Raw genomic sequence first — 142803 nt, forward strand, 5'->3', positions numbered from 1 at the left:
TACATCTGATTAGGTGTGAATGTCAAAAATATATAAGGAATTCAACCAACTTAACAGCAAGAAAACAATTCAATTAAAAATGAGCAAAGGATCTGAACATTTCTCAAATGAAGAGATATGACATAGCCAACAGATACATGAAAAATGCTCAGCATCTGTAAGAATCAGGAAAATGCAAATTAAAGCCACAATGAGCTATAACCTCACACCTGTTGGGATCACTGTTATCAAAAAGACAAAAGACAAGTGTTGATGAAGATGTAGATAAAAAGGGAACCCTTGTACACTATTAATGGGAATGTAAATTAGTACAGCCATTAAAAAATAGTATGGGGATTCCTCAAAAACTAAAAATAGAATTACCATATTATCTGGCAATTCTACTTCTGGGTATATATCCAAAGGAACTGACATTGATTTGCTGAAGAGATGTATTCACTCCCACATTTATTTCAGCATTATTCACAATAGCAAAGATATGGAAGCAACCTAAGTGTCTGTCAATGGATGAGTGGATAAAGAAAATGTGGTGTATATACACAATGGAATACTATACAGCCTTTAAAAGGAAGGAATTTTTGTCATTCATGACAATGTGGATATAACTAGTGGGGCATTATGCTAAGTGAAAGAAGACAGGCACAGAAAGACAAATATTGTATGACCTCACTTATATGTGGAATCTTAAAAAGCTGGTCTCATAGAAAAAGTATAAAGGTGGTTACCAGGGGCTGTGGGTAGGTGGGGAGGAGCAGGGATGGGGCAAGCGGGAGATGTTGACAGAAGGGCATGAAGTTTCAGTTAGACCAGAGGAATCCGTTTGAGTGACCTATTGCACTGAATGGTGACCATGGTTTGGTCTCCTTAGGAAGAGTGGGGACGGGTCCCTGAAGCACCAAGGTCACTGAAACTTCAATTTATTGTAAGGACAAATTCAAAAGTTGGAAATCAGAGAGGAACCAATGTGGATCTTCCAGTGTTGACTCAATATGGGGCAAACATTTTCCCAAGAAAGAGATAGAGGGGAGAAAGCCAGAGTGGAAGGATTACCCCGAGGGTTCTAGGCACAGTGGTGTCCTGGGGAGTGTGAGAATTAAAATGTAAACTCCTCACCCAGACCACAGCGGCACGTGGGTGCAAAATCTCAGGCATGATTTTTTTTCCCATCCAGCTCCCAGACTGAGAGAGACTCATTTTAATGCCCTCTGCTGTTACCAACATACGGAACCTCTTGAGGCAACTGTTTCACTGAGTGAGAAGCCATTCGATGCCTCAGTTTTATGCTGAGATTTAATTGATTTAGTCCTCACCATGAAGTCCTTAAATCCAAGGCCCCAAAGTTCCTGGAACTACCAGATCCCTCAGAGCATTCACCCTGGCTTCATGCTTCCTAATCTCATGGAATTTCTCTAATGCTACAGGAAACACAGTCATGCACTTAAACAGATGTCTGTTTTTACCAAGAGTTTTCAATCGTATTATAGCCAGAAGTGTTTTAAACATATTGGGTTCACTGTTTTTCCAGAAGTGGATGTCCACCTTAGAGTTTTCAGGAGGCTTCAAAACATGGCAGCCTGAAGTCCCTAGCCTCCAGTGGCAAATGCTTTCCTTATATGTATGACATCTTTTACCTTACATGTTGTGAGGAGCAGTCAAGTCCTGGAGACAGAAATCCGGAAGCACACACTGTCAGGGTCCCTGTTCCTTCCCCTAGGTCGTATCCATGAACCATCCCTTCACTGCTGCCTTGGGTGAGGGGAAGGTGTTAGGGCTGAGGATGAGATCAAACCAAAGTTTAACCACACCTCAGCATTCTATGACTTCACATCGCCGAGTCCATAAGAGAACCAGGACCCTCCAGACCCAGAAAATACTTGCTGAGTGCCTAGAGACAGTCTCAGGGTTAAGTCCCCGCAACCCGGCCCCCAAGATTGCATCTAAGTAAAGGGCATCTTAACCTGGCTTCCTACTGAAAGCAAATCCCGAAACAAGGATTTGGGTGGAAGTGATTTATTTAGGAGATAATCCCAGGTAGCAGAGACGAGGTCACGGAAGAGTGAAACAAGGTGGCCCCACACAAGGGAGAGACATCGAGGTGGTCACTGCTGTGGGAAATTCAGCCTGGGTCTCACAAGAACCTTCTGAGGGGTGAGATGAGAGCCTCTCAGAATTGTCTAGGAGACTGACGGCAAGAAATATTTACCCACGGGGTTCAATCGCACGTTGCTGGAGGGTTTCCTGGCAGTACTGACCCTCCCATGACACCAGGCTGCCCTCGCGTGCCTGGCGGGCTCCTGGCTTCCCTCTCCTGGTGTCAGAGAAGCCCTGCAGCAGGAAGGTAAAGATGTGGAGCTCCTGCACTGGGGGCACATAGAGGCTCAGTCTGCCTGCACCTGGAATCAGAGTGTTACAGTAGGCAGCTGGTCACAGAGGAGGAGGGCAGGAAAGGGCTCCCTGAAAGTAAAGTCAGGCGACCGCCAGGTGATGGTCAGGCGGTTAACTGTCCCTCTAAAATAATAATTGGTCGCAGCCGGCGTCAGGGAAAGGCAGTCTCCCAGTAGATAGAAACACCTGGAGCTGGTGACCAGAAGCTTCCCAATAAGATCTCAGGAGTTGGGCGAGTGGGCTTAGGTATGCGTACTGAGAGGCAAAATGGCGGAGTCTAACTGGTGTATGACTTTCCTCTAGGAATGCTAAGACAGGCGAGGGACGAACACCTCAAGTGAGCATGCGCACAACTCCAGTAAACACACTGTGCATGCTCCCTTCTCAAGCGCAGGCAGCCACTGTGCATGCGGACAGCCTTACCCCAGGGAGGAATCCAGGTAACAGTAATGCAAGACCCTGGAAGCATGCCAACCCCACGTTAAAAGGTCAAACCACACACCTGACTCTCTCCAGTAGCCTGCTTGGCCCTCTTCCAAATTTACTTTCCTTCCTTACATTCCTGTTTCAAAGCTTTTTAATAAACTTCCACTCCTGCTCTAAAACTTGCCTCAGTCCCGTGCCCCTCAGTCGAATTCTGTCTTCTGAGGAGATGAGAATTGAGGCTGCTGCAGACCTGTATGGATTTGCCACCGGTAACAAGAGGTGAAACCGAGAAGAGATTGGCAGGCACGGTGTTTTATTCTTTACTCTCCCACCACAGCAATCATCGACACAAGATTTCTGTGACCAAACGTGTGGGTTTTATTTTTCCTTCACACTAAGCAACGGACACCAGCTGGGTATCCTCTAATTCAGTTCTGACACCATCTACCCAGAGATAGCACCAGGTCCCACACATTGAGAGCTCAGTTCCCAAGACTGCACCGTCCCCCCTCCCCCCACCCCGCCCCCGCCGCGACACACACACACACATACACACACACACACACCCCAGTTGCAAGTCCGGGCCTCCAGAAGCTCTGACCTTCCAGCTTCAAGTTGGGGTTCCCATGACCCCCTCGTTAAGCTCACAGAACTCAGGGAGATGCTTACTTATGTTTAGCCGTTTATTATAAAGGACATTGCAAAGAATACAGATGAAGAGCCACGTAGGGTGAGGCACAGGGGAAGGGGTGCGGAGCTTCCATGCCCTCCCCAGGCGCCACCCTCCAGGACCCTCCCTGTGTTCAGCTACCCAGAAGCTCTCCGAACTCAGTCTTCTTGGGTTTTCTCTTTTTCTTTTTCTTTTTCTTTTTTTTTTTTGAGCCGGAATCTCACTCTGTTGCCCAAGCTGGAGTGCAGTGATGCAATCTCGGCTCACTGCAACCTCTGCCTCCTGGGTTCAAGCAATTCTCCTGCTCCAGCCTCCCAAGCAGCTGGGACTACAGGCACATGCCACCACACCCAGCTGATTTTTTGTATTTTTAGTAGAGATGGGGTTTCACCATGTTAGCCAGGATGGTCTCGATCTCCTGACCTTGTGATCCGCCCGCCTCAGCCTCCCAAAGTGCTGAGATTACAGGTGTGAGCCACTGCGCCCGGCCCCTCTTGGGTTTTCATGGAAGCTTCGTGCCATCACCATTCCTTTTCCTAGGGTATGGGGGGGACTGTCTCATGGGAGGGTCTCAAGACCCACAGTCAGCAAAGGTGGGGGAGCATCAGATTGGAAGGAGGGCAGGAGGAGGCCAGAGGCTGCCCCTGAGGCTTAACCCACTCAATAGTCTATTAGGTTGTTGCAAAAGTAATTGCAATAACTTTTGCACCAAACTAATAACAAAAGACTCACCAGGGCTGTGGGAGTTATCAGCTAGGAACCATGGACAAAAAACACTATCTAACACAACACCAAAACAGTATAAAGTGCTATGTATACACGAGTTATTCAGTGGAGTCCCATCTCACAGTGGCCGGGCTTCCAGAGTTGGCACAGAGTGAAAACAGCATGTGGTTAAAACTCCCAGGGACTCTCCCTAAAATCAGGAAGAAATAGACAGGGCATTGATCACAACCCAAGAAGTCTATAACTTTACAACAAAATCAAACTTCAAAAAGGTTCTTCCATGTAGAAATTTTAAAACTCTTAAACTGTTAAGTGAAATGAGAAATGCACATCAAAATTTCATACTTCCTGAAAAACAAGAAAAATGAAAACAGCACATCAGAACCTGTGGGATACATTTAAAGAAGTTGAGAAGAAGAAGATTCATGGCCTTGCAAATGTATATCAGTAGATAGTATTGTTGCGGTAAACTGAGGAACAGAGAGACCAATATGAGACCACGGGAGGATTGTCGTTTATTTTCGGTACACACCGGCTCAGTGGGTTCGTATCCAAAAAGCTGAGCATTAAACAAAGACAGAGCAGGGTGTTTATAAGCGGCCTTACAGAAGCAAAACAAAAGCAGTTAATCATACAGCGACAGGTCACATAATCTATAGCATAACATAAATTGTGACCTTGCATAGCTGGTGGCCTTGTAGCTGCCTTGAAAGAAAAACAAGAACAGGCTAAATACAGACATTTGTAAAACATAATAATGCTTAAGAAGCCTGGGAAAAGAGTAAAAGAATCTTTGTCTTCTTTTTTGCTTCAACCTTGCTCTGGAAGAGGGGGGCTGTCTGGAGCCCATTCCTTTGGCCTTGGCTATTAGGACAACATTATCTTCTGACTGTCCTTGAAGTGAGCTGCTAGGCAAGAGGAAAACTTGTTCTTTTCTTTTTCTTTTTAACCCCTGCCTTGCCACATTCTGGGCCTTAGCTTTTACTTTCCTTGGAGTGAATCAATGCGATACTTATTATTATTTTTAAATTTCTGCCTCAGTATCAGTAAAATAAAAGAATAAAATCAAATGAGTTAAGTTACGAACTCGAAATGCTTCAGAAAAAATAACAAAGTCAGTCAAAAAAAATCACAGAACTAATGAACAGAGCACTGGCTCTTTAAAAACATAAAGCAAGACAAAAAAATTGGCTTACCTAATCAAGGATAACAGGAAGAAATCACAATATGCAAAATAATAGAATAGCAAGGGAAATACCACTGGATCAGGGGAAACACGAATGAAAGAACACTTTGCACAACTTCATGCAAAGAAATTTGAAAACCAAGATGAAATGGGTATTTTTCTAGAAAAAAAATCAAAATCGGCACCAATGGAGAAAGAAAAAGTAAATAAACCAATTAAGCAATTTCCATAGGGGAAATAGAGAAAGTTTCCAAGGAAATATCCCCATAGAAAGAACTGGGTGCAGACGTCTCAGAAGAGAACTCCACCAAACCTCTCAGGAGGGTCCAAAGCTGTTAAAGAGTAGAGAAGAGGGAGGAAAACTTCCAAGGTAGTTTTATGTGGCAGGCATAGATAGACAAAAGCAAAACTATAGGCCAGTCTCACTTACTCATGTCCAGGCAGAACTCTTAAATAACATATTAACAACTCAAATCCAGCTCTACCTTAAGAAAAGAACTTGGCTGAGCATGATGGCTCACGTCTGTAATCTCAGCACTTTGGGAGGTGGAGGCGGGTGGAGGCTGGAGGCCAGGAGTTCAAGACCAGCTGGGCAACATAGTAAGATCCCCCTCTCTAAAAATAATTTAAAAACTACCCCGTCTCTACTAAAAATACAAAAAGAAAAAATTAGCCGGGTGTGGTGGCGGGCGCCTGTAGTCCCAGCTACTCAGGAGGCTGAGGCAGGAGAATGGCGTGAACCCGGGAGGCAGAGCTTGCAGTGAGCAGAGATCGAGCCACTGCACTCCAGCCTGGGTGACAGAGTGAGACTCCGTCTCAAAAAAAAAAAAAAAAAAAATCACAACAACGACAAAAAACTAGATGGGCATGGTGGTATGCACCTGTAGCCCCAACTACTCAGGAGGCAGAAGTGGATGGATCTGGAGCCCAGAAGGTCGAGGCTGCAGTGAGCTGAGACTGCACCTGGACTCCAGCTGGTGTGACACAGCAAGTCTCAAAAAACAAAAACAAAAAGAGAAGAATTTGCTGTGACCGTGGAGGATCCCTTTAGGAATGTACCAGCTACTCAATATTGGGAAATCCACTCATATGCTCCGTTACGTCAGTTGACCAAGGTGCACTCCGCCGCTCTGTTCACAGCTAATCAGGCCCCTCCCCCAGGGCCTTCCAGCCTTGCCCCCCACCATTTCCCACCCAGAGAGTTGATGGTGGAGTCCCTCCCAGCTCCTGCTGAAGCAAGACCACCCTCTGCTTCCTGGGGACACCAGAGCCTACAGGGACCTCTGATCCCCCTGGAAAATGCCCCAGGGCCAGGCTGGCCTCCAGGCTGTGCTCCAAGCCAATCCAAGATGGGCAGATCCCGTGTCTCTCTGGGAGGGGTGGACACTGCTCCTCCCAGCTTTGCTCGGCCCACCCTCACTCCCTGCCTCCCCTCCTCCTTTGCCGTCTCAAACCTCCCAGCCCTCCCAAGTTCAAGTCTCACCCTATTTCCTTCCCTGGGGTGCTGGCCGTTGGGTCTAGGCAGAGGCTGGCACTGGCCTTTAATGCCAGAGGACCTGGGGCCAGGGCCAGCTGTCCTCCAAGCCCGAGCCTCAGGCTGGCGGGGGACTGAGATTCCGTCCAGGCTCCTACCTGCCCCTGCGCCTTCTCTGACTTCACCCACTGCACCTCCTCTTCTGCCCCCAGAGCCAAAAGGCCCCACCATAGACGGGGACTTTAAGACCCTTTCTGCTTTGGGTAAATCAACGATCTGCACAAGACACATTTTACAGAACAAAGGACAATAGAGTCCTCATTCACATCCTGGTTATGTCACTCCTGGTGACTCCGCATTGCAAACATCCCAGCAGGATGCAGCCCTTTTCTCTCCCATCTGATGGGCTTCTGGGGCTCCATCCTCTGATTGGACACGGACTCCCTGGAGGCAGCTCCCAAAAGCAGAAGACACAGATGACTCAGAAGTTCCTAGAAAGTCATCAAACCAGATGACACAGAACTCAAATGACATTTCACTTCGTTTTGAGACAAGGTCTCTGTCACTGAGGCTGGAGTGCAGTGGGGCGATCTCAGCTCACTGCAACCTCTACCTCCTGAGCCCAAGCGATCGTCCCACCTCAGCCTCTCCAGTAGCTGGGACTACAGGCGCCCGCCCCAGGTCCGACTAATTTCTTTTTGTTTAAATTTTTTGTAGAGGTGGGATTTCGCTATGATGCCCAGGCTGGTCTCGAACTCCTGGACTCAAGTGATCTGCCCACCTCGGTCCCCCTAAAGGGCTGGGATTACAGGCATGAGCTGTGTCATTTCATGCCCCATGACAGCCCAACGAAAGGAAGGAACCCCGCGGGTCCACTCTCTACTCACGTGGCTGGACTGATGGCTGGGAAACCCCAGCACGAGGAGCTAAAAGGGCAGCCACCGCAGCCGCGTGTCCTGGTCCTCTCAGGGCGCCCTGAGGCGGCCAGGACAGAGGTGGGGGTGGCTTTGGGCTGGGGGAGGGAAGGGGAAGGGGGTGGGGATAGGGGCAGGATCGCAGTTGGGGAGGGGAAGGTAGGGGAAGGGAGGAAAGGGAGGTAATTTACAGAAACCAGGCAGAGAAAGAAATATACCATATGTTCTCTCTCATATGTGACATCTAAACAAGTTCACCTGTTTAAGTAGAGAGTAGAATTATGGTTACCAGAGGTGGGGGTTTTTAGGATGGCAGAAGGTTTGGGGAGATGACTGTCAAATAAGGCATAATTACAGTGAGATAGGAGGACTAAATTTGAGAGATTTATTGTACAGCATGTTGACTATACTTAACTAGAATATATTGTGTTTTTTAAAATGTGAAGACAGTCAAATGTTTATTGTTACCAAATAAATAATTATATGGGATAAAGTGTATGATAATTAACCAGAATAAAGCATTTGACACGTATGTACCTCAAAACATCATGTTTTACATGATACATACACTTGTATGTCAATTAAAAGAATAAATAAACATTATAGAACGCTAGCAATCTTCCAAATAATGAATCACTTTCTTAGTCATAAGCTTAGCTAAACAGTATCAAAAATATATAGTTTTTGTGAAGGTTTGGGTTTTTTGTTTGTTTTTTTGTTTTTGTTTTGTTTTGTTTTGTTTTGTTTTGTTTTTAGTCGCCCGGGCTGGAGTGCAGTGGCATGATCTCATCTCACTGCAACCTCTGCCTCCCAGGTTCAAGTGATTCTCGTGGCTCAGCCTCCTGAGTAGCTGGGCATACAAGCGTGCACCACCACGCCCAGCTAATTTTTGTATTTTTAGTAGAGACGGGGTTTTGCCATGTTGGCCAGGCTGGTCTCGAACTCCCAACCTCAAGTCATCCACCCTCCTCGGCCCCCCGAAGTGCTGAGATTACAGGCATGAGCCACTGCGCCCGGCCTTGTGAAGTGTTTCTTCTGCCATTTGTCAGCCATAAGCATAGGGACTCTATATTTTTACAGCACATGCAGGACCCAGCAGGAAAGGGCAGGAGCCTTTAACCTAAGGACTGCTAGAGTTTCTGGTACTCATGTTGATGGAATGGAAAATACTAAAGACGCAGGTGGCATTAACAGTCCCACCACTAGCTACGCTGTGAACACAGAAAACAGGTTTACATTCCAACTCACGAGAAATATTTAAATTCAGAAGCTGCCATGACCCCAGAAATTTATCTAGAAAGAATGACCAACGAGTTAGCTACAGTTAGGTAACCAAGAATGAGGACTATAAACTGTGAACTACAGGAATTATAGGAAAATATTATGATGTGAAACTGAAAAATTCTCTGTGATTCCAATATCTGGAAAGGAAAGGTCATTCAAAATTTCATTTTTATTTTTTTATTTTTGAGACAGAGTCTTGCTCTGTCGCCCAGGATGGAGTGCAATAGTGTGATCTCAGCTCACTACAACCTTCACCTCCCAGGTTTAAGCAATTCTTGTGACTCAGCCCACTAGAAGCTGGGTATACAGGCACCCTCTGACGATGCCCAGCTAATTTTTGTATTTTTAGTAGAGACGGGGTTTCACCATGTTGGCCAGGCTTGTCTCAAACTCCTGACCTCAGGTGATCTGCTCACCTTGGCCTCCCAAAGTGCTAGGATTACAGGCGTGAGCCATCACACCCCACCCATTCAAAATCTTAAATCCACAGAGGTCATTCTCTTATTGCTCCACTTACACACACTCAGAAATACATTTTGCGTGACAACATACATTATGCTGTAAGTATTTCACAGAAAATGTAAAAGTTTTTAGTTACCATAAACTCTCCTAAAAATTATTTCAAAATATAAGACATGTCTTAAGACATTTCAAAATTTGATGTTTCTTAATACAGTGCTTACCAATACAACCCACTGGTATTAATGCTTTTACTATTCAAACTAATGTTATAGTAATCACACTGTGTTAGGACTTAATAACATCTACCTTTTACAAATAAATCCAGACAATGCTAACTGACCGATTGAATTTTCTGGCCTGCAGACGGTGCACACCTCTTGTCCCAATTAAGTGATCCAAATGCTGTATTCATGGCTATAAATGGCCTCAAACACTCCAGTGAAAAGCAATTTCTCACCACATTAGAAAATTCCAAACCTCTCATCAGAACCTGCAAAGTGCTATGTGGAGTGATGTGGGGTGGGGAAAACAGTGAGAAAGTTGTCACCGTAAGACAGGAAAAGAAGGGCTGTGATCAGTGCATAGTTAGGGATGAACAAAAAGACACAGCAGAAAGCTGAAGATTATTGGAAAATAAAACAAGCGAATTCCTCTTCATACGTTTGGAGAAAGCCAGTTGTGTAGCCTGGGAACAGATGTCCTCTCTCCACATGCAAAATTAATACCATTTCTTCACCATGGATGTTTTCAGTCTCTAGCTTGAAGACACAAACTCACTTCAACAGAATTATTTACTTCTCATTATAAAAAATATTATTCACGTAGCACTATATTTGTTTACTTCTTTTATATATCAAAACAACCCAATAACTTATGAAGCATCCCCAGTGTTTACCTGAACAAACTGGCCCAATAATGTAAATAAAACCAACGATATCAATTATAAAAAGTAAAAGAACAATAACTAAAGAAAAATTGGCTTAAATTGGGTGCTTTAATTGAAATAACTAAATAAAATGTACTAGTTATATAAAATACGCTTAATACACTCATTGTCAAGTTACTGACATCTGGAAATTATTTGGGGAGCATCACTAAGTTTTATGGAAATTCTTCTTCTTATCCCTGGGCAGGTTATGGAAATAGTGCCTCATGAACCATGGGATAGGAACATTCAATGTGAGGTCCAGCATGAATAAGAGGCAAATAAAAACACAGGGTTTGCATAAGGAGATTCTGAACCAGGAGCCAGAATATTTTACAGAAATGGATTCAATAAAAAGGAGAGAACAGAGATTTCCTTCAAAATCTTTGAGGTTTATAGTTTTCTATAGTAAATAATCATGTCTATTAAAATTAACTATTTTAATCCAATCTTGCTGTTTTCTTTGTTGTCTGTACCTTCAAACTATGTAGACACCGACACTCATACAAACACAATTACTTGCTCCATAATTCTCTTAAACCTAAAGTTCATCTTTATTGTGTTTGCTTTGTTCTATTTTTTTGAGACAAGCGCACGCTTTGCTGGCCTGGCTGGAGTGCAGTGGCATATCATAGCTCACTGCAGCCTTGATCTCCCAGGCTCACATGGTCCTTCCACCTCAGCCTCCTGAGTAGCTGGGACTGAAAGTGTGCACCACCATTCCCAGCTAATTTTTAAAAAATCTATAGCAGAGACAAGGTCTTACTATGTTGCCCAGGCTGGTCCCAAACTTTTCAGCTCAAGTGCTCCTCCCATCTTGGCCTCCCAAAGTGCTGGGATTACAGATGTGAGCCCCCATGCTCAGCCTAGTTTATCTTTACAGTAATATATTTGTATATTTAACTCCATGTAAATCAAAACTAAAACTCTCTGTGTGTTTTTCAGGGCAGAATCGTTGTACATCTGACAAAAAATTTTAAATACTCAGAAATGAATGTATTTTATTTATATTCCTGTATAATCTTTATTATAGCAATAATGAAGACTCTGTAGTTACAAAAATGTATAGAAAACTATGGGAACAATATTCTTCAAATTATTTGCAGTTAAAAAGTCACTGGAATTAGAGAGTACCAGAGATGCTATTCCACTATGCCACCCAATAGCATATTGTTACCATCTGTTATCAACAACTTCAAGTGAGATGGAATTGGTTTTTGGTAGGATAACACTTTATTTCATGAACACCAGACTTAACACATTTAACACAATTGTGTTTAATAAAAAACAAAGTTCACACAGAATCTTAGAAAACATTTTAAAACTTATGGTATATTACCTTCATGAAATACTGGTGAAACCAATGATTTATAAAATTCAAAACGGTTCCCTCTTCCTATAATGCAGAAGAATCTTCCTACCTCATGAACCACGTACAAGTATGTAAGAAAACCACAAAGAGGCTCTCGACCAAGATGTTATTCATGCGTCTTACATTTCAGAGCCTTTCGCCTTTCATGGACAAGTGTATCAGCGATGCACACCTAATGTAAAGGAATATCTCATATTTCTGATACAACAATAAGAATTGACCATGTGTTTTCACATCAGCACTAGAAATGAAGACATAGCATCAATTGAGAGTTGAATTACATCAATATGCACTTTTCAAAATACTTAACATTCTTTCAATGCAAAAAAGTACATTTAGAATGTAATTATAACTACTAAAGATCAATCTCATCCTCCTTTTTTTTTTTTTTTTTTTTTGGAGACAGAGTCTAGCTCTGTCACTCAGACTGGAGTGCAGTGACATGATCTCAGCTCACTGCAACTTCCACCTCCCAGGCTCAAGCAGTTCTCCTGCCTCAGCCTCCAGAGTAGCTGGAATTACAGGTGCGCATGCCCAGCTGATGAATGATCTGTTTTAAGTCGAGATGACTCTGTAGACTCAACACAGGGATTCAGCATCATTTCCGAGCGTGTCCGTGCCCTATTCCTTTCTCTCTTGAATCCTCCAGTGTTTCCTTAGACTTGATTTTTGCCTATTTTTCCCACTTACTGCATTTGTAAAATATCTTTTAGTATGAACTCTGGTGTTTTCTAAGCTACAGTTTTTGAACAAATGTTATTCCACATTTATGACATTTGTAGGGTTTCTCTACGATACAAATTCTCTGAATCTGAATAAAGTTTAAGCAACTGATGCAAGGCTTCCATCTAGTATAAAACATATTTCTAATGTTTTTTTCCAGAAGAAATACTCTTTGGTCCTCTGGAAACTTACATTTCATGAAAGGTCTTTCAACAGTCATTACATTTATAGTAACTTTATTAAGTCTAAACTCTGATGTAAAGTAGGATGTGAGCGGATACTAATAGCTTTGCCTATTTTTATATTTGTTAATTTTTTTCTCAAGTATGAATGCTTTCATATACAGTCAGGTGTGAGAACTGGGTGAAGGCTTTGCCACACTTTTCACACTTGTAGGATTTCTCTCCAGTATGAATTCTCTTACGTACAATAAGGTTTGAGGACTGGGTAAAGTTCTTTCCACATTCTTCACATTTGTACGGTTTCTCTCCAGTATGGGTTTTCTTATGCTTGGTAATGTCTGAGAACCACATAAAGACTCTGCCACATTCTTCACATTTGTAGGGTTTCTCTCCAGTATGAATTCTCTTGTGTACAATAAGGTTGGAGGACTGGGTAAAGTTTTTTCCACATTCCTCACATTTGTAGGGTTTCTCTCCAGTATGGGTTTTCTTATGCTTAGTGAGGTCTGATAACTGCTTAAAGATGTTGCCACATTCTTCACACGTGTAGGGTTTTTCTTCAGAATGAGTTCTCTTATGGTTAGAAAGGCTTGAGCAAGTTCTGAAGACTTTCCCACATTCTTCACATTGGTAGGGTTTCTCTCCGGTGTGAATCCTCCTGTGTTCACTGAGGTGTGAGGACTGCGTATAGGCTTTCCCACATTCGTCACATTTGTATGGTTTCTCACCAGTGTGAATTCTCTTATGCTTAGTAAGGTCTGAGAACCATTTGAAGATGCTGTCACATTCCTCACATTTGAAAGGTTTCCCTCCAATCTCACTTCTCTGGTGTTTGGAAGGATTTGGGCCGTGGTTAAAACCTTTGTACCATGTTTCACATTTGGAGAGTTTCTCTCCAGCAAGAATCATCTGTTGATTAGAAAGGCTTGAGCAAGAGATAAAGACACTGCTGCACTCTTCATATTTGCAGGGTTTTTCCTCAGCACCATGCTCATGTTCAGTAAGGTGGGAACACTGGTTAAATACTTTGCCAAATTCTTCACATCTGTAATGTTCCCCTCCGGTGTAAATTCTATTTTTAGTAAGGACTGAGCAAGTTTTAACGACGTTGTCACATTCTTAACACTTGTAAGCTTTCTCTCCAGTGTCAATGTTCTCATGTTCAGTAAAGTGTGAGCACTGGATAAAGGTTTTGCCACATTCTTTACATTTGGGGAATTTTTTTCCAGTGTGAATTTTCTGATGTTCAGTTAGGAATGAGAACATTTGAAAAGATTTGCCACATTCTTTGCATTTGAAACATTTCTCTCCAGCATGAATTATATTATGTCTATTTAAATTTGAAGAATTATTAAAGATTTGACACATTTATGACATCGAAAGATTTTGCTATGGGTAGTTGATGAACACTGTTAAGTCCATTCTTTCTGCAATTTACACTCATCTAAATTTCCCCAGTCTTTCCTCCAGTGGAAATTATCAAGGCCACAATTTCCATATCCTCTCCATATTGATTTTGGGAATGCATCTTGTATGACCTGCTCTGGCAAAAGGTCTTGGGTGATATGGGAAGACATAGCTGAAAAAAATAAATAAATAAGAATTACCCCACTTACTAGACACAGATGAATACACTTTATGAATCTAATCTATAAAATAATACCGGGTACATTAGCAAAATGGCATTAAAAAGTACCACAGGCCCTACTTTCTTTATAAACATATAAATGTAACAATACCTAGTGAGAAAATGCATCTGAACTCTAAAAACCACTTCACACTTTGCAGCACTCCAGGTGAGCACAATGCTAGGAGCTACATAAGAAGAAAAAAAGTTTGTTACATTTACCCCCCACAGCCCCTGCTCCTCCGCAGTACAGCATAATGCCTTTAAGAGTACACCCTCAACTCCTGGCTTCTCTTTCAAAAGAGAAAGAAAGTACTGGCACAAGTGTTTTTACTTTTGGCCTTTTGAAGCTTTGGCAAAGAATGGTTCCTGCCCCCCATGACACAGAGTGCTGAGAGAAATGGTGGTACTCTGAGTGACAGGTTGGGTCTGCTGAGACTGAAAGGAAATACCCGTGATAGCAGTGGTAAGGCTGCAGCAGCAGCACCAGGCAACAGGTGCATTGGATGATTACAGGGCACTACAAAGAAACCTGAGAAACCATCTTAAACTGAAAAATACACACACAATTCCACACAAGACACATCCCAGAACAGGCTTAAGAGCCTCTAGAATCTGGGCCAATTTGTTTTAGACAACCCCAGGAGAAAGCCACATTATAAAGGTTGTGGCAGGAGGCTTTTTGTTAATGCCTGAATCTCAGCATTAACAAAGTGATCGCCAGTAATATAGTTCAGATGCCTCCTCCAAATCTTATGTTGGTGGGGCCTGCTAGGAGGTGTTTGGATCATGGGTGTAGATTTTTCGTGAATGGTTTAGCACCATCTCCTTGGTGATGAGTAAGTTCAAGCAAGATCTGGTTGTTTAAAAATGTGTGACACTTACTGGGCATGGTGGCTCATGCCTTAATCTCAACACTCTGGGAGGCTGAGATGGGCAGATCACCTGAGGTTAGGAGTTCGAGACCAATCAGCCTGACCAACAGGGAGAAACCCCGTCTCTACTAAAAATACAAAATTAGCCAGGCGTGGTGGTATATGCCTGTAATCCCAGCTATTTGGGAGGCTGAGGCAGGAGAATCACTTGAACCTAGGAAGCAGAGGTTGCGGTGAGCCAAGATCATGCCATTGTACTCCAGCCTGGACAACAAGAGCAAAACTCCGTCTAAAAAAAAAAATGTGTGTGGCCCCTCTCCCTCCACCGGCTGTCTCTTTCTCAGCTGTCCCCATGTGGCATGCCTGCTCCTGCTTTGCCTTCCACCATGAGTAAAAGCTCCCGGAGGGCCTCACCAGAAGCTGAGCAGATGTTGGTGTCATGCTTGTACAGCCTGCAGAGACATGAGCCAATTAAACCTTTTTTGTTTATAAATTACCCAGCCTCAGGTATTTCTTTATAGCAACACAGAAAATAGCCTAATACAGAAAATTGTACCACGAGTGAGATATTGCTATAAAGACACCTGAAAATATGGAAGTGACTTTGGAACTGGGTAATGGCCAGAGACTGGAAGATTTTGGAGGGCTCAGAAGAAGACAGCAAGATGAGGAAAAGGTTGGAACTCCTTTGAGACTGGTTAAATGGTTGTGTCCAAAATAATTACAGTGATAAGAACAATGAAGTCCAGCCTGGTGAGGTCTCAGATGGAAATGAGGAACTTACTGAAAACTAAAACAAAGGTCACATGTGTTATGCCTTGGCAGAGAGCTTGACCGTATTGTGTTTCATGCCCTAGGGGGCTCTGAAAATTTCTACTTAGGAGTGATGACTTAGGATATCTGGTGGAAGAAATTTCTAAGCAGCAAAACATTAAAGCTGTGGCCTGACTGAATCTAACATCCTATACTCACACGCAAGAGCACATAAATGAATTAAAGTTGGAATTTATATTTAAAAGGGAATCAAAGTGTAAAAGTTTGGAAAGTTTGCAGCATGGCCATGTGGCAGAGGATGAAAGAGCATTATCAGGAGAGGAATCCAAGCAGGCTATAGAGCAACCACCTGCTAGAGATATTAGCATGACTCAAACAAACAAACCAACATGGTACATGTATACATATGTAACAAACCGGCACGTTGTGCACGTGTACCCTACAACTTAAAGTATAAAAATAAAAAACAAACAAACAAAAAAACCCAAGTGCTAATAGCCAACCCAATGGGAAAAGACTTCAAAATGCATTTCAAAGGTGTTTGAGACAGCCCTTCTCGTCACTGACCCCAGGCCCTCACTGCCCTGCACAGCCTTGGAGCACTGCTCCCCACACATAGGCTGCTCCAGCTCCAGCCTCAGCTCAAAAGGCCCCAAATGTAACTCTGCCTTCAGAGGGTGCAAGCCATAAGCCTTGGTAGCTCCCATGTAGTGTTAAGCCTGTAGGTGTGTAGAGCACAAGAGTGAAGGAGGCTTGGGATCCTCTACCTAGATTACAGAGGATTTACGAGAAAGCCTGGGCACTCAGGCAAAAGCCTGCTGCAGGAGCAGAGCCTGCACAGAGGATATATACTAGGGCAGTGTAGAGGGGAAATGTGGGGTAGGAGGCCCACATAGAGTCCCCACTGGGACACTGCTTAATTGAGCTGTGGGAAGGAAGACACCATCCTCCAGGCCCCAGAATGGTAGAGCCACTGGCAGCTTGCATCTTGAGCATGGAGAAGCTGCAGGCACTCAACTCCAACCCATGAGAGCAGTTGCCGGGATGAACCGTGCAAAGCCACAAGGGTGGAGTTCCCCAAGGCCTTAGGAGCCCACCGCTTACCCCAGTGTACCCTGGATGTGGGACTGGGAGTCCAAGGACATTATTTTGGAGCTTTAAGATTTAATGGCTGCCCTGCTGGATTTCAGACATGCATGGGATCTGTAGCCCCTTCCTTTTGGCTGACTTCTCCCTTTTGGAATGGGAGTGTTTACCCAATGTCTCTACCCTCATTGTATCTTCTAAGTAAATAATGTGTTTTGATTTTCACAGGTTCATAGGTGGAAGGAACTTGGACTTGGGACTTTGGACTTGATGTTGGAATGAGTCAAGACATTGAGAGGATTGTTGGGAAGAGATGATCCTATTTTGAGATGTAAGGACATGAGATTTGAGGGTTCAGGGGGATAATGCTATAGTTGGGATGTCTCCTCCAAATCTCTTGTCAAAATGTAATCCCCAGTGTTGAAGGAGGGGCCTGCGGGGAGGTGTTTGGGTTATGGGGGTGGATCCCTCATGATTGACTTAGCACCATCCCCTTGGTGATGAGTGTGTTCACTCAGATCTGGTTGTTCACAAGTGTGTGGCCCCTCCTCACCCCTTGCTCCCAGTCTCACCATGTGGTGTGCCTGCTCCTGCTTCACCTTCCACCATGAGGAAAAGCTCCCTGAGGACCTCCCCAGAAGACGAGCAGAGGTGGGTGCCATGCTTGTGCAGCCTGCAGAACCATGAGCCATTCTAACCTCTTTCCTTTATAAATTACCCAGCCTCAAGTATTTCTTTAGAGCAATGCAAACAATGGTCTAATACACCCGGAAAGCTGAGACTGGCATGAGTAAAATATAAAGACCATGGATAACTTTTGAAATCTAAAAATGTAAAATTAATATTATTGGGGGAGTCAACACAGGAAAGATGAGAGCACGTGGGCAGAAGCTGTTGCCCATTGGTCACATGTGGTCAGCAGAGAGCAGGTGACCAGCACCCTGGAGCTTTGCAGGAAGCACCAGACAGCCTGGAGCTGAGGTGTTATTTGCAGGAGCCAAAACAAATGGGGAAAAAGACAAATTTAGCACACACAGAAAGTAGATGCTCAACTGAGCCAGGAGGAAGTCTCTAGCAAAAAGGAAAAAAAACAGCTGTGGAAAAATAATGTGAACAGTCACAAGAAAGGGACCCTGTATTGTGCCTCAGCTCTGGACAGGTATATAAAGAGCCCAGGCTCGGGGAGCTCCACACCTGCACCTCCCTCTCACCTGCTCCTCTACCTACTCCACCCTCAATCCACCAGAACCATGGACTGCTGTGGCTGTTCCGGAGGCTGTGGCTCCGGCTGTGGGGGCTGTGGCTCCAGCTGTGGAAGCTGTGGCTCTGGCTGTGGGGGCTGTGGCTCCAGCTGCTGTGTGCCCGTTTGCTGCTGCAAACCCGTGTGCTGCTGTGTGCCAGCCTGTTCCTGCTCCAGCTGTGGCTCCTGTGGGGGCTCCAAGGGGAGCTGTGGATCCTGTGGGTGCTCCAAGGGGGGCTGTGGTTCTTGTGGGGGCTCCAAGGGGGGCTGTGGCTCCTGTGGGGGCTCCAAGGGGGGCTGTGGTTCTTGTGGCTGCTCCCAGAGCAGCTGCTGCAAGCCCTGCTGCTCATCCTCAGGCTGTGGGTCATCCTGCTGCCAGTCCAGCTGCTGTAAGCCCTGCTGCTCATCCTCAGGCTGTGGGTCATCCTGCTGCCAGTCCAGCTGCTGTAAGCCCTGCTGCTCATTCTCAGGCTGTGGGTCATCCTGCTGCCAGTCCAGCTGCTGTAAGCCCTGCTGCTCATCCTCAGGCTGTGGGTCATCCTGCTGCCAGTCTAGCTGCTGTAAGCCCTGCTGCTCATCCTCAGGCTGTGGGTCATCCTGCTGCCAGTCCAGCTGCTGTAAGCCCTGCTGCTCATCCTCAGGCTGTGGGTCATCCTGCTGCCAGTCCAGTTGCTGCAAGCCCTGCTGCTCCCAATCTAGCTGCTGTGTCCCCGTGTGCTGCCAGTGCAAGATCTGAGGCTCTGGAATCAGGTCTCATGTGAGCCCTGCTAACCCCATCTTCCAAAGCTGTGACCTGTCCTTCATCATTGAGCCCCAAACCACTGCTCAAGATCCATTCCTCACTATAAGATGAAGCCATATCTGCCTGCCTTTTCCTAAGGAGAGTCCATCCTAATTAATGTCCATTCTCTCCTAACAAATTCTCTTCCCAAGTCAACTGCAGCTGGGCTGAATCACCCCTCACCCGCTAGCCTCGCCTTTGCTTGTCTATTCAGAGGCCTGAGCTCCTGAACCCACTTGGATTCCTGTCTTTTCCAGCTGGAGCAGCTGGGCATGAGTGTCCCACCTGCAACAAGGTGGGCGTTTAGGAGGCTTCCTCAGAGTGGCTTTGCATGTCCAACGCTCTGCTTTATCTTAAATGAAAAGTTGCAAACTAATAAAAATACCATGCCAACAAACGGAAACACATGCCTTGCTGATTTCTGTGTTGTTCGGGGTCATTAGTATGGCTATGGCTGTTGTTTTCTTGTTCTTGTTGTATTTCAGACTGCGTGGGTCTGATGGTGATGTTGGTGGAAGGTGCTAAGATGGGGCTGGCTGTCTCCTCTGCCTGTCGTCTCCTTCCTGGCTGACCCCTCTTTTCTCAGAACCCCTGTCTTCCTAGGTCTTTCCAGCTATTGATCTGATGGAGACAGGACTGTTCCTCAGGCCAGGGCCACAGAAGCAGAAGAGGCTGCTGAAAACTCTGGGGATTTCAGACTTGCCTCCTTTCCCTGGTCAGGCCTCTGCCTTCTTCCTTTGGGAAGTTTTTGTAACCAACTTACTCTGACTGTCTTTGTTCTTACACAGCCTGTTACCTCTGTAAATAAACACTCCTAGCACCAAGCCAATATTGCCTTTAAGAATTTTGAAAGGGCCGGCCTGGTGGCTCATGCCTATAATCCCAGCACTTTGGGAGGCCAAGGCAGGCGGATCACTTGAGGTTAGGAGTTTGAGACCTGCCTGGCCAACATGGTGAAACCCTGTCTCTACTAAAAATATAAAAATCAGCTGAGTGTGGTGGCACGTGTCTGTAATCCCAGCTACTTGGGAGGCTGAGGGAGGAGAATGGCTTCAACCCGAGAGGTGGAGGTTGTGATGAGTTGAGATTGCGCCACTGCACTCCATCCTGGGCGACAGAGCAAGACTCTGTCAAAAAAAAGAGAGAGAGAGACTATACTAACAGAGTTGAATTATTTCAAGTTATTTGGAAACACAGCAATTTATTGGTAGGATATGTCCATAGAAAGAACACAAAAATAAAATTCCTAAGCTGTTTTTAGTAGTCATGGTGGTGGCGGTGATAGTGTGGTTGTTATTCTGCTGTGAATGCTGTATGGAAAAAGCAAATGCATAATTAGGTTGGTATCAGAACTAGAATTTTTAGCGTGGAACTGATGAGGTTAAGTAAAAACCTTGTCATCCTGAACTTGAATTAGACATATCGATATGAAATCATGATATATTTTATCCAAATAAAAATAGTTTCCTCCTCCACTGAAAGACTTAGAAACAATGAACCATCCCGGAGCAGTGAACACTCCTAGCACCAAGGCCGTTGTCTTCAAATGTTATTTATTGTATCTGCCTGAAACCTGGCTTCTCTAGTGAATGGGCTGGAAGTGAACAAGATAAATCAGAACATCTTGTTATCCCAGAAAGCACAGATGATAACTAAAACTAATGCAGTCACATCAAAAGAACTAAAGAGTCGGCCAGGCAAGGTGGCTCACGCCTGTAATCCCAACACTTTGGGAGGCTGAGGCAAGTGGATAACTTGAGGTCAAGAGTTCGAGACCAGCCTGACCAACATGGTGAAACCCTGTCTCTACTAAATACAAAAAATTAGCCGGGTGTGGTGGTGCATGCCTGTAATCCTAGCTACTTGGGAGGCTGAGGCAGGAGAACCCTTTGAACCTGGGAGGCAAAGATTGCAGTGAGCTGAGATGGCACCATTGCACTCCAGCCTGAGCAGCAAGAGCAAAACTCTGTCTCAGAAAAAAAAAAAAAGTAAGAGGCAAACCTGGAGAAACTCTCTGTAGACAGACTTGGGACAATCTGAACACCAGTTTCTTAAACGGACTGATACACATCAAGTCTGTTTAAACTAGGAGTGAGTAATCATACACAAAAAATAATAATACAGATACTATGCAAAATGTAAAACTTAGTTGCCTTTAGAGGATTCTAGGAATCAATTCATTATTTTGAAGATGACTAAGTAAAGGAAATAATCAGGCACTTATTCTATCTCTGATAGACAAACTCTATCTTATGGTAACAAAATTAGAGGAAGTATTCCAGTTTATAAATAAAGAAGAAACCATAGAATTAGAAACTCACCATTTTGTAACCCCTAATGAAATAATGGGGCTATCAAATTTACTGCATGCATCCAAATCCATGGAAAATATATAGCCTTAAATGCATATGTTAGAGTAAAAATGAAAAACTTAAGCTCATTTAGCCAAAAACCTATCTATAGGACTGGCAGCATTGCCATGCAGAGCCCAGAATGGGGTGGTAATTAGGGCTATTTATAGGCATCCTGGTTCTCCTCTCCTTCTGAGAACAGGTTGGATGGCAGGTGGTAGGGTGGCCCTTCCATGAGCCCTCTCTAAGTCAGGTGTGGCCATTAATTTGCTTGAGTCAGTGGGAAGAAGTTTGAAGCACCTGCTGCAGTTTTCTGCATTCTCTGCTTCTTCTCCCACCATGACCACTAACGTTCCAAGCAGTGGCTGCTGCTTCCAACTGAGTCCCAGAGTGACGAAGCACAGAGCAGAGTCACCAGCTGACGTGCAGTGGCCTGCGACGTGAACAAGAAGTAAGCCTGTGTCGTGTGAAGTCACTGAAACATGGGGGTGGCTTGTGTGGGCAGCGTAATTGGTCTATCCTGGTTGACCCAGAAACCTACCAGAACAAAAACATAGCATTGTGGCCCTGGTTTATTGGTCAGGGGGTGGGTGGAAGGGAAAGTTATCGGAGGCGAGAAAGGTAGTTATTATGTATTTGGTAAGACTGTCCCAGATCATGTATCCCTGAGGGAAGAGTTCAGAAAACGCAATGCCACTCCCGCGTGGGTCATTGCGGCAGCATTTATCAGAGCATTACAAGAACAGGGTGAGCTCGAAAGAACTGGCTGATTTGCCAGCCAGGAGGAAAGTTCTAGAAAGCCTGGAGAAACCTGGGGAGCTACAGAGTTCTCAGTTCTGCCTGGTAAATGATAAGATTTAGAAGGCCTTTGAGCAGCAAAGGACAATTAAAGCAGAAATGAAAGGAACCCTTTTTAAGGGTACACTTTGATGAGATTCCATGAGGGCGGACCACACCACAGGTAGGGAGTTAGTGGCTGCATCCAGCCTGGCCAGTGGGGCGGGAGAGGCTGCTGTGGGGTCAGTGGATCCAGAAGAAGACGCCAGAAACTTCTCCCCTCATGGCTCACTTGGCGTTCTCCTTGCTTGGCCTGTGGCTCCTGTGGGTAAATTCATGTCCTGCTGTGTGATGAAGAGGTTTCTCCAGGGAAGAGGGGGAGGTGTTTGGCCCAGGCAGGACCCAGTGACCTGCAGATCAAAGATGGCCTCACTACCACAGTAATGGGCACCAGAGAAAAGCCTGCTGCCGGCCATTCGTTGGAAACAGGCCCAACAGAACCAATGCTGTCTGTGCTTATGGTGTGGGGGGTAGAAGAGAAATCAAAAGAAACCCAAAACCGGCCGGGCGCAGTGGCTCATGCCTGTAATCCCAGCACTTTGGGAGGCTGGGGCAGGTGGATCACGAGGTCAAGAGATCAAGACCATCCTGGCCGACATGGTGAAACCTCATCTATACTAAAAATACAAAAACTAGCCAGGCGGGGTAGCACACACCTGTAGTCCCAGCTACTTGGGAGGCTGAGGCAAGAGAATTGCTTGAACCCGGAAGGCAGTGGTTGCAGTGAGCCGAGATCCTGCCACTGAACTCCAGCCTGGCGACACAGCAAGACTCTGTCAAACAAACAAACAAACAACAACAAAAAAAAACCTTCCCTAAAAATGAACAGATGTCACATGATTGTTAGCAAGATTTAGGACATAGTTGTAACTCTCCATGAAATCAACAAAGAGAAAATCACGAGTTGGATAATTTATGCACAATTTTTTGATAAAATCATAGGATTGCCTGCTGCAACATCCTTCGTTTCACAGTTGGCCGTTACAGAATGACGCTGAAGGGAGTCACGTTGCAAAAAACAACTGAGCTCCTTCTCATCCTTCATGAACGCCTCTCTTCAAGGTCAACTCACCCCGTTGAGAAGCCCCTATCTTGTCTCCTTGGCCAGCTTCTCTTTCAGGGTGAACTGCCTGATCTTCACTGTGGTGGCCTTGCCTGGCTCCCAGCAGATGTTCTCCAATGTCACTTTCAGTGACATCACAGAATCCTACATTTCTTTTTTTTTTTTTTTGCAAGCATTGCAATTTTACTTAAAATTTGCACTGTAAATATGACTGTGGAAAATGTATTTAAGAGAGCTAGTTCTGCAAAGACAGGGAAGAGATTTGGGAGGCAGGGGTGTGGGAATAAGTGATATTGTTAAGTAAATGAGCTGCTTGAGTGGAGAACACTTTTAGGAGTGGTCAGCTTGGGCTGGGCATGGTGGCTCACTCCTGTAATCCCAGTACTTTGGGAGGTTAAGGAAGAAGGAACACTTTAGCTCAGGAGTTCAAGACCAGCCTGGGTGACATAGCAAGACCCTGTCTCTACAGAAAAATAAAAAAATTAGCTGGACATGGTGGTGCACACCTGCAGTCCCAGCTAATGGGGAGGCTGAGGTGGAAGAATCTCTTGAGCCTGGGAAGTTGAGGCTACAGTGAGTTATGATTGCGCCACTACACTCCAGCCTGGGTGACAGAGTGAGACCCTGTCTTAAATAAATAAATAAAATACATGGTCAGCTTGTTTACTTGTTTGTGATCATTTTCTTTTTTTCCTTTTCTTCCTCTTTTTGTTTTTCAATAGAGTCTCACTGTGTTGCCCAGGCTGGTCTTCAACTCCTGGGTTCAAAGGATCTTCCTGCCTCAGTCTCTCGAGTAGCTGGTACTATAGGCATGCACCACTGCCGCTAGTGAATATTTTCAAGACCAGATGTTCCCCCCCACCCAGGGAATCTTGGAAAATGAGTGACAGGAAACCCTGTATGGAGCCTGGAGAAGCTGGCTGTGTGTGGAGTGGTCACTGAGGGAGCATCTTAGCATGAATCTTGGTCAGAGTGATGGGGGAACCAGACTCAGTCTGGAAACAAGCAGGGGACACCTTCAGCTTACAGACAGCAGATTGTGGAGCTGCTCAGCCTCCATAATTACATAGTTCAATTCTTCAGAATCATCTATGTATCTGTCTATCTATCTATCCATCTGTCATCTATGTAGGTCCGTGTCAATTTATGTTTTTGTTGTTGAGATGATCAAGTTGGTTCTAAAATTTCATTGGAAAAGCAAAGGAATTGAAAAAGAGAAAACAATCTTCGAAAAGAAGAATGAAGTTGAAGTCTCACAATACTTGACTTCAAAATCTCCCATAATGTCACAGTGACGCTGTGTTTGCATTAGGAAGCGGCATACAGACCTGCAGAGCAGGGCACAGGAACAAACTCGCCATAGTGTCAGCTGATTCTCATTAAAAACACCAGCAATTTCAGTGGGATAAGGATGGTTGGTTTATTTATTTATTTATTCACTTATTTATTTATTTTTCAGACGGAGTTTCGCTCTTGTTGCCCAGGCTGGAGTAAAATGGTATGATCTCGGCTCACCGCAACCTCCACTTCCTGGGTCCAAGTGATTCTCCTGCCTCAGTTTCCCGAGTAGCTGGGATTACAGGCATGTGCCACCACACCCACCTAATTTTGCATTTTTAGTAGAGACAGGGTTTCTCCATGTTGGTCAGGCTGGTCTCAAACTCACGACCTCAGGTGATCTGCCTGTATAGGCCTCCCAAAGTGCTGGGATTACAGGCAAACCACCTTTGTTTGTTTGTTTGTTTGTTTGCTTGCTTGGAGATGGAGTCTTGCTTTATCTCCCAGGCTGGAGTGCAGTGCCACAATCTTGGCTGGCTGCAACCTCCGCCTCCTGGGTTCAAGCGATTCTCCTGGCTCAGCCTCCTGAGTAGCTAGGATTACAGGCGCCCACCTCCATGCCCAGCTAATTTTTTTATTTTTAGTACAGATGGGGTTTCTCCATGTTGGCCAGGCTGGTCTTGAACTTCTTACCTCAGGTTATCTTCCCTCTTTGGCCTCCCAAAGTGCCTGGATTACAGGGGTGAGCCACCGCACCTGGCCACGATGGTCTTTTTATCAAATGCTGCCGAAACAATTGGATGAAAATGTGAAAAAATGGATCTCAACTCCTACCTCACATTACACACAAAAATTAGCTTGAGATCCATCATAGAACTAAACATAGAAACCAAAACTCTAATGCTTCTAGAGGAAAAGCTAGGAAAGAGAGTTTTCAAAAAGTTCACAAGAAAGCACTAGCTGTCAAAGAAAAAAATGTTAAATTGCACTTCAAAAACGTTTCCCTATAAAAAGAAGTTCAGACAATAATAAGGCATATCAAATACTGGAAAATTATATATTATACATACCTATATATTATATATACACATATGTAGGGAAAAGAAGGAGAGATCAGACTATTACTGTGTCTATATAGAAACGGAAGACATAGAAACTCCATTTTGACCTGTACCCTGAACAATTGCTTTGCCCTGGGATGCTGTTAATCTGTAACCTTGCCCCAACCTTGAGCTCACAAAAACATGTGTTATATGGAATCAAGGTTTAAGAGATCTAGGACTGTGCAGGATGTGCCTTGTTAACAAAATGTTTACAGGCAGTATGCTTGGTAAAAGTCATCGCTATTCTCCATTCTCGAGTAACCAGGGGCACAATGCACTGCTGAAAGCCACAGGGACCTCTGCCCTGGAAACCTGGGTATAGTCCAAGTTTTCCCCCCATGTGATAGCCTGAGATATGGCCTCGTGGGATGGGAAATACCTGACCATCCCCCAGCCCGACACCCGTGAAGGGTCTGTGCTGAGGAGGATTAGTAAAAGAGGAAGGCCTCTTGCAGTTGAGATAAGAGGAAGGCCTCTGTCTCCTGCCTGCCCCTGGGAACCGAATGTCTTGGTATAAAACCCGACTGTACATTTGTTCTCTTCTGAGATAGGAGAAAACCCGCCCTGTGGCAGGAGACGAGACATGTTGGCAGCCATTGCTCTGTTACTCTTTACTCCACTGAGATGTTTGGGTGGAGAGAAGCATAAATCTGGCCTACGTGCACATCCAGGCATAGTACCTCCCCTTGAACTCAATTGTGACACAGATTCCTTTGCTCACATGTTTTCTTGCTGACCTTCCCACTATCACCCTGCTTTCCTGCCGCATTCCTCTTGCTGAGATAGTGAAAATAGTAATCAATAAATACTGAGGGAACTCAGAGGCTGGTGCCGGTGCAGGTCCTCCGTATGCTGAGCGCTGGTCCCCTGGGCCCACTGTTCTTTCTCTATACTTTGTCTCTGTGTCTTCTTTCTTTTCTCAGTCTCTCGTCCCACCTGATGAGAAATACCCACAGGTGTGGAGGGGCTGGCCCCCTTCACACATGTACACATGTATATAAAATACATGTGTAAATATATATACATATGGCAAGCATTCATATATTCTTGATATCGAATTTATGAAGAGTTCCAACAACTCAATAACAAAAACACAAAAAAAAACCCTACAATAAAGTGGGCAAACAATTTTAACAAAACCTTTTAACAAGAAAGATGTGAAAATGACCAGTAAGTGCAAGAAAGGATCCTCGTGAACATTAGTCATCAGAGAAACGCAGATCAAAATCCACACGAGAGGCGATTTTACACCCATCTGATGCCTCACATTTGAAAAGCCAATGGTGGTACTGACAGGCCTGGGGCAGCGGACACTCTCAGGCATTGCTGGGGAGACGGGAAAGCAGCATGAGCGTTTGGAAAGCTGTCTGTTTCTTAGCAAGTTAAGCATACGCTACTCTATGGTCTAAAAAGGCCAGCCCTCAATATTTAACCAAAAAATTAAAACTAAAAACGTGAGTATGGAAGGACTGGAAGGCATGTTTATGTGTTATTCATCATAGTCCCAAACTGCAAACAATTCAAATATCTATGAACGTGAGAATGGAGGAACGCAGTGCAGAGTATTTTTACATGAAACCCTACGTGGTGATTAAAAAAGAAGAACAAGGCCAGGTGCGGTGGCTTATGCCCGTCATCCCGCCATGAGGTGGGTGGATCACCTGAGCCCAGGAGGTCGAGGCTGCAGTGAGCCATGAGCGCACCACTCTGCACTCCAGCCTGGGTGACAGAGCAAGACCCTGTCTCAAAAAAACAAAAAAAGAAGAAGAGCAAAACATTGACACACAGAATAATATCGTGAGGGAAAGAAACAGGAGTACATTTTTAATGATTTCGTTTCTGCGACATTCAACAGCAGGCAAAACTGGTCAGCAGAGCTGTGCCTGGAGTGATGGGCGGGAAGGGAAGGCCGTGAAAGTGAACATTCTGGCGGTGAAGCAGTTGGTCATGGTTGGGGTGATGGGCACACGAGTACATGTTTAGTGGAACTCATGGAATTGTACACTCAAAGTATGTGCAGAACCCGGTAGGCCAAGGCTGCAGTGAGCTAGGATCGCACCATTACTCCCCAGCCTGAGCGACAGAATGAGACATAGCCTTAGAAAAAAAAAAAAAAAATGGAGTCCAGGTGTGGTGGCTCAGGCCTGTAATCCCAACACTTTGGGAGGCTGAGGCAGGTGGATCACTTGAGATCAGGTGTTCCAGACCAGACTTGGCCAACACGGTGAAACCCCATCTCTACTAAAAATACAAAAATTAGCTAGGCATGGTGGCACATAGCTGTAATCGCAGCTACTCAGGGGGCTGAGGCAGGAGAATCGTTTGAACTCAGGAGGCAGAGGTTGTAGTGAGCCAAGATGACGCCACTGCACTCCAGTCTGGGCAACAGAGTGAGATTCAGTCTCAAAAAAAACCAAAACAAAACAAAACAAAAAGCATTTCACTGCATGTAAATTTTACCTCAATACAAAATTAAAATTAATCTTTTGGAAAATAAAAGTGCATTAGAGAGGGTGGCTAATCAAAATTTTTGTAGCCTTCAAGGAAAGTAAATTTGAAGTATATCTGTTGATTTATGGAATTTTTACAAAGACTTAATTGAGGAAAACTCGAAAGCATTAGACAGGGTCTTGCTCCTCTGTTCCCTCTGTGAGCCCAGGTGCCTGAAGGGAACGTGGGTCTAATCCGTGTCTGGAGGAGGCAGCCGAACCACAGGAGGAAGAGCTAAGAAAGACAAATGAGAACCAGAGCCACACTGAAATCCACGCTCTTCAAAACTTTGTTTTACAGATTTGACAAAATATTTATACTGGAAGTTTTTAAGCAGTGGAACCTATAGACAGCCTTTTCTTTCAGCTTATTTTTTTAGTTTCAATTTAATTTAATTTAATTTTTTTACAAAATGACCACCGTTGATATAAACACCAATGCCAGGGGGTGGAGGGTCTGCATCGCTGAGGAGAGCCCTGAGGGCCAAGGACAATGGTCCACCCGCCGGCCAAGCCACCACCGCCTCCCGGGCTCCTGGGACACCCACTGGAGAGGGAGCCCAGTGTCTTCTAACAAAGGAAAACACCTATGAGGAAGAGGCCAAATTTAGAAACCAAGGAAAGGAGAGCTTGGCTTGAGCTGTTGGCGGCTCATGGGATTGTGAAGAGATTAAAAATAACACTTGTGCACGTGAAATAGCAGAAACAACAACAGAAGTGTTCATGTGTTCAGTATAAACACCTGGGCAGGAATATAAAGAGCCCGGGCTCAGGGAGCTCCACACCTGCACACTTCCCTTTCACCTGCTCCTCCACCTGCTCCACCCTCAATCCACTAGAACCATGGGCTGCTGTGGCTGCTCTGGAGGCTGTGGCTCTAGCTGTGGGGGCTGCAGCTCTGGCTGTGGGGGCTGTGGCTCTGGCTGTGGGGGCTGTGGCTCCAGCTGTGGGGGCTGTGGCTCTGGCTGTGGGGGCTGTGGCTCCAGCTGCTATGTGCCCGTCTGCTGCTGCAAGCCCGTGTGCTGCTGTGTGCCAGCCTGTTCCTGCTCCAGCTGTGGTTCCTGTGGGGGCTGCAAGGGGGACTGTGGCTCCTGTGGGGGCTCCAAGGGGGGCTGTGGCTCCTGTGGGGGCTCCAAGGGGGGCTGTGGCTCCTGTGGGGGCTCCAAGGGGGGCTGTGGCTCCTGTGGGGGCTCCAAAGGGGGCTGTGGCTCCTGTGGGGGCTCTAAAGGGGGCTGTGGCTCCTGTGGGGGCTCCAAGGGGGGCTGTGGCTCCTGTGGGGGCTCTAAAGGGGGCTGTGGCTCCTGTGGGGGCTCCAAGGGGGGCTGTGGATCCTGTGGGGGCTGCAATGGGGGCTGCGGTTCTTGTGGCTGCTCCCAGTGCAGTTGCTGTAAGCCCTGCTGCTATGGGTCATCCTGCTGCCAGTCCAGCTACTGTAAGCCCTGCTGTTCCCAGTCCAACTGCTGTAAGCCTGGCTGCTGCTCTTCAGGCTGCGGGTCATCCTGCTGCCAGTCCAGCTGCTGCAAGCCCTGCTGTTCCCAGTCCAGCTGCTGTGTCCCAATTTGCTGCCAGTGCAAGATCTGAGGCTCTGCCTACAAACCTAAACTGGTCCTACAGATCTGGGCTCTCCAGGAATGACTGGAGCTGTGTCCTGAATTCCTGAAGCACATCTCTGAGTCTGTCCTCCTCTGGACCAAGGCAGCCTAGTGTCCAGGGCTCAGTACTCAGCCGCTCAGCCTCTGAGGTCATGAGGGCTTCTGGCATGCTGGGTCCTGCCCATCAACCCTCCCGGAATCCCCTCTTCCTTTCCTGACCTCACCACTTCAACCTTCTCAGGGCTTCAAGATCCCACATCCCTGGGCCCCTCCTGTGAGCCTGCTGTTAACACACTGAAACTGGAATCCTCTGACGGGCTGCCGCCTCTCCCCAGTCCCTGCAACCTCCCAGCTCCTCCACCCTTCATCTTCATCCTGCCTGAGCTGCCAGAGCTCCGATTGCTTTTGGAGTTGACCTGGAGGACTCAGAATTATTAGAGACCCCAGGATCCTCTCCTGAGGAGGAGGGGTGCCCGGTCTCCTCTTCTACCTCCTGGTTTCTTTCCCCAGGGCTTGGCCTTGTAATTGCCCAGGCTGGATCTTCTAAATAAATACAATCTGCACCTCCCACAAGTTTGCGTTGTGATTCTTTTGTTTCAGCTTCTGTGTGATTAGAGAAATGTACAATTTTCACAGAGTTGCACTCCCAGGCATTTGGAAACCCCCTGTTCCCTGCTGTGTGAGTTTCCTAGGGCTGCCCCACAAACCATGTGGCTTAAGCAACAGGAGTGGGTTGTCTCACAGTCTGGAGGCCAGAATCCGCTGTCGAGGTGCCTCAGGGCCGGGTCCTCCTGAGGCCTCCCTCCGTGGCTTACAGATGCTGCCATCCCTATATCCTCATCTGTTTGTTCTTCTGTGTGTGTCTGCGTCCTCATCTCTTTGTATAAGGACACAGATTAGATTAGAGCCCACCCCACTCCATTAGGTCCATGTTTTAACTAATCACCCCTGTAAAGATCTATCTCCAAATAAGGTGCCATTCTGAGATACTGCGGTGAGGACTCCAACATATGTACCGGGGGCATAACTCAGCCGTGGCATCCACTTGGCTTGGGGCATCACCATCTTTCCCATCTTCCAGGACACAGAATTGGGAGGCCCCTTGGGCTTCTCTCCCCTACAAGTCGCCAAATCCCACAGCATCTCCTGGAAGACATCCTACAGACACCTCCTTCCTGCCTCCTTGTGACACCTCCCTACGTAGACCTCTGCTTCAGGCCCCCAACTGTCCCTTCCCTGCTGCCTCTGTCAGCTCGAGCTGCCAGAACGAAACCCACAGAGTAAGCCTGGAGGACTGAACAACAGACACCATTTCTCCCAGTTCCGGAGGCTGGAGAGCCCAGATCAAAGTCCAACAGGTTCGACTCACGGGGAGGGAAGGCAAGAGCTGGCGGAGGAGGAGGTGGGCTGCAAGGCTGGAGCCCTAGACCCAGGCGTCTGTAACAGCAGAGCACTGGAGGCTGCTCGGGAAGCCACCATCTCACAGGATGGCAGGCAGTGAGTGCCTGACGGAACTGTGACAAGAAAGTGAAAACTCAACACCACGGAATTTTTATGAATTGCTTCTGAGTTTCTGTTTTAGTAAGTAAGGTTGACTAGACACTATTCACAACCCTGGAACTCCTAAAAGGACATGGTGAAACCCCATCTCCACTAAAAATACAAAAATGAGCCAGGCGTGGTGGTGGGCGCCTGTATCCCAGCTACTCAGGAGGCTGAGGCAGGAGAATGGCTTGAACCTGGGAGGCGGAGGCTGCAATGAGCCCGGATTGTGCCACTGCACTCCACTCATTCTCCAGAATGAGATTCCATCTCTAAATAAATAAATAAATAAATAAATAAATAAATAAATAAAGCTTTAAAGTGCTGTATTTAAAACATATATTTTTTAAGTCACCAAGCTGTTCAAAAAATAAATAAAATTCTCAGAACCAACAAGCAAGAGAGAGCTGAACCCACAGAGGAAGGTGAAAGTCAAAAACGGCCTCCACCCCATGGCTGGACCAGAAAGAGGCCCTCTCTGTTTTCTTCCACCTGTGGTATCGCTTCTGTTGTCAGCATGAATCTGAGAAAAACATAGTTTCTCTACACTCTCATTCCTGATGTGCAGGTTTTCCCTATGCCACTCAATTTTCTGCCTCTTTCCACGCTGACCAATTCTCTGATGCCAGCTGGGTGTCCTGCAATTCACTCCCATCCTGAAACAGAGTTCATTTCAGATCCCACAGGTGAAGGGCTCAGTCCCACAGGACTGTCCCCACTTGAGAGGCTGACATGGTTTTCCTGTGTCCCCACCCGAATCTCATCTTGAACTGTAGCTCCCACAATTCCCCTGTGTTGTGGGAGGGACCCAATGGGAGGTAATTGAATCATGGGGGTGGGTGTTTCCTGTGCTGTTCTCATGATAGTGAATAAATCTCACCAGATCTGATGATTTTATGAATGGGAGTTTCCCTGCACAAGTTCTCTTTTCTTGTCTGCTGCCATGTGAGATGTGCCTTTCACCTTCCACCATGATTGTGAGGCCTCCTCAGCCAGGTAGAACTGTGAGTCCATTAAACCTCTTCATTTTGTAAATTGCCCAGTCTCGGGTATGTCTTTATCAGCAGCATGAAAATGGACTAATACAGATGCCAATCATAAGTCCAGGCCTCCCAAGCTTCTAACCAACGGGCTATAAATCGGGATTCACACTGATACCTGAAATGAGTGGGTGAGGCAAAGCTCTCCATCCATCAAGGTTTACTAAGCCTGCTTTAAGGCGCATCTGGGAAAAATGCAAGATGAAGGCACATCTGTGGCTGTTTTCCCAAAGAGGTTTTTGGGAAGTTTAGTATTTATACATTTCCTTAAAGGGGGGCAGGCAGGTAGGAAGAGGCCGGTAAGCGTTAGGCAAATGAGTGCTTTCCTGTGAGACTTTAGTTACGGCCCAGTAAATCTACATTTTACATAAGGCAAGGTGAACGTTTGAGGAGAAGAAGGGACTAAAGGAAGAGTCAGTTATGCAGACCTCTCTGGGTAGGTGGAAGAGGGCCTGGTGTCATCTTGTTTTTGTTCTGCTCCTGGGAAGATAAACTCAAAATCTATATGATCAGTGTAGAATGGAAGACTTTCGTTTTAGGAGCTGGAATTGGATTGCAGGCCTGAAGTCATAATAGGCATATCCTTGTTGATGCCAGGACACACATCTTAAGAGGTTTTGCAACCAGCATGGTGTGTATTAACGAGTGATTTGTGGAGGTAGTGACCTGAGAAGCCTGAGGCCTTTGCCATTTCCTGGGCCTGGCGAGCGAAACACACCGCGACACAGGCTGTGGAGGAACAGCGCTGCTTTTGCGAGAGGGCGGTGTGACTCAGCCTCCGGGCTTAACTTTCCCTTTGGCCTAAGGAGCTTGGGGGTCCTGAGATTTTTATTTTCCTTTACTTAACACCACCCTCCTTGGGTTCGATAATCTGCTAGAACAGCACCCAGAACTCAGAGAAGCACTTCCTTACGTTTACTGGTTTACTATAGAGGATGAGATCAAGGACACGGACGAATCCCCAAGTGAAGAGGCACCGAGGGTGAGGTCCAGGACGGTCCTGAGTGTGGGAGCTTTGTCCCTTGGTGCCGGGGGCGTCTCTGTCCCAGCGGGGGGATGTGAGGTGAAGAGGTACCTAGGATGGGGTCCAGGACGGTCCTGAGTGTGGGAGCTTTGTCCCACGGAGCCGGGGACGTCGCTGTCCCAGTGGGGGGATGTGAGGTGAAGAAGCACCTAGGGTGAGGTCCAGGACAGTCCTGAGTGTGGGAGCTTTGTCCTGTGGAGCCAGGGGCATCGCTCTCCCGGTGAGGTGATGTGTGCACCAACTAGAAGCTCGTGGGATCTCACTGTTCAGTTTTGTAGAGCTCTCACCCGCAGCCCTCCCCGTCCTGGAGCTGAGTTCCCAGGCTCTTCTCACTGGGTCTTTCCGGCCACAGGTCCCATCCTGACACCATCTAGGGGCCACCCTAAGTCACCTCATTAACATAAACACAGATGTGATCTAAGGGAGCTTATTAGAAATAACAACAACAAAACCCGAAAAACAAACAAAAAAACAAGAAAACAATATCCCTCAGAGAAATTGCAAGGGTTTGAGGAGCTCTGTGCCAGGAGCCAAGGAGGAAGATCAAGACTGTCTCTTCTTACACAGTGAAAGCTCCAGGTCAGTGTGCTTTGCGCATGTCCATGAGTACTTTCCATCTTTTGATTCTGGGCAACTGCTATAGGGGGAAGCTATCATGAATCAGGGAAGAAAACAGCTGAGCTTTTAAAAAGGCTTTGAGGCCAGGCACGGTGGTTCACACCTGTAATCCTAGCACTTTGGGAGGCTGAGGTGGGCGGATCACAAGGTCAGGAGTTCGAGACCAGCCTGGCCAACATGGCGAAACCCCGTGTCTACTAAAAATACAATTAGTCGGGCATGGTGGCACTTGCCTGTAATCCCAGCTACTCAGGAGGCTGAGGCAGGAAGATCACTTGAACCGGGAGGTGGAGGTTGCAGTGAACTGAGATGGCACATTGCACTCCAGCCTGCACAACAGAGTGAGACTCCATCTCAAAAAAATAAAAAAAGGCTTTGACAGGCCCAATATGGATGGGTACGAGCATTTAAACCCCCAGGCGTCCCTGCCTCATTGAGTCAGTACCAGCCTCTTGGATTCTGGGTCCAGGGCTGGCCTATCCGGGGGCAGCGTTGTGGAGTGGAGACTGCCGTGGCATTGGCTATGCCCCTGAGATGGAATTCTCAATAATAAGATTCTGTCAGGCTACTAGTTGATGCTTTGGAGCAATTAAGTGCAAGTTTGTCTGTGCGAACATGAACTTCAAAGGCCAGGGTTGGGGAGGATGAACAGGAGGGGAGGAGGCAGATGCATTGTGGTGCCACCTACAGCTCGGCTGGGGTCTTCCTGCCCTTGCAGTGCACAAAATCAACCCCATGGAAGCATTTCTGCCTAGAGCTTGTCCACCCAGGACCCAAGCGAGTGTGAGGGGAGAGCCGGCCCTGTCACACAGGCAACGGGACCTCACTGGGTGGACCTCTGTGGACACCCCAGGAAAGCCCCCACTTCTCATGTTCTTCCGAGGAAACCTTTCTGCTTTAGTTCTACAGGTGTGTTCTCGGGTCAGGAAGAGTCTTGCAATTTGGAGAGTGCTGGGTGGCTGCGGCGGACCTGCCCCATGCCATCCCCACACACGAACACCCGCATCACCCACCTGGGCAGCTACAGCCCACGGGCCGGGTCCAGCTCCCCCTGCTTTGGTCCCTTAAGCTTCCCTGGAGCGCAGCTACGGTGGGCGGTTCTGCATCTGTGGCTGCCTTGGCCACTGGGGCAGAGTCAAGCAGTCGTCACAGTGACCACGTGGCCCAAAGTATTAGCCCCCAGCCTTGAACAGAAAGAGTTAGTCGGGGTGGGTGCAGTGCCTCACACCTGTAATGGCAGCACTGTGGGAGGCCAAAGTGGGCAGATCCCATGAGGTCAGGAGTTTGAGACCAGCCTGGGCAACATGGTGAAACCCCACCTCTACTAAAAATACAAAAATCAGCTGGGCATGGTGGCACGTGCCTATAATCCCAGCTACTCAGAAGGCTGAGGTAGGAGAATCGCTTGAACCCGGGAGGCAGAGGTTGCAGTGAGCCAAGTTCTCGCCACTGCACTCCAGCCTGGGCGACAAGCGAGACTCCGTCTCAAACAAAAACAAACAAACAAAAACCCAGAAAGAGTTAGTCAGTCCCTGCCCTGGACAGTTGGGGAAACACCGCCAATCACTGCTTTATCTCCACTCAGCTACGGCCCCTTTTCCCAGCTGGGGGCTTATGGCCTCCTGCTGGAACCTGATCTAGAAAACAAACTCCCTTTTGTTTCTGAGCTCCCAGAAGCCCGGCGTGGATCCTAATGCTGGCATCAGGACCATCAATGTGAGAGAAGCTGAGGCCTCCTTTTGGAAATAGGGGCTGTTGTGGGACCGGAGCTGAGTTGTGTGCAGGAGGAGAGGTTGTGGTGCTGAGGCTGTGCGGAGCCTGCACTGCAACTCCCCTCTCCCCGCAGAGCTTGCACAGAACATCGCCTGACTCTCACAGACCACGGGGCACCAGCAGACCCACAAAACCCCCAAAGTTTCTGCAACCTGACCAGGCTTGCCCACCACCCCCAAGGGGCAGTGGCTCCTGTGGAGAGGCCACCTGGGACCCAAAACTCTGTTCACAAGTGACCCACCTTGTCATAGAGGGACGGGCACCAAGGGTGACTCCAGGGCGTCTTGTGCTTGGCTGACCGATGCCCTCCTGGCCTCCAAATCCAGGCTCCTGGGTCCTGTGGATGTAAGGGGCCTTGGCAAACGTGATTGTGTCTAGGATCCTGAGATGGGAAAGATATCCCAGACTCCAGGATGGGCCCTGAGCGTGACCTCAGCGTCCCGGTGAGAGGGGGGCCGGAGGAACCTGACTGCAGGAAAAGAGAGGCCTGGAGCGCAGGAGACGGCCCTGTGGCTGCGGAGGCAGAGGCTGGGCCGTGCGGCCACAGTCAAGGAACAGCCAGGGAACACCCAGAGCCCAGATGCTGGAAGAGGCAGGAAGAAGCCTCCCGAGAGCCTTTGGCGGGACCTCAGCCTGCAGACACCCAGGTGTCTGTCCTCTGTAATTGTGAGAGAACTAATTCCTCTTGTCTGAGCCCCCAGTTTGTGGTCATTTGTCACGGGAGCCCCAAGACAGGGACACAGGCTTCACCCCTGCCTCTGGGTCCCTCCTTTTCTGACATCCTGCAAAGGTCTCTCTCGACAGTTTCAGAAGAGTAACCCAGCCAGCTCTGCCTTTCTGAACAAGTGTGTCGGGCCCCTCCCAGCCCCATCACCCTGCACACGAGTGACCTCAGGTTTGATGCAGCCTCAGGCATGAGGCCCTGCAAGCAGCTCCTGGCAGCTGCCCAGCTGGGGAGCCCCCCAGGAGGGAGGAGTTGATCCCAGCCTCCTGCCCTAAGAGCTTCGAAAGCTATGAGGCGGGCGGATCACAAGGTCAGGAGATCGAGACCATCCTGGCTAACACGGTGAAACCCTGTCTCTACTAAAAATACAAAAAATTAGCCAGGCATGGTGGCAGGTGCCCGTAGTCCCAGCTACTCAGGAGGCTGAGGCAGGAGAATGGCGTGAACCTGGGAGGTAGAGCTTGCAGTGAGCAGAGATCATGCCACTGCACTCCAGCCTGGGTGACAGAGCGAGACTCCATCTCAAAAAAAAAAGAAAAGAAAAAAAAAGAAAGCTACGAGGTCCTGCACGCCCCTCCTGGCCAAGCTCTCTGGGTCTCGTGGTGGCTGTTCAGAGGCATTCCCCTGATGGCCAGGAGTCGTGTGAGGACAATCATTGGGGAAGGGGATGTGTGGCAGGTCCAGCGGGCACCTGGGGGCCCCAGTCAGTCTCTTCCATGATACACGGGTGTGGCATGCACCAGTCAGAGTAGAGACGCAGAGCCAGAATTAAAACTGCAAAACACAGCAAACAGAACGTGATTGTTTCTAGTTTCAAGAAAGCAAACAAAATCTCCCTGGGAAAATTGCACAAACAGGAACAAGGAAGTGACCATGTGCCCAGCTTCACACCTCACCCTGGGCAGGGATATAAAGAGCCCAGGCTCAGGGGGCTCCACACCTGCACCGCCCTCTCACCTGCTCCTCTACCTGCTCCACCCTCAATCCACCAGAACCATGGGCTGCTGTGGCTGCTCCGGAGGCTGTGGCTCCAGCTGTGGGGGCTGTGGCTCCAGCTGTGGGGGCTGTGGCTCCGGGTGTGGGGGCTGTGGCTCCAGCTGTGGGGGCTGTGGCTCCGGCTGTGGGGGCTGTGGCTCCGGCTGTGGGGGGTGTGGCTCCAGCTGCTGCGTGCCCGTCTGCTGCTGCAAGCCTGTGTGCTGCTGTGTGCCAGCCTGTTCCTGCTCCAGCTATGGCTCTTGTGGGGGCTCCAAGGGGGGCTGTGGCTCCTGTGGGGGCTCCAAGGGAGGCTGTGGTTCTTGTGGCTGCTCCCAGTGTGGTTGCTGCAAGCCCTGCTGTTGCTCTTCAGGCTGTGGGTCCTCCTGCTGCCAGTCCAGCTGCTATAAGCCCTGCTGCTCATCCTCAGGCTCTGGGTCATCCTGCTGCCAGTCCAGCTGCTGCAAGCCCTGTTGCTCATCCTCAGGCTGTGGGTCATCCTGCTGCCAGTCCAGCTGCTGCAAGCCCCGCTGCTCCCAGTCCAGCTGCTGTGTCCCCGTGTGCTGCCAGTGCAAGATCTGAGGCTCTAGTGGGAAACCTCAGGTGCCGTTGAAGATCTGTGCTTCCCAACAAGTGACTACCCCTCAAGCACATCCTCTTCTGGATCTGAACAATGACTCCCCTGGCTCAGGGCCTCTTTTTCCAGCCCTGAGGAAATGGAATGAACCACTCCCTGCCCATTCCCTATAAGGATATCCCAAGACCCAGGCACCTTTGCCCCTCCTTCCCACATGCCTCCATATGTCTGAGCCAGACTACACTGGAGGCAGCCCTCATACCAAGGAATAGCCTGGAATTCCCCTTCTTAAAAATTCCATGCGAGATAGCAAACCCTTCTTTCCTTTGCCTTCCAGGAGCTCCACGGCATTTGCAGATGGATGTCCTGCAACCCAAGTGATCACATGTATCTTTGGAAATCCAAAATGCATCTGGGTGCAGCACTAAATAAATTCTCCACCCCTCAGCCTTGGTCTCACTGACTCTTTTCTTCCAGCCTCCATCTCATTGGCAAACTGGCCACATGTCCTTCCCCTCCCTCCCTGATAGCTTATTACTCCCACTGCTGTAACAGTGTGCCAGGCCCAGCTCCCATTCCAGAAACAGTTGTTGAACTGATTAATGAAGGAACCACTAGCAGTATGTATGAATGAATGAAGATGAGGGAAGAATGAGTGAATGAGTGAGGATCTTTCATTAGTACACAGGGAGTCCCAGCTGCGTCTCAGTGGGATTCAGTCTGTCTTGGTTGGAATTTGGACTCCTACTTCTTCCCCATGGGAGGATATGTTTGGGAGAGAAGGTAAATTTGCCCTCAGTGCCTAGGAAGGGATGTAATGGGTGCTCTCTGGGTCCAGCCAGTCCCCAGTTTGTGGGTCAAGCCAGGAGAGGGCGAAGCGAGACTAGAATGAGCTGTGTCCCTGAGATGCTCTCTAGGACAACACTGGAAACTGTGCTGCTTCGGGGATCCAAGACAGTGTGGTTGAGCACAGGCTGAAGTGCACCCTCCATCTCTGGGCCCAGAGTGAGGAAGAATCCAAGTGTCCACAGGCTTCCCAGCTTTGGTTTGGCACAGGGAGGAACAGAAGGGACTTTCCTCTGCCTGATAAAGGCCATCTACCCACAGTGAACATGGTACTTAACTGTGAAAACCTGGATGTTGTCCCCTAGGATCAGGAACAAGAAAAGAATGTCCACACCCACCACTTCTATGCAACATTTCACTGAAGCTATAGCCAGAGTAATATGACAGGAGAAGAAACTAAAGGCATCCAGGTAAGAAAAAAGGAAGCAAAACTATCTCTATTCACAGCAAACCTCATCTTGTATACAGAAGATGCTGAGGGACACACACACACACACACACACACAAACTATTAGGGCCAATAACCGAGCTCAGCAGAGTGCAGGACGCAAGGACTATACACAATAGTCAACTGTGTTTCTTTTTTTTTTTTTTTTTTTTTGAGACGGGGTCTCACTCTGTCGCCCAGGCTGGAGTGCAGTGGCGCAATCTCGGCTCACTGCAAGCTCCGCCTCCTGGGTTCACTCCATTCTCCTGCCTCAGCCTCTCCAAGTAGCTGGGACTACAGGCACCCGCCACCACGCCTGGCTAATTTTTTGTATTTTTAGTAGAGATGGGGTTTCATTGTGGTCTCGATCTCCTGACCCCGTGATCCGCCCTCCTCGGCCTCCCAAAGTGCTGGGATTACAAGCGTGAGCCACCGCGCCTGGCCGGCTGTGTTTCTTTACAAGAGCAAAAAGCAATGCAAAAAGAATGTAAGGAAACAATAAAATTCTTAGGAACAAATGCAACCAAAAAAGTACAAGACTTGGACACTTAACACTACAAAACACCATTAGAAGAAGTTAAGGGGGACAAAAGTAATGGGAGAAAAATCCCATGTTCATGTATTGGAAGACCTAATATTGTGAAGACTGAAACACTCCGAAAAAAAATTGTTCTACCAATTTAATGCAATTCCGATCAACATCTCAGATTTATTTTTTCACAAATTGACAAGTTGATCCTAAAATTTATGTGGACATTCAAGGGACCCTAAATAGCTAAAACAATCTTGAAAAAGAAAAGCAAAGTTTGGGGACTCGTGTTTTCCAATTTCTAAATGGGCTGCAAAGCTACAGTCATCAAGGCAGCGTGGCTCTTGCATAAGGATAGAAAGATGGATCAATGGAGTAGGTTTCAGGCTCTTGAAATAAAGCTTCACAATTGTGGTTGATGGATTTTCACGGGTACTATACAATTCCATGGGAAAGGAGGAAACTTTTCAACAAACAATGCTGCTAAGACAACTGGATGTCCATATGCGAAAGAATGAATTTGAATCTTGACCTCATACCGTATTCCAAACAAACAAACAAAAATAGAAAAAATAGATCAATGACCTAATTGTAAAAGCCAAAACTAGAGGATTACTAGAAGCAAAACAGGTTAAGTTTTCACGACCTTGGAGTATGAAATGGTTCTTAGATAATGATACCAAAACCACAAGAAAAAAACTAAAATTAACTCCATCAAAACGAATAGTTTTGGTGCTTCTAAGGGCACTATGAAGAAAATGAAGAGACACCAACAGAGTGGAAGAAACTACTTTGAAATCAAATATTTGATAAGAACTTGCATCTATACGTATAAAGAATTCTTACTACTCAAACACACAATCCAATTAAAGACTCAGCAGAGGATTTAAACAGGCATTTTCCAAAGAAGATATACAAATGGCTAATAAGCACATGAAAAGGAGCTCAACATTGTTAGACATCAGGGAAAATCAGAGGAAATGCAAATCAAAACCACAATAAGATAGCAGTTCACATCCTCTGGGATGGCTATTATCAAAAAGACAATAAGAAGCACTGATGAGAATGTGGAGAAATGGGAGCCCTCGTGCATTGGATGAAAATGAAAAAATCATGCCACTACTTTGAAAAATAGTTCCTCAAATGTTCTATGTAGAGTTACCATATGACTCAGCAATTCCACTCTTAGGTAACCACCGAAGGGCACTGCAAATATGTATTATATAAAAATTTGTATGATGATACTCATAGCAGCCTTATTCTCATTTGCCAACAAGTGGAACCATTTAAATGTCCATGAATTGATGAGTCGGTAAACAAAATGTGGTATATTCATACATGGACATATTCATATTCTGGATGTTATTCCCATCTCACTTTTAAATTTTAGTGTTTAAATGTTAAAAATGATAGACAATTATAGAAGACAACAAATTACCCATAACCCCAATCTCTAGAGTGCTAACATTTTGGTTGCTCCCATGTAATTTGTGTATTCGGGCATCTCATGACCTCTCATGGTGTTCTGCCTGCCAAGGCACAGGCACAGGCTCTTCACTGGCCCCATAACAATCACCCGAGACCCCATTGTAGGCAGAGGGTTGCATTTCCCATGGGAGTCTACGTGGGACTCCCCAGGGCCTTGCGTGTTCCCCATGCCTTGGTGGAGTGGCCTCTGCTTCTCCCCTAGGGTGTGTCTGCAGCCCCTTCCCCACCTCCTGCCATTCCCATGGGTTGTGCCAAGGGAAGCTTTAGGGCAGCCAAGCTCTTCCTTCTTGGCATCAGCTAGAGGTTCCTACGAATGCTAATGGTTGGGGGCACGGTGGGGAGAATTCATTATTTCTTCTAGCACAGCTCTCTTAAAATTTTGTATTATCAATAGTTTAGAAAGGTCGTTTTTAGTGTCACAGCTCACTATCTATAACTATGTTAATTTTTAGGATTATCAAATTTGGGGAGATGTCATCGAATTGCTTTCCTATATGAGCTATAATATTTGGAAGACATTTCTGAAAACTAGCTCTGCCTCGTACCTTTCTTTCTTTTTTTTTTTTTTTTAAGACCGAGTCTCACTCTGTTGCCCAGGCTGGAGTGCAGTGGTGCAATCTCGGCTCACTGCAAACTCCGCCTCCTGGGTTCAAGCAATTCTCCTGCCTCAGCCTCCTGAGTAGCTAAGACTACAGGCGCCCCCCACCACGCCCGACTAATTTTTTTTTGTACTTTTAGTAGAGACGGGGTTTCACTGTGTTAGCCAGGATGGTCTCAATCTCCTGACCTCGTGATCCACCCGCCTCGGCCTCCCAAAGTGCTGGGATTACAGGCGTAAGCCACTGCGCCCAGCCGCCTCTGTACATTTCAAACCTTGTTTCTCCTCCGCTGCCCACAGGCAGCCACTGAACGACGCATGGTATCATGACACAATCTACAATCTCTGGCCATTCATCTTTTTTTCACCTTACTGGGGCAAATTGTCACAGTGGATGGTAGGAGTATTCCTGGAAGTCATTCATCCTCTAAAGGATAAGAAATTATTGGAATATAGTTGGAAAAGACTCTGAATTCATAAATGTATCTCACTGAACCAGCCCCAAAATGACTAACGCCCCAGCATTATTACTTTACACAAAGCCTGCGTTGGGCTAAAACCCTAACCCTGGTACGTGCACTTGAATAGATACACTTAGCTTGACTTTCTCTCATTTCTTATCCTTCCCCGTTTCAACTTCCCACACTCTGGACAGTGAGACGGGAGGCATGCTGTGCCTGTACTGGCGTGTAGGCTGTCTCCTCCCGGACAAGCTCACCTGTTTCTGCTTATGCTGTTCTGGGAGCCACCTCTCTTGTGGAACTGGGGGTGATGGCGGGTCCTTGAGTGGCGACTGCTTCAGATGAAGTCCCTGAAGGGTGTCTTTCTAATGGAGATGGGACCACCTTAGCTGGGGGTGAGTGGGTGTGCGGGGGTGACTAGCGTGGGCCAGGACAGGCTGCTTAGAGCTCAGGGAAATTTGGGGATTCCAAGTTTTTGGCTCACCTATGTCCACCCAGATGATTTCATCCCAAGAGTTTCAGCAAATGCCTGCTCCTCCCCAGTTGTGTCCCTACCTTATAATTAGCACCTGATTGCAAGGCTGTGCATTTTAATTGCTGTTCAAGCTTTGCAGCCCCCACAGTCGGGCGTGGGTGTGATCCCCAGCCGGGGCTGCTCACAATAAAAGATGCCGACACCCCAGGGTGCTCTCATTGTAGTTATGTTTTTTTTTTAATTTTTCATTCTACCAGTTTTTATTTCTTGCACAATAACATCGTGACAGCCATAAACAAAATAATTTTGAAAATAAGAGAAACTTGCCCATAATCCCTTTACTCTAAAGCATCAAGTTTTTATATTCCATGTCCTCATGAAAATTCGTTTGTTTGTCTGTTTTTTTACAGAATTGTGGAAAAAAACATTTGACAAGGAAATATACACCAAACCCAGCTCTTTTGTTTAAAAGCCAATTGCAAAAACACAGAACGAATGACCTGGTTTAACAGTGGCTAAGAACAATAGAAAAATGACCTGGTTTATTTGAGTTAAATTTGAGCTCAGAATGAAGCTAGGGTGTGGTGTTGCTGCCAAAGCCCACTCTGTGGTCTGAGGGTGGATTCATAGCCACACAGTGTCCAACTGAGGGGTGAATGATCCCCTCCTCATCGCCCATGCTAGTTCCTTTAACGGACTTTTTTTTTAGAGCAGTTTTAGGTTCACAGCAAAATTGAGAGGAGTGGGCCATGACATCCCCTGTGCTCTACAATGAGAGTGCTTCCTCAGAGCCCAAGGCAGTGGGTCACTCTCTGGGGGTCCCCAGGGACTCAGGGTGTGGCTGGCCTGTCCCCAACTTAGGAGATACCAGGAGTTGTCCAGTGGCTCCTTCATTGGAAGTCTCTGTGGATGCCTCCCACAGACCTGGACATTGAGGGCCCATGATTTCCACAGTACATTGAGGAGCCAGGATGCAGAGCCCCTGTTTCCTCTATGTGTGCCCTGGACACCCCAGGCCCATGGGACAGGCCTGGCCCTGCAACCCCACCAGAGCCCTGACACTAGGCTTGACCTGGCCTTGTGATGAGCAAGAGAAGAGGCAGGTCCAGAGATACCTCCTGCACGGGATCGCCTGCATCCGACCCCCATGACAGGCCGTGGCCAGCATGGTGTGAAAGGGGCCAGGATGGCACCTGGCAGGCTGCCCTGCAGCCCCAAATGGCTCCTGGCCTCAGGAAATTAATATCCACGGGGAAACTGGTCACTTGGAGGCTGCCAGAGGGAAGGGTGAGTGTCACGTTCCCACAGCCATGGCCAGCCAGCAGCATACCATGTGGCCTCTGGCCCAACCTGTGGGACAAGGACCCCAGACAGGGCACAAGTCCCAGTTTCAGAGGGTCCTGGCCTGGTGCTCACCCAAGCCCTGTAAAGGGAGGGGCACCAGGGGTGCCGTGGGCACCCAGCAGCAGCCAGGATGATCACACAGGGGACTGAGCCTTCTGTGGCAGTGGCCAGACCCAGAACTTGGCCAAAAGCAGGGCAAGCCACCTGGGACAGAGTGGTTGCTGTGCCTGTGGGTGTCCAGCAAGGCCGAGCCAGTGATGCTACCAGGGTCCATGAGGCAAGGGTGGGACACGAGCAGGCTGACCAGCCGCCAACCTCATCCACTCCAGGAGGCAGGGATGGCCGAGCTCCCATGCCCTAGTGGCCGCCACCTGACCACTGATGGGGCAGAGGCCTGAGGTCAAGCAGTCAGTGCTGGGGCCCTGCCTCCAGGGTCTACAAACTGCTCCAGTCCAGAAGGCCAAAGATAACTGGGCACGTGAGGGCCCAGGAGGTCAGGTCCCTACGTCTGCCAACCTTGGCAGATGCATTTCATGGTCCGAAAAAGTCAAGAAAGGTGACGCCTCTCAGGTGTTATTATGAAGGACTCTCCCAAGTCACATATTTTTTACATTTATTTTTATTGTATATATTCATGGTGGACAACATAGTGTTGTGGCAAACATGTACACAACTGAAATGATGGCTACAATTAATACCTCCAAAACTTTCCATGGTTCCCTTTTGTATGTGTGTGTATGAGTGTGTGTGCATGAGTGTGTTTGTATAAGTGTGTGTATGAGTGTGTATGCATATGTATGAGTGTGTGTGTTTGTATGATTATGTGTGTATGAGTGTGTGTAAGGTGTGTTTTAATTGCGTGTGTGTGAGACTGAGTGTATTTATGTGTGTGTATGAGTGTGTGTGTGTGTGGGTATGATGTGCATGTGTATGTGTGTGTGGTAAGAGCACCAGGAGTCTTCTCTCAGCACACTTGCTGCACACAGCACCTGTCACCTGTAGTCCTTGCACTGTGCACTGGACTGCTCGGCTCCCTCTCCTACACAACTGCAAGCCCTTGACTTCCTCCTCCCCCTTTCCTTCTTCCTCCAGACCCTGGTAACCACTGTTCTATTTTATGTTTCTATGTATTTGACTTTTTCAAAATGTGGAATATATACATACATCTATATATGTATATATGGAATATTCTTCAGCTTTCAAAAGAAGGAGATCTGGTTACTTACAACAACATGGACGAATCTGGAGAACATTACACAAGGTGAAAATAGGCAGACACAGAAAGACAGATAGCACACGCTCTCCTTCACACATGGAGTCTACAGGAGTGAAACTCACGGAAGCACAGAGTGCAAGCATGGGAACAAGAGGCAGGGAAAGGGGAAATGAGGAGGTGCTGGCCCAGGGGTCCAAAGCTTCAGTTCTGCAAGATGAATAAGGCTTGGAGACTCAATGCATAGCAAAGTGACCACAGCTAACAACATGGTGTTTATTATGTACTTAAAATGTACTGAGAGGGTAGATCCTAAATGTTCTCACCACCAAGAAAAGAGAGAGAGAGAGAGAGAGCTATGTGAAGGGATGGATATTTTAATTATCTTGACTGTGGTGATTATTTCAAAATGTAGACACGAGATCATCGAATTGTATGTCTTAAATATACACAATTAAAAAATAATAAAAGCCATCCCCAGTGCCAGGCCCCACAGGCACCCCCAACCAACCCTCCTCCTTGCACATACAATGTATAAAAGAATAGATGCACATACATGATTGGGTATTGTTACCAATTAGAATTTTATTATCCACATTTCTTTGCAACTTAATTTTTTTTCACTAAAACCTGTATCATGGTTGCCTCTCCTAGGAAGTATATCTGGGTATAAGTCTATGTTTCTTTATGCACATGCATATTCATATATATGACATTTTTCCATAAGTAGGATCACACATACTGGACTCACTTTTCATTGTCATTTTCTTTTTGTTGATTCCTACATACCTTCCCCACTCCACCCAGCCACTGTCCTATGTACCCCTAGGCACACACCCAACATATGTGTAAAAGATATTTTTATTGTTTGCTACTAAAATAAGATCCTACTGTGCTCATTTTCCTGCATCTACATTTCACATTAGCCAGAGCCTTGAGGAAATTTCTCCAAGTCCACTGGTATGGCTGCAATCTAATATTTCACTGGGCATTACTCTTAGTATTCATTTTCAATTTGCTAGGATTCTTTTTCTGACACTGCAAACAATGTATCATACACATATATGTATACATGAATATGTTTACATTTAATCTTATTTTCAGTAATTTCAAGACTAATTGTATTGATATTACCTAATTTTATTAGATATTGTTTTCAAAAAATACTATAATAAATTACATCCCCGGAACAATGTAAAACAGTGCCTTTTCCCCGCAATTTCACTAGCAATAGGTGTTATTATTCTTGTTAATGTTTGCCAGTCTAGTAGATATTAAATGTTGCAGGTAACCACTAACTGGGGCCACTGGCATGAGCGGTAAACGAATTTACCAAGACAATTGTAGGTAAGGAAAGGCAGATTTATTTGAGAATGTAGGAAAACACTTTGCAAGAATGGAAAGGGCAGGTCAGTAAGGGAGGAGCTGGCTGCCAGGAGACAAAGGCTTGCTGGGGATTTTATAGGATGGTGCTTGTGCTGGAAAGGGTTACATGCAGTGCTGATAATGCCAAGGTTCCAGTGAGCTAACTTGCATTTTTCTATAAACTGAGGTCATAAGTAGAGTGCAGGAAGATTGTGAGTTATGTGAGTTATTTGTGCAGGAGGGCTAAGTCCTGCACCATAGAGAAAGGCACACTTGTAGCTTATCTGCTTTCTCTTTTTGCTTTCCCTTGGTCCAAACAACCTGGCTCCTTTTCCATAATTAGGACTCCACAGAAAATATCCCATGTATCTGACTACCAGTGAGTTTGATCTACTTTTTATATTTTTAATTGTGCATTTCCATTTGTTTATCAGAGAATCAATCATCTTTTTAAAAACTTGGTTGTTTGTTTTCTACTTGTCAATTTGTCAGAGCTACTAATGTTTTATAGATTTTTTATTTTGAGACAGGTTCTCACTCTGTTGCTGGAGTGAAGTGGCACAATGTCAGCTCACTGCAACCTCTGCCTCTTGGGTTCAAGCAATTCTCCAGTCTCAGCCTCCCAAGTAGCTGTAATTACAGGCATGCCCCACCACCATGCCCAGCTAGTTTTTGTATTTTTAGTAGAGATGAGGTTTCACCATGTTGGCCTGGCTGGTCTTGAACTCCTGGCCTCATGTGATCTGCCTGGTTCGAACTCCCAAAGTGCTGGGATTATAGGCATAAGCCATCGTGTTCAGCCAATGTTTTATAGATTATAGAACTAATAAATGAACCCAGCAAGTTTTCAGAATACAGGACCAATATGTAAAAATCAATTGTATTTCTACTTGCAACTCTGAAAGTGACAAAACACTGTTGAAAGAAACTAAAGAAGATCTAAAACATCCCAGATTTGTTGTGGACTGAATATTTATGTTCTTTCAAATTCATATGTTGAAACCATCACTCCTATTGTGGCTGTATAGGGAGACGGATTCTCTAAGAAGAAATTAAGGTTATATAAGGTCATAAGGGCTTCCATAGGATATGCATCTTCATAAGAAGAGACACCAGGGAACATGTGCTTCTCTCTCTCTCTGTCTCTCTCTTCCTCCCTCCATCTCTTTCTCTCACCACACACAAAGGAAAGGCCATGTAAGCAAAGAGTGGGAAAGCATCCATCTGCAACCCAAGGAGAGAGCCCTCACCAGAAACTAAATTTGCTGGCACCCAATCTTGGACTTCTGATCTCCAGAATTGTGAGAAAATAAATGCCTGTTGTTTGGGCCACCAAATCTGTGATATTTTGTTATGGCAGCCCAAGCAGACTGATGTTCATGTATCAGAAGACTTAACATTTTTCAGATGGCAATATCCCCAGAATTGATCCACAGAGTCTATGCAGTCTCTATCAGGAAAGCAGCTGGCTTCTTTGCAGATATTCACAGGCTGATTCTAAAGTTCATGTGGAATCTCAAGGGACCCTGAATAGCTAAAACAATGTTAAAAAGAAGAACAGCCTGGGCACGGTGGCTCACACCTGTAATCCCAGCACTTTGGGAGGCCAAGGTGGGCGGATCATGAGGTCAGGAGATGGAGACCATCCTGGCTAGCACAGTGAAACCCCGTCTCTACTAAAAACAACAAAATTAGCCAGGCATAGTGGCAGGTACCTGTAGTCCCAGCTACTCAGGAGGCTGAGGCAGGAGAATGGTGTGAACCTGGGAGGTGGAGCTTGCAATGAGCCAAGGTTGCGCCACTGCACTCCAGCCTGGGCTACAGAGTGAGACTTCGAAAAAAAAAAACCAGAAGAACAATGTTGGAGGGCTCACACTTGCCAATTTGAAAACTTACTACAAAGCTGCAATCATCAAGGCAGTTTAGTAATGGTGTTAGAATAGATATATTAAACCAGTGGAATAGAATTGAGAGCCAGAAATAAACCCTCGTGTAGATGACCAACTGATTTTTGACATGATGGCAGATCATTCAATGGAGGAAGAAAAGTACTTCAACAAATGGTGCTGGGAAACTAGACATCCACATGCACAGGAATGAGCTGGACTCCTACCTCACACTACAATAATTAATTCAAAATGGGTCCAAAGGCCTACATTTAAGAGTCAAATCTATAAAACTATTTAAAGAAAACATGACCTGGATTTGGCATGGATTCATAGATAGGACACCAAAAGGGCCGGCAACAAAAGAAAAATACAAATACATTGGATGTCATCAAAAGTTAAATATTTTTGCATCAAAGGATACGATCAACAAAGTGAAAGAACAATCTACATAAAGGAAGAAAAGATTTACAAATCAGATATCTGATAAGCGTCTAATATCTAGAGTATATAAAGAACTTTTTATTCAACTTTTATTTTAGAATCAAGCGCTACATGTGCAGGTTTGTCACATGGGTATATTGTGTGATGCTGAGGTTTGGAGTACGAATGAATCCACCACCAAAATAGTGACTGTAGTACCCAATAGTTTTTCAGCCCTTGCCCCCTCCCTCCTTTCCACCCTCCTCTTGTTCCCCAGTGTCTATGGTTTATATCTTTATGTCCATGTGTACTCAATGTTTAGCTCTCACCTGTAAGTGAGAATATGTGGGATTTGGTTTTCTGCTTCTGCATTAGTTCTCTTAGGATAATGGCCTCCAGCTGCATATTGCTGCAAAAGATATTACTTCATTCTCTTTTGTGGCTGTGTAGTATTCCATGGTGTGTATGTACCACATTTTCTTTATCCAATCCACCACTGATGGGCACCTGGGTTGATTCCACGTTTGTGCTTCTGTGAATAGCACTGCAGTCAACATATGGATTCATGTGTCTTTTTGGTACAATGATTTATTTTCCTTTGGGTATATACCCAATAATGAGATTGCTGGGTCAAATAGTAGTTCAATTCTTAGCTCTTTAAGAAATCTCCAAACTGCGCTCCATGGTGGCTGAAATCATTTACATTCCTACCAACAGTGTACAAGTGTTCCCTTTTCTCTCAAGCTTTGCCAGCATCTGTTTTTAGGTTTGTTTTGTTTTGTGTTGTTTCATTTTTTATTTTTTATCAAAAGCCATTCTGACTGCTATGAGATGGTATCTCATGGTGGTTTTGATTTACATTCCCCTAATGGTTAGTGATGTGCAGCATTTGTTCATATATTTGTTGATCATGTGCATGTCTTCTTTTGAGAAGTGTCTGTTCATATCCTTTACTCACTTCTTAATGAAGTTATTTGTTTTTTGCTTGTTGATTTGTTTAAGTCCCTTGTAGACTGCAGATATTAGACTTTTGTCAGATGCACAGTGTGTGAATATTTTCACCCATTTTGTAGGTTGAGTGTTGACTCCCCGATAGTTTCTCTTGCTGTGCAGAATCTCTTCAATTTAATTAGGTCCCGCTTGTCAATTTTTGTTTTTGTAGCAATTGCTTGTGAGGACTTAGCCGTAATTCTTTTTTACCAAGGCTGATATCAAGAAGGGGATTTCCTAGGTTTTCTTCTAGGATTTTTATAGTTTGAGGTCTTACATTTCAGTCTTTAATCCATCTTGAATTAGTGTTTGTATATGGTGATCTGGTTGGTGGCCGAGTTTTATTCTTCTGGATATGGAACTCAATAATAAAAAGACAAATAACCCAATTAAAAAGTGGGCAAAGAATCTTAATTAGACATTTTCTGAAGAAGATACCCAAATGACAACAAGCATATGAAAAGACCCTGGGCATCATGATTCAACAGGGAGATGCAAATTGAGATCACAATGAGATACCATTTCACAAACACTAGGATGAATATAATGTAAAAGTTCAGACAATAACAAGTATTAGGACAGGGTGTGCTTGTACCTGTAATCCCAGTGACTCAGGAGGCTGGAAGGGAGGATCCCTTGGGGCCAGAAGTTTGAGTCTAGTATGGGTATCATGGCGAGACTTTGTCTCTACAAAACATTAAAAATTTAGCTGGGTGTGATGAGGCACAACTGTAGTCCCAGCTACTGGGGAGTTTGAGACAAGGATTCCTTGGGTCCAGGAGGTTGAGGCTGCAGTGAGCTATGATCATGACACTGCACTTCAGCTTGGGCAACACAGTAAAACCCTGTCTCTAAAAAATAAATAAACAAATAAAAATAAAGTAAAGTAACAAATGTTGACAAGGATGCAGAAACATTGGAACCTCCATGCACTGCGGTGGGAATGTATATTGCTCAGCCACTGTGGAAAACAGTCTGCAGTTCCTCAAAAAGTTAAGCAGAGAGTTACCAAAGGGCCCAGCAATTCTGCTCCTAGGAATGTTCCCAAGGGAAATGAAAACACATTCCATGCAAAAACTGGCACACCCATGTTCACAGCAGCGTTACTCACAACAGCCAAAAGGTGGAAAGAGTCCAATGTCTGCCAACTGAGGAATGAATGGTGTATTCATGCAAAGGAAGATTAGCATAAATAATTTATCATAGAAGGTAATGAAGTACTGTTTCAGGCTGCAACATGGATGAACCACAAAACATTACACTAAGTGAAAGAAGGAAATTATAAAAGACCACATATCATACAATTTCACAGGTATGAAATTTCAAGAATAGAAAAATAGAGAGAAACAAAAAGTAAATTATTAGTAGCCTCTGGCAATTACTAATTTACCCATTTATCAGACTCAGGTGAGACACTCACATATGTCACAGGAAGTGGGTATACTAGTTACAGACAGGCAGCAAGGGAGAACAGAAGCCTCGGATTCATTGGGAGCCTTCTAGCCTCAGCAAAGATTCCCAGATGAGCTGAGTCTCATCCATGCGTGCCCCACTCACACCACAGCTGAGAGATCCCAGAAAGCCGCCTGCCCTGGGTCTTATGTCCCAGGGCTACAGGATTCATTGCACTAAAGCACCAAAGAACGTCCTGTTTCTAGGAACCAGGACAAAGCCCAGGCTCTTCTGGACAGTCCCTCCCTATCTCAGGATGTTGCATTCCCAGCATATTCTATAGTTATTCTTTTTCTTCTTTTATTACTATTTTAATTGAAGCATGATCATTGTACATGTTTATGAGATCCAGTGAAATATTTTGATACATGTATACAATGTGTAGAGATCATTCAGGGTGAATAGTATATCATCTCCTCAAACATTTATCATTTCTTTGTGTTGGGAACACTCAGTATCTTCTCCTCTAGCTATCTGCAAATGTGCAATAAATTATTGTTAACCCCAGTCATCGTGCAATGCTACAGAACACTAGAGCTTATTCCCGCTGTGTGGCTGTAGTTTTGTATCTGTGAACCAGCCTCTCCCCTTTCCCTCCTCCCCACCCCTTCCCAGCCCCTGGTAACCACGATTCTATCCTCTACTCCTGAGATCAACTTCTTTAGCTTGCACCTGTGAGTGAGATCATGCGGTTCATCTTTCTGTGCCTGGCTTATTTCATTTAGCATAATGTCCTCCAAGCTCACCTGTACTGTCATGTAGGGCAGAATTTTGTTCTGTTTTAGGGTTAAATAGAATCCCATTGTGTGTATACACCATCTTTTCTTTTTCATTACTTTTCCATGGTTTATATTCATCTGTTGACAAGCACTTAGGTGCTTTCATATCGTGGCTATTGTGAGCAGTGCTGCGATAAACATGGGGTGCAAATATCTCTTCAACACACTGATTTCTTTTCCTTTGGATACACACCCTGTAGTGGGATTGCTGGGTTAGCTCTATTTTTAAGTTTTGAGGAACCTCCAAACCGTTTTCCTTAGTGATTGTACAGTTTCCCACTCGTAAGAGCATTTGAGTTCCCTTTCTTCACTTCCTCTGCAGGATTTATTTTTGCCTTTTTGATAATGGCCATTCTGTGGCATGAGAGGACACCTCATTGTGGTTTTGCCTTGCGTGTCCCCGATGATGAATGATGCTGAGCATTTCTTCAAGCTCTCGTTGGTCATTTGTACGTCTTCTTTCAGAAATGTTTGTTCAGCTCCCTCTGCAATCACGCCTGAGAACCACAAGTGAGACAAGAGAGAATTGCGTTGATCTGAAGCCACCTGGAGAACTTTCCTGTGGGGGAGTGAGCGGGGGGTACTAAAGAGTGTGAGGTTATGAAATGTTCTGTAACTAATTATGGCAATGGGTATACAGCTCTGTGAATATACTAAACGCATTGAATTGTATACCTTAAATGGGTGAATTGTGTGGTATATGAATGGTATGTCAATAAAGCTGTTAACAGAACAAGAAGAGGCATCAGAGAGGTTGGGGATCAGTGAAGCCATGGTTGTATCAATGGACTAAGAGTTCTGGTGAAATCAAAGCACTGGAGAAAGTGAGCTAGAAAGAGGAGGGTGGCTGGAAGCGGGAGCATGGGACAGACCCCAGTGGAATGCCCTGCGAAGAACAAGGTCACAGATATCACCACAGGGGTGAGGTGTGGGGAAGGATCATTTACTTGTGTAGATGATCCCCACTGGGACACTGCTTAATTGAGCTGTGGGAAGGAAGACACCATCCTCCAGGCCCCAGAATGGTAGAGCCACTGGCAGCTTGCATCTTGAGCATGGAGAAGCTGCAGGCATCCAACTCCAACCCATGAGAGCAGCTGCGCGGATGAACCATGCAAAGCCACAAGGGTGGAGTTCCCCAAGGACTTAGGAGCCCACTGCTCACCCCAGTGTACCCTGGATGTGGGACTGGGAGTCCAAGGACATTATTTTGGAGCTTTAAGATTTAATGGCTGCCCTGCTGGATTTCAGACATGCGTGGGATCTGACTTCTCCCTTTTGGAATGGGAGTGTTTACCCAATGCCTCTACCGTCATTGTATCTTCTAAGTAAATAATGTGTTTTGATTTTCACAGGTTCATATGTAGAAGGAACTTGGACTTGGGACTTTGGACTTGATGTTGGAATAAGTCAAGACATTGAGAGGACTGGTGGGAAGAGATGATTCTATTTTGCGATGTAACGACATGAGACTTGAGGGTTCAGGGGGATAATGCTATAGTTGGGATGTCTTCTCCAAATCTCTTGTCAAAATGTAATCCCCAGTGTTGAAGGAGGGGCCTGCGGGGAGGTGTTCGGGTCATGGGGGTGGATCCCTCATGACCGGCTTAGCGCCATACCCTTGGTGATGAGTGTGTTCACTCAGATCTGGTTGTTCACAAGTGTGTGGCCCCTCCTCACTCCTTGCTCCCAGTCTCACCATGTGGCGTGCCTGCTCCTGCTTCACCTTCTACCATGAGGAAAAGCTCCCTGAGGACCTCTCAAGAAGCCGAGCAGAGGTGGATGCCATGCTTGTGCAGCCTGCAGAACCATGAGCCATTCTAACCTCTTTCCTTTATAAATTACCCAGCCTCAAGTATTTCTTTAGAGCAATGCAAAAAAATGGTCTAATACACCCGGAAAGCTGAGATTGGCAAGAGTAAAATATAAAGACCATGGATAACTTTTGAAATCTAAAAATGTAAAATTAATATTATTGGGGGAGTCAACACAGGAAAGATGAGAGCAAGTGGGCAGAGGCTGTTGCCCATTGGTCACATGTGGTCAGCAGAGAGCAGGTGACCAGCACCTTGGAGCTTTGCAGGAAGCACCAGACAGCCTGGAGCTGAGGTTTTAGTTGCAGGAGCCAAAACAAATGGGGAAAAAGACAAATTTAGCACACACAGAAAGTAGATGCTCAACTGAGCCAGGAGGAAGTCGCTAGCAAAAAGGAAAAAAACAGAGCTCTGGAAAAATAATGTGAACAGTCACAAGAAAGGGACCCTGTGTCCTGCCTGACATCTGGACAGGTATATAAAGGGCCCCGGCTCAGGGAGCTCCACACCTGCACCTCCCTCTCACCTGCTCCTCTACCTAGTCCACCCTCAATCCACCAGAACCATGGGCTGCTGTGGCTGCTCTGGAGGCTGTGGCTCCGGCTGTGGGGGCTGTAGCTCCGGCTGTGGGGGCTGTGGCTCCCGCTGTGGGGGCTGTGGCTCCGGCTGTGGGGGCTGTGGCTCCAGCTGCTGTGTGCCTGTCTGCTGCTGCAAGCCCGTGTGCTGCTGTGTGCCAGCCTGTTCCTGCTCCAGCTATGGCTCCTGTGGGGGCTCCAAGGGGGGCTGTGGCTCTTGTGGGGGCTCCAAGGGGGGCTGTGTCTCTTGTGGGGGCTCCAAGGGGAGCTGCGGCTCCTGTGGGGGCTCCAAGGGGGGCTGTGGCTCTTGTGGGGGCTCCAAGGGGGGCTGTGTCTCTTGTGGGGGCTCCAAGGGGAGCTGCGGCTCCTGTGGGGGCTCCAAGGGGAGCTGCGGCTCCTGTGGGGGCTCCAAGGGGGGCTGTGGCTCTTGTGGGGGCTCCAAGGGGGGCTGTGGCTCTTGTGGGGGCTCCAAGGGGAGCTGCGGCTCCTGTGGGGGCTCCAAGGGGGGCTGTGGTTCTTGTGGCTGCTCCCAGTGCAATTGTTGTAAGCCCTGCTGCTGCTCCTCAGGCTGTGGATCCTGCTGCCAGTCCAGCTGCTGCAAACCCTGCTGCTGCCAGTCCAGCTGCTGCAAACCCTGCTGCTGCCAGTGCAGCTGCTGCAAGCCCTGCTGCTGCCAGTCCAGCTGCTGCAAGCCCTGCTGCTGTCAGTCCAGCTGCTGTGTCCCCATGTGCTGCCAGTGTAAGATCTGAGGCTCTGAACACAGACCTTCAGTTTTCGCCTGTTTGGTGAAAGCATTTGTTCTGATTTCCCTGAATCAATTCATCCCACGCATCCTCCCTGAGGCACCTGCCCCTTCTCCAGCTCATCATCCACGCACTCACCTCCTTCCATGGCTCAGCTCTCCACTGGGCCCTGCCTTCAGCCTCCTCACTCTGGAAACGCATGTTTCCTTGATGCAGAAGTTGTCCTTGCCTGGACGCGGGCACCCAGCTGACTGCCACGACGTTCCCTGCACTTGGGTGCGGGCCATCTTCTTCCTCTCCCTGGGCTGACTGAGATGCCAGGTCTGACCCCACAAGGCCAGGCCGATGTTCCTGAGTGATCACTAAGAACCAGCTTCTCAATCACCATTGGGACCCTGGATCCTCCTGGGCAGCTGACTGTTCTCCTGTGGCCACCTGTGACCAGGAAGGTCTCCTTCCTTCCTGTTGTCTCCATCTGTTTAAAAACAATAACAAAGTAATGAATGAATTTCCTTGCAATAAAGCCTCTCATGTCTGTAAATCAGCTGCATGCTTGGTGCAATTCTTTCCAACCCCTTTCCTGTGCAGTGACTGATTCTGCGTTCTGATCTGTCAGCTAAGCTGGGAAACGCCTGCCAGCAGGCCTGGTACATTCACAAAAAAAAACCTGCCATTCCCTTCTGCCCTCCTCTCGGCCTCAAATATCTTCACAGTCTCTGCTCGCAGGAGAAGAGGGCTCAGCCTGGGGAGGATTTGGCATTCAATGCCCCCGCTAGAGGCGCTGAGGGGCAGGCAGGCCCTCAGTACTGACCACCAGCCAAGCAGGGCTTTGCACAAGACCCCTGGCTTCCAGCTTCCCACTCTCCTCTGGGGCCTTGGAAGGACCCCATGCAGGGCAAGGTCGGGGGAGGAGGAGTGAAGCACCGCTGAGCTCCAGCGCGCTCTGATTCAAACACTCAATTCGCCTTTTAGAATTATGAGGTCAACTGGCTTTCCATAACTAAAGGTAAGCAGGAAGTTATAGAGTGGCCCAAGGTGTCCTCGGAGCTCAGTCTCCCGGCAGGAAAGGGGAGTTCCTGGGAAGTGACACATTTGAGGAACCTGAGCCAAGTCCATCTGTTTCATGGTGACGCGCCACCACGCTGAGCCTGTTCTCTGATCAGTGACACAGGCAAGGCTTTAGAAATCACACATGGGGGAGGAGGGGACAAGAGTGATCTGAGGACGATCTCCAGCCAAGCGAACCCGGAGGGAAAAGGTGGAGGGAAGATAGCACACAGGGAGCGCTGGTGAGAAATGAGCTCCCACGGAACACCCACAGATCTAAGCGACTGCTGATAATGCTGGGGAAGAACAGAGTGGGAATTTCCAAGACAAATTTCTGAGATAAAAGAGATGCAATGTAAGGAAAAATGAAATAATCTGGAAAAAAAGGCTTAGATTAATTCAACCACATTTAGGAGAGGGTATAAAAGCGTGTCAAAGGTGCATCTTGCTAGGAAACATAGCTATCATTAGTTTCACAATGTTAAAAGGAAATGCTGCTTAAGACAGTTCACTCAAAAATCCAAACTGGGAAACTCCAGAAGGTGGCAGCAGACACGAACGCAGAGTTCATTACATCTGGGCCCTGTACATTCCCACAGCCCACAGGACACCGAGCAACTAAGTAACAAAACCGAAAATGCATGCTGGAGACTTACAACAAAACCAGGTAAGCTGGGCATGGTGGTTCACACCTGTAGCCTCAGCTACGTGGAAGGCTGAGGTGGGAGGATGGCTGGAGCCTGGGAGTTTGAGGCTGCAGTGAGCTGTGATTGCACCACTGGAGTCCAGCCTCAGTAACATAAAGTGAGATGGTGTCTCACGAAAAAAACAAGTGAACCTCAAAGTACAAGGAGGTGGGGATAAATTTCCAAGAGCCACAGTCCCCCAGGGTTTCAGGGTCTGTGCAAGAGAAAGCAAAGAAACATCTAACAGAGCTGAAAACAGGGGAACCTCAAAAGAGCCAACAGGTGCGTGCTGGAAAAGCACAGCATGAATTTTGAATTTGACTCCTGAGATGGGGAAGGTTTTCCTCTCTCCAGTGGAGAGTGGATGCAAGGGCCCTCAGTAAGTCCCTATAGGCGATGGAAGAAAGCTAGGAAGCCTGCCATGAAACAGATCACAGTGGTAGCCTACTGTTTCCAAAGGAGCTAATGAGCAATGAAAGGAAATGATACCAGACATAAAAGAGGCTGCATGTGGTGGCTCATGCCTGTCATCCCTGCAATTTGGGAGGCCAAGGCAGGAGGATCACTTGAGGCCAAGAGATCAAACCCAACCGGGACAATAAAGAGAAATCTTATCTCTACAAAAAAAAAAAAATTTAAGTACCTGGGCATGGTGACACCCACTTGTAGTCTTGTTTACTCAGGAGGATTACTTGAGACCAGGAGGTGGAGGCTGCAGTGACCTGTGACTGCGCCACTGCACTTCATACTGGGCAATAGTCTCAGTGCAGTTGCTGCAAACTCTGCTGCTGCTCTTCCGGCTGTGGGTCAACCTGCTCCCTGTCCAGCTGCTGTGTCCCTATTTGCTGTCAGTACAAGATCTGATCTTTAACACGCAGCCATATTGGCTCTCATCCACATGCTCCAGACAGAGACCAATGTATCAGCATAAAGCTGTGAATCACAGCCCTGGGGTGACTGTTTTCTGGAATGTTGGAGCAATGGTATTTGGAACAGGACGAGCCTTCACAGGCCCCGTGCGGGGCACAGCCCCTCACCACTCTCGTCTCACCATGGGCAGCTGTCATGGTGGATGAGACCACTCCTGCTTCCTCTCCTGCACCACCTCTCTCTACCTTGACGTTCTAAACCCTCTCCTCCCAGGCATGGTCCCAAGGAAAGCTCCTGGTGTCATTTGTCTATTGGGCTCTGCAAATTCTGAGCCTTGACCTTGTGATTCCTTTGAATAAGCGATCGCTTCCCCTCACAAGTCCTGTTTTCAGTGTGGCCCTTTTCCTGCTGTGTCTTTTGAATGAGGCTTTCAACCTCCCTCCTGGCCCTAAAGCACCCCTTTTCTTTGCGCTTCCTGATCACATCAGGCTGTTGGGTGATCCACTCCTTCATGCAGCAGTTTGCTAAGCACCACTGCATTCACCAGGAGCGCAAGAAGAACACAGCACGGCGCCTGGCCTTAGGGTTCTTGGACTGCAGCAGGGGAGCCCCTATGATAGGATGCAGAGGTAACTGAGATTGTCCACAGCCAGGTGGCGAGAAGGCCGAGTGGGGCAGATGTGAGTAGGTCTGACATGCAGCCACGACAGGGAAGAGACCAGCCAACTCTAAAAATAGCTTTGGGAGTAGAATTTCAGGTACCATGACTGTTTGGATGGATGAAGGGCTGGGAGAGGCATAGAGAGAAAGGAAGAGGGAAGGGGGACTCCCTTGTTCCTGAGCTAGTGCAGAGTCTTCCAGGACCCTCTTCTTTTTGTGTCCTGCCCACCCTGTGACCTGGCCAGCTGCACGTTTTCCCAGCAGGTTTGAAGCCAAGCTGTGCTGTGAACATTCCCCGGCCCTGAATACTGAGAAAGGTGTTCACGTTGTTGCCCAAAACAGTGAAATCTCAAACACGTGGTGTTTGGTGGCTGTAACGTGACAACACACACAGATGCTGATTCAAATTTGCTAAATATCCTAACTGCACATGATTACCACCACTAAGCCTGTAGCCCCAACATAGGCTTTGTGTAAGGTAATATTTCTGGGGCCATATTCATTTTGGGGCCATGACCATGGGGAGTGAGCATTGCGAAGTAAATTTCCAGCTACAGTTAAATAAATTCTTGTCCTCTAGAAGATTAATGACTTCCAGGAATACCACCACCACTCACTGTGACAACTTGCCCAGGTATGGCAACACAAAGATGAATGGCCAGAGATTGTGTCGTGACACCATGCATCCTCCAAGGACTGCATGTAGGTAGTGGAGGAGAAACATGGTTTGAAAGGTACAGAGGCAGAGCTAGTTTTCAGAAATGTCTTCCAAATATTACAGCTTATATAGGAAAGTGATTTGATGATGTCATCCCAAATTTGACAATTCTAAAAATTAACATAGTTATTGGTAGTGAGCTATGAGATGAAAAGCTATCTTTCTAAACTATTGATGATATAATTTCTTAAAGAGAACAGTGCTAGAAGAAATAATGAATTCTCCCTACCATGCCCCCAACCATTAGCAGTCATGGAGACCTCCAGCTAATGCCAAGAAGAAAGGAAGCGCTTGGCTGCCCTAAAGTTTTTCTTGGCACAACCTGTGGGAATGGCAGGTGGTGGGGAAGGGGCTGGAGAAATGCTCTGAGGGAGGGGCAGGGGCTGCTCCACCAGGGCATGGGGAACCCCCAAAGCCCAGAGGATTCACACATGGACTTGAGTCGGAAACGCAGCTCCTGTGCACAGGATGGCAGCTCATTACTATGTGGCCAGTGAAGAACATGTGCCTCAGCAGGCAGAGGACCATGATGGCCTTGGGCAATAGACACAGAGGTTGTGAGACGCCCGTCTATACAAATTACATGGTGACAACCAAAATGTTAACACTCTAGAGATCAGTATTATGGGTAATTTGTTGTCTTCCCTAATTGTCTACTTTCATTTAAATTAAGACCTCATTTTTAATATTAAAACACTAAGAATTTAAAAATGAGAAAGTTTTTGGCACAGAAAATACAGAGAAGCCGGGAAAGATACCTTGATCCACCAAATGCACGTGACCAAAGATGGCAGTTCCAAGAGCTGACAAGAGACACCCTGCGTCTTGGCGGTATTTGTTTATATAGGAAGTGAACAAGATGGAGAAAAAGCCAAATGTAGAAGCCTGGGACAGTCTATGTTGGGAGAAACCAACAGGAGCCCATGGACTCTAGAGACACAAATGAGCCATGGCTCCAGAGGAATGGCCCGGCGGGAACCAGGAAGTGGCCATGAGCCCAGCCTCACACCTGACCCTGGGCAGAATTATAAAAGGCCCAGGGTCAGGGAGCTCCACACCTGCTCCTCCCACTCAACCAGCTCCTCTATCTGCTCCACCCTCAATCCACCAGAAGCATGGGCTGCTGTGGCTGTTCCGGGGGCTGTGGCTCTGGCTGTGAGGGCTGTGGCTCCAGCTGTGAGGGCTGTGGCTCCTGCTGTGAGGGCTGTGGCTCTGGCTATGGAGGCTGTGGCTCCAGCTGCTGTGTGCCCGTCTGCTGCTGTAAGCCCATGTGCTGCTGTGTGCTAGCCTGTTCCTGCACCAGCTGTGGCTCCTGTGGGGGCTCCAAGCGAGGCTGTGGCTCTTGTGGGGGCTCCAAGGGAGGCTGTGGCTATGGCACCTATGGAGGTTCCAAACGGGGCTGTGGCTCTTATAGAGTCTCCAAGGGGGGCTGTGGCTCCTGTGGGGGCTCCAAGGGTGGCTATGGTTCTTGCGGCTGCTCCCCGTACTATTGCTGGAAGCCCTGCTGCTCCTCCTCAGGCTATGGGTCATCCTGCTGCCAGTCCAGCTGCTGCAAGCCCTGCTGCTCCCAGTCCACCTACTGCCAGTCCAGCTGCTGTGTCCCCAGATGCTGCCAGTCCAGCTGCTGCAAGCCCTCCTGCTGCTCCCAGTCCAGGTGCTGAGTCCCCATGTGCTGCCAGTGCAGGATCTGAGGGCTGACCACAGACCTCATGTGGCTCCAGCAGATCCAGGGTGCCTTGAAAGTGATTAGTGCCTCATATCTGAGCCACAGACTGCAGATCTGAGCCTAGGCCCAGCCTCAAGAGCTGCACGCCCCTCCCTTCCCATCACCTGGCCCAGCCCCAGGAGCTGCATAGACCCTCCCCCCATCACCTGGCTCAGTCCCAGGGCCTTCCCTGGACATTGCCTGTGCTGGTCTCACTGCCAGCCCTACACTGGGCCTGCTGCCAGCTCCAAATAGACTCGTTTCTGATCCAGACTCTGTCTCCACGATGCTTTCTGCACACACTCCAATGGGAAATCCCACATGGGGTGCAAGTAGTGGGGGTAGGAGTGGGTGAAATCTCCTTTTCTGAAGGTAAATTTGACAATATTCACTAAAATTTCACAGGTGTTGCTGTTATTTTCCTTGCTTTGGTGACATTATTCAATACAGTTAAGAAAGAGAATGAAAAAGAATGTACAACAACTAGAAAGATAAGGCCAAATTATCATTATTTCTGATGGTTCCATTGGACACCTAGAAAGAAAAACACAAAAAGTCAAATGAAAAATATGCCAAAAGTAAGTGAATTCAGTGAGGGGGCTGGGTACATAATTAATATGTAAAATCAGTAATCTCTTTCCACACACAACAAACACACAAAACCCCTTGACCACGAACTTCATAAGAAACAGTTTAAAAAATCTATATGGAGAAGCAGCACTTCTAATACTAAAAAGTAGAAACTGCACAAAAGCCCATTAATAGTAGGAAAAAAAGTCACTATGGTAAATTCACTGAGTAAAATACTACGTGGCAATGAGAATCTCACAAACATGTTATTGAATGAAAGAAGACAGACAAAAGTGCACCTGTTCAACTCCTACCTGAAGCATGAAGAAGACCACCTTCTGGATGCCGCAGGGTCGGGATGGGCTCCTTGGGAGGAGAGAATGGAAGGGGACTCAGAGACAGCTCAGGAGTCTGGCGTTGTCTTTTTCTAAATCTGGGTGCTGCTGATATGTGGCTGAGTTTGCAAAACTTCATCAATCTGTTATCTTATGTGTATTTTCTCCATGAAATTCTACTTCAGTAAAAGTTTTAACAAAAATGTCTTTGAACATCTATGTGGAGAGAACTTTAAAATGCTGACAGAAAAAAATGTGGCAAATAAGTGCATAGAAAATGTTTATTTGATAGGATTTTTAATATTACTATAATAGTCAATTATTTCTAAATCAATTTATACATTTAATGGGATCCAAACAAAAATGTTATAAGATTTTAAAACCTAGATAATACTAATTAAAACATTCATACGAGAAAATAAGCAGGATAGGTATGCACAGTGGCTCACTCCTGTAACCCCAGGGCTTTGGGAGCTGAGGTGGGAGATTTGCTTGAAGCCAGGAGTTCAAGACCAGCAAAGGAAACATGGTGAGACCTCATCTCTACAAAAGAAATTCTTAAATATTTGAGGGCCTGGTAGCGTGCACCTGTAGTCCCAGCAACTTGGGAGGATCGCTCGATCCCAGGAGTTTGAGGTTACAGTGAGCTAGGATCCTGCCACTGCGCTACAGCCTGGACAACAGAGGAAGACCCTGTCTATACAGAAAAAGAACCCAGACGAATAAGCAAAAAAGCATAAGTAAACAGCCAGGAAGATCCTAAAGTGAAAGGGGTCCAAATATAAAAACGTCTTTTACAATTATGATAATTCAACCACCTTCACACAATCACATGACGATCCAACAGATAAATGCAAAAGAATAGAAACACCAGGCAGAAAACCAAATAGGAGAATTTTCACACGCTAATGACAGGATTTAAATTTGTTAAGAAAAACAGTTATCAGCTAAATGAGGTTAAAACAATTATATAAGATCTAATAAGATTAAAATTAGATCCATACCCTACCCTTATTATAAAACTGTGTTACAAGCAGAATAAAGACTTAATCAAAAAATAAAAATATAAAATAACTGAAAACAAAAGAGAAATTTTTTTTTTTTTTTTTTTTTTGAGACGGAGTCTCGGTCTGTCACCCAGGCTGGAGTGCAGTGGCACAATCTCCGCTCACTGCAAGCTTCGCCTCCCGGGTTCACGCCATTCTCCTGCCTCAGCCTCTCCAAGTAGCTGGGACTACAGGCGTCCGCCACCACGCCTGGCTAATTTTTTGTATTTTTTTGGTAGAGACGGGGTTTCACCGTGGTCTCAATCTCCTGACCTCGTGATCCGCCTGCCTCGGCCTCCCAAGTGCTGGGATTACAAGCGTGAGCCACCGCGCCCGGCCAGAAATTTTTAAATAATATTGCAGTTAACTAGTTTTTTCTTCGCATGACACAAAACCCAGCAGCCCACAAAAGAAAAGACTAGTGAATATGTTAAAAAGAGAAAATCTCTACATGCTACATGGTAAAAAAATTATGTATATACATGAAAAGACAAATCTCATTAATACTTGAAGCATTGTTTGGAATAAATTTTTAAAACCTCACAGAAAGGTGCCAGCAAAATGGCAGACGAGGAAACTCCAGGCCCTCATTCTCCCACAGAGTCACCAAATTATCAACAATATACACAGCAGAATACCATTGTGAGATGCCAGCTGAGAAGCTACAGCATCAAGACCACCGAAAACCATACTCTACGGAAAGGGGTGAGAAAGCTTGTGGAATTTTGCATGTCCATCCTTTCCCCTCCCCCATCCCACCTGGTGCTATGCTGACAGGGATTTGGAGACCCTGCCTCAAGACAGGAACAAAACAGTCAGCTGAGCATCCAGTGTACTGGCACCCCGGGGTCTGCCTGAGGAACTGGTATGTGTCTCACCTGACTCTAAGCACTGATAGGCTGGTGGCCTTGCTTGGAAGCTACTGAAAAAAGATACAACCACCACGGCATATTAAAGCCCAGCTCCACAGGCAGGTGCCAGAGGCAGCAAGATTATGGGTGAGAAGAAGCATGGGAAAACTGCTTAGGGAATTTGAGATAACTAAAAAGCACACACACACAAGCCCAAAGAAGACACATACTCAGAAAAAGCTTCACAGGTCTTGGAGTCTCTAGCTGGGCTGACTGGTGAAGGGCTTCCTCTGCATGAAGCCAGTACAGAAAGATAGGGAGAGGTGTTTGGGTTTTTTTTTCACTCAAGTCTCAACAATAACATCAATAACAAAAATCACAAGGCATACAAAAACAAAAACAAACCAAAAGGAACAGGAAAACCAGACCCTATTAAAGGAACAAAAAAAACCTCCAGAAACCAACCTTAAAGACATGCAGATCTATGAGTTGCCTGAAAAAAATTCAAAGTAACAGTCAGAAGATGATCAATGAGCAAACACAGATGAACAACTAGACGCAATCAGGAAAACAATGCATGAACATAATGAGAATAACAACAAAGACACAGAAACTATCAACAAGAACCAAACATAAATTCTGGAGCTATGAAATACAATAACCAAACTGAAAAATGTACTAGAGAAGTTCAACAGCAGACTTGATGAGGCAGAAGGGTGCAGCAAACTGAAAGACAGGCCATTTAAAATCATCAAGTCAGAGCAGCCAACATTTAAAAAGAATGAAGGAAAGTGAAGAGAGCCCAAGGGACTTATGGGAGGCTAGGAAGTGGAACAACATACACATTATGGGATTCCAACAAGCAGAAGAGTGAGAAAAGGGGAAGAGAGCTTTTTGGAAAAAACAATAACCAAAGACTTCCCAACATATTAGAGAAAACATGGACATACACATTCAAGAAGCCCACAGAACTTCAACCAGAATAAATCTAAAGAGACCCACACTGACTCACAGTAGAATTAGAGTGCCAGAATTCTAAGAAAAAGAATCTATAAAGCAGCAAGGGAAAAACAACTCATCACACACAAGGGAGCTTTCAGGCAGCTGTCTGCAGATGTCTCAGCAGAAACCTTGCAGGCCAGAAGGGAGTAGGATGATATATTCGAAATGCTGACAGAAAAACAAGCTATCCATCAGAAAACTGTCCATCAAAAATGAAGCAGAAATTAAGTTTTCCTCAGTAGATAAAAGGTGAGGAAGTTCGTTACTACTTGAGCTGCTCTTCAAGAAATGCTAAAGGGAGTCCTTCAATGTGAAACAAAGAATACTAGACAGTAATATAAAAATATAACTTCCTCCAATAAAGGTAAATACATAGAAAAATATAGCAATGTGTATTAATGTAATTCTGGTACATAAATTCACTTCTAATGTATGAAATTTAAATGAGAAACAAAAATTAAGTGTAAAGCCACTCCATGGATATATAACATGTAAATAAATATGTATTTTGTGACATCAATAACATGAAGTAGAGACGGTGCAGCTATGTAGTAATATGGTTTTGTGTATGGTTGAAGTTAAATGGCTCTGAGTTTGAAAAAGAATGTCATTACTTTATTACATCTTATGTGATTACAATGGTGACTACAAAGAAAAATGATTTCTGGATATTTTTCATATATATGTACAGAGCTACAGACAGAAGACAAATAAGGAAATAAAAGACTTGAACAGCACTATAGTGAAACTAGACCTAAAAGACATATACAGATGACTCCCCCCAACAGCAGTAGAATATACCTTTCTCTCAGGTGCACATGGAACTTTCTCCAGGATAGACCATATGTCAGGCCACAAAACAAATTTCAACACATTTTAAATGTTGAAATTACATTCTCCAAGCACAATGGAATAAAACTAGAAATCCATAGGAGAAGGAAAAACGGAAAATCCACAATCATGTGGAAATTAAACAGCACACTCTTAACCAATGAGGCAAAGAAGTCACAAGAGAAATACCTAGAGACAAATGAAAGTGAAAACAACATACCAAAACTTACAGATGCAGCACAAGCAGTGCTGAGGCAGAAGTTTATAACTACAAACACACACATTTAAAAAGAAGGCAAATCTCAAGTTAACGACCTGTGGATGAAAAAAGGCAGACTCTGTCAAATATCTGTGGAGGTTTATTCTGAGCCAAATATGACCATGACCAAGGACACAGCCTCCAGAAGTCCTGAGATCATCACAAGGTGGTTGGGTTACAAATTGGTTTCTTGTCTTGGGAAATAGAAGTTACAGGCAAAATCATACATCAGTGATGAGCCCCTTTTCACGTGCTTATTAGCCATTTGTGTCTCTTCTTCAGAAAATGCCTATCTAAACCCTCTGCTAAGTTTTTAATAGGATTGTGTGTTTGAGTGCTAAGAATTCTTTATGGCTGGATGCAAGTTCATTATCAAATATACGATTCGAAAGTAGTTTCTCCCATTCTGTTGGTGTCTCTTCATTTTCTTGATAGTGCCCTTAGAAGCATAAAAACTATTAATTTTTATGTAGTTAGTTAATCTAGTTTTTCCTTTTTATCCTTGTCCTTTTGGTGTCATTCTCTAAGAGCCATTGCATAATCCAAGGTCATAAAGACTTAATCTGCTTTTCTTCTAACAGTCCTCTAGTTTTGGCTTTTACAATTAGGTCATTGAGCTATTTTTTTGTTTTTGTCTTGTTCGTTTGTTTGGTATATGGTAAGAGGTAAAGGTCCAAATTCATTCTTTTGCATGTGGATATCCAGTTGTCTCAGTGACATTGGTTGTTGAAAAGGTTCCTTTTTTCCCATGGAATTGTTTTGTACTCTTGTTGAATATCCATAGACCACAAATGGGAGGCCAGCCGGGCGCGGTGGCTCACGCTTGTAATCCTAGCACTTTGGGAGGCCGAGGCGGGCGGATCACGAGGTCAGGAGATCGAGACCATGGTGAAACCCCGTCTCTACTAAAAATACAAAAAATTAGTCGGGAGTGGTGGCGGGCGCCTGTAGTCCCAGATACTCGGAGAGGCTGAGGCAGGAGAATGGCGTGAACCTGGGAGGCGGAGCTTGCAGTGAGCCGAGATTGCGCCACTGCACTCCAGCCTGGGCGACAGAGCGAGACTCCGTCTCAAAAAAAAAAAAAACAAAAAACAAATGGGAGGCTTTATCTCAAGAGCCTCGAATCTAACCCATTAATGCATCTTTCCATCCCTAGACAAGCACCATGCTGCCTTGATTACTGTTTGCTTTGTAGTCCATTTAGAAATTGGAAAACATGAGTCCCCAACTTTGTTTTTCTTTTTCAGGATTGTTTTAGCTATTTAGGGTTCCTTGAATGTTTACATAAATTTTAGAATCAGCTCATCAAATTCTGCAGAAAAGAAACCTGAGATGTAATTGCATTGAATTGGTAGATCAATTTTTTTAGAGTGTTTCAATTTTCACAATATTAGGTCTTCCAATACATGAACATGGGATTTTTCCCCCGTTTACTTTGGTCCTCTTTAACTTCTTCCAAGGATGTCTTGTGGTGTTAAGTGTCCAAGTCTTGCACTTTTTGGTTGCTTGTATTCCTAGGAATTTTATTCTTTTTGATAGAATTGTTCCTTTTCATGGTGTTTGGATTGTTCATTACTGGTTGTAGAAACACAGCTGACTTTTGTGTATAGGAGTTGTGCTCTGCACTCTGTTCAGCTCATTTATTGAGCATAATAGTTGTGTGTGTATGTGTGTATGTGTGTGTGTGTGTGTGTGTGTGTGTCCTCTAGGATTTTCTACATACAAGATGAGATTTTCTGTAAATAGAGATACTTTTGCTTTTTTCCCAGCCTGGGTGCCTTTTTTTTTCATTTTCTTGTCATATTACTCTGGCTATAGCTTCAGTGAAATGTTGCATAGAAGTGGTGGGTGTGGACATCCTTTTCTTGTTCCTGATCTTAGGGGAAACATCCAGGTTTTCACAGTTACATAAAGTGTTCACTGTGGGTTGATGCCCTTTATGAGACTCAGAAAAGTCCCTTCTGTTCCTCCCTGTGCCAAACCAAAGCTGTGAATCCTGTGAGTGGTTGCAGAACACTTGGTTCTTCATCACTCTGTGCCCAGAGGTGGAGGGAACACCTGAGCCTATGCTCGGCCACACTGTCTTGGGTCCCTGAAGCAGCACAGTTTCCGGTGTTGTCCTACAGAGCATCTCAGGGATGCGGCTCATTCTAGACTCGCTTCCCCCTCTCCCAGATTGACCCCCACTCTGGGGCCTAGATGGGCACAGACACCACCCATTATACCCTTCTTAGGCACTGAGGGCAAAGATCTCCCTCTCCCCCAAACATATCCTCCCATGGGGAAGAAGTAGGAGTCCAAATTCCAACCAAGACAGACTGAATCCCACTGAGACGCAGCTGGGGCTCGCTGTGTACTAATCAGTGATCCTCACTCATTCACTCATTCATTCACTCGACTTCATTCATTCATACACACTGCTATTGATTCCTTCATTAATCAGTTCAACAACTGTTTCTGGAATGGGAGCTGGGCCTGGCACATAGTTACAGCAGTAGGAGCAATAAAGTACCAGGGAGGGAGGGGAAGGACATTTGGCCAGTTTGCCAATGAGACAGGAGCTGGAAGAAAACAGTCAGTGAGACTAAGGCTAAGGGGTGGAGAATTTATTTAGTGCTGCACCCAGATGCATTTTGGATTTCCATAGATACACATGATTATTTGGGCTGCAGGACCTCCATCTGCAAATGCCATGGAGCTCCTGGCAGACACAGGAAATGAAAGTTTGCTGTCTCCCATGGAATTGTCAAGAAGGGGAATTGTAGGCACCTCCTTGGCATAAGGGCCACCCCCCGATGCAGTCTGGCTGAGACATATGGGGGCATGTGGGAAGGAGAGCAAAAGTACCCAGGGCATGCGATATCCTTACAGGGAATGGGCAGGGAGTGGTTCATTCCACTTCCTCAAGGGCTGGAAAAAGAAGCCCTGAGCCAGGGGACTCATTGTTCTGGTGCAGAACAGGATGTGCTTGAGGGGTAGTCACTTGTTGGGAAGCACAGAACTTCAGGAGCTACCTGAGATTTCCCAGTAGAGCCTCAGATCTTGCACTGGCAGCACACGGGGACACAGCGGCTGGACTGGGAGCAGCATGGCTTGCAGCAGCTGGACTGGCAGCAGGATGACCCACAGCCTGAGGATGAGCAGCAGGGCTTATAGCAGCTGGACTGGCAGCAGGGTGACCCACAGCCTGAGGATGAGCAGCAGGGCTTACAGCAGCTGGACTGGCAGCAGGATGACCCACAGCCCGAAGAGCAGCACCAGGGTTTACAGCATGTGGACTGGCAGCAACAGGGCTTACAGCAGCTGGATTGGCAACTGGATGACCCGCAGCCTGAGGAGCAGCAGAGATTGCAGAAGCTGGACTGGCAGCAGGATGACCCACAGCCTGAGGAGGAGCAGCAGGGCTTGCAGCAACTGCACTGGGAGCAGCCGCAAGAACCACAGCCCCCCTTAGAGCCACCATAAGAGCCACAGCCACAGCCTCCCTTGGAGCCACCACAAGAGCCACAGCCCCCCTTGGAGCCCCCACAGGACCCACAGCCTCCTTTAGAGCCCCCACAGGACCCACAGCCCCCTTTAGAGCCCCCACAGGACCCACAGCCCCCTTTAGAGCCCCCACAGGACCCACAGACCCCTTTAGAGCCCCCACAGGACCCACAGCTGGAGCAGGAACAGGCTGGCACACAGCAGCACACAGGCTTGCAGCAGCTAGAGACGGGCAAACAGCAGCTAGAGCCACAGCCCCCACAGCCCGAGCCACAGCCCCCAGAGCTGGAGCCACAGCCCCCACAGCTAGAGCTACAGCCTCCGGAGCAGCCACAGCAGCCCATGGTTTTGATGGGTTGAGGGTGGAGCAGGTAGAGGAGGAGGTGAGAGAGAGGTGCAGATGTGGAGCCCCCTGAGCCTGGGCTTTCTATATATCTGTCTAGGGGTCATGGGGTGCACATGGTCCCTTCCTGGTTCTTACTGATGTTCTCTCCTTAGGGAATTTGCGTGTCATTTGAAATAAAAATATTGAGTTGCCTTGTGACACACTTCCTCCTCCTGCATTGTTTTCTTCTCTACACCCTCTGGGCTCAAGTCCTCCCCTCTCAGGACCCTGAGGAATGAGTGGAGCCTCCTCTGTTCCTGCCTCTGCCCTCAGACCCCAGCCTTCTATCGCTGTTCCAGAAGGATTCGCCTTAACGAGTGTTTTCAATGGTTTTTTTGTCTCAGTGTTTCTATCCATGCATACACTCTGGGCTCTTCTGGTTCAGGAGTGAAATTCAGCATGGTCAAGGTCTTGTTCTCCACCAGGTCTGGGGGCAGGAGGCTGCTGGACAGTGTCTCTGCCCCTCCTGCCGTTCTGGAGAGCCCAGCTACCCCAGGCTCCAGTCTGCCTGTCAGCTCCCTGACTGTTCTGGCTTCTTTTTCCCTCTGGGGACTCAGCAGCTGGACTGGGAGCAGCAGGGCTTGCAGCAGCTGAACTCACAGCCGCATAACCCACAACCTGGGGAGCAGCAACAGGGCTTACAGCAACTGCACTGGGAGCAGTCACAAGGACCACAGCCCCCATTAGAGCCACCACAGGAGTCACAGCGCCCCTTGGAGCCCCCATAGGAGCCACAGCCCCCCTTGGAGCCCCCACACTCTGTGTCTGTGGCAGGTTGGTGACCTGCTGTGTTCACGACACATCTCGAATTTGAGCATCATGGCTTCCTTCACGATAGTGCGTCCTTTTTCTCTTCTGTAATACAATTTCCAGTTTGTGTGAGTGAGTGTCTGTGCATGTGTGGGTCTTTGTGAATGTGTGTCTGTGCCTGTGCGTGTCTATGTGAGTGTGTGTGCACGCGTGTGTGTGTGAGACAATGGAGATTCTGCTCTGACTCAAACATAGAAAGTCACCAGAGACCATTGCTCTCATCATATCAATTAAAATGGGCCAGATAAACCCAAAAGCATCCACAAGGGCACAGATAGTTTTGCAGCCCACCGGAGGCGAGGACACAGAGATACTCCAAGGAACTGAGCTCTGGGGAGTGCTGAGCCCTTCCTGGGAGAGAAGAGGCCCCGGCTGCTGCGAGGCCTGTGGGATGGGGAGGCACAGACTGCACCGGGGCAGGGAGAGGCCAGCTGGACGTCGGCGGAAATGTGAAGCCATGGCCGAGGGCTGGTGCGTCAGATAGGAATCCCAGATTCCCAGAGTCCAGGACCACGACCACCCGCCACCTCCTCCCACGGCTCTCTTTGGAGGGTTTGGGCAGGAACTCCCTAATGCCCCGGCAGGGAGGACAGTGGATCTGAGACCCGGGAGGTCGTGAGGCTCTTGCCGGGTACAGAGCCAGGTACCCTCTGGAAATGAGCAGGGCAGGAGAGCTGAGGACCTCCCCACAAGGCATCCAGTCGCTCAACCAGGAAAGCCAGACAGGAAGGAGAGCTGGGAGGAGCCCAGGCATTCCAGGCCTTTAGAGAGCATTGAGAAACATCAGCCTTGCAGGAAGCAGTGGCAGAAAAGTGAAGGAGAGAAAAGGGAACTCAGCGCCCCATCACCTGGTGGGGACTGAGCCCTGGGGAGCATGGGCGTTGAGAGCAATGCCCCAAGGGGAAGAGAAAAGAGGGGCAGAAGGCTGGGGTTGGAGGGCGGGGTGGAAACAGACCAGGCTCCACTCATTCCTGGGGGTCCTCAGAGGGAAGGACTTGGACCGTGAGGGTTTAGAAAGGCAAACCAAGTAGGAGGAGGAAGGGTGTCATGAGGCAACAGAGTATTTTTGTTATTTTAAATGACACACAAGTTTCCTGGGGTAAGAACTTTAGGAGGAACCAGGAAGGGCCCCTGTGACCCACCTGACCCCTAGAAAGGTATATAAAGAGCCCAGGCTCAGGGGGCTCCACACCTGCACCTCCCTCTCACCTGCTCCTCTACCTACCCCACCCTCAATCCACCAGAACCATGGGCTGCTGTGGCTGCTCTGGAGGCTGTGGCTCCGGCTATAGGGGCTGTGGCTCCGGCTGTAGGGGCTGTGGCTCCGGCTGTAGGGGCTGTGGCTCCAGCTGTGGGGGCTGTGGCTCCGGCTGTGGGGGCTGTGGCTCTGGCTGTGGGAGCTGTGGCTCCAGCTGCTGTGTGCCTGTCTGCTGCTGCAGGCCCTTATACTGCTGCGTGCCAGCCTATTCCTGCTCCAGCTGTGGCTCCTGTGGGGGATCCAAAGGGGGCTGTGGCTCTTGTGGGGCCTCCAAGGGAGGCAGTAGCTGTGGCTCCTGTGGTGGCTCTAAGGGAGGCTATGGTTCTTGTGGCTGCTGCCAGTCCAGCTGCTGTAAGCCCTGCTGCTCATCCTCAGGCTCTGGGTCATCCTGTTGCCAGTCCAGCTGCTGTAAGCCCTGCTGCTCATCCTCAGGCTCTGGGTCATCCTGCTGCCAGTCCTGCTGTTGTAAGCCCTGCTGCTCCCAGTCTAGCTGCTGTGTCCCTGTGTGCTGCCAGTGCAAGATCTGAGGCTCTAGTGGGAAACCTCAGGTGCTACTGAAGATCTGTGCTTCCCAACAAGTGACTACCCATGAAGCACATCTTCTTCCGGATTTGGACAATGACTCCCTTGGCTCAGGGCCTCTTTTTCCAGCCCCCGAGGAAATGGAATGAACCACTCCCTGCCCGTTCCCTATAAGGATATCCCAACACCCAGGCACCTTTGCCCCTCCTTCCCACATGCCTCCATACCTCTGAGCCAGACTACACTGGAGGCGGCCCTCATGCCAAGGAATAGCCTGGAATTCCCCTTCTTAAAAATTCCATGCGAGATAGCAAACCTTTCTTTCCTTTGCCTGCCAGGAGCTCCATGGCACTTGCAGATGGATGTCCTGCAACCCAAATGATCACATGTGTCTACGGAAATCCAAAATGCATCTGGGTGCAGCACTAAATAAATTCTCCACCCCTCAGCCTTGGTCTCACTGACTCTTTTCTTCCAGCCCCTGTCTCATTGGCAAACTGGCCACACGTCCTTCCCCTCCTCCCTGATAGCTTATTGCTCCCACTGCTATAACTGTGTACCAGGCCCAGCTCCCATTCCAGAAACAGTTGCTGAACTGATTAATGAAGGAATCACTAGCAGTATGTATGAATGAATGAAGATGAGTAATGAATGAGTGAATGAGTGAGTATCTCTCATTAGTACACAGGGAGTCCCAGCTGCGTCTCAGTGGGATTCAGTCTGTTTTGGTTGGAATTGTGGACTCCTGCTTCTTCCCCATGGGAGGATATGTTGGGGGAGAAGGAGATCTTTGCCCTCGGTGCCTAGGAAGGGGTATAATGGGTGATTTCTACGCTCAGCCAGGCCCCAGAGTGGGGGTCAATCTGGGAGAGGGGGAAGTAGTCTAGAATGAGCTGTGTACCTGAGATGCTCTGGGGGACAACACTGGAAACTGTGCTGCTTCAGGGACGCAAGATGGTGTAGCTGAGCACAGACTGAGGCGTACCCTCCACCTCTAGGCTCAGAGTGAGGAGGAATCCAAGTGTTCACCAACCACTCACAGGCTTCCCAGCTGTGGTCTGGCACAGGGAGGAACAGAAAGGAGTTTTCTCAGGCATCTACCCACAGTGAACACCATACTTAACGGTGAAAACATGGATATTTCCCCCTGAGATCAGGAACAAGAAAAGAACGTCCACACTCACCACTTCTATACAACATTTCACTGAAGCTACAGCCAGAGTAATATGACAGGAAAACAAAATAAAAGGCATCCAGGCAGGAAAAAAACTAAGCAAAAGTATCTCTACTTTCAGAAAACCACATGTTGTATATAGAAAATCCTAAGGGACACACACATACACAAACACACACACATACACACACACAACTATTATGCCCAATAAATGAGCTCAACAAGAGTTCAGGGCACAAGTCCTATACACAGAAGTCAGCTGTGTTTCTACAACCACCAATGAGCAATGGAAACAGGATGTAAGGGAATAATTCTATCAAAAAGAATAAAATTCCTAGTAATACAAGCAACCAAAACGTGCAAGACGTGGACACTTAACCCTACAAGTCATCATCAGAAGAAGTTAAAGAGGACCAAAGTAAATGGGGGAAAAATACCATGTTCATGTATTGGAAAACCTAATATTGTGAAGATTGAAACACTCTAAAAGACTTGATCTACCAATTCAATGCAATTACATTCCAGGTGTCTTTTCTGCAGAAATTGACAAGCTGATTCTAAAATTCATGTAAACATTCAAGGGACCCTAAATAGCAAAAACAATCTTGAAAAAGAGAAACAAAGTTGGGGACTCATGTTTTCCAATTTCTAAATGGGTTACAAAGAAAACAGTAATCAAGGCAGCATGGTGGTTGTCTAAAAATAGAAAGATGCATTAATGGAGTAGATTTGTGACCCTTGAGATGAAGCCTTACAGTTGTGGTCTATGGATTTTCAACAAGAGTAGGAAACAATTCCATGGGAAAAAAGGAAACTTTTCAACAAAAAATGCCACTGAGATAACTGGATGTCCACATGCAATAGAATGAATTTGGACCTTTACCTCTTACCATATACCAAACAAACGAACAAAACAAAAACAGAAAAAAATAGCTCAATGGCCAACTTGTAAAAGCCAAAACTAGAGGACTGTTCAAATAAAAACAGATTAAGTCTTTATGACCTTGGAGTATGCAATGGCTCTTAGAGAATGACACCAAAAGCATAAGGAGAAAAAGGAAAAACTAGATTAACTAACTATGTCAAAACTAATAGTTTTTATGCTTCTTTTTTTTTTTTTTTTTTTTTCTTGAGACAGAGTCTTGCTTTGTTGCCCAGGCTGGAGTTCAGTGGCTCAATCTTGGCTCACTGCAAGCTCTGCCTCCCGGGTTCACGCCATTCTCCTCCCTCAGCCTCCCGAGTAGCTGGGACTACAGGTGCCCACCACCCCGCCTGGCTAATTTTTTTGTATTTTTTGTAGAGACGGGGTTTCACCGTGTTAGCCAGGATGGTCTCGATCTCCTGACCTCATGATCTGCTCATCTCTGCCTCCCAGAGTGCTGGGATTACAGGTGTGAGCCACCGTGCCCGGCATAGTTCTTATGCTTCTAAGAGCACTATCAAGAAAATGAAAAGACATCAACAGACTAGGAGAAACTACTTCTGAATTGTATATTTGATAATGAACTTGCATCCAGACATAAAGAATTCTTAGCACTCAAACACACAATCCTATTAAAAACTTAGCAGAGGGTTTAGGTAGGCATTTTCCAAAGAAGAGGCACAAATGGCTAATAAGCCCGTGAAAAGGGACTCATCACTGATGTATGATTTTGTACAGTTCAGGCCTGGTTGCCAACCTAGCCGACTGTGAATGCCAGTCCCCATGTTCGGACCAGCACTTTAAAACCCAAACCCTGGTGAGGGCACCCGAATAGACATGCTTGACTTGACTTTCTCTCATTTCTCATCCTTTCCTGTTCCAACTTCCCCTGCTCTGGACGATGAGACGGGCGGCACCCTGTACATGCACTATGTGTAGCTGTCTCCTTCCCACACAGGCTCACCCGCTTCCACCTGTGCTGTTCTGGGGGCCACCTCTCCTGTGGGTTGGGGGATGGTGGTGGGTCCTTGAGTGGTGACTGCTTCAGCTGATGTCGTTGGAAGGGGTCTTTCTAAGGGAGATGGGACCATCTTAGCTGCGGGTGAGGGGGTGACTAGGGAGGGCCAGGACAGGCTGCTCTAAGTTCAGGGAAATTTGGGGATTCCAAGTTTTTGGCTCTTGTGTCTACCCAGATGATTTCATCCCAAGAGTTTCAGCAAATGCCTGCTCCTTGACATCATGTTCTTACCTTATTACTAGCTCCTAATTGCAGGGCTGTGCATTTTCATTGCTGCCCTCACTCTGCAGCCCCCACAGTCAGGCATCGGCATGACCCCCAGCTGTGGCTGCCCATAGGAAATGATGCCAACACCCCAGGGTGCTCTCATTTTGGCTGTTTGGGAGTTTTTGTTTCACTTTTTCCCCCTACCAGTTTTTATTTCTTACACAGTAACATCTTGGCAGCCATAAATAAAATAATTATGAAAATAAGGAAAAATTGCCCAGAACCTCATCATTCTAAAGCATCAAATTCTTATATCCCATGTCCACATGCAAATCCATTGTTTTTACAGAATTGTAAAGAAAATATTTGACAAGAACATATATACCAAACCCTGTTTTTATGTTAAAAAAAAGAAAAAAAGGCCAGGCACGGTGGCTCACACCTGTAATCCCAGCACATTGGGAAGCCGAGGCAGGCTGATCACGAGACCATCCTGGCTAACATGCTGAAACCCGTCTTAGCCTTGTGTGGTAGCGGGCGCCTGTAGTCCCAGCTACTCAGGAGGCTGAGGCAGGAGAATGGCGTGAACCCGGGAGATGCAGCTTGCGGTGAGCCGAGATCGCGCCACTGCACTCCAGCCTGGGCGACAGAGCGAGACTCCATTTCAAAAAAAAAGAAACCACAAAAACGCCGAATGGGTGGCCTGGTTTAACAGTGGCTCATTTTTTTTTAAAGACCTGGGTTATTTGAGTGAGCTTTGAGCTCAGGATGAGGCCAGGGTGTGGCGTTGCTGCCAAAGCCCACTCTGAGGACTCGGGGTGCGTTCGTAGCCACAGTGAGCAGCTGAGGGCTGGATGGTCCCCTCCGCATGAGCCCATGCTCGTTTTTTAATGGACTTTATTTTTCAGAGCGGTTTTAGGTTCACAGCAAAATTGAGAGGAGGGGCAGGGATGTCCCGTGAGGCCCTAGACCCGAGAAGCTCCTGTTCCCCACTTGTGTTCTGAGTTGAGAATCGGGTCCGCTCTGTGCCTTTCTCTTTTCCTATTAATCAGGACAGTCAGCGCCGCGGTCCCGGCCCCCAGCCCCCCATGGCTTCTCTGACGGCTGATGCACTCTCCCCGCCCTGCCGGCCGCCTGCGCCCCTCCGTCTGCATGAGGGGCAGGGTGGGGTCAGAGCAGGAAAACCCTCTGGACGGGGCTGCAGACAAATTTGGGTGAACGATACCCCTAGTTTGCCCCGCTCCTCCATCTCTGGCCTGTCCTCCTCACATGTCTTGGTCACCCTGCAGAACCGGGAATTTTCTTTCCGGCGTGGAAGCTGCAGTACGTGAGGCCCAGGTCAACATGCGTGGGAGACCCATTCCAGAACGTGGTGATAGAAGCGTGAATCCTGCTCCTGAAAAGTCCACGCGCACGTGCCCGTGCTCCAGGCCCAGGCGGGGGATGAGGGGCATCTGTGGTTAATGAGCATGTTCGCTGCGCCCGGCCCTGGACAGGAGGACACGGTGCACCGGCCCGTCCCCAGACAGCCTTGGGTCTGCAGGGGTCTGGGCTTCAGGCTGCCGCTCTTCATGGAGGACCCGCAGGCCTCAGCCGGATCATCAGAGCCTGGAGGGCGGGCAGCTGTGCTCAGGACTTCCAGTGATGACCGCAGGGGGTTCCAGTCACGGGGGCTGGCGATGGGAGCCGCTCTCTGCAAGCGCATATGCACACTCTCACACTCACACTCACACTCACACACCCCTACACTGACTCGTACACTCACATGGACTCACACGCTCATACACACATTCTCACACTCACACACTGACACACTCCTACACCGACTCGTACACTCACATGCATTCACACACTCACACATTCTCACACTCACACTCACTCACATACACACACACCGACAGATGTCTACACTGACTTGTACACTCACATGCACCCACACACTCATACACACAATCTCACACACTCACACACCCCTACACCAACTCATAGACTCACATGCACCCACACACTCATACACACAATCTCACACACTCACACGCTGACACTTATGCACCTGCTCATACACTCATGTGCACTCACACACTCATGCAAATCCTCATGCATATTTGCACACACTCTCACACTCACACAGTCATACACATACTCATACACGCATTCTGTCACCACACACTTACACTCACAAACACACATTCAAACACAACCCCCCATACACCCTCCCACACACCTCTCTGGTGTCCGAGGGCTTCAGACTCTCACCACTTGAAGAGGAGACACGCATCTCTGCTGAGTGAGCCTCTCTCCTCTGATTGGTAAACGGCGGCTCTGAACGGGTTCTGGCCTCTTCCAAGAAGCAGGTGGTTTTTTGGCAGAATCAAGGGGTAGCATGGATTTTCCCTGCTTGTTCTATTAAGACTTTAAAATACAAATCCCTTTAAAACAATCAGTGAACCACTTAAACCAATGCTAATATTATCCTGTGGGATTTATGCAAAATTATGTGACCAATAAGGTGGGTCTCTTTTGAATTCCCTTACTGTTCTGTCTGGCCAGTCCTGTGGCTGGAGTCACCCCAAAAGCTGTGGCAGGGAAGCCACTGCAGGGGCATCTCCAGCCCCTCCAGAGAGGGGGTCAGTCAAGAGCATTTGTCAGGGGACCTCACGAGAGCTGTGTCCCTTCCCCTCCCTTCATCTTTTGCAGAGGACGCCAGCCAAGGCCACAACGCCAGAGGGGGCAGATGTAGGTAGGTCCAAGCCACAGCCACAACTGAGAGAAGGGGGACACCCAGGCGTGTCTGCAGCGAGGGCCCAGGCCGTGGAGTTGTGAGGGATTTAGCTCAGGGTCCAGGTACCTTCTCCAGTTAGCCACGTGTTTGAGATTTCACTGTTTTGGGCATCAGCGTGAACACCTTTCTCAGCGTTCAGGGCTTGGGAATGTTCACAGCACGGCTTGGCTTCAAGCCTGCTGGGAAAACATGCAGCTGGCCAGGTCACAGGGTGGGCAGGACACAAAAAGAAGAGGGTCCTGGAGGACTCTGCACTAGCTCAGGAACAAGGGGGCCCCTCTTCCCTCCTCCTTTCTCTCTATGCCTCTCCCCAGCCCTTCGTCCATCCAAGCAGTCACTGTGCCTGAAATTCTACTCCCAAAACTATTTTTAGAGTTGGCTGGTCTCTTCCCTGTCATGGCTGCGTGTCAGACCTACTCACATCTGCCCCACTCGGCCTTCTCGCCACCTGGCTGTGGACAACCTCAGTTACCTCTGCATCCTATCATAGGGGCTCCCCTCCTGCAGTCCAAGAACCCTAAGGCCAGGCGCCGTGCTGTGTTCTTCTTGCGCTCCTGGTGCATGCAGTGGTGCTTAGCAAACTGTGCTGCGTGAAGGAGTGGATCACCCAACAGCCTGATGTGATCAGGAAGCACAAAGAAAGGGGGTGCTTTAGGGCCAGGAGGGAGGTTGAAAGGCTCATTCAAAAGACACGGCAGGAAAAGGGCCACACTGAAAACAGGACTTGTGAGGGGAAGTGATAACTTATTCAAAGAAATCACAAAGTCAAGGCTCAGAATTTGCAGAGCCCAATAGACAAATGGCACCAGGAGCTTTCCTTGGGACCATGCCTGGGAGGAGAGGGTCTAGAACATCAGGGTAGAGAGAGGTGGTGCAGGAGAGGAAGCAGGAGCGGTCTCATCCACCATGACAGCTGCCCATGGTGAGACGAGAGTGGTGAGGGGCTGTGCCCCGCACGGGGCCTGTGAAGGCTCTTCCTATTCCAAACACTGCTGCTCCAACATTCCAGAAAACAGTCACCCCAGGGCTGTGATTCACGGCGTTACGCTGATACATTGATCTCTGCCTAGAGCATGTGGATGAGAGCCAATATGGCTGTGTGTTAAAGATCAGATCTTGTACTGACAGCAAATGGGGACACAGCAGCTGGACTGGGAGCAGCAGGGCTTGCAGCAGCTGGACTGGGAGCAGGTTGACCCACAGCCGGAGGAGCAGCAGCAGAGTTTGCAGCAACTGCACTGAGACTGTTGCCCAGTATGAAGTGCAGTGGCACAGTCAGAAGTCACTGCAGCCTCCACCTCCTGGTCTCAAATAATCCTCCTGAATAAACAGAATACAGGTGCATGTCACCATGACCCGGTACTTACGTTTTTTTTTTTTTTTGTTTGTTTGTTTTGTAGCGATAAGATCTCTCTTTATTGTCCAGGCTGGGTTTGATCTCTTGGCCTCAAGTGATCCTCCTGCCTTGGCCTCCCAAATTGCAGGGATGACAGGCATGAGCCACCACATGCAGCCTCTTTTGTATCTGGTATCATTTCCTTTCATTGCTTGTTAGCTCCTTTGGAAACAGTAGGCTACCACTGTGATCTGTTTCATGGCAGGCTTCCTAGCTTTCTTCCATCGCCTGTAGGGACTTACCGAGGGCCCTTGCACCCGCTCTCCACTAGAGGGAGGAAAACCTTCCCCATTTCAGGAGCCGAATTCAAAATTCATGCTGTGCTTTTCCAGCACGCACCTGTTGGCTCTTTTGAGGTTCCCCTGTTTTCGGCTCTGTTAGATGTTTCTTTGCTTTCTCCTACACAGACACTGATATTCTGGGGGACTGTGGCTCTTGGAAACTTGTCCTGACAGGCTTGTGTTTTGAGGTTCACTTGTTGTTGTTCGTTTTTTGTTTGGTGTTTTTGTTTTTTTGGTTTATTGAGACAAAGTCTCATGTTATGTTGCCCAGGAGTTCAGGGGCATGATCAAAAGTCACTGCAGCCTCAAACTCCCAGGCTCAAACCATCCTCCCGCCTTAGCCTCCTGAGTAGCTGGGGCTGCAGGTTTGCACCACTATGCCCGGCTTACCTGGTTTTGTTGTAAGTCTCCAGCATGCATTTTCGGTTTTGTTACCTAGTTGCTCGGTGTCCTGTGGGCTGCGGGAATGTACGGGGCCCAGATGTAATGAACTCTGCATTCATGTCTGCTGCCACCTTCTGGAGTTTCCCAGTTTGCATTTTTGAGTAAACTATCTTAAGCAGCATTTCCTGTTAGCATTGTGAAACTGTCAATAGCCATGTCCCCTAGCAAGATGCACCTTTGACACACTTTTATTCCCTCTCCTAAATGTGGTTGAAATAATCTAAGCCTTTATTTCCAGATTATTTCATTTTTTTCTTACATTGCATCTCTTTTATCTCAGAAATTTGTCTTGGAAATTCCCACTCTGCTCCTCCCTGGCATTATCAGCAGTCGCTTAGATCTGTGGGTGTTCCGTGGGAGCTCATTTCTCACCAGCGCTCCCTGTGTGCTGTCTTCCCTCCACCTTTTCCCTCCGGGTTCCCTTGGCTGGAGATCGTCCTCAGATCACTCTTGTCCCCTCCTCCCCCGTGTGTGATTTCTAAAGCCTTGCCTGTGTCACTGATCAGAGAACAGGCTCAGTGTGGTGGCGCGTCACCATGAAACAGATGGATTTGGCTCAGGTTCCTCAAATGTGTCACTTCCCAGGAACTCCCCTTTCCTGCCGGGAGACTGAGCTCCAAGGACACTTTGGGCCACTCTATAACTTCCTGGTTACCTTTAGTTATGGAAAGCCCATTGACCTCATAATTGTAAAAGGCTAATTGAGTGTTTGAATCAGAGGCACTGGAGCTCAGCGGTGCTTCACTCCTCCCTCCCCCGACCTTGCCCTGCCTGGGTCCTTCCAAGGCCCCAGAGGAGAATGGGAAGCTGGAAGCCAGGGGTCTTGTGCAAAGCCCTGCTTGGCTGGTGGTCAGTACTGAGGGCCTGCCTGCCCCTCAGCGCCTCTAGCGGGGGCATTGAATGCCAAATCCTCCCCGGGCTGAGCCCTCTTCTCCTGCGAGCAGAGAGAGTGAAGATATTTGAGGCCGCGTGGAGGGCAGAAGTGAACTTCGTGGTTCTTTTTGAATGCACCAGGCCTGCTGGCAGGCATTTCCCAGCTTAGCTGACAGATCAGAACACAGAATCAGTCACCGCACAGGAAAGGGGTTGGACAGAATTGCACCAACTGTACAGTTGGTTTACAAACATGAGAGGCTTTATTGCAAGGAAATTCATTCATTATTTTGTTTTTTAAAAAAAAATAGATGGAGACAACAGGAAGGAAGGAGACCTTCTTGGTCACAGGTGGGTCACAGGAGAACAGGCAGCAGCCCAGGAGGACCCAGAATCCCAGTGGTGCTTGAGAAACTGGTTCTTAGTGATCACTCAGGAACATCAGCCTGGCCTTGTGGGGTCAGACCTAGCATCTCAGTCAGCCCAGGAAGAAGAAGATGGTCCACACCCAAGTGCAGGGAACACCGTGGCGTCCAGGCAAGAACACCTCCTGCATCAAGGAAACACACGTTTCTGGAGTAAGGAAGCTGAAGGCAGGGCCGAGAGGAGAGCCGAGCCATGGAAGGAGGTGAGCGCGTGGATGATGAGCTGGAGAAGGGGCAGGTGCCTCGGAGAGGATGCGTGGGATGAATTGATTCAGGGAAATCAGAACAAATGCTTTCACCAAACAGGCGAAACCTGAAGGTCTGGGTTCAGAGCCTCAGATCTTACACTGGCAGCACACGGGGACACAGCAGCTGGACTGACAGCAGCAGGGCTTGCAGCAGCTGGACTGGCAGCAGCAGGGTTTGCAGCAGCTGGACTGGCAGCAGGATCCACAGCCTGAGGAGCAGCAGCAGGGCTTACAACAACTGCACTGGGAGCAGCCACAAGAACCACAGGCCCCCTTGGAGCCCCCACAAGAACCACAGCCCCCCTTGGAGCCCCCACAGGAGCCACAGCCCCCCTTGGAGCCCCCACAGGAGCCACAGCCCCCCTTGGAGCCCCCACAAGAGCCACAGGCCCCCTTGGAGCCCCCACAGGAGCCACAGCTGGAGCAGGAACAGGCTGGCACACAGCAGCACACGGGCTTGCAGCAGCAGACAGGCACACAGCAGCTGGAGCCACAGCCCCCACAGCCAGAGCCACAGTCCCCACAGCCAGAGCCACAGCCTCCAGAGCAGCCACAGCAGCCCATGGTTCTGGTGGATTGAGGGTGGAGTAGGTAGAGGAGCAGGTGACAGGGAGGTGCAGGTGTGGAGCTCCCTGAGCCGGGGCCCTTTATATACCTGTCCAGATGTCAGGCAGGACACAGGGTCCCTTTCTTGTGACTGTTCACATTATTTTTCCAGAGCTCTGTTTTTTTCCTTTTTGCTAGCGACTTCCTCCTGGCTCAGTTGAGCATCTACTTTCTGTGTGTGCTAAATTTGTCTTTTTCCCCATTTGTTTTGGCTCCTGCAACTAAAACCTCAGCTCCAGGCTGTCTGGTTCTTCCTGCAAAGCTCCAGGATGCTGGTCACCTGCTCTCTGCTGACCACATGTGACCAATGGGCAACAGCCTCTGCCCACGTGCTCTCATCTTTCCTGTATTGACTCCCCCAATATTAATTTTACATTTTTAGATTTCAAAAGTTATCCACAGTCTTTATATTTTACTCATGCCAGTCTCAGCTTTCCGGGTGTATTAGACCATTTTTTGCATTGCTCTAAAGAAATACTTGAGGCTGGGTAATTTATAAAGGAAAGAGGTTAGATTGGCTCATGGTTCTGCAGGCTGCACAAGCATGGCATCCACCTATGCTCAGCTTCTGGGAAGGCCCTCAGGGAGCTTTTCTTCATGGCAGAAGGCAAAGCAGGAGCAGGCACGACACATGGTGAGACTGGGAGCAAGGAGTGAGGAGGGGCCACACACTTGTGAACAACCAGATCTGAGTGAACACACTCATCACCAAGGGGATGGCGCTAAGCCAGCCATGAGGGATCCACCCCCATGACCCAAACACCTCCCCGCAGGCCTCTCCTTCAACACTGGGGATTACATTTCGACAAGAGATTTGGAGGGGACATCCCAACTATATCATTATCCCCCTGACCCCTCAAATCTCATGTCCTCCTCACATGGTAAAATACAATCCTCTCTCCCCAACAGTTCCCCAAATTCTTGACTCATTCCAACATCAAGTCCAAAGTTTCAAGTCCAAGTTCCTTCCACTTACAAACCTGTAAAAATCATAACATGGTATTTACTTCCAAGATACAATGAGGGGCAGGGCGCGGTGGTTCACGCCTGTAATCCCAGAACTTTGGGAGGCCAAGGCATGTGAATTCCCTGAGTCCAGTATTTGAGTCCATCCTGGCCAACATGGAGAAACCCCGTCTCTACTAAAAATACAAAATTAGCCAGGCGTGGTTGTGCATGCCTGTAATCCTAGCTACTCGAGTGGCTGAGGCAGGAGAATCACTTGAACCCAGGTGGCAGAGGTTGCAGTGAACAGAGATTGTGCCACTGCCCTCCAGCCTGGGTGAGAAGAGCGAATCTTCATCTGAAAAAAAAAAAAAAAGAAAGAAAGAAGGAAAGAAAGAAAGAAAGAAAGAAAGAAAGAAAGAAAGAAAGAAAGAAAGAAAGAAAGAAGAAAGAAAGAGAGAGAGAGAGAGAGAGAGAGAGAAAGAAAGAAAGAAAGAAAGAAAGAAAGAAAGAAAGAAAGAAAGAAAGATACAATGATGGTAGAGGCATTGGGTAAACATTCCCTTTCCAAAAGGGAGAAATCAGCCAAAAGGAAGAGGCTACGGATGCCATGCATGTCTGAATCCAGCAGGGCAGCCATTCAATCTTTTTTTTTTTTTTGAGATGGAGTCTTGCTCTGTCGCCCAGGCTGGAGTGCGGTGGTGTAATCTCAGCTCACTGCAACCTCCACTTCCCCTGTTCAAGCAATTCTCCTGCCTCAGCCTCCGAAGTGGCTGGGATTACAGGTGCGTGCCACCATGTCTGGCTAATTTTTTGTATTTTTAGTAGAGATGGGGTTTCACCATGCTGGCCAGGCTGGTCTCAAACTCCTGACCTCATGATCTGCCTGCCTCAGCCTACCAAAGTGCTGGGATTATAGGCATGAGCCACCACACCCAGCCCCATCAAATCTTAAAGCTCAAAATAATCTCCTTTGACTCTATGACCCACATCTAGAGCACACTGCTGTGAGGGGTGGGATCCTAAGGCTTGGGCAACTCCAACCCTGTGGCTTTGCAGTGTTCAGCTTCTGTAGCTGCTCTCATGAGTTGGAGTTGGGTGCCCGTGGCTTTTCCATGCTCAGGATGCAAGCTGCCAGTGGCTCTATCCTTCCGGGACTTGGAGGACGGTGGCCTCCAAGCTTCCCATAGCTCCATAAGGCAGTGCACTAGTGGGGACTCTGTGTGGGACCTCCAACCCCACATTTCCCCTCACACTGCCTGCCTTAGTAGATGTTCTCATGAGGGCTCTACCCCTGCAGCAGACTTTTGCCTGGGCCCTCAGGACTTCTCATAGATCCTCTGAACTCTAGGTGGAGGCTGCCAAATCTTTGCTCTTGCACCCTGTGTGCCTAAAGGGTTAACACAACGTGGAAGCTGCCAAGGCTTATGGTTTCCACCCTGTGAAGCAGTGGCCTGAGCTGTAACTGGGCCCCTTTGAGTGGCCTGGATGCAGGGAATGATGTCCCGAGGCTGCACAGGGGAGTAGGGCCCTAGGCCTGGGTCCTCTAGGCCTGTGATGAGAAGGGCCAAAGATCCCTGAAATACATTTGAAGTCTTTTTCTCATTGTACAGTTATCAGCACCTGCCTCCCTTTTATTCATGCAAATTTCTCTAGCAAGAGGTTGCTCCATAGCCTTCTTGAATTCCTCTCCTGATAATGCTTTTTCTTGCTCTGTCACTTGGCCAGGCTGCAAGTTTTCCAAGCTTTTACGTTTTGTGCCCACTTTAAATATAAATTCCAGCTGTTAGTCATTTATTTGCTCCTGTGTGTAGGCTGTTAGAAGGAGCCAGGTCATACCTTGAATGTTTTGCTGCTTAGAAATTACTTCCACCGGGTACCCTAAATCATCACTCCTAAGTACAAATGTCCACAGATTCCTAGGGTATGAACACAATACAGCAATGCTCTTTGCCACACCATAAGAGTGACCTTTGATCTAGTTTCCAATGAGTTCTGCATTTCCATCGGAGACCTCATCACCCTGGACTTCACTGTCCTTATCACTATTAGCACTTTGGACACAACCATTTAACCAGTCTCTAAGGAGTTCCAAACTTTCCCTCATCCTTCTGTCTTCTTCTGAGCCTTCCAAACTCCTCCAGTCTCTGCCCATTAGCCAGTTTCAAAGTCATTTCCACATTTTCAGGTGTCTTTATAGCAACACCTCACTCCTGATACAATTTTCTGAGGCTGGGTAATTCGTAAAGAAAAGGAGTTTAATTGGCTCATGTTCTGCAGCCTGTACAAACATGGCATTAACATCTGCTTGGCTTCTGGTGAGGCCCTCAGGGAGCTTTTACTCATGGTGGAAGATGAAGTGGGAGCAGGCACTCCACATGGTGAGGGCAGGAGCAAGAGAGAACATGTCGGGGGAGAGGTGCCACATATTTTTATTTTATTTTTATTTTTATTTTTATTTTTATTTTTATTTTTGAGACAGAGTCTTTTTCTGTCTCCCAGGCTGGAGTGCAATGGCACAACCTCGGCTCACTGCAACTACCTCCTAGGTTCAAGTCATCCTCCTTCCTCAGCCTCCTGAGTAGCTGGGATTACAGGCACCTGCCACCGTGCCTGGCTACTTTTTGGATTTTTTAGTAGAGACTGGGTTTTGCCATGTTGGCCAGGCTGGTATCAAACTCCTGACCTCAGGGGATCCACCTGCCTCAGCCTCCCAAAGTGCTGGGATTGCAAGCGTGAGCCACCATGCCCAGCCCACACATTTTTAAACAACCAGATCTTGGGTGAACTCAGTCATCAGCAAGCATATGGTGCTAAGCCACTCATGAGGGATCTGACCCCATGATCTAAACATCTCGTATCCCGCCCCACCAATGTAAGAGTTGGAGGGGACATCCAAATTGTATCACTGGAGATCCTTTTCTTTTTTTCTTTTTTTGAGACAAGGTCTTGCTCTGACACCCAGCCTGGAGTGCAGTGGTGTGATCATAGCTCACTGCAGCCTCTAACTCCTGGGCTTAAAGAATTCTCCTACCTCAGCCTCCTGAGTAGCTGGGACTATAGGTGTGTGTCACCATACCCAGCTAATTTTTAAATTTTTTGTAGAGATGGGGGTCTTGCCAAGTTGCCCTGACTGGTCTCAAACTCCTTGTCTGCAGTGATCTTCCTGCCTTGGTCTTCCAAAGTGTTGGGATTACAGGCATGAGCCACCACGCTCAGCCAATAGTTTTTTTCCTTTACCATCCAAATAACAATAATATAATCTCATTCTGGTGTTTGCAGGGAATCTCTTCCTCTACTCAAGTATTTCTGAAAATCCCACAAATCTCTCTGCTGTTGTTTTCTCTCTTCCCCATTCAGAGTGTTCACTCCTCTTAGGCTGCTTCTTCCAGTTGCCCACTTTGGTTCCCTGCTCAGTTTTACTCCAGGCAGCAAAGAGAGTTTTCTCTCTGCCATGGTCTGCATGTGTCCCCCAACATTCATGTGTTGGAAACATCATCCCCAGTGCAAGAGTGTTGTGAGGTGGGGCCTAAGGGGAAGTGCTTGTAATGGATTAGTATACTATAGGGACTTGAGGGCGGGCATTCACCCTCTTCTACTTTTCTTCCATGTAAGGACACCATATTCATGCTCTCTTGCCCTTCTGCCTCCCAACATGTGAGGACACAGTAAGAAGGCCCACACCAGACACCAGCACCTTGATCTTGGACTTCTCAGCTTCTAGGGCTGTGAGAGAGTAACTTTCTGTTCTTTTTCAATTACCCAGTTCAGATATTGTTATAACAGCAATAATGGACTAAGACACTCTGTAATCACCAAACCATTGCTAATACAAGGCTACTTTGTTTAAGGGATGCATGCTAAACCCTGAGAAGAGCATAAGAGGGGCACATTGATGAAAAGAAAACTGAAGTCTGCCTACCAGATGTCCCTGCTCCCCAATTCTCCTGGCCATGCTCTTGGGCATTGGTTCCCATTGGCTGCCTTCTTCCTCAGGCCCCTGGCCCAGCCGCCCTTGTCTGGGACTCCTCCCTTTTGCATGAGAATTTCCCTCCTTTCCTTCTGTTTCTCCAGCAGTCCCTACTTCTGATCCCAGTCCCAATGAGGTATCCTCCAGATTGGCAAATTATATGCTAATCTCTGCAGAGATGCCCCTTGCTTCTCATAAAGGCAGCCTTTTACCTGATTAAATGGTGAATTTAACAGCTTAGTCAGCAGCATCTGTGTTTGGGTTACTCATTCATCTCCGGGCCTCCCTAGAATGGCCACGTAGTTGTCTCTGTTTCTGTCTATTGAACTAGCTTTCCTTATATTAAACCATCCTTGCATGCCTGCAATGAATGCAGCTTGGCTATAGTGTATATGTATTTTGATTCCCTGTTGAATTGTGTTGACTACCATTTAGAAATTTTGCATGTCCTTTCAGAATTAAAATTTGAAGGATGTTCTTGGAAGATGGTAGCTTGAGTAAATAATACCTCTCCTGCTGACTTTCACTCCAACCCATTTCAGCCTCTGCTCTGCAGCACAGTGGGCAGAGAGGTCGTGAGGTTGTGGATAAGGTTTTAGGCTTCACTTGAAACTCTGGGTGGGATAGAACTTGGGTAACAGCATTGGAGACCATGGTCTGGGAGACGATTGGAATGTGATGGGTCTGGAGAAAAACTTGGACCACAAAGAGCCACAGAACAGAGTGGGGATCAGTGTCTGTCCTCTTCCCATTATACTTATCAAAATCCAAAAAATGTACCACATGGAATGTGAACTCTAATGTGGACAATGGACTTGGGGTGATTATGATGTGTCCCCGTGGGCTCATCAATTGTAAGCAATGTACCGCTCTGGTGTGGCATGTTGATAGTAGGTGTGGCATGTTGATAGTCGGGGAGGCTGTGCATGTGTGGGGTCAGGTGGTTATGGGAGCTCTTTGCACTTTCTGCTTAATTTTGCTGTGAAGTGGAAATTGTTCCAAAAAATAAAGCCTACTGAAAAACAGTTGCAAATGAATTGAAGGTGATTATTAAGGTTCAAATTAGTGGTCTTGAAGATTAAGAATTGACAGGAATACAAAGAAATGGAAAACATGAGAGAAAAGATTTGAAAACAGACCCAGGACATCAGGTGCAAATAGCATAGGAGTTTCAGGGGGAGGAAAAGAGGTAGATGGAGGAGAGGCCGTGATTAAGCACAAAAAAAGAAAATTTCCTGAAACAAAGGAAAAGCTGAATCTGCCTGTTAAAAGAGCTAACCGAGTTTTGGGTAGAACTGATGGTGAAAATGAACCTTTAGAAATATTCTGGTAAACGTGTATGAGTTGCTAGACATGAAGAACAAGAATATAGCAATATGTCACCAGTGTACTTACCTAAGAATACAGCAACATTTCAACAGTGTACTCACCCTAGAGCAATGTATCACCAGTGTACTCACCTCTGAATACAGCAACATGTCACCAGTGTACTTGTCCAAGGATACAGGAATATATCACCAATGTACTTGCCTAAGAATGCAGCAGCATGTCAACAATGTACTTGCCTAAGAACATAGCAATATGTCACCAGTGTACACGCCCAAGAATACAACAGTATGTCACCAGTGTATTCATGCAAGAATACAGGAACGTGTGACCAGTGTACACACCCAAGAATACAGCAACACGTCACCAGTGTATTCACCCAAGAATACAGCAAAATGTCACCAGCGTACTAGCCCAAGAATACAGCAATATGTCACCAGCATACTCATGCAAGAATACAGCAATATGTCACCAGTGTACTTGCCCAAGCATACAGCAACATGTCACCAGCGTACTCGCCCAAGAATACAGCAACATGTCACCAGCGTGCTCACCCAAGAATACAGCAACATGTCACCAGCACACTCACCAAAGAATACAGCAACATGTCACCAGTGTACTCACCCAAGAATACAGCAACATGTCACCAGCATACTCACCCAAGCATACAGCAACATGTCACCAGTGTACTCGCCCAAGAATATAGCAACATGTCACCAGCGTACTCACCCAAGAATACAGCAACATGTCACCAGTGTACTCACCCAAGCATACAGCAACGTGTCACCAGTGTACTCACCCAAGAATACAGCATAATGTTACCAGTGTACTAGCCCAAGAATACAGCAACGTGTCACCAGTGTCCTCACCCAAGCATACAGCAACGTGTCACCAGTGTACTCACCCAAGAATACAGCATAATGTTACCAGTGTACTAGCCCAAGAATACAGCAACATGTCACCAGTGTACTCACCCAAGCATACAGCAATATGTCACCAATGTGCTCACCTGCAGAAATCCTTGAGGAGATGGTCTAACAAGAAAACAGAGAATTAGGAGTCCTCAAAAGGAGACTGGATTCTGGTAAAGACAGAGGCTGTGGAATGCAAAACTCATTGGTATGTGTTTTCCCAGAAACTCACCTAAAACAAAGTGATTGAGACATGTTGAACATAAAAAGGGAGACGGATAACAGCAAAAGAAAAAAAAAGATAGGAAAAGAAAAGAAAAGAACCCAGTACGCCAGTCCCTCCCCCTGAACCCACAGGCTGAGTACTGTGGGGTCACAATCTTCCCAGAGCTTGCCTATTGGTTGTTGGGTTGGGGCTTTACGTGTTTTCTTTAGGATTGTCTCACTGCATTTACTGCATTTTGCTGCAGCCCATAATGCATTGCAATTACAGTCAGCCCAAGCGATCATCCCATCTCAGCCTCTTCAGTAGCTGGGACTACAGGCACTCGTGGCCAGGTCTAATTGTTTGAATTTTTTGTAAAGCTGGGGTTTCACTATGATGCCCAGGCTGGTCTCGAATTCCTGGACTCAAGTGATCTGCCCACCTTGGCCCCCCAAAGCGCTGGGATTACAGGCGTGAGCTGTGTCATTTCATGCCCCGTGACAGTCCAACGAAATCGAAGGAACCCCGCGGGTCTGCTGTCTACTCACGTGGCTGGACTGATGGCTGGGAAACCCCAGCACGAGGAGCCAAAAGGGCAGCCACCGCAGTCGCATGTCCTGGTCCTCTCAGGGCGCCTTAAGGCGGCTAGGACAGAGGTGGGGGTGGCTTAGGGCTGGGGGAGGGAAGGAGATGGGGAGGGGGACGGGGGCGGGATCGCGGTTGGGGAAGGGAAGGGAGAGGAGGGGAGGGAAGGCGGGGGAAGAGGGGCTGTTGGGCACCTGGAGGTGCAGCAGCAGCAGCAGCAGGAGGAGGAGGAGGAGGAGGAGTAAGAGGAGGAGGAGGAGGAGGAGGAGAAAGGGGTCTGGGAAAGGATGCGGTTCAAACTAACTCCTCAAGTGCTGGTGGGGGGTTCAGCTACAGGGCAGTGGGAAAGTCCATCAGCGGAGCAGCAGGACACACGGGGTAGCATAGCGGGACGCTCCGGGGCAGTTGGAGGGAGACCAGGGCTCTGGTTTCCACCAAACCTGCCCCCGTCTGGGCGCTCCATCAGCAACCCCGGGGCTTGGTCCTCAGCAACCCCTGGTGGATTGGTCCACCAATCCCGGGCCCCGGTGGGTGGTGCCTCACAGTGGACAGTCCACTAGGTGCCCATGTTCTTCCAGCGCCCCTCTCCCACCTTCGCCCCCCTCCTGCCACCCCAAGGACAGTTCCTCTCTGGAACGTTTGCAGACCTTCTGATTTCTGGTCCTCCCCAACCCAGCACCCTGTCCCTGCTTCTGGGCGGCTCCTTCCTTCCTGAGCTCCCAGGGTTCCTCATGGTCAGTCTTGGCTGCTTAACATAAAAAACAAATGATGGCAGGAGGGCGGAAGAAGCTCATACACGAGCAGAGTGGGAGTCTCCACAGCCCCCTCAGTCATTCATATCCTAAGCGACAAAACACCAGTAGGATGCAGAAGGTGCCAACAGTAAACTGTCTCCATCACATCCAGGTAGCCATCCGTCCATCATCCTTGTATCTCGGGAACAACTGTTGGAGAGACATTCATTTTAAGCATGCATGGTACACTTACAAAAATTAACCCCACTTATTTTGTTCATCAAGCAAATCTCAATGTATTTCATAGGACTCAAATCACGTAGCATGTTTCTGATCATATAATTGTGCCCAAAGTCAATGATAAAAAGCTAACCCAAAATTCTTATATGCTTGGAAATTCAAAGTGCCCTTCTAAGTAAGATATAAACCTAAGAAAGAATCCCAAATGAAACAAGACTGCCTTTGCACTCAATGATAGGATCGTAATATGGCAATAAAATGTCTCCCTCTGGCCTGGGAATTCTACTTTGTGGCACAAGGTTGTGTGGTCTCAAATCAGCCGTAACTCAACTAGACATTTTAACATCTGAAATGGGCTGATGATGTCACTTATCTATGTCATCTTACTGCCTGTGAGCGTGGACTTTAAATTTTGAACCCTTATGAGGGGAAGGAAACCAAGTTGACTCTCATGGTTGACCTCCCAAGGAATCTGTGCATTTCCAGAGACAGCGTTCATCACTTTTCTCCTAGGGGATGTGGCCATAATACCCAGAGGGCTTGGCAGTGCCAGGAGTGATGGGTGGGGAGTGCCAAGCAGGTGGGCAGGACCCAGGGGCCCAGTGAACAGGAAAGACCCCCACTGGCCATCACCTTTCCTGGGCCTGTCCTCAGCTGAACTTCCCAAAGGCCTTCTTCTGCCTGATCACACAGACTGCTCAAACTCACTCAGGCCTGTGGCAGCTTAAAACCACTACTTTAAATCTCTTTACCATTTATTATGACACAGAGTTACTGTAAACAGGAAATATTCTATTGATGCTACCAGTGGAACGCCTATACCTTTACCATAAATAGAAAGAAACCCTAAGAAACAAGCAAAAGAAAAACAAAACAGGGACCACAGAACAATGGAATCGAATTCTATTTGTATGCTGTCGCCTGCATACAGAGCTCCAGATTTGGGTTGTCTTGATTGTAAAAGGAGAGACCAAGTAAGGGGTGGCTGAAGTCAGATTACCTTCCAAGTGAATGGCAGAGAGGACCATGATGTCCATGAAGGTATCCTGGGGTCACCTTGGTTACAGCCCAAACAGAGACAGGGAAAGGAAGGAGATGTGAGCAGAGTTTGGGGCCTGAAACAGGGGAGGTGATTCCTGCAGCCCAGGAAAGGCTCCCCAAAGCCAGGGTCAAACTCCCTGGCAGGCAGGTCCCTCATGGAGGCAGGGCCAAGCATGTTGGATTTGAGACCAGCTGTGCTGCTGACCTGCTGTGTGACCCTGGGCTGGTCTCCTTCCATACAATAGGAGTGCCAATGGCTGCATGCAAAGACTGTCTGAGGATAGAAGGAAGCGATCCGTTAAGCACCTGTGTACCTGAGTGTCATCACCTCCCAAGGGCATCTTTCCTTCCAGAGCTGGCACCTTGGAAGGTCCTTGGCCACTAAAGACAGTGATGATGATGACATCAGTAAATCATGATTTACTGCTGCTGAGGGCGGGCCAGGAGGGTAGGGCTCCTAGGTCGTGGACAGGAATGAGGGTCTGGGCACTTCTGAGACAGCTAAGTGAGTCCTGTAGGATGCATGGGTCCCCAGGGGTAGGTCCCTGTTCAGGGTTATTGGGCCTAGGCTGGGATGCTGAGGCAGCCACTGGAGACTCAGCAGCACAAGCAGGCACAGAGGCAGTGAATCCATCAGAGGTGGCAGGTTTGGGATGGTCTGGTGAGCAAGTAGAGTCACCAAGCCTGGCTGACCAGTACCCCCGACAGACGATAGCCTGTCCCTTGCCTCACGCTCCAGCAAGGCAGAGGCTGGCACCTGGGGCCTCATGGAGCATTCCTCTGACACCCCTGTGTCCTGGTCATTGAATGGGCACTTGAGTCACCTAGGGCCGTTGGAACAAGGAGGAAGAATCAGGCCCCAGGATGTTTTGGGAAAGTGTTTAGTACAGGCAAATGCACAGAACACATGCATGACACAGGGGCCCTGTTGGTGTGGGAGCCAATATTTGATGACCTCCAGCCACAATCTGAGTACTCTCACCTGTGCAATCAAAAAGGAACAGGGGACTTGCAGGAAAGATGATGCCTGGATTTAACTTAATGGAACTACAATGTTGGAATTTGCACACTCCTGTTATCCTTACAGATCAACTCTTCCAATGCTCCTATCCTCAGCGCTGTCACAGGGGGTAACTGAGGCAGCCAGGGATTGACTTACTCAATGTCACTCAGTCGATTCTGAGTTCACTGCTGATTACATCTGACCAAACTCCTTTTTCCGAAGTTTACGACGTTTAATCTTGCTGGTGATGATTTTGTGCAGCTCTGGGACAAACTCCACCTGGTTGAGGATAAAGCAAATCATGGTGACTTAGTCCTGCTGTCATTTCTTACCAAGTCCCCACTCTCCTCCTCTGTTCCGCCACAGTCTCCTGCACAGGCTGACACCATATGGTGGCCTTAATGGAGTCCAGCAAGGAATTCATGTTCTCCCCCGACCCCTTGAAAGTGGGTGTAGCCTTGGGATTTGCTTTGACCCAGATGTGAGTGGAAGTGAAATGTGTTGCCTCAAGGCAGAAGAGTTGGGAGCCATTGAGACTGGCCACCCTCTCCCCCATCTCTTAGAGCATCTGACAGATTCCACATGGAGGCTGCTCCTTTATCCTGGTGGCAGGATGAGGTGGTGTGGAGCCCAGGGCCCAGGAAAGCCTTGGTGGACGTGCAGCATGAGCAGGAAAGGAGCCTTCGGTCATAGTTTTCCATTTTCCATTTTCTGGGGCTGTTTGTTGCCTACTGTGGTATCTAGCCCATCCCAGCAGGCACGCACCATCTACTCCATGCTCTGTAAAGGAGACCAGCCACCATCAGAACACGAACTGGGTGTCAAACACACATAGGTTTCAGTTTCAGCTCTGCCTCTTACTGACTGCAACCTCAGGGATTTAACTTTCAGTCTCTGAGCCTCAGTTTCGTCTCTGTAGAATGAGAGTTGGCTATATTATCTTGGGTTGTGGAGAGGATTAAATGAAATAAAAATGCATGTAGAACATTGAGCCCAGGGCCTGGCACACACAGTGAGTCCTCAATCAATGTTAGCCATGTAGCTTCAGAATGCATATTGACTGTCAATATTCAGACAGTGCAGCAAAGTATTACAAAAAAGGAAATGTTACTTTTTCTGAGTATGTATTCCTTCAAACTCTCTTTTCAAACAGATAGGATACAACTGTGTATCTTCTTTCGCCAGTGTTTTTCTCTTAATAGTATATTGTTAAAATATTTTTATCTCAAAAATAAAAAGATCATTTTTGAGATCATTTTAAATTACAAGATAATGTTCAATTTCATGAATAATTTAATTATTGCTATTGGACTTTTCTAGATTGCACAAAGCATTTAAAACAAATGAAGAATAAAAAATAAGACTATTACATGTTGTAAAATGAATACGATTTTGTTGATTCTTTTCTTCATATATAAAGAACATATCTATGTGTAATATAGAATGTATTTCTTATTATGAGCCATATTAAAAAAATAGTTGAGAAGCTGCTGATTAGGATTCCTTTTCAAATTTTGCAGTATTTTAAATAACCTTTCTAAGTATTGCTGGGCACTTGTCTGGCTGTTTCTTTAGGGAAACATGCCAGCAATGATTCTTTTTGGGTTTCTGACACAAGATACTGATTTTCATCCAAATAAGTCAACTACTGCATCCCATCCCTCAGCCCCTTGTATGGAAGGAAAAAGGAGGAAAGGCCAGTACTGTGACTACCTAAGCATCCCGCAGCATGGCCACCCTATGAGACCTGGGGCAGCAGAGACGCGGGAACTGCTCCAGGGCACCAGGCCCCATCTGTCTGCACTCACTCACCTTCCTCGGGTGCTTGCATGGGGCTGCCACTGACTATGAGCTGCTGCAGCTCCTTGGTGATCTGGTCCTGGTCATGGGACAGGAACTGTAGGGTCAGGACCATAAGGAGCTTCACCACCTCTAGAATGGGAACAGAGGCTCATGATGAGTGGCAACCTATTTGATAATTTAAACCAATCTATTTGTTGAATGAATGGAGAAACAAGGTGAGGTTTGAGTCCACAGTGGTCAAGAGCATGGGGGCTTCAGAAAAGGGCAGGACCAAGTTCAAATCCCTACACTTCGAATTTCTACTTCATGCCATGCAAAATTACTTTACCCCTCCTAACCTCAATTTCCTTCTGTGTGAAATGGAAACAATCAACTTTCCCTCCTCATTCAGTTTCTTTTTTTTGGGGAGACGGAGTCCTGCTCTGTCGCCCAGGCTGGAGTGGAGTAGCGCGATCTCGGCTCACTGTATGCTCTGCCTCCCGGGTTGACGCCATTCTCCTGCCTCAGCCTCCCAAGTAGCTGGGACTACAGGCACCCGCCACCACGCCTGGCTAATATTTTTTTGTATTTTTAGTAGAGACGGGGTTTCACCATGTTGGCCAGGATGGTCTCGATCTCCTGACCTTGTGATCCACCTGCCTCAGCCTCCCAAAGTGCTGGGATTACAGGTGTGAGCCACTGCACCCGGCCCCCTCCTCATTCAGTTTCTGTCAAGATTTCATGAGATAATACCTGGAAAACATCCAACCTGTTTACATGATGATCATTTTTGTCATAATTAGTAGTGGGATCAATTTCACTGTTATTGTATATACAGTTCTGTGCCTCAAACCTACAAAAAAAAGTTAACTCTAAAAAGTACAAGTGGTTTATAATGCTTATATTATTAATTATAGCCTTATTTAATCGCACAGACCTTGTACATGGCAGGTGCTCAATAAACACCTGCTGAATCAATGAATGTGAGCTCTGGAGCCATGCCATGTAGATTCTGTTCTGCCTCCACCACTTATTAGCTGTGTGATCTGGGCAAGTTAATTCACCTCTTTATGTCTCTGTTTCCTTTTCTGTAAAATATATCTAATACGAATCCCTAGCTTATTAAGTTGTTGCAAGGGGTGAATGATTTGGCATATAGCGAGGGCTTGTTAAACTTAGCTGTGATGATCTCCTTCCAAATCTTCATTTTCAGAGCCACAACGAGGCCACAGTGCCACCTGGAGTGTAAGCACACAAGATCACCAACTATGTTCTCTTTCCACCATGGGTCCAAGGCTGGGTAGTGAAGGCCTGGAGGTTTCTCCTGCCTCTACCTTCTAAGTGCCCTCGTGGAGACTTTTATATTTTCCTCTTTACATCCCCACAGATAGGGTCCAGGTTGCCCGACACAGCTGGGCAATCCACAAGGCAGTGACCCCCTGTGCCAGCCCTATGAAGTAGCTGGAGGATCATTGTTCCTTCCTTCTCAGGCTCTGGGCAGATGCCATGGCTGGGGTGAACCACGCCCTCAAGTTTCTTACTTTGGAGAGTCACGTTTTCCCTTGGGAAGGAGGGTAAAGGGCAGAGGGAGCCAGAGATGTGTGACCTGCTTGTGCCATGAGCCCAAGCTATAAGGAGCTGAAGACGCTACATTAAAAGTCCAAGGCTTGGGGGCTCCCCAGAGCTTCTCACCTCACGGCCTTTGCTGAGGGAGGATGAATGTTTTGCCCCCCAGAGTTTTGCAAGCTTGTAGCACACAGCCTCCCCAGCACATCTCTTGGAAACCTCAGACTTTGTCTGAAAAATTCATGCAAATTTTGCATCTTATTTCCCATTATGTCAGCGTGTTTTAGAAAAAAACCCTCAATTTTCCTGAATATACAAGAGAATTTGACGTTGTAGAACATTGTACCTTTAAAAAAAAAAGGTGTAATTTAAAAGTTTTCCCCACCCCCTTTCTGCCCCCCAAGACTGCCAAATCCTTGTTGAACAAATATTAGGAAATGCTTATTATGTGCCAGACATGATTCATGGTCTTGGGGATATAGCAGAAAACAAATACCTGGGTATGAAATAATCTGTACAACAAACCCCCGTGATGTGAGTTTACCAACATAACAAACCTACAGCTGTGTCCCTGAACTTAAAAGTTAAAAAAAAAATAAAGCAGTGGTTTGGGGTCTGGGCCACACTCTATTCCCCTGGAGACCTTTAAGCCACAATGTTGCCCAGGCCCCACTCCAGGGATTCTCATTTAACTGGTCTGTGGCAACTTGGGTTTGGGAAATTCTAAATGCCATCCTCCCAGGTGATTTTGCATGCAGCGGGGGTGAGAACAATTGATTCGGGGTAAAGAATACATTCACTGTAGCTGGTTTCCATGCATACTGATGGGATTTGCCACATAGGGGCTTGAAAAATAGCTCTTCCCTGTTAAAAATCAAAGGACACCTACAAGATGTACTTAGCTGTTTGGATAAATTGCTGCAGGAAAAAAAAAAAAGTCTTCTCAGCAGATGTATCTTTAAGTCACTTGATTTCAGAGTAAGAGGTTGTTTCAGTCACAGTACTTCTAGTCAATGTTGAAAATTATAAACAGCCTACAAATACCAAAAAGGAATGAAAGCATTTACAGACATATAGGATACATTCTGTTTTAAAATTGCTCCTCTGTTGTTGGGCTCTGATTTCCTGAAGTCATCTATCAGCCATTTCCCCCAAATTATTCCATGTCCTTCCAAGAAGCTTCTGCAATTTCTTGAGATGACTGATTATTCCCAATGGTAAACAGCACCATATGGGCCCAAATCTAAAAGGAATTCTGCCTCTATTGCAGAAGAGCCACTCTCCAGAACCTCGCAGGCCTCGGGAAGCTGCGTGAGCAGTGTGGTCTATGCAGGAGTAAGGGCTGCAGAGCCAAGCAGAGTTGATCCTGAGTACCAGCCCAGCTGCTTAGTAGCTGTGGGGCTTTGGGCAAGGTTCTTGACTTGGAGCAGTAATATAAACCTCTTCTGCAAGAAAGGGTAGAATAACACTGATTGCAGAAACAGCAGCAATTCTTCATTCCTCTCTGTATCTATGCTCTTCATTGTGTGCTCTTACAGGTCCTCCCATCAAGAGGCGGAATGTGTTTCCCAGACCTTGCATCTGGCTGGCACTATTTGCTCTGGCTACAGAAAACTGTTGTATTAGTTTGTTTTCACAGTGCTGATAAAGACATTCCTGAACATGCGAACAAAAAGAGGTTTAATTGGACTTACAGTTCCACATTGCTGGGGAGGCCTCAGAATCATGACTGGAGGAAAAAGGCACTTCTTTCGTGGTGGCAGCAAGAGAAAAATGAGGAGGAAGCAAAAGTGGAAACCCCTGATAAGCCATCAGATCACGTGAGACTTATTCATTAACACGGAAATAGCATGAGAAAGACCTGCCCACATGATTCAATTACCCCCTCCCCCAGCTCCCTCCCACAACACTTGGGAATTTTGGGAGACACAATTCAAGTTGAGATTTGGCTGGGAACACAGCCAGACCATATCAACTGCGAACGTGACAGCTTTTGTGCTAGTTTTGGGCCTAGGTTCAAAGGGTCTTAAATGCTTGTTTTTCTCAGAACTTGCTATCTTTATGAGATCAAGCCATGTTAGCCAGCTGGAGGATGACGTACCATGGCGGGGAGAAGGAGGGTGCCACTGTTGATATCCATCTTATCCCCAGAAGCAGAGCCACCTAGTCAACCAGCAGCTGGCCATACATACATGAAGCAGTCAAGTTGTGACAAGAATAGCTCAGCTGAGTTCAGCGTAAATGGCTGATGAACTCAGTCATGAGCTATTAAGTTTTCGGTGATTTGTTATGCAATAGCTAACTAATACATGCACCCAGGGCAGATAGAATGCCAGGATTCAGTGAAAGGTTGATTCCTAGTTACCTGCAAGAGGAAAGCACTTTATAGGTACTAATCTTCCCCCCTTATTTAAAGTTGGATCTTTTGTAAGATAATGCTCCGTCACACAGGAATGCATGTACACATGTATATATGGGATTGGTGCTTTTACTCACACAGCACCCCCACCACAGGAAGAAACAGACAATCACAGATTGATCATTAGGGCTAAGGCCAAATAGCAAGATAAGTCTGCCTCTAGTCTATTTCCTCCATATCTAAATGTTGGAGGTCAAGGCTGTGGACAGATCTGAAGACGTGTTCTCTCCTCTTGGGGCCCCATTACTGATGGGCAGCAGTCCTCTACCCGTGGATATTTTCTTCTGCTGTCTCCTATGCTCTCTAGGATCACCATCTTGTCCACCCTTCGACCAGAGGAGAGATGTTTGTAGCAAGAGGCTGTTCCCTAACCTCTGACTGAAAAGGGACATTCAGACCCTCCACTTCCTGACATAAGGGAGGTTAGACCTCAGAGCTGCACTTTAGTGTGGCAGCTATTGATCATGTGTGGCTATTGAATATCAGGAATACAGCTGGTCTGAACTGAAATGTGCTGAAAAGGTAAAATACAGAGCGAGCTTCAAAGATTTAGTACCCCAAAATATATGCTTCCTTACCAATTATATATTGACCATATAGGAAAATGGTTACATATTGGGTTAAATTATTACAATCAACTTCACCTGTTTCTTAGTACATTTTAAAATGTGGCTACTAGAAAATTTAAGATTCACACATGGCTCACATTTTAATTCTTAGAGGCTTGACTCCTTTTTGAAATTTCAGGCTGTCTGTTCAAAGGACCAAAAGCCAGGAAGGCCATAAAATATAAAAATTCAAAATGATTGTCATTATTTTCTTTCCATTGGTGAATAACATATATTTATTATTTATAAATGAACATAACCTCAGTCACAAGATGAAATGTAAATATCTTCTAGGTGGGGCCCGACAGCGCAGGCAGGAAGCCCTGCTCCAAAAGACCGCGGCCAGCACCTGTCCTTGCTCTCTCATTCGGCCTATTGTCTGATTACAGCTCCTGTCACTCAGGGCCTGAGGGGGCGGGGCGTGAGGCCCTATCCAGTCAGAGGAGTAGGGGCGGGGACTGTCCAATCAAGCACACGTCTGGAGAGGAGAGGACGGCTTCCGGGATCTGGCGGGGCCTTTGTCCGGACAGAGCTCTACTTCCTGTCCCCGCCGCTCTGTGTCCTCTGCTAGCCGTTGGCCGTGTGACCCGCAGGCGCCGGGAGATCCAGAAGTGAAACGCCAGGCTCTCTGGAGGCCAGGAGATGGTGAGTGTAGGGGCCAGGCCTCCTGAGAGACACGGAGGAGCGGGCTGGAACTCGCGGTACCTGCCGGGGAGGAACCGGGCTGCCCGGGTGGGTTCCGGGCTCCGCGGACCCGAGGCCCCTCCAACTGCACCATGGCGGCCGGGCCCCGCGCTCCCCGGCGCATCCCTGCAGAGCGGCTTTTGCCCAAGCCCAGAGCCATCGCCCCCCGGCAGCTCTTCGCCCGCAGACCCGCGTCTCCGTGAGTCAGGAAGGGAGAATCCCGACTCTGTGGGTGGTTTGTGCATAAGAGGATGATCTGTAGCTCGTGGGGGCCCCAGTCCCTCCTTTCTCTCGAGGGAGTCCTTGCAAAAATATGAAAGAGTTTTATTTGAGCAAAGAGCGATTCATGAATGGCAGAGGACCCAACCATGTTTTTTGGGTTTGGCGGTCCCACCAGCCGGCCTTGAAGGAAAGGCTTTTATCAGGTGCATGAGGAAGCAAACCACATTCATTAATTAGTTCGGTACAGTTACGTCATCTCCTGATTTGAGCTATCTAGGCTGAAATTTTCCGGTCCAGTAATCAGAGGTTAATTAGAGATTTGTGGTTGACGAAGCCTGAATTTTGTTTCTGCAAGATAGTCATTTGCAACAAACGCATTTGAGTTAGAATTTTTTTTAACAAAAGAACCCAGGGCACTAGAGCCACCTCAGTCGGATTGCCTGCTATTTAATTATTAGTATTATTTTTGAGATGGAGTCTCGCTCTGTCGCCCAGGCTGGAGTGCAGTGGCACGATCTCGGCTCACTGCAACCTCCGCCTCCGGGTTCAAGCGATTCTCCTGCCTCAGCCTCTGGAGTAGCTGGGATTACAAAAGTGCGCCACCACACCCGGCTAATTTTTGTATTTTTAGTAGAGACAAGGTTTCACCATGTTGGTCAGGCTGGTCCCGAACTCTTGACCTCAGGTGATCCACCCGCCTCGGCCTTCCAAAGGGCTGGGATTACAGATGTGAGCCACTCCGCTGGCCTATTTAATTATTTTAACACTCCAGAGAAAACTGGTTTTTCCCCTGCATTTTCCAAATGCATTTCAAGCAGGGTCTCAAAACCACCACCTTGTTCTTCAGGCCTAACTCTAGCCTGCAGTAAAATACTAAATTTCCTGTACCTTCCAGACTTTCCCAAATGCTAACTTCCCCTTTCTGAGTCACAACATTATTAACTATTCGTCCTTGGCTGTAATTTTAGACACAGTATTTTAATGAATCATTTTTTTCACAATGCATTGGATGGCATTTTTTTTTTTTTTTTTTTTTTTTTTGAGACGGAGTCTTGCTCTGTCGCCCAGGCTGGAGTGCAGTGGTGTGTTCTCCACTCACTGCAACCTCTGCTTCCCGGGTTCAAGCAATTCTCCTGCCTCAGCCTCCCGAGTAGCTGGGATTACAGTCCTGCACCACCACACCCGGCTAATTTTTGTATTTTTATTAGAGACGGGGTTTCGCCATGTTGGCCAGGCTGATCTTGAACTCCTGACCTCGTGATCCTCCTGCCTCGGCCTCTCAAAGTGCTGGGATTACAGTCATGAGCCACCGCGCCCAGCCTGGACGGCACTTTTTTTAAGAGATTTGTTTTCTGTTTGTAATCATTCCACACGACAGGAAAGCAGAGAATCATCCCCTGATGCTATTGTAAAAAATCTTTGTGCCTCTCCTCCTTTTTATTTTCCCTAGGCACAAACACCTTACCAGAATGTCTTTGGTTTGAGGTTCCACTTTGGAAACTTGACAGGGTGATTTGCTCTCAGCCACCCCCTGGACTTTTTGCTCAGTTTCAGTATTGTCTAGGGATAACACAGGATGCCCACCACGGCTGTGTCTGCTGGAGCATCTAGTGAATTTCAGGCCCCGGGTTATTTCTCAGGGGACAGCCTGAGGTATGAAGTGTGGCCTCTCCAGGGAGCAGCTGGATGCCCTGGGCTGAGAGAAATCTCCTGGTCTACTCTTCCTCTAAAGAGGTAACCAGTTAGGACATTAAGATTGTCTTCACCCAACCCAACTTTCAATCCTTGGGGACACATGGGTGATCAGCCAGTCAGATGCCGCTGTCAGAAGGAAAAGACCAAAATCATTTCTGCCCTTTGGACTCTCTCAGATTTGTGAAAGGAGACAGAGTGTTTCAAAGGGCAAGAAAAACCCTCCCCTATGAGATGGTGCAAAAACCTGTAAAGCAAAATTCACCTGGGACACTCAGTGGGGCACAGTGCAGTGTATCATGCCGGGTGGCCAGTGAGCACTTCAGTGAACAGGATGGAGGTGAGAGAATCTCCCAAGGAATAGAATAGCCTGACTTGACACAAGTCATTAGCTGTGTCTGTGTTCCAGTTGGGCTACCACTCTCTATGTCTCCTTGAAATGATTTATTCACTTACTGCAACTTTGGATTTTCAATTGTAAATTTACATTTTATTAGTAGAGCTTGAAAGGTAAGAAAATACTTACAAAGGACATGAAATAGGTCAATTTCAGGAAAAAAGTTAAATATCTAGTCATACATACCTTTTTCTTCTCCAGAGTGATTAAGGGTAGAAAGTTACTTAGGTCTGTTCTTTTGTGGAAGATGATTTCCAACAGAATCCCAGGGCTTAGCTTTGGGAATGCTACCAGGGAAAATAAAATGCTTCTTGGATGGCTGTGGAGAATGTTTACATTTTCTACAAAAAAATTATGGTAGATTACTTGGTAAATTACATAGATTCATCAGAACGTGAGCTCTTTTTGCAGGATGAATTTGTTGTCGTGAATATCTCTGTTTTATATCCTATTCTCTAGATGTCTGAGCTTAATGCTAAGTTGTAGGAGATGGAACTTAGCACTTCTAAAAGTGTTCACATATGATTGTTTACTATATGATTTGTTATGGAAATAGTTAAACAACAAGTTCATTGTCTGAAAGCAATAAATAATTTTGCTTTTTCTGTGGAGGTGAAAGTGTAAGTGCCTTACAGTTTCCTTTTCTTCTGTAAACTGAGTGATTTTGTTGGATGTTTCCAACACTGGATATTTTCTTATTTAAAACTAAGTGGATAACCGTGATTGGGAAGTTGAAGCCCAAGAACAGTCATTCCAAGCTAAGGCCAATATTGAGCCTGCAAAAGAAAGCAATCGAAGGCCTGGGTCAAGCTTGTCCAACCCACAGGCCTGGGCCACATGCTGTCCTGGGCTTTGAATGTGGTCCAACACAAATTCATAAACTTTATTAAAACATTATGAGATTTTTTTCGTGATTTGTTTTTTGGTTTTTTGTTTTTTTTTTTTTTTCAGTTCATCAGCTATCGTTAGTGTATTTTATGTGTGGCCCGAGACAATTCTTCCAGTGTGGCCCAGGGAAGCCAAGATTGGACAAGCACTGGCCTAGCTAGTGCTTCCCAAGGAGCCTCACCTGCGGGTGCCCCAGACTGCTCACAGAAACCATGGAAGGAGCCTTTCTATAGAGAGAAGCTACAGAGCCCGGGAGCACTGGGGACCCACAGGCAGATGCAGTTAGAGTTGGGATGGAAGGGACTTGGGGAGGACTTCCTGGGTATGGAATCGTTATTATCCTGGGGCTGTTTCTAGACTTCATCAAATAAAATAAATTTAGCTTTAGGTAGGAAGTTATTGAACTCTAAAGGAGGATTGCAACAGGGAGAAGGTAGCAACTATCATACCTTTGAGGATCTCAAAAGTTAGGCAGACATGGGCTTTTTTGTGTTTTTACAGGGAGGAGGGAAGACAGGATAGAGGGTGGGAAAACCAGATTCTAGATCCCAGAATATTTTACTCTGAAATCAGTGTGTTCTTAGGAGGGGCAAGAAGAGGGGTCGTATGCTGGCTCAGACTGAGGGTAGTTCAAAATTCAGGGATTTGGGGGAAGGAGAGAGATTTTAGCAAATTTGGATAGAGAAGTATTTTGTTTTGACCACTGAAGACAGAATTGTTCAGCTGTTTGTGAGAAAAAAATGGGGATTTTCAAGAGTCTGTGTCTGGCTCTGTGGTAGGTGACAAAGGGAGCATCATCCTGGTCATAATAGAAAGGGGTTTCTCTTCATTCAGCTGCTCCTGGAGAACACAAAGAGGGAGCAATTCTGCTGCTTGGGGCTTTTGACCAGAATCCCTTAAGCACTCCTCCTTCCACACCGTTTCCCTGGCTCTGTGAGGCTCTTCTGGTTAGTTCCACTGTTGCTGATATGTATCTTTTGTAGTAAACCAGTAAATGTAAGTACAGCGTTTTGCTGAGTTCTTTGAGTAGTTTTATCAAATTACTGAACTTGACAGGAGGCTATGGGAGTACCCAGTTTATAGGCAGTAGATATCAGAAATATAAGTATTAGAAGTATAAATGGGTACCCAGGCCTTGTGACTGGCATCTCTAGTGGAGCAGTGTTGTGGGACTGAGCCCTGAACTTGTGGGGTCTGGGCTGGCTCTAAGTGGTGTCAGAATTAAAATATTAGACACTTGGCTGGGCACAGTGGCTCATACCTATAATCCTAGCACTTTGGGAGGCCGAGGCAGGTGGATCACTTGAGGCCAGGAGTTGGAGACCAGCCTGGCCAACATGGTGAAACCCCATCTCTACTAAAAATACACCACTGGGCGTGGTGGCACATATCTGTAATCCTAGCTACTCACATCTGTAATCCCAGCCACCCGGGAGGCTGAGACATGAGAATTGCTTGAGCCTAGGAGGCGGAGGTTGCAGTAAGCCAAGATCGCAACACTGCACTCCAGCTTGGGTGACAGAGCAAGTCTCTGTCTCAAAAAAGAAAAGAAAAGAAAAAAAAAAAGTTAGACACTCAGTTGGTGTTGAAGAATTGCTTGGTGTTTAGCAAACACCACACATTTGGAGTCCGAAGAAAGACATCACAGGGGCCTGGGCTGGAGGGAGACTGGATATCTGGGGAAGCAAGGCTATGTTCTGCACACAGGCCATCACATGGCACATTGTCCTGTGATTTCAGGTCCCTGAGGGTGAGAAGGAACTGATAACTTAGAAGGAAAAGTTCTTAGAGCAGACACCCTCCTCCCTAGCTGTCATCACATGATTCCCACCCACTTAGGAACATTGACTTGCCCGCGTCCCTTCAAAGACTAGGCATCCCCTTCAGGAATTCACTACAGCACCTTTGGTTTTAGATTTCCCCTCCCAAAACCCACACAAGTGCCTTCAGGACTCCTGGTGTATCCTCACCCCCAGAAACGGAATCTGCAGGAGCAGCTTCTGCCACCAACCCATGCCCCTGGATCACCCAGTTGTAATCTCTTCCGCCTGCAGCACACAGGGATCGGTCAGATCATAGCCCCACCTGGGCCACTGTCAGTCAGATCATAGCCCCACCTGGGCCGCTGTCAGTCAGATGATAGCCTTGTCTGGGCCGCTGTCAGTCCCATCATAGCCCCACCTGGGCTGCTGTCAGTCATATGATAGCCCTATCTGGGCCGCTGTTAGTTGGATTGTAGCCCCACCTGGGCCGCTGTCAGTCGGATCATAGCCCCACCTGGGCTGCTATCAGTCGGATCATAGCCCCACCTGGGCCGCTGTCAGTCAGATCATAGCCCCACCTGGGCTGCTGTCAGTCAGATCATAGCCCCACCTGGGCCGCTGTCAGTCAGATCATAGCCCCACCTGGGCTGCTGTCAGTCAGATGATAGCCTCGTCTGGGCCACTGTCAGTGGGATCATAGCCCCACCTGGGCCGCTGTCAGTCAGATCGTAGCCCCACCTGGGCCGCTGTCAGTCGGCTCGTAGCCCCACCTGGGCCGCTGTCAGTCGGATCGTAGCCCCACCTGGGCCGCTGTCTGTAGCACAACCAGTTTTGCCGCCAACTTTGCACTCTGTCACCTGTGGATCCTTGAGAGCACCTTTCTCTCTTAAATTTTTTTGCCCACAAACCCCTTTTATGTGCACATGATGTGCCCAAGGCCACCCCTTCAGTGCCTGAATCCACTGCTTGCTGAAATTAAGATGTTCAGAATTTCAGGTCCATCGCCCTAGACCTGGCTTTTGCAGGAACAAATACAAATTAGAAATAAGAGGCTTAATTCTCTGACTTGAAAATAAGGAAAAAGATTGTTTTCTTCTCCCGTTTCTGAAAGAATTTACTTTAGGACACTTTAACATGTAAGTGTTTTCTCTGCTGTTTTGAAATACATGTAAGTCATTTAAACAGCTAAATAAGTCTTTTGTCATTCTTTTTAATTCAGGATTGTCTTCATTTAGGACCTGAGAACCATTGCTTAGTTTTTGTTTTTAATTTGGTAAATATTTATTTTTTTCCATTTTCAGTCTTTTAAAGTAGACACAGATTTGCTTGGAATGAAGCTGATTTTAAGAGTACACAGCATAGGATTAAGCTCAGCGATACGGAAGGAGGAAGGGTAAAGGATGCCAAGTGCCTTTGACAGAAAGCCGGTCATCCAAGGCGATTGCTTCAGGTCTAGAGGCTGAAGGACGCACACTGCCAAAGCAAGGACAGCTCAGTGTGTCAGCTGGACTGTGGGGTTTGCAGCTATACCTTTCTTTCTATTTCTTACTTAGGCATAACTATCATAGTTATGTGTCGTTTTTAGTAGATAACTTGCATCCATTTAAATTAAACAGTATTTTCTACAATAATATGAATATAAACGCACAGTATTTATTTCAGAAAAATCTCTTAAACAGTAATTTTAATACCAATGTTATTCATTCTTTTGAAATATGCGTTTTAACTGAATTAAAATTACAGAGAATTTTTAAATACCACATACATCATGACTAGTATATTAAAGTTTTCATACTGACATATTTATATTTAATATCCAAAGAAAATTCACTCCCAAATTTTTCCATTTTCTGCTCACAATCAGCCTGCGTCTCTCCTGCCTGGGTGGCCGTAGATCCGTGCAGGGTCACCAGGAACTCTCTAACCAGCGCCTGGTGTCTTTCGGACATTCGGGAGTGCACTGTGCAGACGGGGCTCAGGCTGACAAAATGGTCTATCTGTGCTTCTGTCGTAGAATAAGAGAAATGAGACACCCAGGGTTTGTTCCTCCCCTCAGAGAAGAAACCTCCTTGTTATCCACATGGGAATTACTACAGTTTTCTGGTACTTGAGTAAAAAACAAAAATGAGATCTGGAGATTCAAACTGATAAACTAATTGATTCCATCTTTTGTAGCCATTAGGAAAACAGAGAAGGCAGCCATGGTCCCTACAAGCCAGAAACTTTCCATTTCCAATAACTGGATAAATCATTGAATTCAGCATCTTGGGGTCAGCACGAAGAAAGGAGTGGTCAAAGGGACTTTGGCTTCATTTGGGCCATTTTCCTGATGTGGTTGTTGTGAGTTCTGATGTCACATTGAAGGGATATTCAGACAGAAAAGGTGGTGGTGGTATTATTTCTGTTGCTTTTGCCCGGCTAAAAATAAATATTTAGCTTCTACCATATATGTCCTAGAAAATCCTAATGGTTTTGGTTAAATTGCTTGTTATTTTATATTATAAAATAGACAGGGAAGTGGCTAACATAGATTAAAATTCTACCAACCCTGGGATTTAAATTTTTGAGGGGGCAGTTTTAGGAAAAACAGAATTGTAAATACTCTAGTAGCATAGAGAGCAGAATCCTGCGAAGGCCCTCTCCCTGCCCAGACATGCCCAGACTGCCCTCCTCTGAGCCTCGTCCAGGTCTGGCCTCGTCCTCGTCTGGCCTCACCCTGGACTCTCCCCTGACAGAGTTAACTACAGAGTTAAATCAGAGTTTTGGGTTTAACTACAGAGTTAAATCAGAGTTTGGGGTTTAACTACAGAGTTAAATCAGAGTTTGACTCCTGCTGCCTCTCTGGAACTGATACACAGAATTTTCGGAAACCCCAAAGCAGATAAATGGGATAACAGAATTCTCTATTTTGGAGCCTTAATTTTTTTCTTTTTTACTAACACCAGTGCTTTTAGAGACATCGCATCCAGCAACCTGTTTCTCAGTCCTGTGGGTCTAATAGTTGCTTCACAAGCCACAAGAAAGTGAAGATAAACGCAACAATGGAAAGTGCCTCTGCACTATACCTCATCCTCTCTGTATCCCTTCCATTGGTCTGTATGGAGCTTTTATCACTACACTTTTAAAAAGTTAATGATAGGAAAATAGAAGAAGAACCACAAAGCCTGGGCCCTCCGTCTGTATCTTGAGAGTTGCAGGACACTTGGTTCCATCACCCAGGGTGTGATGAGGATTAACTCACATGACGTGAGGTGCCCAGCACAGTGCTGTCACATACTTCTGAGCACCCAGGGCCTGCTTAATAAACACTGCATTCATACATGTGTACACATTGTTTTCCAAATGCAGACAGACTCAGACATTGCTTCCTTCTCCAGCCCTGGAAAACTTTAAAGAGCCAGGAAATAATGTAATCTTTCAGAATAGAGATTGGCTATCTCCGTTTGCACCAGAAGAACTTATGTTGTGGTCAGAGGGTTGGGTGTAACAGACTGTGCTGGAGCTGCTTTCTTTAGCTGAGTGTTAATGATCACAAGTCTTGGGGGAGCAGCATCACCATTAATGGCAGAACTGTTAAAAATCCAACCCATGAACCCCTTTGAAATCTTCAGAATCTCATGACTCAGAGTGGGGCCAAAATTACCAAAAGATTCATATGCACATTGAAGCTTGAGAAGCAAGGTTTAGCTAAATGGTTCTCAGCCTGGCTTCTAATTAAATCACATGGACAACTCAAAAAAAGGCCCTCATCTTTGCCCCCACAGATTCTGCCTATTGGTTTGGGTGGAAGCACCAGTGCTGTTTAAATCACATGCCTCATGGGATTCTAAGATGTGGCCAGAATCAGTGATGGGGGTTTCAGATGCATTTGTATGATTGAGCTCAGCCTTGGTTCCAAAGGGAGGTCACAGGGCCTTCTTTGCCTAGGTTTCAGAGGCCAGCTTAGTGCAGCTTATACTCCAATTGCCGAAGCAGAATTGCTGTTGTTCAGCAGGGGAGGGAACCTGAGAGCAGGAAGAGAGAACACATTTTGATCTCCATATAGAAGGTTACTTTTCCTGAATCTCTTTTTAAAGAACAGAAAAGCGTGGACTTTTTCTGTATTTCTAGGTCTTTCTGTTGATGGGTGTGGTGGTAGCAGGTGAAGGGGTTGTGCTGACACCTTTAAAGGCATATTCTCACGATGCAGGTGTGCTTTGTCCAGAGAATCTTTCCTAAGAGGAAATCCCAGAGAAGCAGGAGAAAGAGAAAGAAATGGCTGGTGCTCAGGTAAATGCATCTCAGGTCAGGGGTTGTGTCCACTTTTGCTCTTGAAATGTCACGTGTTTAGAATTTGGAAGCCTTTACTTCTCTACTTGTGGTGTTTCTGCATAATAAGTTTGTTTCAACTACTTTTTTTTTTCTTATAATAATGAAGCGTCTCTGAAAATATTTGTTTTCTATATACCAAAGCTGTCTCTCTGTCATCTTCACCTTGACTTCTTATATGCCATGAAGAATTCTCACCATGACTTTATGACCTGCGGTATTAAAAACATTCACCTCGTGTCACTGAACGTGTGGATACCCAGGATTCCCCTTGAGGATGGGGTGCAGTTTTTGGATGTCAGCAAAGAAGGGAAACGTGCACTATTTAGGTTTCATCTGAATGCTCCATAAGCTGCATGCAGAACAGGACTAAGAAAATAAACATTTAAACCAGATGACATTTATTGCCCAGAATAACTCAGAGCATTCTGGAAAAGAGAAAAATGAAGAGACACTTGCTTTTTAGAATGCTAAAGAAAGACTTTTAATGCACTATTAGAGATTACTGCTGGGCACAGTGGCTCACACCTGTAATCCTAACACTTTGGGAGGCCTAGGTGGGCAGATCACTTGAGGCCAGGAGTTCGAGACCCACCTGGCCAACGTGGTGAAACCCTGTCTCTACCAAAAAAATAGAAAAATTAGCCAAGCGTAGTGGCCCATGTAGGTAGTTCCAGCTACTCCGGAGACTGAGGGATGAGAATTGCCTTAACCAGGGAGGTAGAGGTAGCAGTGAGCCGAGATCGTGCCACTGCACTCCAGCCTGGGCTACAGAGTGAGACTCTGTCTCAAGACAAAAGAAAAGAGATTACAGAACCTGGGAGATATTTGTCAGAACATGGGAGATATTTGTCAGAATTTGGGAGATATTTGTCAGAATCTGGGAGATATTTGTCAAAAACCGGGAGATATTTGTCAGAACCTGGGAGATATTTATTTGTCAGAACCTGGGAGATATTTATTTGTCAGAACCTGGGAGATGTTTATTTGTCAGAGCCTGGGAGATGTTTATTTGTCAGAACCTGGGAGATGTTTATTTGTCAGAGCCTGGGAGGTGTTTGTCAGAACCTGGGAGATACTTGTCAGAACCTGGGAGATGTTTATTTGTCAGAACCTGGGAGATATTTATTTGTCAGAACCTGGGAGATGTTTATTTGTCAGAACCTGGGAGATATTTGTCAGAAACTAAGAGATATTTATTTGTCAGAACCTGGGAGATATATTTCTCAGAACCTGGGAGATTACTTGTCAGAACCTGGGAGATTATTTGTCAGAACCTGGGAGATATTTGTCAGAACCTGGGAGATATTTATTTGTCAGAACCTGGGAGGTATTTGTCAGAACCTGGGAGATATTTGTCAGAACCTGGGAGATATTTGTCAAAACCTGGGAGATATTTGTCAGAACCTGGGAGATATTTGTCAGAACCTGGGTTTGGGAGACCCCCTGAAACTATTGCTACGGAATAAAAGATGAAATGCTCCTAATTATCGTAAATACAAAATTGCATGCAGGATTGTGTAAAGACAATGCCAGGCTGGGCTGCTAGAATGAGCCAACAGTGTGTGCTTCCCCTTGCAGAGAGCCTATGAATGGGCATGCAGTCAGGGAGGTTTCACATCACGAAGATTCCTATCCCAGAAAAGCAGATGTTCATAGCTCTGGGAGTGGAATGCGACCCTTGTGGAGAGCCTATAAACGGACGCATGAGGGGCGCCTGTTCATATGGACAAGATAGGGCTCGAAAGGCCCTTATCCTGCCACAGCTGTTCTAGGTCTCTTTAGGGTGAAGGCATACTCCCTTCTGAGAATTTCTGGTCTAACCAGTTGTCTAGTTTCACGTCCTGCTTCCATTGATTGTTTGCAGCCAGCTTCTGCTGCAATTATTACTGCTGATTAATATCTTGCTAATCATAGGTTATAGATAGACTGTGTTTCTGTTTTAAGGCTCTGTTAGAAATTGCTGATGCACACACTATATTGTAAATTATTATCTCTGTATACTGTACTTCTACATACCGATGTTATGTTAAAGAATTACTTCATTCCCATGTGACCATGTCACCTCATAATCAAACAACCCTAAATCCCTCACTAACCTACCCCCACCCTCACTAAACTTAATAATTAATGCTGGTATATCCAGTGCATTGGCAGCATCGCAGGACCAGAAGGCGGTGACCCCCCTGGACCCAGCTTTCACTATCTTGTGTGTGTCTTTTATTTCTCGACCTGCCAATCTACCTGGGAAAGAGCCCCATTGCATTGTGGGCTGCTGGCCAGATCCCACAATACCTGGGAGATATTTGTCAGAACCTGGGAGATATTTATTTGTCAGAACACGGGAGATGTTTATTTGTCTCTTGAACTTTGCATAACACTAAGGTTTCGGTATGATTCGATTCAGATTGTAATTGACCTTTTGGCCAGTATCACACCAGTAATATGTCCTTCTCTGTGCATTGACACATGATAAAAATCTGTCCTATTACAGTTGATACTAGTTTTATTCAGTTGGTTAAAGAGCTCTCTGACAGATTTTCCAGTATAGAGTTTATTTTTTTCTCTTTAAGTACCTTGAGGAGATTTACTAATTAATGTGCATAAATAATCACATTTAATCTGAAAGGTCTTTGCTTCTTAGATTCTTTTTGCATATGCCTTGCTTTAGAAGATGAAGAATCTCATCTCTCTTTATGGTTTAGAAAAACTGGGATAAACCCAGGCTCTGCCACTTACAGGATTTTTGACAAAATATTGTCCTTGGGCCCAAAGAACTGGCATCACTGGCAAGCACGTTAGAAATTTGGAAACGCAGGCTTGACCTCCGATTTCCTGAAGCAAAATCTGCACAAGATCTCTAGTTTATTGGACACGTGAGAATTGGAGAGGCAGCTTCTAACTCACCATGACTTTTCCACCTGAGAAATATACACACCTTATTCATGTGACGTAAATGTAGCACTCAAAAATGGACATGCCTTTGTTGATGCCCTTAATTTTATACTTTATCATCCAGAAAAGTATTGTATTGTACACTGCTTACATGGATCTTAGGCAATTCTCTTTCCTCAGTTAGAGAATATTCTTGTGCTAAAAATTACCTTATTGCATAATTCCAGTTGCTTGTATAAGTCAGAACCAGTTCTCTTCACTTGCTCATTTCACCTTTAATCAAGTTAAGAACTCTGCCCAAAGCCGCTTGGTAACTATTGGTTATTGTTGTTGTTTCTTCTTCAGACACTGTTGACATTCAGGGATGTGGCCATAGAATTCTCCCTGGAGGAGTGGAAATGCCTGGACCTTGCTCAGCAGAATTTGTACAGGGATGTGATGTTGGAGAACTACAGAAACTTGTTCTCCATTGGTGAGGATAACTTCAATATGTAGTTCCTCATATGCCCTAAAGAGTTCCTTTCGTTCCTTTGCAGAATGTTTTTTGGGAGTTTCTGCGTTGCATGAATGAGTTTCAGATCTCTGCTTTTAAGAAAAACATGGGGAATTGTTGATGTAAAAAAAAAAAAAAATCTTCAAAATGTGGTTCATCTTGACATAAACCTTCCTTTTTTTTCAGCTGATCTGTATCTTTCACTCTAGTGATAATTCCAGAAATTCAGTGCCATGAAATATTGTTGCCCACAACTTAAAGTCAAATTTCCACCACCAGTTTTTTATTTCAGCAGTACTGAGTGGTGAAACTAAGAACCCACAGGTTTAAAATACTTACTGAATATTCTAAAGGTTATGTCAGGAAGCATAATTTTGGGATTAATTTTCTAGAATCTTCTATAATGTTCACTCTACTAAGCATAGTACAAGGTTGGTAATTGGAGAATTTCAGCAAGAGTAATGTCACTTTTTTCTAATAAAACAGGTCTCACTGTCTCTAAGCCAGGCCTGATCACCTGCTTGGAGCAAAGAAAAGAGCCTTGGAATGTGAAGAGACAGGAGGCAGTAGACGGACATCCAGGTGGGTGGGAGTGAATGAAGCAGGTAACCCAGGTGAGAGGTCCAGAGGTCAAGGAGGAAGCCAGACCTTAAAATGTGGTTTGGGAAGCTCTGCCCTAGTGGAGATGGTTTCTGAGAGCCTGGGTGTCTTTCTCTTGCTGTCTCCTAGGAGTGTCTTCTGTCTCATTCTCTTAAATTTTCTATAGACTCTGCTTCCTGTTTAGTGATCTTCCTTTATAAGGGTGACAGTAAAAATCAGAGTCCTCCTCCTGATGAGTAAGGGCCTGTGTGGTCTCATGGCATGCTCTGCCACTGCTTTTGGGAACATGCCCGTACCTGCCTATTTTTGAGGAACTCTGTTAAATGTCTTTTGATTTCCTTTGCATCATGTCTGAAGTGTGCGAGAGGCGTGGTAATGGTGTTTGGTTCAGAAATCCCAGAAGTCCTGTAAACAGATGTTGTCTGCTTTCTGCTTTATGATTTCGTATCCTACAGAGGTTTCAGATGGGAGTCTACAGAAATGTATACTCAGCAGTTTTCTCCGAACACTAGGATCTGCCCAAATATCAGATAATCTAGTGTTATTTTACTTCAAAATTTTATTTTTTTTTCTAGTATGAGCTGAGGTTGGTCATTTAAACTTTATATTCCCTAACTCCCAACTGTAATAGTTATAATATTATCATTTTATAATTTCTTCTTTTTTAGTATGAGGCTTATCAGGACTGTGTCATTCATATGTATGTATTTATGTATGTGTATGTATATGTGTGTGTATATATCATATGTGTGTATATATCATATATCAACATCCTTTTGAAATAAGATTTCATTCTTTTTTATGCTGGATTAATATTCTGTTGTCTATTTAAATCATATTTTCTTTATCCATTCATATATACACACACACATATATAATGTGTCTATATGGGCATATGTGTAACAGATTATTTTAGAAATAAAAATTGTGTATCTGTTGTGTACAATGTAATAATTTGATATGTGTATACATTGTGAAATAATTAGTTCAATCACATCGAGGAACAAATCTATCACTTCAGGTAATTACCTTTTCTTGTAGTGAGAACAGTTAATGTCTACTGTTGGCAAATTTTAAGCATACAAAAGATTATTAATAGTATTCATAAAGCTACTCATTAGATTCCCCAAACTTACTCATCTTACAATTGAAAGTTTGTACCTTTTGAACAACAGCTCATTATCCCCAACTCCAGGCCCTGGCAACTGCCATTGTCCTCTGCTCCTGTGAGTTCAGCCATGACAGATTCCACATCTGAGGGGGAACATGCAGTCTCTGTCTTTGGGGCCTGGCTGAGTTTATTTAGCATCATGTCCTTCAGGGTCATCCATGTTGTTGAATGACAGGATTTCATTCCTTTTTTATGGCTGAGTAATATTCTATCGTCTATTTATATCACATTTTCTTCATCCATTCAGCATCCACAAACGTTTAGCTTGTCTTTATATCTTGACAATTGTGAATAATGCTGCAGTGAACATGAGGGAGCAGATAATTCTTCAAGATGCTGCTTTTATTCCCTTCAGTTATTATATACACAGAAGTGGGATTGCTGCGTTGTAGGGTAGGCTTATCTTTTTTTAACTTTTAAATAACGCCCCCCTGCCCTGGTTTTCATAATGACTCTACCAGTTGAGAACTCTGAGTGTTCAGAATTGTTTTTTCTTTACATCCCTATCAACATTGTTATTAGGTTGGCGCAAAAGTAAGAATATTTCTGACTATTTAGAAGGCAAAAACCACAATTACTTTTGCACAGCCCTAATATATTACTTATTTTTGATATTAGCCATCCTAGTATCCAAAAGTTTGATTGTAAATTGTCTTTGGCATCAGAAGCTTTTTAGCTTAATGCACTCCAGTTTGTTTATATTTACTTTTGTTGCTGTACTTTTGGTGTTGTATCTAAAAAATGATTGCCAAGACCAATATCAAAGAGGTTTTCTCTCAGAGTTTTTAAGGATACATATTTTACATTTAAGGCTTGATTTCAAGTTAATTTTTGAGTATGGTTTAAGAAAAATGGGTATTTCATTATTTTGATTGCAGATATTCTGTTTCTCCAGGACCAAGTGTTGAAGAGACTATACTGTCTGTATTGTATATTCTTCGTGCACTTGTGAAAGATTAGTTAAGTGGATATGCATGAGTTTCATTCTGGGCTGTCCGTTCTGTCCCATTGGTCTCTATGGCAGTTTTCTTCTCTGTTCACATACCGTCCTGTTCTTACTACTGTAGTCTTAAAATGTCACTTGAAATCAGAAAATATTATGCCTCTTGCCTTGTTCTTTTTCCTATAGATTGCTTTGGCTATGCCAAGTCTATTGTAATTCCATATAAATTTTAGAATTCTATTTTCATTACTGTGAAAAAGGCCACTGGAATTTGATAAGAAGTTTATTGAATCTATAGTCTTGGTCTTTAGCAGAATTTTACAACCCCCTCCCTGGATTACAAAGCTCTCTCAAAGGCATTTTTTTGAGATGAGGTCTCTCTGTCACCCAGGCTGGTTCTGAACTTCTGGCTTGAAGTGAGCCTCTCACCCCGAGGTCCTGAATAGTTGGGATTATAGGCATGAGCTGTGGTGCCTGATTCTCTTGGAAAGGCCTTTTTGTACACAGAAGACTGACACATTTTTGTTGCCATGGGGGCATATATAACCCAGGGTCCACCTATGTCGCCATTTTTCTATGTCACTTTCCTGTACATTTTCACTTTCTTTTTTGTTCCATTTCAAATTTATCTCTTATTTCAAATTCTAATATGCAGAACAATATGCTAGAATTAACATGTCTGAATTAAATTATTTACTAAGCACTATTTTTTTGTTTGTTTATTTTGAGATAGAATTTTGCTCTTGTTACCCAGGCTGGAGTGCAATGGCGTGATCTCGGCTCACTGCAACCTCTGCCTCCCAGGTTCAAGCGATTCTCCTGCCTCAGCCTCCGAGTAGCTGGGATTTACACACAGGCATGCACCACCACGCCTGGCTAATTTTTTGTATTTTTAGTAGGGACAGGGTTTGTCCACGTTGGTCAGGCTGGCCTCAAACTCCCAACCTCAGGTGATCTGCCCGCCTCGGCCTCCCGAAGTGTCAGGATTACAGGCATGAACCACCATGCCTGGCAAGCACTCCATATTTATTAAATTATCCTATTTCTTCAATCTGTATATAAATAGTAATATGATTTATTCCCAGATACTTATTTTATATATCAGTGACTCACCATATTTTACATAATTTATATTTTTCTCTTTATAAATATAAGGCTATTCCTTGCTTCTAAAAGTTGGATGGCAGCATTTTTATTTTGCATAAGAATAGCATCAGTATAGTAAACATATGATAAAAATTATCTTTAGTATCTCTTAGTCACTAAAATGTTCTCAGTAGAGTCTTTTATTAATGATTGTAGTGCATTTTCTGTGAAATTTTACTGCCGTACACTGCATGCCAGTGATTGAAAATACCTATTTTTCATGATTACATAGTCACAGTTGAATATTGTAGTTATCTAGGCAAATTCTTTTATAATGGTACATCAATGTTTCATAGCAGATTTTATGACTAACATCTCAGTGTTTTGTAATTCCATGTTACTGTTTTTATGGTTGAATAATATTCCTTGTATGTATATACCACATCTTTTGTGTGTGTTCATCACTTGAGGCTTCCCTCATTTGACTTTTCTGAATAGTGGTACAATAAACATGGGTGTGCAAATATCTCTTCTAAGTCCTGAGTTGCTTTGTATACTTTTGATATAGATCCGGAAATGGGATTGCTGGATCATATAATTCCATTTTTAATTTTTTGAAGAACATTTATGCTTTTTTTTTTTTTTTTTTTAAACAGAATTTCACTCTATCACCCAGGCTGTAGTGCAGTGGTGCCATCTCAGCTCACTGCAACCTCTGCCTCCTGGGCTTGAGCCTTCTTCCCACTTCAGCCTCCCGAGGACCTGGAACTACAGGTGCACACCACCACACCTGGCTAACTTTTATGTTTTTTTTTTTTTTTTTGAGACGGAGTCTCGCTCTGTCACCCAGGCTGGAGTGCAGTGGCGCGATCTCGGCTCACTGCAAGCTCCGCCTCCCGGGTTCATGCCATTCTCCTGCCTCAGCCTCTCCGAGTAGCTGGGACTACAGGCGCCCGCCACCACGCCCGGCTAATTTTTTTTTGTATTTTTTAGTAGAGACGGGGTTTCACCGTGGTCTCGATCTCCTGACCTTGTGATCCGCCCGCCTCGGCCTCCCAAAGTGCTGGGATTACAAGCGTGAGCCACCGCGCCCGGCAACTTTTATGTTTTTAATAGAGACAGGGTTTTGCCATGTTGCCCAGGCTGGTCTCAGACTACTGGGCTCAAGTGATCCACCCGCCTCAGTCTCCCAAAGTGCTGGGGTTCCAGGTGTGAGCCAGCACGCCCAGCCTATGCTATCTTTCATCATGGCTCTATCCTTTCTTTCCTACCAGCAGGTTACGTGGTTTTCAATGTCTTCACATCCTTGACAGATCTGAATTTTTTTTTTTTACAGTGGCATTCTAATAGGTGTGAGGAAATATCTTAATTGTGATTTTGTTTTGCATTTCTCTACAAATTAGTAATTTGAGCATTCATTCAAGGCTTGTTGGGCGTTTCCATATCTTTTTTGGAGAGATTTCAGTTAGTCCTTCATCTATTTTTAAATCAAGTTATTCAATTTTTGCTGTTTAGTTGTAAAAGTTCCTTATATACTCCGAATAGTAAGTCCTATCAAATGTGTGCTTTTTACCCATTTCTTAGGTGGTATTTTCACTTCACTCATTGTTTTCTTTGATTTGCAGAAAGTTTGAAGTTTGATGTAGTTCAGTTTTTCTGTTCTTTTGTTGCTTATGCATTTGCTCTCCTATATTTTCTTCTAAGGGTTTTATTCTCTTTTTTTTTTTTTTTTTTTTTGAGATGGAGTCTCGCTCTGTCACCCCGGCTGGAGTGCAGTGGCGTGATCTCTGCTCACTGCAAGCTCCACCTCCTGGGTTCATGCCATTCTCCTGCCTCAGCCTCCTGAGTAGCTGGGACTACAGGCACCCGCCACCACAACTGGCTCATTTTTTGTATTTTTTTTAATAGAGATGGGGTTTCACCATGTTGGCCAGGATGGTCTCGATCTCCTGACCTCGTGATCCGCCTGCCTCGGCCTCCCAAAGTGCTGGGATTACAGGCAGGAGCCACCACGCCTGGCCTATTCTATTTTTATGTTTTTCATTTAAAATATTTTTGTATATGGTGCAAGGAAAAGATATCACTTCATTTTTCCATGTGGATATCTAGTTTTTAACATCATTTGTTGAAAGGACTCTTTTCTCCATTGTGTGGTCATGGATACCTTGTGGAAAATTACTTGATTTTATCCACAAGTGTTTGTTTTGGGCTCTCTGCTTTGTTTCATCATTTAGTTATCTGTCTTTGTATCATTACCACATTGTTTTTATTTTCGTAGCTCTTTATATGTTTTAAAATCAGAAAGTGTAATGCCTCTTTGTTCTTTTCTAAGAATTTTGACTAGTTATTGTTCTTAAACTAATTTTAGGATTTAAAAATCAAAAAGTAGCTTTGGGAATTTGATAGAGATTACATTGAATGTGTACATTATTGTGGGCAGTATTGACATCTTTAAAAAACTAAATTATCTGACCGTTGAGCAAGAATGTGTATGTTCAAGGGTGTTTAATTTCCATACATTTTTGGCATTGCCAGTTTTACTTTTGCTTTTGATTTCTAGTTTTATTACATTTTGGTTAGGAAACATGTCATGAGACTTTCATCTTTAAGAGTTGTTACTTGTTGTAACAGAATGCACTATGTGTATTTGAGAATATTGTGTATTCTGCTTCTTTGGACTGGAGAGTTCTATACATGTCTGTTAAGTTGATTTGGTCTGTAATGTTGCCCAAGCTTTCTTATTGATCTTCTGTGTAATTTTCTATTCTGTATTGAAAATGGGGTCTTAGAGTCGATAATTATTGTATTGCTGTGTACGTCTTGCTTCACTTCTCTCCATATTTGCTTTATATATCTGGCAGCCCTGATGTTAGACATAAATATAGATGGATAAACAGTTACAGGTTCCTGGTTAATGGACGCATTTTGCCATTACATGCTATTAATCTTTATCTCCTGTGACAGTTTTGACTTACAGTGTATTGTGTCTAATATAAGGATAACCACCCCACCACCTGATTGTGGTTACTAATTGCATGGAATTTTTTTTTATTCTTACTTTCAGCCTATTTTACTATTTAAGGCTAGAGTCTTTTGTAGCTAGCATATTGTTCTCAATCAGTTCAGCTATTTTATTTCTGTTCAATAAGTAGGTTAATTTATATTTAAAATAATTTCTGAAGGAAATGAAGTTACTATTACCATCTTGATTGTTACTGTTTTCTGTGTTTCTTGTAGATATGTTATCCCTCATTTCCTCTTTGACTGTCTTCATCGTTGGTTTTGTTGATTTTGTGTGGACATGCTTTCATTCTTTTCTCATTGTGTTTTGCAGACCTTATATAGGTATTTTCTTTGTGATCACCTTGAAAACTGGAGAGTACGTAAAACACCTGAAAGTTATAAATACAGATTTTAATCTCACAGCTTCATTGAATACAAAAACTGTAACACCCTCCAGTGTGCTGTTAATGTAACAAATTATTATATATTTTGTGTCTGATAGCAAAGATTTATGCAGATATTTTTTCAGATATTATAGCAGAATTTTGAATTTTTTACACCATCATTATGATAGTAAAGTATTATATATCTGCTTATATGCCTTTAATGGAGAGTTTTATATTTTCATATGGTTTTATAATGCTGTCTAGCATCATTGTCTTTTTTAAGACAATGAAGTCTTTTGAGTATTTTTTCTGTATTTCGTAGAGATTGGGTCTTGCTATGTTGACCAGGCTAATTCCTAACTCCTGACCTCAAGTAATCCTCCTGCCTTGGCCCACCCAAAGTTGGTATTATGGGCATGAGCCACCATGCTTACCCAACCTTTAGCATTTCTTGTAGAACTGTACTAGTGGTGGTGAACACCCTCATCTTCTTACTTATTTTGGAAAGTATTTATTTTCCCCTTGTTCTTTTGGAGTGAAATTATTCTAGATCAAGTGTTCTTGGTTAGTAACATTTTTATGATACTGAAATTTGGAAAGTTAACAACCTTTTTTTCTTCAAATAATGCCTCTACTGCTTTTCTGCTATGTATTTTTTGTAAGACTTCTTTCATGAATATATTGGTTTAGATCATGGTGTTCAATAAGTCCCATATTTTAGCTATTATATTTGTCTTACAGTTTTATTTTTCTGTGTTTTATTTTTAAATCTGTGCTACATTCTGTTTTATTGGTCTATTTGTCTGCCTTTATACCAGTACCAAACTGTTTTAATTATGGTCACATTGTAATGTGTTTTGAAATCAGTGTGATATCTCCAACATTGTTCCTCTGTTTGAAAATTGTTGGGTGCTTTACAGTCCCTTGAGATGTCTTAGGATTTTTAGGTTGTTGCTTTTATTTCTGCAAAAAGAGGATTCAAAATCTGAAAGAGATTGCATGGAGTTTGTAGATTGCATTGAACAGCGTGAATATCTTTGCAATATTAAGTATTTCAACCTTTGAACAAGAGCATGCTCAAATGTGTTGTTTAATTTCCATATATTTGTGAATTTTTTTTGTTTTTCTTTGTTATTTCCAGTTTCATTTCATTTTGGTCATATATAGTAATGCAGAAGACTTCAATTTTTTGAAATTTGTTAAGACTTATTTATTTGTTTAACAGGTGGCCTATCCTGGAGAATGTTTTCTGAGCTCTTGGGAAGACTGTGTCTCCTGCTGTGTTGTGTGGAGTGTTCTCTCTATGTCTGTGAGGTGGAATTGTTTTGTAGTGCTTTCAAGTCCTCTCTACAATTATTAAGTCTTGCTTTATTATTCATTACTGAAAGTAGGTTGTAGAAGTATGCCACTATTATATTGCTGTTTCTTGCTTTGATGCTATAATTATTTGTTTATAAAGAACTTTCAAAATTGAAGCAAGAAACGGCAATATAATAGGAAGTTACTTCAATACCTAAATATATATATGAATATGCACCCACACTTGACATAGGTTCCCAGTTCGTTCTCCCTTCTGTTATTGTTTTTTGTTCTTGTTTTTTGTGAGCTCTGACTTAAAGTATGTTTTATGAAGTATGACATTTTTTGACTTAAGATGTATTTTGCATAATATAATTGTAACCTCTTCTGCTCTCGTTTCATTAACATTTGCATGAAATGTCTATTTCCATCTTGCCACTTTCAGTCTCTTTTTGTCATTGATCTCAAGTGAATCTCTTGTACGTCAGCTATAGTTTGATCTTGGTTTGGTTTTAAATTATTTAGCATATGCCTTTTGATTGAGTAGTTTAGTTCCTAAATAAGCAATTTACTGAAATGAAAAGATGTACTTTAGCCATTGTATTTTTTTTACTTGATTCTTGTAGCTTTTTCTTTCTCTCTTTCTTTTTTGTGTCTTGTACTTTGTGTAATAAGCTTTGACTCTTTTTTAATTTTCTTTTGTGTGTCTTATAGATATTTTCTTTGTGGTTACCATGGAAATTATATAAAACATCTTAAAGTTACAACAAGATATTTCACACTGGTAAATACGTAACTTTAGTTGTATACAAAAATTCTTTCTTATTAAATCTGCCCTCAACTTTGTTGCTGATATCACTAAGTCATTTAATGTTGTATATCCGTTAACAGATATTTATGATTATTTTTCTACTTTCATCTTTCAAATTTTAGATAATAATTAAAAGTGATTTCTGCACCATCATTATAGTACCACAGAATTTTATTTTTCTGTATATGCGTATCTTTTCCATATATTTATTTTGATATGATTATATATTATTTTCTAGCATCGCATTATTTTCGACGGAAAGGACTCCTTTTACCATTTCTTATTTGACATGTGTAGTGGTAATACAGCCCTTGGTTGTGTTAAAAAGTCTTTATTTTTTATGATTTTGTAGGACACTGGTTGTATTATTCTTGCTTGGAAGTTTTGTGTTCAGCAATTAGACTATCTCATCCAATTCCCTTCTTGCTTCAGGTTATACTTTTTGAGACAGGGATTTACTCTGTCACTCAGGCTGGAGTGCAGTGGTGTGATCACGGCTCACTGCAGCCTCAACTTCCCAGGCTCAGGTGATTCTCCCACCCCAGCCTTCTGTGTAGTTGGGACTACAAGTGCGCAACAGCATACACAGCTAATTTTTTTGTATTTTTTGTAGAGATGGGATTTCACCATGCTACTCAGGCTTGTCTCGAACTCCTGCGCTCAAGCGATCTGCCCACCTCAGCCTCCCAAAGTGCTGGGATTACAGGTGTGAACCACCGTGGCCAGCCTAGCCTCAAGGTTTCTGTGGACAAATTCACTGGTAATCTCCTAAGAGCATGTACCTTGCTTTTCACTTGCTGCTTTCAGGATTCTTTTCTCCTTTGACTTTGGAAACTGTGGGTATAATGTGTCTTATGTCTCTTTTTGTTTATACTAGTTGATGTGTTGAGCTTCTTGATTTTTTTATACTTTTTTCTTTTGAGAATTTCTCAGTAATTATTTCCTTTCATACCTCAGTTTCTCAGTCTGTTTTTCATACTTTATGTCTTTTTACTGGTATCCTTATTTTCCTAATTTTACTTAGTTTTCTGTTTTCTCATTTTTACTCATTGAGCATTATTCAAGTGGTAATTTTATTTTTTTCAGTTAATTTATGCATCTCCGTCGTTTTAGGGTGATTTCTGAACTTTTTTTTTATTTCTTTGATTGCACCATGTGACCCTAATACTTTGTACATGTCATCTTTGACTGAGATTCAGGCATTAACAAAAAGCCTCCTATCACAACCTTTATAATGTGGCTTTCTCCTGGGGTTGTCTAAAACAAATTGGCCCAGATTCTAGAGGCCTCTTAAGCCTGTTCTGGGATGTGTCTTGTGTGGAATTGTGTGTGTATTTTTCAGTTAAAGAGGGTTTGTCAGGTTTCTTCGTAGTGCCCTGTAATCACACAATACATTTGTTGCCTGGTGCTGCTGCTGCAGCCTTCCTACTGCTATCACGGGTATTTCCTTTCAGTCTCAGCAGACCCAACCTGCCACTCAGAGTACCACCATTTCTCTCAGCACTCTGTGTCATGGGGGGCAGAAACCAGTCTTTGCCAAAGTTTCAAAAGGCCAAAAGTAAAAACACTTGTGCCAGTACTTTCTTTCTCTTTTGAAGGAGAAGCCAGGAGTTGAGGGTATACTTTTAAAGCCATTATGCTATACTGCAGAGGAGCAGGGGCTGTAGTGGGTAAATGTAACAAACTTTTTTTCTTCTTATGTGGCTCTTAGCATTGTGCTCACCTGGGGTGCTGCAAAGTGTGAAGTGGTTTTTAGAGTTCAGATGCATTTTCTCACTAGGTATTGTTACATTTTTATGTTTATACAGAGATTAGGGCCTGTGGTATTTTTATGCCGTTTTGCTAAGGTACTTGTCATTATTTTATAGATTAGATTCATAAAATATATTCTTCTGTGTCTAGTAAGTCAGTTAACTTTTATTTTTTTTCAGCTATGTCTTCTCATTTTACCCAAGACGTTTTGCCAGAGCAGGGCATACAAGATGCATTCCCAAAAACAATACTGAGAGGATATGGAAATTGTGGCCTTGATAATTCACACTTAAGGAAAGACTGGAGAAGTTTAGATGAGTATAAGTTGCAAAAAGATTATAATGGACTTAACCAATGTTCATCAACTACCCATAGCAAAATCTTTCAATGTAATAAATATGTTAAAATCTTTGATAACTTTTCAAATGTACATAGACATAATATAAGTAATACTGGAGAGAAACGTTTCAAATGTCAAGAATGTGGCAAATCCTTTCAAATGTTCTCATTCCTAACTGAACATCAGAAAATTCATGCTGGAAAAAAATTCCAAAAATGTGGAGAATGTGGCAAAACCTTTATCCAGTGCTCACACTTTACTGAACATGAGAACATTGACACTGGAGAGAAACCTTACAAGTGTCAAGAATGTGACAACGTCGTTAAAACTTGCTCAGTCCTTCCTAAAAATAGAATTTATGCCGGAGGGGAACATTACAGATGTGAAGAATTTGGCAAAGTACTTAACCAGTGCTCCCACCTTACTGAACATGAGCGTGGTGCTGAGGAAAAACCCTGCAAATATGAAGAGTGCAGCAGTGTCTTTATCTCTTGCTCAAGCCTTTCTAATCAACAGATGATTCTTGCTGGAGAGAAACTCTCCAAATGTGAAACATGGTACAAGGGTTTTAACCACGGCCCAAATCCTTCCAAACACCAGAGAAGTGAGATTGGAGGGAAACCTTTCAAATGTGAGGAATGTGACAGCATCTTCAAATGGTTCTCAGACCTTACTAAGCATAAGAGAATTCACACTGGTGAGAAACCATACAAATGTGACGAATGTGGGAAAGCCTATACACAGTCCTCACACCTCAGTGAACACAGGAGGATTCACACCGGAGAGAAACCCTACCAATGTGAAGAATGTGGGAAAGTCTTCAGAACTTGCTCAAGCCTTTCTAACCATAAGAGAACTCATTCTGAAGAAAAACCCTACACGTGTGAAGAATGTGGCAACATCTTTAAGCAGTTATCAGACCTCACTAAGCATAAGAAAACCCATACTGGAGAGAAACCCTACAAATGTGACGAATGTGGAAAAAACTTTACCCAGTCCTCCAATCTTATTGTACACAAGAGAATTCATACTGGAGAGAAACCCTACAAATGTGAAGAATGTGGCAGAGTCTTTATGTGGTTCTCAGACATTACCAAGCATAAGAAAACCCATACTGGAGAGAAACCGTACAAATGTGAAGAATGTGGAAAGAACTTTACCCAGTCCTCAAACCTTATTGTACATAAGAGAATTCATACTGGAGAGAAACCCTACAAGTGTGATAAGTGTGGCAAAGCCTTCACCCAGTTCTCACACCTGACTGTACATGAAAGCATTCATACTTGAGAAAAAAATTAACAAATATAAAAATAGGCAAAGCCGTTAGTATCCGCTCACATCCTACTTTACATCAGAGTTCAGACTTAATAAAGTTATTATAAATGTAATGGCTGTTGAAAGACCTTTCATGAAATATAAGTCTCCAGAGCACACAAGAGTATTTCTTCTGAAAAAAATGTTACAATTATGTTTTATACTAGATGGAAGACTTGCATCAGTTGCTTAAACTTTCAGAAAATTTGTAGAGAAACTCAACAAATGTCATAAATGTGAAATAACATTTGTTCAAAAATGATAGCTTAGAAAACACTAGAGTTCTTACTAAAAGATATTTTGCAAATACAGTAAATGGGAAAAAAAGCAAAATCCAATTTAAGTAAACATTGGAGGATTTGAAGGAGAAAGGAATAGAGCACGGACATGTTCAGAAATGACACTGAATCCCTGTGTTGAGTCTACAGAGACATCTCGACTTAAAACAGATCATTCATATTTAAGTTTAAAAGGAGGATGAGACAGTTTTTGTAGAGTTATAATTACATTCAAAATATACTTTTTTTGCATTGAAAAAATGTTAAATTTTTGAAAAGCGAATATTGATGTCATTCAATTCTCAAATCAGTTGATGCTGTGTCTTCATTTCTAGTGTGTTGTGAAAACACATGGTCAATTGTTGCGGCATCAGAGATATGAGAAATTCCTTTCTATTAGGTATGCATCACTGATATGCTTGTCCGTGAAAGGTGAAAGACACTGAAATGTAAGATGCGTGAGTAAAATCTTGGTAGAGAGGCTCTTTGTGGTTGTTTTATATACTTGTAAGTGAATTATGAGATAGGTATTTAGAATAATACTCTTCTGTTAGGGTCACCCTGATCAGACCGTTCCCTTCCCCTCCCACAGGCCTTACAATACAGTCCCTTGCACTCTCCGCACAGCTACCCCAGGGCAAAAGACAAACCCCCCTTCACTGACCCCTCCAGTTACAGGATGCGGTTAACATGTCTGTTCACCTCGCATAACAAAGCTGGCAAAAAACATCTCCAGGATGCAGACAAGACACCTGCACCCCTGACTCAGCTCCCCCACCCTGACCCAGTTCTCCTGCACCCCCAACTCAGCTCCCCCACCCCGACCTGGTTCTAGCCCTATAAAAACCTGCTATAGTCTGTAAGCGGGGCTGCCTCCTTTAACTGTGGCGGAGCAGCCAAGCAGCCCAATAAAGCTTGCTTGCCTGACTTTGGGTCTGCTCATCCTTTCTCTCGGCTGACCTTACATTTCTGGTGCCAAAACCCGGAAAGGTGGTAGAGTTCGGCCTCCTTTTCTCCCTTTCTCTTTCCCTCCCTCCTTCCCCTGGCTGAACTCCCCCTTCCAGAACCTGCTAGAGACCCAAGGATCTCATACATACTTTCCATTGCTGGCGAACACATCCAACACCAGGGCCACCTCAGGGGTGAGTAAAGGAGACTTTTGCCTTGTGTCTGGAATCCTTGTCTGCTCTTTCCTTCCCAAAAGACCCAGCACTGGGCCAAGGGTTTCCTCCTCCCGGCCTCCAGGAGGCCCTCATATCTCCCTATCAAGGATGCCTGAACCAGGGATTATCGCACTTCTCCGACTTGAACCATGGGACAAGGGACGCCTTCTCCCACCATTCTAGTCTCCGGCCAAGTCTCCCATCTCTACCCCTCCCTTTCTCATTCCACTATGGGAGCCTCCCAATCCCCTCCCTCAAAGACATCCCCGCTTCAGGTGTCTCCCCCGTAACCTTAACACCCTTAGCCTCCATTCCGAAATTCAGCCAAAAAGAAACTCATCTTGTATTGTAACACTACCTGGCCACAATATAAACTAAACAATGGCTCCCAATGGCCTGAAAACAGCACTTTAAATTTCAACATTCTCAGGTACCTAGACAACTTCTGCCATCACAGTGGAAGGTGGTCAGAGATGCCCTATGTTCTGGCTTTCATTTGCCCTCCATAGCCATCCCTCCCTCTGTCAGTCCTGCTCTACTTTCCAAATCCTCTCCTGCTCCAAACCTGACCCATCCTCAGACTCCCCACCCCCGTCACCGCTCCTCCCGACGATTCTTCCTCCTTTGACCCTGCCAACTTTTCCCCAACAGCACCGTAATCCTCCCCCAAATCATCACAGTCCTCCACCATACACTCCCGCTCCTGCCTTCGTTCTCTTCCTCTGTCCAACCACCCAGCTTCTGATTCTGTTCCTCCCCATCTCCACCTCATACCTGCTCTCAGACTCAGCATGCCCAACACTCGGCCACCTTACTTCCCCTCTGAGAGGTGGCTGGGGCTAAAGGAGTCGTTCGTGTCCACATTCCCTTCTCCCTTTCTAACCTTTCCCAAATTAAGAAACGTCTCAGGTCCTTTTCCTCCAAACCTGACACATATCAAAAAGCCCAAATACCTCACCCAATCATACAAACTCACTTGGCATGATCTCTATAATATCCTCTCTTATACTCTCCTCCCAGAAAAAAAAAAGAGTGGCTTGCAGCTCTGGCATGCCAATGATCTTCATCCACAAGACTGTACTAAGCTCATAGGGGCTGCTGCAGTTCCCTGGGAAAAACCCTCCTGGGAGTACCAACTCACAGACCCCAACCGGGCATCTCGTAACCACATGATCACTTGCCTTATTGCAGGCCTTAACAAAGCTGCTCATAAGGCCGTAACTTTGAAAAACTCAAAAAAATCTCCCAAAGGGCCAACAAAAATCCCACCAAATTTCTTTCCCGCCTTACAGAGGCCCTCCAAAAATACACCCATGTTAACCCCACCTCCCGGGAAGGAACTATTGTCCTTAATACCCATTTCATCTCTCAGTCTGCTCCTGACATACGGCACAAGCTCAAAAAGGTAGAAGACGGCCCTCAAACCCCTCAACGAGACCTCCCTTAACCTAGCCTTTAAGGTCTTCAGCAACAGAGATGAGCAAAATAAATTAGATAAAGCCCAAGGAGATCGTGCCAAATACCAGCTCCTAGCAGCAGCTATTCGTCAGCCTACTCAGGCTGCCCAGGGGCACAAAAGACCCCATAGCAGTGACCATCCCGGGCCCTGTTTTAGGTGCTGCAAAGAAGGCCACTGGGCCCGAGCATGCCGTAACCCGCGAATGCCAAAAACTCCTTGCCCAGCCTGCCAACAAACTGGTCACTGGAAGTCTGATTGTCCTCTTAACAAGCAAACTAACAGGCCAGTTCCTCAAGGCCCTGGCAAAATGAAGAGTGAAGAGTCACACTCCCACAGCTCCTTGTCCTGGCCACTGAAGATTGACAGAGCCCAGGGCCCCTGGCCCCATCTGCCATCACTGCGTCGGAGCCCAGGGTAACTCTGCTAATAGCAGGTAAGCCAATCTCTTTCTTAATTGATAATAGGGCCACCTACTCGAATTTTACCTGAATTTTTAGGACCCACTTACCCTTCCCAGGTCTCTGTTGTGGGGGTTGACAGACTGGTCTCGTGTCCACATGCTACTGAATTATTTATTCCCTGTTTAATACTGTTTTTTCACACTCCTTCCTTATCATGCCTCATTGCCCCACCCCAATCCTAGGCCAAGACATTTTAACCAAATTCAAAGCTTGTATCACCTTTTCCTGTCCCCCTCAACCAGAGTCCCTCCTGCTCCTCTCTGCTAGTCTGGCCCCTGACCCCCGCTCGCCAGCACCCGCTACCCGCCTCCCTCATTAACCCAGTAGTGTGGGACACCATCACCCCTTCCATAGCTGCTCACCAGGACCCCATCAAAATCCAATTAAAAGGCCCCTCTAAATTTCCCGACATTCCCCAATACCCCATTTCCCTAACACACCAAAGGGCTTACAACCCATCATAAACAAGCTCTGCTCACGCAGTCTTCTTAGACCAACACACTGTCCATATAACAACCCCATCCTCCCTATTAAAAAATCTGACGGCTCATACCAACTTGTTCAGGACCTCCAAGTTATCAATCAGGCTGTCCTCCCTATTCATCCTGTAGTCCCTAACCCCTATACACTTCTCTCTCTCATCCCCTCCAACACCACCCACTACACCACAATTGACCTGAAAAATGCCTTCTTCACCATTCCCCTACACCCTGATTCCCAAAACCTCTTTGCTTTCACCCAGACTGACCCCAACACCCTCAGTCACAACAACTCACGTGGACTGTCCTCCCTCAGGGCTTCCAGGATAGCCTTCTTTTCTTCGGGCAAGCCCTAGCCCAAGACCTTGCCTCCTTGGATCTTTCCCCCAGCCGCCTTCTTCAATATGTAGATGACCTCCTTCTCTGTAGCCCCTCCCTAAAAAACTCCCAAACTCACACTGCACCCTTCTCAATTTCCTTACTAGTAAAGGCTATAGGGTCTCCCCATCTAAAGAACAGCTTTCCACCCCTACCGGGACCTACTTAGGTCCGTAAACACCCAAAGGTGGGGATCACTGGGGGCCCAAATATTTGCCCCAGACCCTTCCAGGCTTCAGCACCAGATGCAGAAACTACAGCCCACACCAATTATTTAGCCAGTTTGCATCCTGGCCTAAGCTCAGTTCTCTGTAATCCATCCCTTTAAATATGTGTGTGCGTATCTTACTGAATCGTCTTTGACCAAACCCTAAACGGCCCCACTGGACTGGCTTCAGCAGAGCATTAGAACACAACTCCAGATCTTTTAGAGGTTCAGATTGAAGAGCAAATTAACTGAGTTTGGCTAAACTAAGAAGGAGGATACAAGAAGGTTATTCTGCCTTCCTTGTGGAAACAGTTACAATGCCCCGTGGAGGCTGTGGAACATTTTTGTAGTTTTCCGGGATAGAGAAGTGAAAGAGCTTTAGGAAATGTTGCTATCACATGGAGATCTACATAAGCCTTACTGTCTCTCCAGCCCTCCCGGAAAAGCTGTGGTCCTGCTTTGCCTTGTCCCAGCCTTTCCACATACGAAGAAAGGCTAGAACTCATTTTGCAAGAAAGGCTAGAATCCATTTCCCCTGGGCAGACCTCAGGTAGACACAAGCTCCTTACAGCACCCTACTGCCCCAGGTATAAATAGAGCTTAGCTTTAACTGTGGTATAGAAGGCTACTGTGAGTCACCGAGGCCTTATTCCAAATGCTTTAAATCTACCTGAATGTTGTTTTTTATTATTATTTTTTTTTGAGATGGAGTCTCATGCTACTATCCAGGCTAGAGTGCAGTGGTGCAATTTCGGCTCACTGCAACTTCCGCCTCCCAAGTTCAAGTAATGCTCCTGCCTCAGACTCCTGAGTAGCTGGGGTTACAGGTGCCCACTACCATGTCTGTCTAATTTTTGTATTTTTAGTAGACACAGGGTTTCACATGTTGGCCAGGCTGGTCTCAAGCTCTTGACCTAAGGTGATGCACCTGCCTTGTCCTCCAAAAGTGCTGGGATTACAGGCATGAGCCACTGCGCCTGGCCGTGAATCTACCTGGATGTTTTGATGCATAGTGTATGCAGGACAGGGAGAATATGGCTTCAGATGGATTCTGCCTGAGGAAAATGGACCTGAAGAAGCCGGCCTGTGGCTGCCACGTGTCTGGAGGGAGTGACTCAGACCTGCCATCACCCGTCCTGCCTTCCTGGAGTTTTGTTCTTATCTTATTGGACAGGAAGCTGGCTGTAACTAAGTGGTGGAGTTGTCACATTCACCTTCACCTGGGCCTTATGGAGATGATCTAAGTCAGTAGGGTCACCCCACTCAGATGATTTCCACACACTGCACCATGAAGTCAGTCAGGCGTGGGAGGGCGTCGCTGTTTCTGGAGGGAATGTGCCACAGCTTCTCCCTGCTGGTTCCATTCCACTTGGTCAGTTGTCTTACATGTAGGCTTATCAGGGGACAAGTCCTCTATGGGAAGGGACAAATGTGACCGTCCTGAGCAATGTCATGTCAGGTCCGTGCACGCTTAAATCCTGATGAGCCATTTTCCATGCTCTCCCTGGCCAAAAACAAAGTAAACAAAACAAACACGGGAAACGCTTTGTCTGGTCACTCATAGAGGCAAGGCACCTCTGAGTTCAATGTCATGCTCAAGGTGAGCCTTCCTTCCTGGCCATGTCAGAACGCATAGCAGGGAAGGTGCATGGAAAGCTGATGATGCTGGCGTGTTGCAGCCCAGATGGCCCAGCCAGGTGGCGTGAGGAAAACCACTCTCGCCCGCAGGGGATGTTCCCAATCACAGGGCAGGTCTGCAGCCCACAGGTTTCTGCCGCTCACCAGCTGGCTCTGGGAACCACGGTATCCCTGTGCCATGCCACGGAAGGTACCACTCCATGTGCCATGTGGAAGCCAGATGCCCTTGTTAGGAATAACGCTTAAACTTTTAAGGAAATTGGATACTTGAACAAACGATTTTTAGCAAAGCAATTTTATTTTTGCACAGAGGGGTGCCTCATTTGCCAGTCACCATGAGAGCTCACCTGAACAAAGGGGCATGAAAGTCTTCATTTTTGACCAAGTCTTGCCTTTGTACTCTTTTTCTATTAGCTGGGATTGGGTTGTACAATATAAAATAATCGTGGTTGGCTAAACATTTTATTTTTTTTTAAGATAAGGTGGGCACATAAAAGAAAGCAGAGAGGAAAGGGGAAAAGGTGTCTGTAATTAGCTAGAAAGTTAGTTTGTTTTTTTTTTTAATAAGGAAAGGAATGTGAGCTGGTATTGATAATGCCTGGTATTGATAATGCCTGGTATTGCGGCGTGCCTGGGCATCTAACAAAGGCAGAAAGGAAAAAAAGGAGAAAAGGGAAAAAAGGAGGGAGGGGGGTACTATGAACTAAAGAATAAAAGATTGATCAGGTTATTTGAAGAGAAACCTCATCATATCCCACACCCTCTCCATCACTCATTCATTTTTGCTGCGGTTCATTTGGTCCCAGTTCAGGTGCAAAGAGGCATAACTGATGCTGAGGCAACTAGGGTTTCTCAAATTGTAAATTTTGTAAGTGGACCCTGCAGTTCATTCCCTTCTCTAAGACTCTGACCATAAACAAACTGTCCTGGAAACTTGCGGACAAAAATCTTTGGTTGGGTTTGGCCCAGTTGCCAGATGAATGAGTTCATGTGTTAGGTGCTAATTTGGTGGTTTTGCCTTTACAGAAAATCAGTCACTTAGTGGAAGCCCAATATTGTTTTCTCAGATTATCCAGAATAGAAAGTCCACAGCCCAGGAAGGGGCAGGTCCTTACTGACAGGTTTCTGGGACCTGTCGTCTTCTGCTCTTTAGCTGTCAGGGTTGGAACTGCAAACTCTCCGCCTCCGTCCTCTGTCTCACGGATGGAGACCATTCCAGCTGCTGTTGGTTGAAGACTGCATAGGGACGGTGCACCCCAGAGCGCCACCCTGACCAGCTCCAGAAAGCTGACTGGAATGTGTCGGCAGCCACATGGTGGAGCAGCCCCAAAGCCAAGGGCTTGCCTGTGTTACTTCAATTAATTCTCAAAGCAACCCCGTGGCGTTGGCGTTACCCTCCTTCTGTAGATACGGAAAGCAGAGATTTTATAGGTTAGGAATGTTCTAGAAGTCTTGCAAGCAGGGAGAGATGGAGCTGGGATCTAATTCATGTCTGTCTGTCTGTCTGTCTGTCTGTCTCAGATCTGAGTCTGTCACTTACACTGATGCTGGGCCAGTGGCCTGTCACTTACAGACACCGCAATGACCATGAAAGGGCAATGCCCTGTTTCTTTATCTCCTCCACCCATGAGCTTCCATGCTAACCACCCCCACAGTCTGTGCTAGATTTTTATGGCAACTGGAGCAAATCTGTCACAGTTTGTCATCAAACATGACATTGTGATTTTTTGGATTATCTTTCTGCCCCATAAACTGTAAGCCACATAAAGACAGAGATGGTGTCTTCACGTGTCCAGCACTAGAGTCCTCATTCCTCACACAGTGCCTTGCACGTGGGAGGTGCTTCTACTAAATCTTTGTTGATCGAGAGCTGAGATCTAAAAGAAATGGGTGATGCAGAGGCCTCCACCTGAACACCCTCAATGCTTCTTCTTTTTTGTAGTTAGGGGAAGCCCAGACAGAAAGCTGATAAATCCTTTACCTGAACTCAGCAGGTGAGGGGCAGGCCAGGCCTGGACTGAAGGTTCCCCTGGGCTCCCCTGACCTTGGACAGCCTGAGCAGGAAAGAAATGGCCCTGGGGTGTGCAGAAGGGCTCTGAGGTAGGGAGCACCCACATTTGCCAGGCTCTGCGGGAATGGCTTTACTTAGCACAGAAACCTGGAGTGGAGATCGTGTTCCCATTTCACAAAATCAAGGTTGAGAAAAGAGAAAGAGAGGGAGGAGGAGAATCAGAGAGGGACAAAGCACAAGTAGGATTTATTTGTATTTGTTGATTTTCCGTCCTTCTTATCATTGTATTATACACCCTTTCACTCTTTTTTTTTTGGAAAATACAATATGTTGTTATTAACTAGAGTCACCATGTTGCACAATAAGTCTGTTGAATTTATTCCTCCTGTTCAACTGAAATTTTCTATCTGTTGACCGACATCTCCTCAACCTCTCACCCCATGCCCCAGACCTCAGCCTCTGGTAAACACTTCTAGGAGAGCAAAAGTAAGTCCTAGGATCAGCGCATGTCTGCAGTGCCCTCATCGCCTGATGAGCCTGGGGTTTTCCCAGGTGTGCCCCAGACGCCGCGCTTACTCACCCTCTTCCGTGCAGGTGAGGCTAGGTCTTCCTTTTACATGCTTCTGTCAGTGCCTCGGCTCTGCTTCCTCCAAACCCGGCCCCATCAATCGGCTCTGGACGAGCGATTTCTACCCTGCCAGGTCTGTGCATGGATGAGACGAGATATTCCAGGTGAGGCTCTCCACAAGGCCCCCAGTGCCGCCTCCTTCCAGGAGTGTTGGCTCTGGTGCCTGCTTCCACATGAGTTTCCATCCGTCACTTGTGAAAGGAGTGCTGGTGGAGAACACGGCGCACGTGAGCAGCCTGAGAGCCGCTCTCATTGGAAGGAAACGTTCTCCTCTACAATCTTAGCTTCAAATGTTTGGGGTCTGCAAATGAACTGACAATAGAAAGGTGGACAGGAGAGAGCGGGTCCATCTACTCGTGCTCATGCACACTTGTGAGGGCTCAGGAATGAGGAAAAGGCGTACATACCAACGAACACGGTAAAGGAGGAACTCAGGGCTTCTGGAGGAGTGTGGAAGGTCCATGTGAGGGCTCAGGAATGAGGAAAAGGCGTACATACCAACGAACAAGGTAAAGGAGGAACTCAGGGCTTCCAGAAGAGTGTGGAAGGTCTTGATGCTAATGGGCAGCTGAACTGCGCATCTCGGTGAGGGTTCAACCCTCTTCCAAGCAGGAAGTCCCCCCAGAGGGCATCAATGGAAGCTGCCTCTGTGTTCTGGGGCAGCTGCTTACGCACAGGCAGTGTTTCTTTTTGCAGTTACTGATTGTTGAGGAGTTTTCCATTTAAAGTAATTTCTGTCCCTTCATTCTCAACTTGAGTATGCACCAGCATCGCCTGCAGGGCTTGGAAGACAGAGATCATCCAGCCCGGCCCCAGGTGTCTGAGTTAGCAGGTCAAGGGAAGCGCCTGTGTGTGGACAGCCACTGCTCACCGGCCGTACCCTTACATCTGCCAAGCAAAGATACAGCCTGAGAAATTCATAGTGAATGTTTGTCCAAATGAAAAGAAGCTCAACATCACTGATCATTAGAGAAATGCAAATCAAAACCACAATGAGATACCATCTCATGCCAGTCAGAATGGCAATGATTAAAAAGTCAAAAAACAACAGATGCGGCCAGGTGCACTGGCTCACACTTATAATCCCAGCACTTTGGGAGGCTGAGGTGGGCACATCACCAGGTCAGGAGTTCGAGACCAGCCTGACCAACATGGTGAAACCCTGTCTCTACCAAAAATACAAAAGTGTGCACCTGTAATCCCAGCTACTCAGGAGGCTGAGGTAGGAGAATCACTTGAACCCAGGAGGCAGAGGTTGCAGTGAGCTGAGATTGCACCACTGCATTCCAGCCTGGGTGACAGAGACTCCATCTTAAAAAAACAAAACAAAACAAACAAAAAAAAACAGATGCTGGCGAGGTTGTGGAGAAAAAGGAACACTTTCACACTGTTGGTGGGCATGTAAATTACTTCAACTATTGTGGAAAGACAGTGTGGCGATTCCTCAAAGACCTAGAGAAAAAAATACCATTTGAACCAACAATCCCATTACTAGGTATATACCCAAAGGAATATAAATCATTATATTATAAAGATAGATGCACACTTATGTTCATTGCAGCACTATTCACAATAGCAAAGACATATCAACCTAAATACCTATCAATGATAGACTGGATCAAGAAAATGTGGTACGTATATACCATGGAATACTATGCAGCCATAAAAAGGAACAAGATCATTTCCTTTGCAGGGACATGGATGGAGCTAAAGGCCGTTATCCTCAGCAAACTAACACGGGAACAGAAAACCAAATACTGCATGTTCTCATTTGTAAATGGGAGCTGAATGATGAGAACTCATGGACACATGGAGCAGGGGGAACAGCACACACTGGGGCTGTTGGGTGAGTGGGGAGGAGGAAGAGCAACAGGAAGAATAGCTAGAAGATGCTGTTTCTCATCCTTAATGCAAACAAGGCTTACACATTTGGGGGATGTTAAAAGATAAATTTAGGCACATTAAAAATTTAATGAGTTTATCTGAGCTGACAGCAATTCATGAATCCGACAGCAACAAAGCTCAAGTGAAAGCTCCACAAGAGGGCAGGAGAGACAACGTTTACAACGTTTACAAGGTGTTCCTGGAAGTAAGACAAAGAAAACATGTGATTAGTTGAAGTGGAAAGTCCCCAGCTAGAGGTTAGTTAGTGGTTTCTAATTGGTAAAGTCTCCACTTAGAGGGCGCTTGGCAGTTTCTGATTGGTTGAGCTTAAGTTCCATTTTATTGTTTGAGTTGGGTTTTAGTTTGCTTGTGTAGGAACCCAAGGCCCTGGAATGTCTCAGCCCAATGGCTAACCAACTAATTATTTGAACAATATGAAAATGTCCTCAGTCCTTAGTTTTATGTTCTTATGCCCACCCAATTTTATTTCTTCTTCTTCAGCCTCTGTAGCCTGGGAAATAATTAATTACCCTCCCTCCCCATCCTAACCTCTTCTACTTCCAGCCTCAGAAATTCTACCTCAGGCTCAATTGAGAGAATCTGAATCAAGAAGTTTGACTACTACATTCTTTCTGCCATTATTATCCTGTCAATCTATGCAGAGACTATAAAATATAAGCACACAAATCTTGAACTGCTCTCATAAATAAAGCTCAACTGTGCACCATACAAAAGAGGGTGACATATTTGTGCAGCGTGTTGAAGGGCGTCCCTCTGAAATGAAATCTCAGATTCTCTGCCAGTTCCTCACCTTTGTCAGATGATTTGTTCACTAATAATTAAAAAAAAAAAAAAGCATGGAGACTAAGCTATGTTCTGAAGGGATTTACTTGGCTATATTCTTTATGTCACGGAACAATGGGGTGACTCTGATTGGAGTTTAAAAAGAAACATCTGTTTGGGTCAGAAAAGCGCTCAGCTGAGCTTAACCATAAAAAATGAGTTAACAGAAACGGGAGACAAGATTAAGCTGTTCTTCAGGATCTGTTCGGAGCTGTGTCCTTGGGGAGGTCATTTAGTTTATCAATGCCTCAGGTTAGCGTCTCAAGAAATTTACCTCTCAGAATTGTTATAAAGCTAAATAATTTAGCATCTGTAAAATCCTATGAGATGAAAGGCACCACACAAATGCAAATTATTATTTTGTTATGAGACACCATCAATAGGACAGAAAGTAAAATACTCTCTTTGATCGAAGTCCAGTTCCATTGACTGATGGCCTTGTGTGTCCATCTCAGAAATGGACGATATTTAACTGCAACAGATAATTGCCTGCTGTCCTACGCTATTTCATCTGTTCTCCTTAAGAATTATCTTTGGTGGTTATTTTTTCAGGGGTTAACCCTGTCATTTCATCCTGACATTCCTCAGCAAATTGAATAAAATAGTTGCCATAAATCTCCAATGAGAAGCAATGCATCTTCATTACAATAATTATGTTTTATGTGGAGGCTTTTTATAAAGAGGTGTCAAAGTTTTAATTTAAGTTCAAAGGATGGTAAATTGCTCGTGGTAATAACGTTAGCTAAAGCCTAGTTGTTAAATGGAGAAAATTGTTTTTTAACTGAGAAGAATGTTTCAAGTAGGCTCCCTGTCTGGTAAAACAAAAAGGGTGGTCTTACTGTTTCACCTCCAAGATCAGAACCAGAAAATGCAATCCCTCCAGCTAGGAGACCGGCAGCCATCCCTCTCTGATGTAGGGAGCAAGTTGGTTCCGTAGCGAAATGTCCAGCTTCTTTCTGGTTTCTTCAATGGAGCACCTGGGGATTTGCGGGGGCGGGGGGTGTTAGAGGGAACCTGGCTTCTCAACCAGGCTCTGTCACTACAGCCTCCCATCTGGCCAAGGTCCACAGCCTCCAGTCAGCCAGTTATCCAAATGCAGGGAAAACCGAAGTGCTCTGTCATTTTAGGAACAGGGGGAAATGGGAAGGAATTGGGCAACGTTTGAGGCTCATAATTCTCACATCCATTGTGAATCATCCCATTTTCTTTAACCCAAATCTGGAAGATGGAGTGACAAAGAATCTTGGTGATAATTCCTGTACAAGGTAATCTAGGAAAGACAATTTTTTAAATTAGATTTCTGGATTATTTTTATTTATTTGGACAAGCAGCAAAATGTTTAGATTTAGGACTATTTGGAGGGGGAAATAGTCCCATATGTAAAACAATCCTAGAGGGGAAAAAAAGATGAAAGTAACTGACAAACCATCTGAATAATACAAATGCTATGGCATTGTACACAAAGGTGCTATTTTAAAATAAAATGACATTCATTCTGGATTTTGTAATCAATATATGATCATATATTTAAATTTAACTTTACATGCATAAGATGACAGCCAAGGAGATTAAGCATAATTTCAAATTTTATCACAGTCACTTGTGTTATTTTATCACATTTGAAAATATTCACTTTTATTTACTTTAAACAGTGATCTATAAATTTGTTTAGACAGTAATAATTAAGGATCTTTTCTTCTTCAGGATAATTTTTTAAATTAAATGATGTATCAAACATACTACCGAAGATACTTTCCTTTTTGATTATGGCCTCTACATTGAAGATCTGTAGGAATTTTTTCTAAGTAATTTTCAAATCTTCCCATGACCTCGCTGTTCAAAGAAATATCATCTTTGAAATAATTTTCGTGAATACTTTACAAATCAAAAATTTATTCACAAAACCATATTACCATAATCACTAATTTTAACAGTTCCCTAAATATTTTCTGTGTCACTTTTCTTGATTATAAAATGTCAGTAATATGGACACGCTCTTATTTAACAGAATAATTACATCAGTTTCCCACCAACCTTCCAAGGCCATTTAATATTTATACTAGCCATTTCCACAGATTGGTAACAGGCTCTCCACTAATGGCTCCCATGGTTTCCACGGCCTCATTTTTCTTGCCAAACTTAGTTAATGTTCAGCCTGAAGAATCACCTCTTCTATTTGACCACCTTGAAGTTGGTCTTCTAATCTTTTAACATCTGGTTCCACTTTAACCACAACCAGCTTCTCATTTGTAATCTGCTCTATGTACTTTCTATATGCTGCATTTTTAGGGATTTGCTCAAGAACATCAAGAATCTCTGTGTACAATATGCTTAGCCTCTCATGTGGACTCTTAATATAGCCAGTCCCACAAGGGCAGTAGTCTTCTTCAGCACACCCTCAAAGTCACTATTTTAAATACCCACTTAGGCCAGGTGCAGTGACTCACATCTGTAATCCCAGCACTTTAGGAGGCCGAGGCGGGTGGATCACTTGACATCAGGAGTTTGAGACCAGCCTGGCCAACCCTGTCTCTACTAAAAATACAAAAATTAACTGGGCGTGGTGGCACGCGCCTGTAGTCCCAGCTATTTGGGAGGCTGAGGCAAGAGAGTCGCTTGAACCCGGGAGGTGAAGGTTGCAGTGAGCCGAGATCACCCCACTGCATTCCAGCCTGGGCGACAGAGTGAGTCTCCGTCTCAAAAAATAAAAAAATAAAAAATTAAATAGCTACTTATTTCTAGTCTCGGGAGTCAGCGTGCTTGAAAGAAGGCACCTCTGGCTTCTGATCTGTGCTCTGCCACTCACCAGGATAGGAGGCGGGTGAGGCACAGGAGCTCTCTACGCCTCGGTTTCCTCATTGCATTGTTGAAAGAAAAACTTTAGACAAATTAAGTTTAACAGAGTTTATCTGAGCAAAGAATGGGTCACAAATTAGAGAGCCCCCTCGAACCAGAATAGGTTCTGAGCAATTCTGGGGCTGTCTTGGGTTTGCAGAGAAAACTGACATAAGGGGAATGGAAGTAAGGCACAGAAATAGCAGGATTGGTTCCAGCTCAACGTTTGCCATTTTTTTTTTTTTTTTTTTTTTTTTTTGACAGGCTCTCACCCTGTTGCCCAGGCTGGAGTGCAATGGCACGGTCTCGGCTCACTGCAGCTTCTGGCTCCCGAGTTCAAGAGATCCTCCCACCTCAGCCTCCCAAGTAACTGAGATCACAGGCGCATGCCACCACGCCTGGCTAATTTTTGTATTTTTAGTAGAGACAAGGTTTCACCATGTAGGCCAGGCTGGTCTCAAACTCCTGACCTCAAGTGATCTGTCCACCTCAGCCTCCCAAAGTGCTGGGATTACAGGAGTCACCACCGGGCCCGGCCACATTTGCCTTTTATGAACAACGTGAACAGGGGCCGCTGTGAGTGGTTGAGAGATGGCTCCTGGAATTGGCTGAGACTTGGCTACTTGTTACAAGAGCAGGTGACAGCTTGTGGACGTACCCAGGTAGGTTACATTTCACTATGTATGGAGAAACCTTTAGGCTGAATTTAAAATGTATAAGGAGGCAGCTTTAGGCTAAAGTTAACAGCATTATCTCTGCAGTCACATATGTAAGTTACATGCACAGAAGGGTATCTGGCACCAAATAATATTCAATAAATGCTACTTCCTGCTTCCATTTCTTTCAGCACATAGAGAAGGAAAAACCTAAAGACATTGGTGAATAGGGTATGAATTATTTTAATGAGGGAGATTTTGAAATTGAATGGCTTATAACGTATCACAGGTCACATTAGTCTGAAGCAACAGAGTGAATTTGTTTTAGGCATTTCTGAAGATGAAGGTTTATGATCCTCTAGAGGAAAAGTTATAAAAGTAATTGCCAGATATAGTACTTCATTAAGAAAGTTGGTTTTTGAACTAACACTATTTGTAATCGGGTAACAAAAGAGAGAAAGTGCCAGGAAATTCAAGTTCTGGTCTTTGCTTATTTTGTATAATATTTAAAATATCTTGCATCTCAATACTTTATACTTACAGTACAAAAATATACTTTAAAAACACCTTATATTTGCATATTTTTACATTTCCTAAGTACTTCAGTGCATATTATCTTATTTTACCCTAACAACAACTTTATGATCTAAAGAAAGGGGAGTTTTCTTCTTCCCATGTTTGGGGTGAAGAAACTTCGACTCAGGGAGGTAAATGGGTGTTTAAGAATCAACCAAAAAGTGCAGGCAAATCGATCCTTAGAAGGATCAGTGTGCCCAGGGCTAGGAAGTCCGTGACCGAAAGAGCCAGAATTCTTATCTAGCTCTTTCGGACTCTGCTTCTCTCCTGAGCAACACTCTCCTTATTATCAGCCAGAATACAGGGCCTCACATTGTGAGACTGGTACAGCGCCCGCTGCATGAAAAATCAAAGCTGCTGTGGCCACTTCACCAACCAGAGGTTACCACCCTGTGATCAGCCTGCTTCTGGGCACCAAATACCGGTTTCAAAGATGGTGAGAAATAATAAACGCTTGTTGTGTGCGCAGGCTGGTAGTGTGTCTTTAGCTCGGTTTGTACAAGGGACATACGTTATGGGAGACCTGGTCACATGGCAGATCTGTCACTGTGTCCTTCGGGATTTCATTGCACTGGAGAATCACAGGCTTTGAGCTGGAGCCCTCCTGACATCCAAGCATGGAGGTGTTTCACTGCAGTCAGCAGAAAGCCCTGGCACCTGCTTTTCTCTTTCAGAGAACACCTGCTCCGATCCAGACAGCCCCGCACCTGTGCATGGAGCCTTGGCAAGACATACGGAGCTCCCAGGAAAAGAATGGATTTCCCTTGGTGACTCCCATAGAGGAGGCATCTGATGGGCGTGGGCTGTCGTCAGGATGTGCCTGGCCTCAGGGAGGCTGGCAGGAGCACAGCGGGGAATGACAATCCCTGTTCTGAGCACACTGGCCTTCCTGAGGACCAGCCGGCTGCCCCCACAGGCTGGCCTGTGAGCAGACGACATTTCACACGCTCTCCTCACTGGTGGAAAAAGAAGCCCTCAGAGCCTGGAGTGCACCCCACTGGCTG

General features: G+C 45.8%; 5 protein-coding genes and 5 pseudogenes across 12 annotated transcripts; 3 read left to right on the forward strand and 7 right to left on the reverse strand.

Annotated features, from left to right (window-relative positions):
* Positions 1-12737: 12737 nt before the first annotated feature.
* Positions 12738-13977, reverse strand: LOC129490633 (zinc finger protein 195-like). Its single transcript, XM_063645063.1, has one exon. The coding sequence runs from the start codon at positions 13636-13638 to the stop codon at positions 12868-12870; it is 771 nt and encodes a 256-aa protein (XP_063501133.1). The 5' UTR covers positions 13639-13977; the 3' UTR covers positions 12738-12867.
* Positions 13978-18139: 4162 nt separating this feature from the next.
* Positions 18140-24724, reverse strand: LOC134736607 (CLK4-associating serine/arginine rich protein-like; annotated as a pseudogene).
* A 4096-nt stretch (positions 24725-28820) lies between these two features.
* LOC129488783 (CLK4-associating serine/arginine rich protein-like) lies at positions 28821-35055 on the reverse strand (annotated as a pseudogene).
* A 15-nt stretch (positions 35056-35070) lies between these two features.
* Positions 35071-43598, reverse strand: LOC129488793 (CLK4-associating serine/arginine rich protein-like). The gene is made up of 5 exons (XM_063638916.1): positions 43524-43598; positions 42702-42809; positions 37443-38104; positions 36064-36204; positions 35071-35173 (listed from the first exon to the last, which is right to left on the reverse strand). Exons 1-5 carry the CDS (start codon positions 43596-43598, stop codon positions 35071-35073), a joined length of 1089 nt encoding a protein of 362 aa, XP_063494986.1.
* A 615-nt stretch (positions 43599-44213) lies between these two features.
* LOC129490643 (putative uncharacterized protein DDB_G0291608) lies at positions 44214-58303 on the reverse strand. Its single transcript, XM_063638921.1, has 5 exons — positions 58288-58303; positions 55642-55826; positions 55156-55460; positions 54622-55004; positions 44214-44269 (listed from the first exon to the last, which is right to left on the reverse strand). Exons 1-5 carry the CDS (start codon positions 58301-58303, stop codon positions 44214-44216), a joined length of 945 nt encoding a protein of 314 aa, XP_063494991.1.
* Positions 58304-60509: 2206 nt separating this feature from the next.
* Positions 60510-61512, reverse strand: LOC129488804 (CLK4-associating serine/arginine rich protein-like; annotated as a pseudogene).
* Positions 61513-63701: 2189 nt separating this feature from the next.
* LOC129488815 (uncharacterized) lies at positions 63702-70117 on the forward strand (annotated as a pseudogene).
* A 1755-nt stretch (positions 70118-71872) lies between these two features.
* On the reverse strand, positions 71873-76028 carry LOC129488824 (CLK4-associating serine/arginine rich protein-like; annotated as a pseudogene).
* A 6267-nt stretch (positions 76029-82295) lies between these two features.
* LOC129490652 (uncharacterized) lies at positions 82296-83081 on the forward strand. The gene has a single exon (XM_063638946.1). It carries the CDS (start codon positions 82356-82358, stop codon positions 83079-83081), a length of 726 nt encoding a protein of 241 aa, XP_063495016.1. The 5' UTR covers positions 82296-82355.
* A 17622-nt stretch (positions 83082-100703) lies between these two features.
* ZNF195 (zinc finger protein 195) lies at positions 100704-127063 on the forward strand. 8 transcript variants are annotated; one of them, XM_063644907.1, is made up of 6 exons: positions 100735-100900; positions 110091-110170; positions 113450-113576; positions 114084-114179; positions 124608-124676; positions 124828-127063. In XM_063644907.1, the coding sequence occupies exons 2-6, from the start codon at positions 110156-110158 to the stop codon at positions 126273-126275; spliced, it is 1755 nt and encodes a 584-aa protein (XP_063500977.1). In that variant the 5' UTR covers positions 100735-100900; positions 110091-110155; the 3' UTR covers positions 126276-127063. The 8 variants fall into 8 exon arrangements, with proteins under 8 accessions (XP_063500973.1, XP_063500992.1, XP_063500977.1 ...); XM_063644898.1 differs by lacking the exon at positions 124608-124676 and adding an exon at positions 123510-123656 and having other exon boundaries at positions 100737-100900; XM_063644900.1 differs by lacking the exons at positions 100735-100900; positions 124608-124676 and adding exons at positions 109021-109949; positions 123510-123656.
* The last annotated feature ends 15740 nt before the right edge of the window (positions 127064-142803 follow it).

The sequence above is a fragment of the Symphalangus syndactylus genome, chromosome 1, assembly GCF_028878055.3.
Source record: "Symphalangus syndactylus isolate Jambi chromosome 1, NHGRI_mSymSyn1-v2.1_pri, whole genome shotgun sequence".
Lineage (NCBI taxonomy): Eukaryota > Metazoa > Chordata > Mammalia > Primates > Hylobatidae > Symphalangus > Symphalangus syndactylus.

What these genes read in the sequence shown, in the direction of transcription:
- LOC129488793 (XM_063638916.1), bottom strand. Translation starts at nt 43,598, where the DNA reads ATGGGCGATGAGGAGGGGATCATTCACCCCTCAGTTGGACACTGTGTG. An exon ending in ATCCACCCTCAGACCACAGA is followed by an intron (nt 42,810 to 43,523) that starts GTGGGCTTTGGC and finishes CATCTCCATTAG; the next exon opens with AAAGACACCCTTCAGGGACT. An exon ending in TCTTTATATCCCTGCCCAGG is followed by an intron (nt 36,205 to 37,442) that starts GTGAGGTGTGAA and finishes TTCCCATCTCAG; the next exon opens with GATCCTAGACACAATCACGT.
- LOC129490633 (XM_063645063.1), bottom strand. Translation starts at nt 13,638, where the DNA reads ATGATTCTTGCTGGAGAGAAACTCTCCAAATGTGAAACATGGTACAAA.
- LOC129490643 (XM_063638921.1), bottom strand. An exon ending in CCCTTGGAGCCCCCACAGGA is followed by an intron (nt 55,005 to 55,155) that starts GCCGCAGCTCCC and finishes CCCCCACAAGAG; the next exon opens with ACACAGCCCCCCTTGGAGCC. An exon ending in GGACACAGGGTCCCTTTCTT is followed by an intron (nt 44,270 to 54,621) that starts GTGACTGTTCAC and finishes CTTGTCCCACAG; the next exon opens with GTTGGGCCAGAGGCCACATG.
- LOC129490652 (XM_063638946.1), top strand. Translation starts at nt 82,356, where the DNA reads ATGCTTTCACCAAACAGGCGAAACCTGAAGGTCTGGGTTCAGAGCCTC.
- ZNF195 (XM_063644898.1), top strand. An exon ending in GGCAGTAGACGGACATCCAG is followed by an intron (nt 114,180 to 123,509) that starts GTGGGTGGGAGT and finishes TATTTTTTGTAG; the next exon opens with AGATGGGATTTCACCATGCT. An exon ending in TTCTGTGGACAAATTCACTG is followed by an intron (nt 123,657 to 124,827) that starts GTAATCTCCTAA and finishes ATTTTTTTTCAG; the next exon opens with CTATGTCTTCTCATTTTACC.